This window comes from Cynocephalus volans, chromosome 15 (genome assembly GCF_027409185.1).
Source record: "Cynocephalus volans isolate mCynVol1 chromosome 15, mCynVol1.pri, whole genome shotgun sequence".
Taxonomy (NCBI): Eukaryota; Metazoa; Chordata; class Mammalia; order Dermoptera; family Cynocephalidae; genus Cynocephalus; species Cynocephalus volans.
In genome coordinates this window covers 94714436-94854896 of record NC_084474.1, presented here as the reverse complement: position 1 = coordinate 94854896, position 140461 = coordinate 94714436, and the positions used below count along the sequence as shown (strand labels likewise).

The 140461-nt window shown below is 58.4% G+C and overlaps 2 protein-coding genes across 4 annotated transcripts; one reads left to right on the top strand and one right to left on the bottom strand.

Annotated features, from left to right (window-relative positions):
* The first annotated feature begins 10499 nt into the window (after window positions 1–10499).
* On the top strand, window positions 10500–39932 carry LOC134363734 (maestro heat-like repeat family member 5). The gene is made up of 28 exons (XM_063079284.1): window positions 10500–10584; window positions 12459–12607; window positions 12675–12832; window positions 13540–13690; window positions 14254–14370; window positions 14577–14696; window positions 15350–15499; window positions 15630–15776; window positions 16319–16498; window positions 16620–16696; window positions 17389–17524; window positions 18191–18286; window positions 19283–19387; window positions 24564–24846; window positions 24964–25157; window positions 25915–26064; window positions 26770–26921; window positions 27902–28046; window positions 29045–29229; window positions 29499–29636; window positions 29826–29937; window positions 30191–30334; window positions 31056–31232; window positions 32361–32516; window positions 34752–34874; window positions 39116–39218; window positions 39421–39495; window positions 39835–39932. The coding sequence occupies exons 1-28, from the start codon at window positions 10500–10502 to the stop codon at window positions 39930–39932; spliced, it is 3906 nt and encodes a 1301-aa protein (XP_062935354.1).
* A 23942-nt stretch (window positions 39933–63874) lies between these two features.
* Window positions 63875–137666, bottom strand: ADGRB1 (adhesion G protein-coupled receptor B1). Of its 3 annotated transcripts, none has more exons than XM_063079382.1 (30): window positions 136883–137666; window positions 127592–127753; window positions 126691–126801; window positions 126094–126258; window positions 125815–125979; window positions 125389–125553; window positions 124878–125042; window positions 124592–124693; window positions 123102–123208; window positions 122692–122886; window positions 121597–121665; window positions 120844–120952; window positions 116343–116486; window positions 115739–115814; window positions 115439–115541; window positions 113859–113902; window positions 94360–94507; window positions 86973–87076; window positions 84478–84580; window positions 83279–83429; window positions 82689–82758; window positions 81225–81291; window positions 79331–79416; window positions 73999–74170; window positions 71306–71401; window positions 69213–69252; window positions 65996–66696; window positions 64828–64863; window positions 64487–64594; window positions 63875–64072 (listed from the first exon to the last, which is right to left on the bottom strand). In XM_063079382.1, the coding sequence occupies exons 1-30, from the start codon at window positions 137664–137666 to the stop codon at window positions 63875–63877; spliced, it is 4746 nt and encodes a 1581-aa protein (XP_062935452.1). The 3 variants fall into 3 exon arrangements, with proteins under 3 accessions (XP_062935452.1, XP_062935451.1, XP_062935453.1); XM_063079381.1 differs by having other exon boundaries at window positions 125389–125567; window positions 125820–125979; XM_063079383.1 differs by having other exon boundaries at window positions 82707–82758; window positions 125389–125567; window positions 125820–125979.
* Between the last annotated feature and the right edge of the window lie 2795 nt (window positions 137667–140461).

The window sequence follows — 140461 nt, the reverse complement described above, 5'->3', positions numbered from 1 at the left end:
TTACAGACATTTACTTTTTGACAAGGTACACAGCTTTTAACTATTTGCTCCGCTAATTGCTTTAGTCCTATGATATAATATTGTGTCTTCAGGGCAGTCTGGGCCAGTTTGTTCACTCCCAGATGTGTCCATTGATGCATTTGTTTGATTATGGTGTGGGCTTGATCTTGTGGCAAGATAGGCTTGCCTGACACTTTATGCCAACACCCTGTTTCCTGATCAAAGTGATTATTAGAGTCCTTTGAGATCGTTGCTATGTCCTCAGCCCAGTATTTAAATTTGGGCTTTTCTGGCTCGGGGACGTCAACTAACAAAATTAGTTGAGGACCCGTGGGCTGCCGCCCTTGCCTCTGAATTGGCCAAGTTGTTTGCCCTGGTGATGGGGAATCCCTTTTTGGTGGCCCAGGCAGTGTATAATACTCACCTTTAGCGGTCTGTGAAGGGCCTCCAGCAGGGCTACGATCTCTGCCTTGTTTTTGATTTCTTTTCCTTCAGAAGTTAGCAGACCCCGCTTTTGATATATAGCACCGTGCACATGGGCAGTGGCAAAAGCATACCTGCTGTCCGTATAGATGTTGATTCTTTTGCCCTCTCCTAGTTCAAGGGCTTTCGTGAGGGCGATGAGTTCTGCTTTCTGGGCGGACGTCCCGGCAGGTAGTCTGTGCCCATATCAGGTTCTGGCCATTTACTATAGCAGCTCCTGCCTTTCGTACTCCTTCCTCCAGGAAACTGCTGCCGTCAGTGAACCAGGTGGCTTCAGCATCCGTCAGAGGCTGATCTGACAAGTCTTTCCGCCATCCATGTGCCTCAGCAAGCACTTGTTGGCAATTATGGATGGTAGGGTCAAAGTCCGGGTCTGGTAACAACGTGGCTGGATTTAAGCTCGCTGGGGGAGCGAAAGAAACCCGATGTGAATTCAGTAACAGAGTCTGATAGTGAGTCATGCGAGCATTTGTGAGCCAGCGGTCGGGGGGGCTGGCAGACAACACTCTCTAAGGCATGAGGTGCTGAGATTACTAAATTCTGTCCCATAGTCAACTTGTCAGCATCTTTCACCAGGACTGCAACTGCTGCTACGATCCTTAGACAAGCTGGCCACCCCGAGGCTACTGGGTCTAATTTTTTGGACAGATATGTCACAGGCCTTTTCCAGGGCTCCAGTTTTTTTTTTTTTTTTTTTTTTTTGCAGTATGCACATTGATCCTTTGTCAGGGGTCCCTTCCTGTTGCCTGGTACTGTCTTACTGGGCTCCCTAGTTTCCTTGACTACAGTGGCCAGAATTTTGTGAAAATTTCTTTCTTGGCGTCTTTCTCTCTTTATTTCTTTAGCCTCCTGCTCTTTACTACCAGGATCATATGGGGTAAACCGACGGAATGCCTCCGTGAGTCCCTCTAGAAATGCTGATGGAGACTCATTGGGCCCCTGAGTTATCTCCCTTACCTTAGTCAAATTGGTGGGACGTTTTGCTGCCCCTCGGAGACCTGCCATTAGAGCCTGGCGATAGACCTTCAGGTGCTCCCAACCATCTGCCGAGTTGAAATCCCAGTTAGGTCTGATCAACGGGAATCCTGCATCTATAACATCAGGGAGGAGGGTAGGTTGCTCATCGTCTCCTGGAATGTTCTTTTGAGCCTCCAGGAGGATCCGTTGTTTCTCCTCGGTGGTGAACAGGACCTGGAGGAGCTGCCGACAGTCATAAAAGACAGACTCCAAGAGAGAAATTAGGCCCTGTGTCTTATTAAAGCACTTGTGGCAAAGGGAACATAGACTGTAAGGGGGGGGGCAGGAGACGTGAGCTACGAGGGGTCCGTGTTTGTGAGTCAGGTACAAGGTCTTGCCTAGGCCTCACCTGGTTTCCTCGCTGTCATCTCAGGACCTGCAAGATTTTGATTTGTGCCAGTGTCCTTGGCTAGTGCCCAAGGTCAGCCTCCAGTCGCTTGGCCTTGATCATTTTCCAAAATTCTACAAGACTTAAAGAAAGAACTGTTAGCTCTGCAAAGTACCAACCAGCTTCTCAGCCTCGCCTTTTTAATTAGTGAGATAAGAAAGTCAGGGGATGGGAAGCAAGAGGAGAGAGAGAAAAAAAACCTGTCCTTTTTTAAAAAAAACCTTTTCCCCCTGTAGCCCAGGCTGCTTTAGGTCCCAAAATGGCTTTAATCCTATTTATTTTAGCAATTCCCCATTGTCAATAGTTTTTTCCATTTTTATGGAGTGGGCCGCCGACTCATCTGACTGCTTCAAGCTGTTTTCAGGGCGCAGTAGGGGTTAATGTGGAGTGGAACTATTTGACATGATGTAGGACATGGCTCTTGTTACCCAGCTGGAGTGGCGCAGAGGATCAAGGGCACTTGTTTGTCTATTGTCTTAACAGTTGATTCACAGCAGGTGGCTTACTCAGAGTTAGCAAGCTATACATTAATTGGTACATCAAGAATTTTAAGAACTTACATGAATCCTTTGTTTAGGAACAGGATGTCTCATCCAAGTCATGAGTCTCTTTTTTCCACGTTTATGAAACTTTAGAGAACTGCTTGTGCAGACAAGACATCATTTCCCCTTTTTCGATCAAAACATTCCTCGTGGAAGCATTGAAGATCAATTTTCTGATTGAAAAGGTTTTAGTTTTCTTTTTATGGATGCCTCAGTGCTGGGAAGACTTATTCCCAGGTAGACGTGTTATTTTATACCATAAAAATCAGAAGGCTACTCACAAATAGTTTTCAAATTTTGGGGGAATCAAAGAGGAAAAAGGCAAATATTTTCATCTTTGTTTATAAAGTACGTTTTACCAAATTGCTGTGAGTTATAGATAGCTTAGAGAAAAAGTTTCCTTAAAACAAAACATTTAAGTAAGGAACAAACAATGCAAGTTACAAAACATTTTTATCAGTTATTTAACTTTGTATACTTAATTTTTGCTTTACTTGATCTTAATTAGTAGTTTTATAAACTCATCAGATTTTTTACTAGAGTTTTGAAAACCTTTTATTTTGTCCATTGTTCTCAAAGTTATTTGACCTTAATATTAAGTTTTAGTCTTTAGAAAAACTTAGCTAATTGCCTTTTAATTATAATTATTTTAATCATACACAAAATTTTTTATAAATTCGCTGTTTACAAACCATTATTACCACTTACTCGTACCTTTGATGACATGCTTTAGATTTTTCATTTGTCCTATACTTCCCACTTCCTAAATAACCAGTCATTTTGCTCTAGGACAAAAGTTCACTACACAAGATGCTTTTTTACAATGAAGTATCTTCTTTTCCTGCGCACTGATTTCCTTTTTTACTAACAATATTAATTCATTCATTTAAAAATCCCATGATCAAAGATCATTCTGTTTTAGGCTGGGTTTATAACTTTAACCTTAAAACCTCTACCAAAGACAAATGTAACCCTGTTTGACCAGTAAACCTAAGCAGATAATTCCGAAAACATTTCTCATAGCAGTGTGATTTTCAAAAAGCCTTTTTGCCTCTTTTTTTTTTTTTTTTTCCAGTTTTAGTTTAATGTTTACATTTAGCTAGAACTGGCTGCGCTGTATAAGAAAAACAGAATCTCCAAGTGGCCTTGATTCTTCTAACAGGTTTTTCTTTATCTTGGCTGAAATGCCATAGACAGTGAGTTTTTTTTTTGACACTTGCATAACTCTGTGCACAGATAGACAAATTTTGTCCAGAGACTTAGCTCATTACAGTGTTCGATTTCTCAAGCTTGCCAGGAGAAACTGAGAAAAAATAATTTCTTTCACTCATCAGGTCTTTAATGACCAAAAGGCACAAACTTGGTTACTTAAACACAAACAGACAGACAAATTATTAGTCCTGGCCTTCAGGTCAGTCCAATATTACAGAGTCAGATTTAAAGGGGTAGAGACAGTCTGCCCCATGTTGCCCCAGAAAGTCGTCAGTCCCCATGCACATGCAACCAGACAAACAAAGACCAAAACACTGACGCGCCCCTGCCATGGGCGCAACAACCAGATTATCAGAGAACTCGGGAGGGGTCTCCTTCCTAGAGATCTCCCGTGGAGCCGAACCTGTTCGTCTCCTGCAGAGGAATCTGGAGCGTCCTCTAGGACTCCTGTGGCTGCGGCGTGCTGGCACGTCTGCCCCGTCACTTGACTACTGCAGATGGCTCCCCTACGAAGCCCCAGAAAATCTAAAATCAGACCGGTGATTCCATCCTGGAGCCACCAAAAAGCTAAACAGACCAGTGACTCCCTCCCAGAGCCACCGAAAAACTGAAACCAGATTACAGCAGACAACAAAGACACAAAGACAGACACAGCAGACAGACAGATGACCGCGGTACCTGCTGCTCGAGCGATCCTCCGTTCTCTAGTCTTTGGTCCCAGGGAGAGCGAGCCAATCCCGGATGAGCCCCCAAAAATGTAAGACCCATGCACCAAGCACAAATCCCACACGCCGGAGTGGCTCACTTCACAAAGAGCACAAGACAAGAGACGCTGCAATCAGGCAAGAGGTATTTTATTTTCCAGCTAGCTGGGGCCCTTTACCTTTCGGAAAAGTGGCCCCCCCTTTACATTGGAGTTTTTATACACTTTCTTTGGACAAAGACTTTATTCATGGTCAGGCTTAATAGGCTAGCACCCCGATAAGGGACTGTTCGATTTTTTTTACTCACTTGGGCTCTGCCAGGTGTCCTGAAGATAAGAGGGCTGGTTAGTCCTTGAGACCGGCTGGCCCCTGGAATGTGTGTCTAGTTCTGCTTTGACCTCTAAAAGGCTGCTTCACTTAAAATACTTTTAGATATATTTTCCTCATTTTTAGTAAGTGCTTACAGGAACAATTTGTGCAGGTTAAAGTTACATTTTTCTTTATAACAGACCCCCAGGGTCCCTATTCCTCCCCTACTTCCATACTGTCCCACCCTTTCTCCCCAAGTACCCCCCAGAGGTCTGGAACAGAGGGCAGCTCTCAGGCCAGGGCTACTTTCTGATGGCCGGAGACCATCCGAGACTGAGGCCTCCACCCCGCCACCTCATCCCCAGATCCCAGTTCCTTTCAGAGCCCGGGCTGTCTCTCCAGGGACAGCTGTTAGTGTGGGGGTGGGTGGAACCCCCTCCAATGGCTTCTCGTGGGGGCTGCCTCCCAGGCCGTCCTCTGGGATTGTGCCCTTGACACACCCCGTCATGCGGGCCCAGGCCCCCAGGGGAGCCTCTGCAGCCGAGGGAGGGGAGACCCTCTTTATCGAAGGTTCCCAGCTCCCAGATTTTCTCCACCTGAAGAGAGCCACACTGTCAATCAAAACCCTCAAAAGCAGCCCAGAATCCCATTAGGAATCCGCCATCCGCTCTTGAGGAAGAGTCCTGCCCGGGCCCCAGGTGTGGGGTGGTGGGCAGTGTCTCTCAGAGGAGAAAGCTCTTAAAAAATAAAAGATAAAAACCTATTAACGAGCAGCGGCTCCTCAGGGAAGTTATCCCTTCAGACTGTTTCAAAGACTGTCAGGGCAAGAGCCCTGCGGTGGAGCTGGCTCTGTCCCAGGCTCGAGTTGTCCCAAGGCCCCGCGACAGTGGCTGCCAGGGGGGACCAAGAGGCCACGTCCTCCTTCGAGGGGCTTGTCTCTTGCTATCTTAGGCTTGCCCAGGTGGGAGGCCACCATCTGTCCCCAGACCATCCCCGGGGTGGAGAAGGTGCTGCTGCTGGTGTTTCAGACCTGTGGAGCAGGCCTCCCAACCGTCCCTGCTTGTCGCATTATAAACCTAAACCGAGGGCTTTATACTGTCAGGGCACCGTCAGTGGTGAGCCTCGAGGGAGGGAAGCCACCTCCCGGTGGTGGTGGCATCTGCACTGGTTTCATGTCCTTCAGAAGCCAGATGATCTTGGAAGAGGGTCTCGGGCAGCCCGTGGGGGCCTGGGAGCAGAGCTGCTCTGGGGGCAGGAACTCAGTGCAGAAATGCAGGATCCCCAAAGATCTAGTGAACCCAAAACCATGGAATGAACTCAGGCAGCAACCCCTGCACAGGTGCTGTTGGCCTGTGGCCTCTCGGGACACGCGCCCTCCAGCCTCTTCCTGCACTGGTCAGGAGTGGGCGAGGGTCTCTTAGAAGAGGAGCCCTCAACGCAGCCCCAGCTGGTGGCTATTCCCAGAGGCCCTTCCAGGGGTCCCTTCCTCGCACATCGGCAGGGTCTGTCTTTTATATGGGCCAGTGAGGCACCATTGCCTCGGGGTCCCCAACTGCCTGAGCATCTGTTGAGGATGGAATTCTCGGGGGTGAAGTTCCCACCGGACCTCCGGGGAGTGGCTGTTGGGAAGCAGCCTCTGAAGTCCCCGGTTTCTGGGCAGGCTCTCTCAGGACATGGTCCCCACTGACCCCTGGAGTGAGTGACTGGCTGACTCGCAGAGGGTCCTCTTTCTGGGGAGGTATCTACCCCACCCCCACCGGTGACAGCTGCTGGGCCGACTGAGGGAGGGCTGGGCAGCCACTCTCAGGGACCAGGCCAGTTTCCAGACCCCTCAACACACCTCGAAGTCTGTCTCTGCTGCTTCGAACCGAACCTCACGGCGGGTGCCCAGGAGTCCTTCGAAGAGCCTCCCTGCAGCAGTGGGGCAGTGGCACTCAGAGCCCCCCACAGGCACTGCCTGACCCACAGGGCAGACGTCCACGGTGGCCTCTGGCTGCCCACCTGCCCGTTTGCCTTCTCCTGAGTCGCCCCCAGCCCACGGGCCTCTCTCGACATCCAGATGACGTTCAGGGAACCCCAGCAAACTGCTCCTCGAGGGGGTGGACAGGGCGGCCCCGGGAGGTCACTCCTGGCCAGGGCTGGTCAGTCTCCACTGCAAAGCTTTACCGGCACTGAGTGTGACCACGCAGGGCGGATGCTGTCTCTCGGGACAGTCCCCGCGGGCAGCTGTTGGGGGTCCTGGAGGCAGCCCCTCCGTCTTGGCCAGGTTTACATTCTCAGATCTCAGCATAGCACCCTCCAGAAAAACCTCACAGAAAACCTCAGCCAGAGACCAGTGTCCTCAGCAAGTTTGCCCACAGCCGAGGGGAGAGAGCCTGAGGTCCCCACGCTGGCCCCTCCCCAGGCCAGGGCACAGCCCTGTCCCCACCTCACCGCCTCTCAGCTCAGCCCCCTCGGCCGACCCCTCCCCAGAGCCCAGCTCGCGTTGGCTGCCTTACCCGTTTCTTATCTCTTCAAAAAATCCTCATGTCAGTTTTGGTTTTAAATAAGCTTTTTTTTTTTTTTTTTCTGTCTGATAAGGGTAGTTCATACTCATTGTAGACACATTGAAAATTTCTGAAAAAGATTCAGAGAAAAAAAAAGCATCTGGAATCTCAGCCCCGGAGATGCTCTCATTTTAAACTAGAGTCACATGACCTCTCCATTCCACCTGGACCAGGGCAGTCCCATGTCCACGTCATTAAGCACCGTAACTGCTGCCCGTCTTCCTCTGTTTGAACGCATGTGGCTGTTGTAAACCTGCAGAGAATCCTTGAGTAAGTGCATTTTTAGGTATTTCTATTTTTTTCCATAGATGCAATTCAAGGAAGTGGGGTTCTTGGCTAGATAGTCTGTGCTCCTGGGTGAGGGGCCTTTAGTGGGTGTCTGGCTCCACCTTGGGACATTTCTGCTGCTGGCAGGTGGAGAACAGATCTTTTTTATGTGTGGTACCTTGATTAGTCTGGAGGTCATTTCTGAGTTGCCTTTTAGCATATGAGTCCATCTCCATCCACCTAAGCCATACACATGGCCTGCTGAGGACAGGCTGGAGCCTCCTCCTCACCCCTGGGACCTCACAGCCATAAGGGACCCACAGGGACAACCCCAGAAAAGGGGCTACTGGGTGCATAAGGGGGCAGGGGAGTCCTGGAAAAGTCAACGTGAAGCAGCCCATGCTGGGACTCAGTGTGGAGTGAAGGAAGGTCCTGCAGGACACAGTCTCTGGACGGTGGCCAGCAAGGGCTGCAGGCAGAACAGAGAGGCCAGCTCAGGCTGGGGGTGGGAGGGGGCAGGGGCTGGCGTATGGTCCCAGAGGGGACGGGGACCCTGAGGGTCTGGGGCAGATGAAAATGACTTGGCTCATCACACAGGGGCTTGAGGACCAGAGTGGGCCCCGGCCTCCCCACCCAGCCAACAGCAGATGCCACCAACACAGCCAAGCACCCACGTGGACCCAGGACTGGTGGTGGGTGGGGTGCAAAAAGACCAACAAGACAGACTCTGGTGGGACCTGAGGAGCTCGCAGTCCGTGTTTGTTCACTCCTTTACTCCTTCATTCATTCACTCATGCATTCATTCACTCATTTGTGCATTCATTCATTCACTCATTCACTCGTTCTCTCACTCGCTTGCTCACTTACTTGCTGGCCCTCACTGCATTCCTGCATCACTCACACCTTCATCTGCATTCGGTCATTCCCGGCTGCACACTGAGTGCCCACGTGGCCCGGCATTCTGCTGGGTGTGGGGTGGACAGGGCAAGGCCGAGGAGGAGCGGCTCCCACAGTCAGAGAATCAGCGGAGGGGGTGTGCGGAAGGCCTGGAGCGTGGTGGGAGGCGCCGCAGGCAGCAGCCTGTGCTGGGGGAAGAGGAGGGGAAGAGGAGGAGGCCAGGGTGACTGGAGCCAGGGGGATGGGAGGTGCCACTGCCTGGGTCAATCCCAAGAGCACTGAAAACCAAGGCCCTGCAGGGTCAGCACTCGTGCCGCGCTCAGTCCCATGACAGGGAGGAGAGTTAGTAGGGCGTGGACGTCAGGAGACGAGGGAGAGGGGAGGGCAGCAGTGGGGTGGGGAGTAATTAGGAAAGTTGGCCAGGCCCGGAGGGGTCGAGGCCGTCCCAGGGCCCTGGCGAGGCTGGCCAGGAGGGCCAGGTGCTTAGGAGCCTGAGGGAGGTGTGCCCAAGTGCCAGTGTGGGTCTGTGGCCGGCCTCCAGGTCCAGCTGTTCAGAGAGAACTGTGGGCCTCCAGGTGGCCGCCGAGCCCCCATTGGCAGCTTTGGGTGACCTAGAAGCTTGTTAGAAATGCAGATTCTGGCCCCCTAAGACCCAATAACCAGAAGATGCATTTTAAAAGGTCCCCAGGAGACCCCCTAATGCCTCTAAGCTTGGTCTGAGTGTTGGTGTGGCCACGGGGGGAGTGGACGGTCCAGAGGGGCTTGGCGCTGAGGAGAGGACGATGCAGAGCCAGGCCCCGAGGATGCCAGGGGGAAGGGCGGGTGGGGGAGGCAGGAGGCCCCAGAGTTGCCACCCACCATGCGACGTTGGTGAGGGGGGACGGCAGGCCAGGCTCCTCAGAGCATGCAGTCCATCACCTGGGGACAGGCACAGACCCCATGGGCTTTTGAGAATTGGACCCCCAGGGCCCTCAGATGCCAGCCTCAGCTGAGTAGGGTCCTCTTCCCTCCTTCCCTAGTCCATAGAGACCCCTCCTGTGCTGCGGTGAGTGACGGCGGTGACGGGCCTGGTAAGGTCTGGGGTGAGTGACAGCGGTGAGGGGCCTGGTAAGGTCTGGGGTGAGTGACAGCGGTGAGGGGCCTGGTAAGGTCTGGGGTTGAGTGACAGCGGTGAGGGGCCTGGTAAGGTCTAGGGTGAGTGACAGCGGTGAGGGGCCTGGTAAGGTCTGGGGTTGAGTGACAGTGGTGAGGGACCTGGTAAGGTTTGAGGTGACTGAGAGTGGTGAGGGGCCTGGTAAGGTCTGGGGTGACTGACAGCGGTGAGGAGCCTGGTAAGGTCTGGGGTGAGTGACAGCGGTGAGGGGCCTGGTAAGGTTTGGGGTGAGTGACAGCGGTGAGGGGCCTGGTAAGGTCTGGGGTGAGTGACAGTGGTGAGGGGCCTGGTAAGGTCTGGGGTGAGTGACAGCGGTGAGGGGCCTGGTAAGGGTTGGCGTTGAGTGATAGCGGTGAGGGGCCTGGTAAGGTCTGGGGTGAGTGACAGCGGTGAGGGGCCTGGTAAGGTTTGGGGTGAGTGACAGCGGTGAGGGGCCTGGTAAGGTCTGGGGTGAGTGACAGTGGTGAGGGGCCTGGTAAGGTCTGGGGTGAGTGACAGCGGTGAGGGGCCTGGTAAGGGTTGGCGTTGAGTGATAGCGGTGAGGGGCCTGGTAAGGTCTGGGGTGAGTGACAGCGGTGAGGGGCCTGGTAAGGTCTGGGGTGAGTGACAGTGGTGACGAGCCTGGTAAGGGTTGGCGTTGAGTGATAGCGGTGAGGGGCCTGGTAAGGTTTGGGGTGACTGACAGTGGTGAGGGACCTGGTAAGGTCTGAGGTGAGTGACAGTGGTGAGGGACCTGGTAAGGTCTGAGGTGAGTGACAGTGGTGAGGGGCCTGGTAAGGTTTGGGGTGACTGACAGTGGTGAGGGGCCTGGTAAGGTTTGGGGTGACTGAGGGATGAGGCCTGGTAGGGGTTGGGGTGCCTGGAGGCGGGGTCTGTGTGGTTTGTGGTGACTGGGGTGGGGCCTGCATGGTTTGGCTCTGGTTTGGCAGCTGTGGCTGAGCTGCCCTCCTGTCCCTGTCCCAGGACCCGTCTCCTTCCATGATGGCAGCACCCCACAGTGGCTTCCACCTCCCCCTCAGGAGGTCCAACAGCCTGTCGTGCAGGGAGGAGCGAGAGCTGGAGCTTGGTGAGTGAGGGGTGGGGGTGCCCGGGCCTCGGAGCGGCAGACGGAGCAGGCCTCTGCCCCGGGCCCTGGCTGTGAGTGCTGTGGGTGCAGAGGCTGTGGGTGCCCTGCTGCGTCAGGCAGAGGCCTCCGAAAGGGATGCCGCGCAGCGCAGGGGACGAAGTCCACTCAGACGGTGGCCTTCTGGGTTCTGTGGTCTCTCCTCTGACAGTGGTATGGGGAAGTGGGCAGAGAGAAACTCCCAGAAGCGCTTCAGTGACCCACCGTGGACCAGAGGCGAGGCTGGCTGTGGACGCCTCCTGTCTCTGCCCCCCTTGCCTACCCCATCCTCACCCCCTCAGCACTCTGGCCTAACAGAGGACAGCTGAAAGGGGGGACCAGCCACCCCTTTGCCCAGGAAGAAAGTGGTTCCAGAGCGGCCCAGGGAGCAGGCGAGGCAGTCTGGGCACTGCCTGCCACCAGGCTGCACAGGGAGCCTCGTGCCTGCCCTCTCTGTCATCTGTCCTCGGCGGCTCCATCCCCTGTGAGGGAGGCGGGCGGGGGTGGAGTCACTGGTAACTCAGAAGTGGAGCCAGCCTAGACCTAGGTGCACTTGGGGCTTAGGGGAAGGCCACACAGATCTGCCCCAGGACATTATAAACACAAACGTTTGCACTGACTTGTGGCCAAGGGCCGGTAGGAGGGAGGTGACCAGCAAGGACCCTGAGATCTGCCAGCAATGCTGGCACCTGCTCCTACAGACAGCAGCCGATGACGGGGACCGCACTGCACTCACCCGGAAACTTACTCTATTTCTATTTCCAGTAGGATACTGGTTTTGCAGGCTTAATTTTTTTTTCCTGATTATAGAAATGTTGATTTTCTTTGCAAAAGTGTCAGACAATGGAAATCCACACTCATGGTTGTCATAAAGCTTCCAGACCCTATCTGCTTCTGAGAAAGAAATCCTCCTCTCTGTGCGGTTCCAAACGTGCTGTTTTGCTTCTGTGCTGAGGCTTGCTGGGTGACCCCACCCCAGGGGCGTCATCACGTCCTCCTTCACCCTTTCACCTCCGTGTCACCGGTAGATGAGCAGTCACCGCGCAATCGTGCTCTAATCTGGGTTTCTCTTTATTGGCGATGTGGGCGGCTTTTCATTTAGTTATTGGCCCTGGGCTGTCTTGCTCCTGGGGCCGCCCCTGCCTCCCAGGCTGTGTCTGAGCCTGGGGGGGACCTTGCACTGACTGCGAACCCCTTATTGTAGAGGCGGCAACATTTTCTCAGCTTATTCCATGTGGTGGATTGTTTGAGCCCCAGAAATTGTCTGCGTCGCTAAGTCTAGAAGTATTTCCCTTTAGCTTCTCTCTCTGATGCTTAGAAAGCCCTTCTGCAGCCCAGGATCACAGATACCGAAACCCGCAAGCTCCCCTGCAAGGTTACGGCTTCGGTTCTGAAACGTGTGCACCGCAACTGTCTGCTCTTTGTTTGGTGCAGGGAGTTGGGTCGGGATCTGGGTTGATTTTTTGTTCCAAGTGATTGGCAGTCACTTTGGCCGCATCATCCAATTCACCTTTTCCTGGTTGGTCTGAGGTTTTGAGTCCTGGTTGCAGGACGTGTCCGTGCATCCCGGGCTGGCTCTGAGGCCGGTCCTGGCCCACCTGGCTACGAGCTGACCCTGCCCTGAGCTGGTCTGCGCCCCTCTCTCGGCCTCAGTGAGGCAAGTGTCCCCTGCATCTTGTGCATCCAGCCCCCCCACTACTTCACACCCCTTTTTTCCTGCTGGTGGAAGGTGGGGACAAGGAGAAGCAGGTGCCAGGGGTCCTGGGTGGCAGGGTCCAGGAGGCCAGGGGCTGGCGGGTGGGGTGGGCGCTGCCTCTCTGCTTCCTGGTCCTCCACAGACTACCCGGACGTGGGGCTCCTGGGCGTGTGCTGGGGCGGGCGTCCCCCCTGGGAGGAGAGGCTTGTCGGCAGGATCAGGGCCATGCTGACCATGCAGCAGAGCATGGTGCTGGAGGCCATCTGCCACTGCCTGGATGAGCATGACCAGGTAGGCCTGGGGACACTCCCAAGCCTGACTGCCATCACTACCACCAAACACCCCGTGGTCCCCACAGGCCTTTGTAGTCCCTGAAGCCCCCGGAACTCTGCTGGAGGGTGCCAGAAGGTGTGACGGGGTCAGGGCCTACCCTGCTGCTGCCCACAAGCACCGGAGCAGGCGGAAGCACAGACAGCCTGAGGCCTGGGTGCTGGCCCACCTCTGTGCCCACTCGGGGTAGGAGAGGGTGGCTGACGCACTCGTGAGGCCGCCCTAGCTCAGGCGTCTGGGCACAGGACCGAGCTCCTCCTGGGTGTGCCAAGTGCTCCAGCTCTGCCAGGGAAGCCCCTGTCCTCTGAGCTGTGCTCCCTGACCTGCGTGAAGCCCTGGGCCTGCTCCAGCTTTTGTCTCCAGCTTCCTTGCACCCCCTCCTCCACCTCTTGAAGCTGCAGCCCACCCCCTACCCCTGTCACCCTGAGTGACAGTCTTTGGGGGGCTGGGGGCTGACAGAGACACCTCAGTGGAGGACCTGTGTTTCGGGAAAGGCTGACCAAGCATGCACTTCTCTGGGCATCAGGGACCAAGAGCCTGGGCTGATGCCAGACGTACTGTCTGGAGGGTGCCATCCAGCCAGAAGGAACAGACTGTACAAAGGCCCTGGGCCAGCACAATGGCAGCACACTAGGGTGGGGCTCCCCAGGAGATGGGGTTGCGGCCATGATAAGGGGTCCAGCCTCTGTCCTAAGGGTCAGAGTCTATCTGGGGTCTGCAGCAGAGGAGGGCACGGGCAGAAACCCACTTAAGAATGAGCCTTGGCTGATGGTGGGCTTTACCCCACCTCCTTCCTTCTCCGTTTTGGGAGTGGGTGGTCTTGTTCTCTGCCCACCCATGGGTCCCAGCAGGGCCCACTTTGTCCTATCCACTCTGGGCTGTGTCCCCCCCAGGTGGGGTGGGCAAGGACTGGAGATCTGTGCCCTGAGCATTGCGCTCTGCCCACAGCCCACCAGGAGGGAGCAGGAACTGAACATCGAGGACACCAACATCCAGAAGATTCTGGCTTTCTTGAACCTGGACCCCCAGACGACTTTGGATAAGGTCAGCACTTGGGTGGGGGAGACCCCCTAGGAAGGTGGACTGAGGCAGATCAAGGAGCTTCTCAGGCCCCTCCCCTCTCCCAGTGACTGACATGACCCAAGCCCCACACACATGGAAAATGCTGGAAAGGTGTGAGGGCTTCCTCCTGTGCTAACGTGCAGTGCCATAAGGTGCACAGAGGAGCAGGGAGCTGTTTGTGCCACCGACAGATGAGGCCCCCACAGCAGGGGCTCTGCCTGGGGACTCTGAGCACACCGGGCCCCCGGAGCAGGCAGGGTGCACAGTGGTGCTCAGGGTAGGGCCCGTGTGCGTGGCGACCCACTGGAGCAAGGTGGGGCCCAGTCCTCGGGGCTGAGCCCTGCAGTGGCACCCCAGACCCTAGAATCGGGCAGTGGTCTGGACACAGGGTCTGGGCACCACCCTGCAAGAGCCTCTAGGTTTGGAGCCCACTCTCTGGGGGCAGCCTGCAGGGACCAGCAGGGACCAGGCAGCCATGGGGCGGGGCCTAGCACAGAGACAAGCCCGCGCAGCTTCTCTGTCCCCCACTCTGCATCTCGCCCTAGACCTTTCTCTTCCACTTGTATGGGCTGATCCTCCGGGAGTGCACCCACAAGGAGCTGGTGAGGAGGCACCTGGCTTGCCTGCTGGAGTTGTCCCACCAGACTGCGGGCCAGCGGCAGGTGGGTGGGACCTCTGCCGGTGTGGCTCCCGCGGCCCTGCAGCATTTCACTGGGTGCTGACTGGCAGTGACTGTCAAGACCTGCCACTGCATCCTGGCCCTACCTTGGCAGACAGGAGCCCCCCTGGGAGGAGCGGGCCCCTTGGAAGGGCTGGGACATCTGCACCGCCTCTTCAGGATGGGCTCACTGGGTCCTCCGGACTGCAGGGCATGGCACTTGCTGTGGGCGTGGCGGCCACCGCGCACCTGGAGGTGGTGTGGACAGTGCTGGAGCGCCTGGGCCATACCAGGTTCCTGAGGTTGGCCCTCCCTTCCCCAGATAACCAGGTAGAGAGGCCTGGCCACTGGCTGATGCAGAGGAGAATGGCATGGGGCAGGGAGGGTCCAGGTGCCCCAACCCCTTACAGCCTGGAGAATGTCACTTGTGTCTCTGAGCCTTGGTTTGCTCATTTGTGAGATGGGGGCCTCCTGCACCACCCACTGCTCTGCTGAGAGGCTGGCATGTGGGACTCAGCCTGGATGAAGGCGATCCTTCTCTGTGCTTGCCACATGTGTCCTGTCCCTGGGGCCCCATGAGCCACCATTAGGATCTGGGGCCGTGGGGCCTTCCCTGACCTCAGGTGGTATGTGTGGCCTGAGCCTGTTTGCTCACCTGCATACCTACCGGAGGGGGGTTTGCGTTGAGCGGCTGCACGTTCCAGGCCAGTCCCTTCCCTGGGAGCCTCCCTGAGAAGAACAGACCAGCAAGAGATACCCAAAGGAGGAGGCGCTACCTGGGAAGGCAAGGGGGCTTCCTAGAGGAGGGGGCTGGCACCAGTTCTGGGCACACGGCCCTGCGTGGAGTGTGGACACACTAGCCTCCATCCTGAACCTGTGCAGAGGGCTCGAAGCTTTCTCCTGGGGCAGGAGGCAGGGTGGGTGCCAGGGACAGGCCGGGAGCTCAGCGGCCCCCTGCAGGCCCAGCTCCCGCCCACCCACAGCTACTGGAGCCCAACCTGCACTGGAAATGGGTCAGCAGCACCTGCCTGCTGTGCTACGGGCAGATGGCCTTGCAGGCCAGGGAGCGGATCCTGCCCTGGGTGGACAGCATTGTCGCCAGGATGGTGTACTATTTCTCCTGCAGCAGCCAGGTGAGCCCCACCACAGCCACCGCCCCACCTCAGACAGGAGGAGGGCAGATGGTCTGCACCCTCAAGAGCAGCTCAGGCAATGGGCCCTTGGTGGGTGCCCCTCCAGCACTTTACTGGGGTCTGCTCCCAGACCCCGGGTCGCTCTTCATCACCCACCACTCACGGTCTGGCCACCCTGGCTGTGGGTGGCGGCAGGACGGGGCTTGACCAGCCCAGGGCTGTGAGGCCAGGGAAGGGAGGTGGTTGCCCTCCCCGCACAGCCCTGGGCCTCAGGCAGGTGGGTGCCCTTCACGCCCCTCCGAAGGCGGCAGCTCCAGTGCTGCAGACCCAAGTGTCACACAGGGAGCGAACAGAGAGCAGACATGCTGTGACTGCCTATTCCACCTGTGCTGCCTGGGCAGGGGGCGGGGTGTGTGTGTGTGTGTGTGTGTGTGTGTGTGTGTTGTATGCACGTTGTATGTGCTGTCTATGCTATATTTACGATGTTGTATATATGTATGTGGGTGTTGCGAGTGTTATGTGTGGTGTATGTTGTGTGTGCTGTGTGTATTTTGTGTGGATATAGATGTGCTGTGTGTGCGTGAGGGTGTGATCTGGGTGTGTGGTATTCTCTGTGTATGTTGTATATATGACAATGTGTGCATGACAATGTGTGCTCTGTGTGTGTGTGTGGATGCTGCGTGGGTGTGGTGCACGTGTGTGTGGATGTTGTGTGTATGGGTGTGCCGTGTGGATGCCACATGGGTGTGGTGCACATGTGTGTGTGCATGCCTGCATGCTGTTTACACCCTGGGTAGGCTGTGTGCTGGGGCTATGCAGCAGGACCTCAGGGAACGCTTCGCTGACCTTGCCCCGGCACCCACGTGTGCTCGGCAGGATGACATCCTAGACACGAGCTTCTTGTCGGCGGCCGTGATGCTCACGAAGGCCCTCGGGCGGGAGGACGGTGCCCAGAACTACAAGTTCACTCAGATTCCCGAGCTCATCGGGTGTCTCCTGGTGAGAGGCCCCCAGAGGCCCTGCCCAGCAGTGCTTGCAGGGACGGCTAGGGTGGGTGGGGGCTGAACAGGCCAGGCTGGATGCCAGACCCTGCCACACCAGCCCCTCATCTGCCCCCCAGTGCCTCCTGCAGAAGGAGCCCAACGTCCTGGCCACCCTCCGCCGGCAGAAGATCATACTGGTCATTGAGGGACTGAGGTAATGCCCCTCAGGTCCAGGGACAAGGATAGCCCAGGCCATCGGAGGATGGAGTGGGGGTCAGCGTGTGAGCGGAGGCAAGCGGGTGGGGCCATCAGACTTGCTTTGTTCTGCGTCCAGGATAGGTTGGCACAGACTGAGCCCTGACCCAGGTTACTCATTGAGCCCTGAACCTGGCCACATGCTGAACCTTGATCCTGGTCACATGCTGAGCCTTGATCCTGGTCACATGCTGAGCCCTGATCCTGGTCACATGCTGAGCTTTGATCCTGGTCACATGCTGAGCCCTGATCCTGGTCACATGCTGAGCCCTAATCATGCCTTGGCCTTGTCACCCCTTGAGTCCTGACCCTGGCTCACCAGCTGACCTCTGATCCCATTCACAGCCCTGAATATGACCCCAGAATAATCCTAAGTATTCTCACAAACGATGTCAATGAACCCAAGAGAACTAAGTGAACGTGTCGGGATGGCTCAGTGCAGCGTCTGTCTCCAACAGGCCCCTCCCAGTCCATATAGGTCCATTTTTCCCAATAGCACCCTCCAATCTGAGTCTGAAACCTGTCCCAGACTACTTCCACATTTTGAATTGTGCCAGCCTCTCCCCACTGGGAACCCATTCAGCCAGGCCTTTTTTACCCAGGACTGTGGGCTGTGCAAAAAGTCTAGAATCGTTTCTGTGTCCCTTCTAGCAATTTGCGGCCCCATTTCACACCCATGGTCAAGTCCAGGATCCTGCAGACCTGCCTGAGGAGCTTGTACACACTCCCACCCATGGAGACATTGAAGAGCAGCTTACCCCCCGTGGAGCCAGCCCTGGATGTCATGGTGATGTCTGTCCTGGGGCCATCTTCCCCGTCCTTCCAGGTGTTGGGTGCTAGCCCACTCGAGTCCTTGCCACGTATGGGGGCTGAGGGACAAGAGGAAAGAGCTCTGTTCCCAGCGTGGGTTCCACCCGGGCTTTGCCATGGCCTGTGGTCTTTGGGTTCTGCTCCCCTAAACTGGGGCTCTGGTCTGCATGCCACCCTCAGTGTTCTGTGAGGTTCAGGTGAGATGCAGGGTCAGGAGGCCCTGACAAGACGTGCCCTGCCCCCAGCTTTTGCTGTCAGGGTCTGCTGCGCTGACAGACAACCCCAAAGCCTCCGGGCTCGCAGCAGCTGCATGTTTCTTGCCCTCGGGTACAGGGGCCCAGGGCCAGCCGCCTGTGTTCTGAACTCTGAGGACATCAGCCAAAAAATGTTCCCAGGGAGGATAAAGAGGGTGAAAAAGAAAGAGAGCTCAGGACCAGCCCCTGGGGACGGCAGCGATTAAGGGAAATAAGGAAGATGAGCAGCCAGAGAGTGGGCGGAAACCAGGAGGGGACAGAGAGGCCGAGGGCAGGACCTGTGGGTCCCGCTGTGACACTTGAAGCTTGCAGAGCTCGCTCACACTGGGCCCCTCCGTGGTCTGCAGGTGGCCCAGCCCTGAGGCACGGTGGCCATCTTCCTCCTGCAGGAGCTGTACAGGAAGACCGCGCATGCCCTCGGCCTGCTGCTGCAGAGCTTCGTCTCTGAGAATGAGAGCTTGGACGAGGTCTGCTTCCTCCTGCAGGTGGGGCTCGGGGAGGGCTCCCGGTCCGGGTCTGCCCAGGGTGGGCGCCACACGTGAAGGAAGTGCCGAGAGGGCTAGGCTGGGAGGTGTAGTCTGTGCCACAGACCAAGTGCCCCGTAGGCTGCGCAGCCTAGGCCTTTCGACTCTCGTAAGGACTGAGGTGGGTACTACAGAAGAGCCACGCACCCTGCCAAGGACAAGCATGCCCCACTGACCTCACCATCTGGTGTCACTGCGGGCAGCTGGGCCCACTCTGTGGGGAAGCCTCACCCTGCTGTGGTGTGGGGAGGTGCTGGAGGGCCAGCGGGTCAGCCAGTCTGCTTAGGTCCTCCTGCTGAGGGCTTAGTGGCACCTGTGACCCTCCCTGGGCTCTGTGCTTTGCAAGGACAGATTCTTCCAGCCCACAGGTGGGCATCCATGTCCCCATTTCACAGATAGGGAAATGGGCCTAGAGGATGGGGCTTGGCCCTGACCTCCCAGATGGCTAGAGGCAGAGAAAGGAGCCCACTAGGTCCGTGAGCCCAGGGCCTTGCTCTTACCACAACACAGCAAATGGGGAGCATGAGTCTGTCCCCAGAGGGTATCTCGAGGCTTAGAGGGAACATGTGAGGCACACATAGCAGTGTGCTGGGCACAGCAGCTGTCCTTCTCTGTCCTGAAAGGAACCTGGCCAGAGCTTGGCTGGTCTGCTCGGGAGCAGCCTGGAGCTCAGGACGGGGATGGAGACTGAAGCCACAGTGCCACCCCAGGGCCTGCAGAGAGGCCAGCTGGGACTGAGGGTGGAGACAGGCCTCGGAGAGAGGGTGGCTGAGGGAGGCTGGGCTACTCGGGGACCAAACCTCTCAGGTGTTAAAGGGTTTCTTCTAGTTCGAGGTTGTGCCAAGCTGACTATTCCCACCACACGCACTACAGGCCAGAGGCTGACGTCGACTCTAGTGCTAGCCACAGGGTGGGCCCCGGGTGGCCGGTCCTCAGGCGCTCCCCTCTCTGTGGCAGCACACAGAACACTGGCTGAGGTCGGACAAGAGCCATGAGTGCCAGCGGGCCGTGCAGTCCATCTCCCAGCTCCTGCAGTACGTGGTGGACTTTCTGCACATCACTGTGAGTCCCCGGCACCCCACCACGCTCGGGGAGGGACGGGGCCAGGCAGCCGCTGCAGGAAGGACCAGGGAGCGCTGGTGACCATGACGCCCCCTCCTGGCAGCGCTCACTGGTTGTCGCAGTCGATATCCACTGAGCCTCTGTGAGGTGCTGGATTCTGTGCGGAACAAGAAGATGGTCTCTGCCCCCAGCCCTAGGAAACCTCCAGCCCCAGGGCTGTGGTTGCAATTCACATAGGGTGGTCGGTGGTCGGTGGTCGGAGCGAGTCTGGATAGGAAGGCTACATGGGAGCAAGCCCTTGAAGGAGGACGCAGAGGAAGCCGGGGGCTACTGGGAGAAAAGCAGTCTGAGGGAAGAGCCCGAGCCCAGGACAGGCAGCCGCATGGGGCAGGGACCCGGGACAGCCAGAACAGCCCTGAAAACGGAGAACTAAGGTGGAAGAGTGTAAACACATCAACAGAAAAGCACAGGGGTGAAAACAGGCCCCCACTGAAACAGTCATTGGATTTTCAACAGAGGCGCCAAAGCTCTAGATGGGGCGAGAAAGTCCTTTAAGCAAAAGTGCTGGAACAGGAGTGCTCCACACGGGGGAGAGAACCTCACTCTGTCTCCCACCAAAACCAAGAATAATTCGAGATGGACCACAGAGCTGAACATAAAAATTAACACCATAAAGTTTCTACGAGAAAACCCAGATTATCTTTACAAACTTGGGATAGGCAAAGATTTCCTAGATAGACTGCAGACGGCAATAACTGTAAACAAAATATGGATAAAGTGGACTTCACTGAAACTAGAAACTTCTGTGCATCCAAAGACACTGTTAAGGGAATCCAGAGTCAAGACACAGACTGGGAGAGAATATTTGCACTGCATATATCTGACGAAGGACTCGCATTCAGAAGATATAACGAACTCCTGCACCTCAATAAAAAGATAACCCAGTTTTTAAAACAGGCAAAAGGGCTGGCCCGCGGCTCGCTTGCAAGAGTGTGGTGCTGATAACAGCAAGGCCACGGGTTCGGATCCCTGTATAGGGATGGCCGGTTAGCTCACTTGGGAGAGCGTGGTGCTGACAACACCAAGTCAAGGGTTAAGATCCCCTTACCGGTCATCTTTTTAAATAATAAATAAATAAATAAATAAAAATAAATAAAACAGGCAAAAGACTTTTTTTTTTTTTTTTTCGTGACCAGTACTCAGCCAGTGAGCACACCGGCCATCCCTATATAGGATCCGAACCCGCGGCCAGAGTGTCACCACGCTCCCAGCACCGCACTCTCCCGAGTGTGCCACGGGCTCGGCCCGTAGGCAAAAGACTTAAACAGGGATTTTACAAAGCACATGAAAACGAATGTGCTCAACGTAGTGTCCTAAAGGAAACAAATTAAAACCACAATGAGATATCCCCACTGTACTCATCTGTTTCTGTTGCTTATAACATAAATACCTGGAATTGTGTGATTTATAAAGAAAATGAAATTTATTTCTTATAGTTTCTGAGGCTAGGAAGTCCAAAGTCCAGGGAACACATCTGGTGAAGGCCTTGGTGGTGGTGACAGTGACAGCAGGGTATGACATTGCAAAATGGTGGAGCAGAGAGAGACCAACCTCTTCCTTCACTCTCTTTTTAAAGCCCTCAGAACCACGCCCCTGACCACCATTATTAATCCATTCACTACTGCACGGTCCTACGATCCAATCACCTCTTCAAGGCCCTAGGATTTCTCACCCTTAACAGTCACAGTGGGGATTAACTTCTGGGAGGACATTCAACCCAAGGCAACCACACACCTGCTGGAAGGGTAAAATTAAAACGACTGAAAATACCGAGAGCTGGCAGGGTGTGGAGCAACAAGAAATGTCACACATTGCTGGTGGGAGCATAAGATGGCAAAACCACTTGGGAGAGCTTTCAGCAGCTTCTTTTAAAGTTGAACACGTGTATATCCTACAGCCACACAGTTCCACTCCTAGACATTTACCCCGGAGAAATGAAAACACACATCCATAGAAAGACTCATGCCAGAATTTGTGTGATGGATTTATTCATAATAGCCCCAAACTGCAGGCACCCCACACGTCCATCAGCAGAAGAGCACACAGGCTCATCGTGGGGTCTGCACAATGAAGTGCCCAGCAGCAATGAAGAGCAAGGGAGCGCATGGATGGACCCCACGATGTGTGCAGCCAAGAAGCCAGGCTCAGCGGACACACGCTGTGATTCCGTCACGTGACGCACAATCACAAGCAAAACTGATTGGAAAAGCAATGGCTTCTGGGCAGGCAGGACTCACCGTGAGGCAGCCCAAGCCGACTTTCCGAGGTAATGGGAATAGTCTCTATCTTGGTAAAGGCAGGAATTATACAGATCTGTCCAGTTGTCCAAACTCACTGAATTGTGCACTTATTGATTTGATTATTTCACTGTATGTAAGTTTTACCTTAAATAACAAGCACTGTAAACAAATACTTTAAACAAATTCAGTAGTTTGGTTTTGCAGTGATATTGATTTGCAGCTCTGAAACTTACATTTTAAACGTACAAATGAGGAAATATATTGAGGGCATGGAAGTCAGGTGCCTTCCTGTTGGAAAAGTTGCAAATACAGAAAAGGGTTAAGATTAAAATCTGCCCGTGGTTTTGTATTGGAGTTAGAGACATCAGTTTGAACTCACCATTTTTAATCTACACAGATGGAGTTATGTACATATAGACTTAAATATAGCTGTAGTTCTTCTGTATGTGTGTGTGTGGTGTTGGAGAGAGGGCAGAGATGGGTATAGGTTCTGGGAATAGTTTGCAGGCAGAGCCAAGAGGAAGTTCTGATAACTCCACAGATTTCAGCCTGTGCAGCTGAAAAGACTGAGTTGGCGCCACCCGGGAGGGGCGATGTCTGCCACTGCAGCATGTTTGTTGGAGTGGGGGATGGGGAGCAGATCAGGTCTTTTGCAGGCTTGTTGGGCATGAGATGTCCAAGAGACAAGCAAGCCTGGATCCTGAGCAGACAGGTGGACGGGCCAGTCTGCAGGTGAGTGGTCAGGCTCAGCCTGAGGAGGTAAACTTATCTGGGAGGCAAGTTGAACTTTTCGAAAAGGCATCCAATATAGATTTGTCGAAGGGATAAACTCATGAATAAAAAGAAAGGCTTGAGAACATCAGTAACTGAGAAAGGTGTCCCAGGGGCTTTCGCTTCATTCCCCAAAGCTGAGGAAGCAGATCCCACATCCTCACGTGAACAGCCATGCCACACACATGTCCTCGTGGGGAGGAAAATCCCAGGTGATCACAGCGCGCATTGGAGTGTGTCCTCCCACCCAGAACACAGACCTGCTCTGTGTCCACTGCTCTGTGCACTCGATTCAAACTCAGCCCAGCCCCACACCCTTAATTTTAGCCTACCTTGGCCCAGCCTCAGGGCAGCTTGCTGCCCAGGTCTAAACCTCACTTTGGCACACAAGCAGTTCTCGCCTATGTCAAGCTCCAACTGCATAAACTCCCCAGGTCTCCAAGGCTGGACATTAGAGGCAATGCTGCAGAAGTCACCCCTCACCCTCCACCCTTTGGTTGTGAAGAGTGCAAGAGGCATACAGTACAATTTTTTATATTACTTTAACTGAAGTAAAATTTGCATATGGTAAAATGAAAAAATTTAAGTGGACAGCTCAGTGACTTTTAAAAACTATAAATGTATCAAGAGTGACAACATTTCTAGCATCTCAGAAAGTTCCCTCGTACCTTTCTCCAGTCACTACCCACCACCTCCCCACCCCCGCTCCACTGCGGTAGCTGCTGTCAGTCTTGCCTCCCGGTGTAAGCAACTACAAAATGGGTCAGAACACAGGCAGCACAGGACTGTAAAGCTAGAGGAAGGAGAGAGGTGGGGAGGGCCATGCCAGCTTTCTGCCTGAAGGCATTGTCTGTTCTGAAGCTCTGGAAGCAGGATCCCTGATGCTGCTGAGCTGAAGAGACAGAGATGGAAGCTCAGGGATTCGGAGGGAGCTGGAATCTGAGGGTGAGTCCTGGAGAGAAAGCGGTTGTGCAGAAAAGGAGCTCCAGGTTGAACAGCTTCCTTGAACAGCCCATAAAGGCCAGGCCTTAGGAATAGGGGTATTCCAGTCCCAGAGTGAAGGCTGCTCTCAATCTGCCCTAACGAAAACTTAAGGCCAAGCCTCAAAAGGATCAATTGAGTGCCTATTGGAATAAAATTCAACAGAACACTCACAATGTCCAGCATACAATAAAAAATTACTTGACATGGTGAAGAGGCAGGAAAATTCACTCAGAATCAGGAGAGAAACTATTTAGCAGAAGTAGACCTATAAATGACAGAAATGATGGAACTCAAAACTTTAAGACAGCTATTATAAACATATTCAAAACTTTAAAGGAAAACATAAACATAATAAAATAGACATGAAATGTCAATAGATAAATGGTGACTGTTCGAAAGAAAGAAACCAAGTGAAAATTCTAGAACTGCAAACAAAATACAGTACCTGAAATGAAAAAGCCACTGGATGTTCTTACTAGAAGATCAGACACTGCAGAAGAAAATACTAGTGAACTTGAAGACAGGACAATAGAGCCCATTGAAACCAAAGCACACAGAGGAAAAAGAAAAGCAGAGAAAAAAATAGCCAAAGCCACAGTGACTTGTGGAACAATATCACGTACAGATGGAGTCCCAGAAGAAGAGAGGGGATTGGGACAGAAAGAAATAGCTGAAAATACAATGGATGAGAGTTTTCAAATTTGATGAAAAGTGTAAATCCACTGATCCAAGAATATCAAAGAACCCCACGCAGGATAAACACAAAGAAAACCACACACACCAAGGCATGTCAAAATCAAAATGGCTGAAAAACCATGATGAATTCAAAAGAACCATACAGCAGCCAGGAGAACTACAAGCACGCACGTGTGCGTCGAGGGAAATGACCACGGGCACACCGCCAGCTTCTCACCGTGCACAGTGGAAACGCCCCCTCTGACAGACGAGGGGACCAAGGCCAGAGAGGTGAAGGGCTTTCCCGGAGCTGGGCGGAGAGCCCTGTTCAGAGGCTCAGGAGTGGACTGGAAGAGCCCGAAAGCTGGAGGGCCTGGGACAGCAGAAGCCCCCGAGAAGCCGGGCGTGGCTCTGCTCACCCCCCTGCCCTGTCCCCCCATCCCCAGGAAGAGGCCACACCCTCCATGCTGGGCCACCAGATAGGCCTGCTGACTCTGCTGTGGCAGGACAAGGACGGGGTCACCCGGGATCTCTCCCGCCGCTGCGTCTTCCTCCTCCTCCAGCTTCTGGCTCAGCAGAAGGGTGAGCTGGGCACGGGGGAGCAGGGGGCAGAGCCTGGACCCGGCTCCTCGGCTCCTGGGTCCCCTGCCTCGCTCCTGGCCTGTGAGTTGGGGCAGTACTGCCGGAGGAGCGTGTCACCTCCCCAGGCCAAAGTAGCTCCTCCTGACCGTGAGTCTCACAACAGGGAGGACGGTGGGATTCATGCACCTGAACAAAACAAAGCATTTTGAAGGAAGGGCCTCCAGGGCACGGGAGGCGAACGTGAGGCTCCACGATGTGGTGAAGGTGAGGCCTCAGCGCGGGGCGGGCAGGGCTGGCGGCCGGGGGGGCGCCCAGCAGAGCCCCCAGCCCAGCGCACAGCGGCTGAGGGAGGCCCCGGGCGCCTGCGCAGGGAGCAGCTGGGCTCCCCTCAGAAACCCACCGCTGCAGCTTCCCCCAGCTTGCCCCGGACGTGGGCCCGGGCCCGTTCAGGACCGCTGGTCCCCAGGCTCCCACTGGCATCTCCAGAGCCTCCCTCGGGGTCTCTCCCTCCTCTGGCCTCTCCGCTGTCACGAGGCTGACAGCTTGTCTCGCTTTGCTGGGGACCATCCTTCCCCTAAGGTCTCAGCCCTTCCTCTCAGTCCCTGCCAGCCAGGATGGCTTCTCCCTTCTCCGCCCTCCCTGACCCACCTCCCCACACGCTTCCTTCCCAGGCTCGGCCCTCCCGTCGACTGGGATTGAGGGATTGGGCTTGAGTCCAAGCTCCGCCCCTAACTGGCTGTGCCTCAGTTTTCCCACATTCCAAGTGAGGGTCACTTAGGCCTGAGATCCTGCCTGCTGCTGGGACAGGCTGTGATAGAAGCAGTGACACCTTCGTGCAGACCGAGTCCCCTGAGGAGCCCTGGGTTTAGAAGCCTGTTGCCGGGAGGGTGTGTTCTCAGGGGAAGTGAGGAGGGAAGCCAGGTGGGGCAAGGAAGGAGCTTGGCCAGAGGTGTCTCAAGCCCGGCCCCCAGAGAGCCACGAACTGTGTGCAAAGCGGGGGCTAGTCACTGCTTGCGGAGTGGGCGTGGGGGGCATCCTGGCGCAAGCTGCTCACTCCCACTGTCCCTAGGGCAGCTCTCCTGAGAAGGGGTGCTGTGTGCCTGGCTTAGGGAGGGGGGTGGTTGGGGCAGGGGCAGTGTCGAGGCAGGGCAGGCCCTTCCCAGGTTCCCAAGGTCTGGGCACATGGTATTCATCTGTCTCTGCTCTCTGGCGCAGGCCTTCGACAAGAACCTGACCGTGGCCCAGCAGACACAGCTGGTCCTCACGCTCCAGCACAGCCTGTGCAGCCACAGCCAGCCACGCCGCGACCTGGCCTCGCAGCTCCTCCTGATGATCTTCGAGGGGCCCGGCCTCAAGACCGAGCAGGTGGGGCTGGGCACCGAGGCCCGCTCAGGGTGGGCACCTCCCTGTAGGCACCAGGAGGGGAGAGCAGGGCAGCTGCACACCAGGGGCTGCATGTACGGGTGTGTCCTGTGTGCCTGCAGGTGTGCATGCCCATGTGCACATGCCCACACACCACACCTCTTTACACTGATCACCCTGGGACCCCCAACCCTGGCAGCCCATGAGAGGGGGGGTCCTGAGGGTGCTTCAGGCCCACGGCCCTGCCTCCAGCTTCCTCTGCCTATTGTGGGGCAACCAGGCCAGGCAGCAGGTGTGGCAGGTTTAGGCCCTCACCTCCCCCTGTCCTGCTGGCAGAGCAACAAAGCCACTCCCTGGCTTGGGATCTAAGTACCCCTCAGTCTGGCTCTGCCAACTCAGTTCACGAGCCACCCTGGACACAGATGTTGCAGAGGCTGCCAGGCTGACCCACGTAGGTGCTCCATCAGGCTCAACCACATGGGCCCCTCCAGGCTTGTCATTCCCGTCTTCATGGGAACAAGCAGGAGGTGAGGGGTACAAACGACTGGGCGTGGCACAAGCATGAGGCCTGGAGCTGGGTCCCACCAGGGATCTGCACGGGGGTCCCTCTGTAGCTGAAGAGATCAGTTGAGCTCTTGGAGCAGGTGGCCCCCTGGCCTGAGCAGGGGCCTGCCTGAGGCACTGTCCAACTCTTCCCTCCCGGCTCAGGTGGCCGAGGTCCTGCATAGCCTGTTCCGGGAGCTGCCGGGCATCACCTTCAGTAACATGCAGGCCATGATGAAGGCCATGACGGCTCTGGGGACCCAGCACACCCAGGAGACAGTTGAGGTGGTCCTGTCCTTGTGTCCCCCCTCGGAGAGGTAGGGTCCTGCCCAGCCCACACACCCAAAGGTGGACATCTGTCCATCAGCGTCCATGCACCCTCCCAGTCCGTAGATGCTTTCTGTACACAGACTCAGTTCCAGGCTGTGAGAAGGCAGAAAGGCCTAAGAGCACCCACCAGACTCAGCCCTCATTCCTGGACTCCAGATCCAGGGCCAGCAATGTCCCCCAAAGATGTCCTAGGCTGAGGGGGTTAAGGCTGGGGCTCCAGCAGTCTCAGCTCGGGAGCATCCCTCAGACTCAGAGAGTCCCTGAGGCCAACTTGCTGTCCCAGAGCCCCAGGCATGTACAACTCCAGCCGCCCTTCTGGGTGACACTGGGTTTCCAAGCTGCATCCTGTGGATGGTAACACCTTGCTATTCACACCCCGGCCCAAGGAGCAGCAGCAACATCAGCATCATCCAGAGCTTGTTAGAAATGCAGTCATGGGCCCTGCCTGGGCCTGCTGGGTCGGAAGCTGCAGCCCCAAGTGCTGTGTGAACACTTTGCAGTCTGAGAGGTGCTGGGGACATCGAGCCCTCCTGGGGCTGCACAGCCATTGACAGGGAGCACGGTGTGACCAGAGATTAGTGAGCTATGCCCACGTGGTTCCTGGCTCTGCCAGGCTCTCTCTTGTTCTTGGACTTCCAAGTGGAGACAGGCTGAGGAGTGCAGTGGTTTGCTTGGGGTACATGGCGAGGGGGGTGTGAGGTTGGAGTGAGTGTGAGTGTCAGGGAAAACTAGCCTTGCTCAGAGCTTCTGGGGGGAACCCAAGCCCCGCTGGCCATCAGAGCACAGCCTCCGGGACCCCTCCCCAGATGGAGGGATCACCAGTCCTGCAGGTCCTGGCCACCTCCACTCTAATGTGCCCAGCAATCCACTCTGCTGATGGCCTGCCACGCAGCAGGTCCTGCTGGCCATCTGCCCACCCACCCAGCATGGCCAGCCAGCAGGTGGCATGGGACCCTTGTCTCCCCAGGCGGATCCTACCCCTGTGGAAGGCCCTGGCCTCCAACAACCGGCTGGCCCGCAAGGTCATCACTCTGCTCTACATGAAGCTGAAGCTGCGGCCCCCCGGGGACCTCATCAGGTCCATGCAGCATACTCAGCTCACCTCCCTGCTGGTGAGCAGCGCCCGTGCCCCGCACCTGTGCCCCTGGGAGACACCCCTGCCCCGTATCCCCACCTGGGTGACCCTCTGCATCAGCATCATCATTTGGGGACCACATGGGATCTCAGGGTGATCCCATGCCATTGCCATCATGTGCCTGACCCTCATGGCCGTTGTCACAGCTTGTGACTGCACATTCGCAGGTGGGCACTGCATTGCCCTGTTCACCAGGAGTCCCTGCCCCTGCACACATCAGGCCCACCAGTTACCTGGCGCATTAGCTGACTGGCAGCCTCCGCACAGGCCTCCGCTGTGGTCACTAGTGCCCATCCCTCCACGAGAATGCCCTGCTTGGCACGTCCTGCCAGACAGGAACGCTAAGCGTCACACACACTCACAGGAAGGGGTTAGTGGGGGTCTGTTAGCAAACAGTGGAGAGGCCGGGCTGCCCTCCTAGGACTCCCAGTCAGTGAATAACACAGTGTCTCGACCTGTCGGGATGACAAAAACGGGCAGAGCAAAGGGCGTGGAGAGGCTGTTGGGCTTGCTCGCAGCTGGCAGGAAGCAGCAAGGGCGGGTGTGGGGCGAAGATGGTCTGGGGTGGCGGGTGGTCTGGGAAGGGCCTCCTCACCGGCAGGACACCCACAGTGAGCAGGTGAGGCCCAGGCAGAAGGTCGCCTGAGGACGGAGTAGAGCCAGGGAAAAGGAGGCCAGCTGTGTGAGTGGCCAGCAGAGACGAAGCCAGGAGCTCAGGGGCCCGGCCCTGGGGCAGGACGGGGGCTGGGCGAGGCCAGCCTCTCAGGCCCTGCCTCAAGGCTGCTGCAGGAGTGGGGTGGGAGCCCATCCAGGTCCAGCCAGAAGTGGCCAAGAGCTCTAGAAGCTGAATCCCACGGTGGGGCCAGGCCTAGGCAGCGGGGCCCTGGGGACAGAGTGACCATGTGGAGTGTGGTTGCTACTCCCCCCTACCCCACTCACTGGGTGCCATCTGGGCCCTGCTCTGTCCCGCTGCAGGCCCTGGGCACCATTTATGAGCTGCTCTACACCCAGGAGTGCAAGCCCGCAGTCCACTGGGCCTTTGCAGGGATCCTCCTGGGTCTACTTACACAGCTCCACTACCTGTTTGAGCTGGGCATGGTTGAGGGCATCTCGGACTACCAGGAAGACGTCCTAGAAATGAAGCCCCTCAGCCCCTTCAGGTGAGCCATTCTCAGGACTCCTCCCCACCCCTCCTCCTGGCTCCTCCCACACCCCCACAGAGCCTCTGCTGGGCAACACGCCCTGGGCTAGGTAAATGCTAGGGACCCAGAAAGGAATGGGGACTCACAGCCCAGGCTGGAGGAGAGGGGACAGAGCATCCACCCGCTGTCAGGAGTGGGCTCCTGAGCGAGGGGACACCAGGTCTCAGGTGGGGAATGAGCCCCTTGCCTTGACTCCACCTCCCCCAAATGACCCTCCATTGCCCCAGGACGTGCCTGGAAGCCCTGAAGGGCCTCTTCTGGACCACCAACTACTGGGAGGTGTTCGCCTACCTCAAGCTGCTGCAGGGCTGGGAGCTCTTTGAGCACCTGGAAACCTACACAGAGGGAGTGACCCTCTTGGCCCGGTGAGCACTAGCCTGGGTGCCCTCTGCCTGCAAAGGGCTGCAGATAGTTAGCAGCCCAGGCCACACCCTGATGGGGCACCCGATGCCAGACTTAGTTGCCAGGATCAGCTCCCTAAGTTATTGAGGACTGCAGGGGAAGGGGATAAGGGGGACCTTTGGGACCCTGTGCCTGCCTCTTCCCTCTGACAGGGCCATGGCCTACTATGACTGTGAGGTCAAGGCTGTCTTGGGGCAGGCAGTCATCTCCATGAAGAGCAGCGAGGAGCGGGACAACGTCGTGGCCATTCTTGTCATCACGGAGGTCAGCCTCTCCCCAGTCCCGCCCATCCTTGCTCCTCACCAGTGCCCCTGCCCCTTGGGAAGAAGGTCTGAGAGCTGGACTGGCTTTCCATCCTCCAATATGAAAGCGTCCTAACTCCCGCCTTGCACGTCGGATCTGCCAGCTGTCTGGAAGTGCTTCCTTCCATCTAGCCCCCAATCTCATGCTGCAGCACGGCCGATTTTCCCTGGAAGCCTCAGGTGACTGGTGGGCTGACTCTGCCCACCCTGCCCAGTTTCTCAACAGCCCAGTGGTCTCCCAGCACGTGTCTCGGAGAAGAATGGACAAGTTCCTGAGCCTGGGTCTGCACAACCCCAACCAGCTCGTGCGGGCCATGAGCCTGACAGGCCTCAGCAGTGCCCTGATGCACCCTGAGAAGGTGAGAGGGGGAGGATGCGGGGACCTCTGGAGGAGATGCCCACTTCAAATCTTAGGAAGGCTACAGGGAGGAGAGGGCATTTGAAAAGAGCCTTCCTGGTAGGTGTGGCCTTGGAAGGGGTTGATGGGGAGGGCAAGTCAGGCCTGGGGACAGAAGGCAGCAGAGTTTGGGAGACCCTGCTGCTGTGCAAAGGGCTGGGGTTCTGGACTGTCTGAGCTGGAGGGAGCTCTGAGATTGGTGACTTTGGTCCCCTTTCCGGGTAGGAGTCCCTTACGTGGCAGCATCTCTCAGATTCTTTGTTCATGTTCCACACGGCCTGGAGGACTCACCCCTGCTGGAAAGCGGGTGTCCTTCCTCCACTGCGCTGTGGGCCTCCCAGAACACATTGTCCCCTCATGACGCCGACTGAGGGCTAGGACTGAGGTCCCCAGCTTTGCTCCTCAGATAAACTGCCGTGGTTTTATCCATTTCCCTGGCCAGTGAGAAAGGGAGACAGGGAGTGGGCTGGGAGTGGCCTCGGTCCGGGACTCAACCCGCCTCTGTCCATCCACTCAGCAGTCACTGGTGCAGCTCTGAGCTGGGCTTGGAGATGAGCAGATACAGCACCTGCTCAGGAAGCCCAAAGCCCGCCCTGTATGGGAAAGCTTGGTGGGGGGCGACCCCAAGCGAGTGTGGGCAGAAGTGGGCAGGGATGCACGTGCAGTGGCACGGTCTCCCACAGGGGGCCCTGCTCCGGGACCAGCTGACAGGGCTGCTGGAGAGCTTCCTGAAGCCCGAGCCCAAGGACCCCTCGGGCCTCATGGAGATCCTGGGTGACATCCTGCACCGCCTGGGAGTCCAGAGAGCTGGTGTCATCAGCCTCAAGATCGCACAGCACCTGCCCCCCTTGTTTGAAGATGTGAGCGGGGACCTCCCGAGGGCCACAGACGGGTGGCGGGTGGGCCCCCTACCAGCCAGGAGCCTGTGCAGTCTCGCCCAAGCCCATCTTCCTGGGCTGTGGGTTGCTGTGCTGGGGAGATGGGGGGATGCTGACGGGCAGGGATCCTGGCCCTGGAGCCGGGCCTGCCCACACAGGAGCTCGATCTTCCGTCCTCTGGCCAAGGGCCACGCTGCCCTCGGGCTTCCCATCTCCATTCCGTGGAGCCACTGGCACTCCCCAGGGCCAGTGGGGGCTGACGAGGTCCTCCAGCCAGCGAGATGGGGCTGGGGGCTGCGGTGGGGAGAGGGCAGGGGTAGCAGTTTGTTGTTTAGAAAGACCCATGGCAGGGCATGGAGGCAGAGAAGCCTGGGGCAGGGAAAATGATTTCAGGGCTTTTGAATAAACTAGGTGAGGTAAGGGGTGAGCGGGGCTTAAGGACCCGAGGGGCCCCTCAGAGACTGGTTGTCGCTGGGGCGTGGGAGAGGGAGAGCGGGGTGAGCCCTGCCAGGCGGGTGGGTGGCAGACGCTGCAGCTCCCGGAGGTGCAGGAGAGGGCGGGGAGGTGGCTCGGGCTGCGGCGTGAGCACTGTGAGCCAGTCGCTGTTGCGGGGACTGGCCTCGGTCTTCTCCATGACCCAGGGCAAAGGCGCCGTGATTAGCCACCATTCACCCACGGTGAAACTGAGTCACACAGTGAAGGTGCTTGCCCGGGGTCATGGAGCTGGAAAGGGGCAGACCTGGCATGAGGTGCAGCTGCCAGCAGCCCCAGGCCTCCCAGGGAAACCCAAAGGAGACGAGCTGTGGGGGAGAGGCCTGCAGGAGATGGGAGGGTGGTCAGGGGCAGGGAGGCCGGGGGCACTGCAGCCCCAGATGGCGGTGAAGGAGCCATTGGAGGCAGAGGGAGGGGCCGGCTGGGGCTGGGGGTGCCTGGTGGGCAGGGTTGTGGGCTCAGGGGCGCCGGCTGGCCCCAGCCAAAGGGGCCGGAATCAGGACAAGCACTTGGCTCCTGGAGCCTCTGGGCAGGAGGAGTGGGAGATGGGCTGTGGCCGGAGAGGCTGCGTGGGGGTGGATGGGCCACTGCCTGAGGGCCGGCCTGCCATCTCCCCAGGAGAGGGAAGAGGTGCGCGGAGGAGCCATCTTTCTGTTCGGACATGTCATCCACGGTGGAGGCAAGAGGTTCCAGCAGGCGCTCAAAACCATCGCCTCCCAGGTCCTGGTGCCTCTGCTCTTCCACCTGGTTGACCCTTGCCCTGGAGTGGTCAAGGTGAGTGGGCTCGGGCTGCACTAGGCTGGCCGGGGGGCGGGCGTGGGAGGAGCCCCCACTGGCAGGGCCGGTCAGGCAGCTCAGGAGCCTGCACCCCGGGGAGCAGAGGCCAGAGCGAGGCTGCTGTCCTGGAGGTACAGGTAGTGAGGGCTGGGCCTGACCAGGCAGGCAAATGGGCAGATGGAGAAAGGAGAGGACTTGTCCAGGTGGTGCTTCCTGCAGCCACCTGCCTCCAGGTCCTCCACCCCGACCCTGCTCCATAGACCAGGACGTGGGGACCTCCACTGGCTTCAGAGCCCCCCAAATGCACCCCCCAAGCCTGGGGAGCCTGGCATCCAGGGTCCTTCTCCTGCCTCCATTCTCCCCTCCTGGGACCCGTGTGCAGACCATGCCCTCTGCGACAGTGCCCACCACACCCTGTCTGTCCGATGCCCCAGCCTGGAGGGGACCCTGTTTAATTCCCACAGAGGATCTGCAGGGTGGCCCTGGAACTGCAGCACTGGACTGTGGCCATGTCACACGGGCCCCAGGTTCCACTGGTATGCCTTTGTGAGGTGCCCCTTCTCACCTCTGTATGGATACCTGCTTGTAACTGGAGACTTGGCCTGGTGCCACTTCTCAGGGAGACCTTGCAGCCTGCACCCCACACCCACAGGCCAAGCAATGTCCCTGATGGCCGTGGGTGCCCACTCTCTGTGTAGACCACTACTCCAGCATTAGCCTCAGAGCCTGTCCCCACCATCATCCCTGGCTTCTTCCTGCCCTCCCCCCACCCCCACTACCCCTTCTTGAGCTCTCAGGGAAACCCTAGAATTCTCGTTTCTTCCTCACATACTGGCTTACCTCAGTCTCAGGCTCCCTTCCTGCTGGTGCCCCAGATCCATCAAACCTAAGGGCCCTGTGGACACTCCACTGGGCTAAAAGAGGGTCTGCCTCACGGCTGTGTCTGTAACACCAGCCCCAGCCCAGAGCCAGCACCAAAAGTGGCTGAGTGAGTGTGGGGCGGAGTAAAGGGATGGATGGAAGGACACGTGGACGATGGAGGGGTGGATGGACACAAGGATGATTGAGGGGAGGGTGGATGGATGATGGATGGACACATGGACGATGGAGGGGTGGATGGATGGATGATGGATGGACATGTGGACGATGGAGGGGTGGATGGATGGATGATAGATGGACACGTGGACGATGGAGGGGTGGATGAATGGATGATGGATGGACACGTGGATGATGGAGGGGTTCATGGATGGAAGACCAGTATAGGACAGGATGTGACAATGTGAGAGACTGAGGGGTACAGGCTAGGTCTAGGAGGAAGGCAGGGCGGAGGTCACCAGGGCAGGCTGCTGGGGTATGGTGGCGTCTCTGTAGGCGTCAGAAACTGCAGAGTCTGAAGATGAGCTACTCAGAGGCCAAGGTCCACCCAGGGAGGGAGGGCCATGCATTCTATGAGCATTGGGCAAAGGCGGTAAGGTGAAGCTGGGCGTGGCCTCGCTGGGGACAAGAGAGTGCTACCGTGTCCCCCCCAGTCAGCAAAGGAGGGAGAGTCCAGGCCCACAGGCTGAGCGGTTAGAGACAGACATTTATGGTCTCACAGTTCTGGAGCTGGAAGTCCAAGATCCAGCTGTGACAAGGCGGTTCTTCCCAAGGCCTCTCTCCTTGGTGTGCAGACAGCGTTTTCTCCGTGTCCTCACTTGGTTGTCCCTGTGTGTGTCTGAGTCCTAATTCTTCTTATGAGGACACCTGTCAGACTGGATTAGGGCCAACCCATATGACCTAAATTTAACTAAATTATCTCTGTAAAGGCCCTACCTGCAAATACAGTCCTATGCTGAGGTCCTGGGGATTAGGGCTTCAACATATGGATTTGCAGGGGGATGTTCCAAGAGCATCCTAAGACCAGGGGCTCATGGCTGTTGGGTGCTGGTGAGCAGCTGGTCCCTTCCTCGGATGTCTGTATCTTGTCCATCTGGCCCTTGAGAGAGGCCTCAGGGTGGGAAAGGAGGCCTGGCAGCCAGGGTGAGTATGAATCAGGGCAGGACACCTGTGCACTTCAGGAGTCACCTCTGTCTCTGGCGGTCACAGCCGCCCCCGTCTAGGGCACAGACCATAGGGCCAGGGACCCTCAGTGCCCCCTGGACAGCATGGCTGCAGAGGCCTGCTCCGCTTTGGGTCTGCCGGGGAGGGGGAGGTAGGGGCATGCGGGGCGACCCCTCTCTGCTGTGCCCCCAGAAGACCAAGTTCACCTTCCTGCGCTGTGCCATCCTGCTGCGGTGGGAGTTCCGGAAGGAGCTGTTCAGCAAGTTGGCGTGGGGCCACGGGCTGGGCGCCGAGAATGACGTCTTCGTCTACATGGTGAGAAGTGGGGGTGGGGACAGAAGGCTGTGAGCAGACACCCCAGCTCTGACGGGTGTCCTGCGGGGGGATGGGGCAGGGCTAGGGTGCCCTTGGTGGCATTCGATCTCCATCCTGAGGGTGTTTATGAAGTGACTCGAACCCCAGGGAGGGAAGCATTTGCTCCCAGCAGTGGAGCTCTAGCCCTCACAGCAGGCCCTGGGGGAGACCCCCCATCGTGTGCCTGCAACTGTGTCTCTGGGCCACAGCACCCGCTGGGGCCCCAGTACAGACAGGAGGAGGCCCTGTACTTCCCGGGACCCTCGGGAAGAGCCAGGCCTGGACGGCGCAGACATTCCTGGCTCCTGCTGTCAGATGAGACAGAGATGAATGCGGAGGGGTGGACAGGACACGCCACACCTCTGCTTTCTAGCAGGCAGTTCAGTTTCTGCCTCCAGTCTCTCCTCCTGTCCTGTGACTAGGAGCCTCGCCCGGGCTGTCGAGACGGCAGTTCTGGGCTCTTAAGCAGGGCTGCATTGCAGGCGGGCAAAGCCAACCTGTCCTCAGCTGGGCCCCCGAGCCCGGCCACTGCCCATCACCTCTGCTGGCCCCCTCTGCCCGGCACTGCAGCCTCTGGGATATGTCCTCCCTGTTCATGTGCTTTAAGAGGCCACTGCGCTTCGTAAGGGCTGGGGCTCTGGGGAAGACGAAGGGCAGGGAGACTTGCCATAGCTTGTATCTTGTCCCTACCACCTCCCTCCTCCGAGTGGTCGAAGGGCAGAGCAGCCAGCTGCCTGAGTGGAGGGAGGCAAGTGTGGAAGGAGGAACCTGGTGGAAACCGCCTGCTACGGTCCAGCCACCGTGCGCCCAGCTCTCCCCAGGAGGCCGTGCACCGTGGACAGGAGCAGTCCAGGGGAGCTTCCTGGAGGAGGCAGGGCGGGGGAGGGCAGGGGTGGGGCAGAAGTTTCCTGAGAGGGTGGAGGGGGCTCCTCCGTGGTGGGGGAGGTGAGGATCTGTCTGGGCAAAGGCTGGCAGGGAGAGGGACGTTTAGGAAACATGGCAGCAAGGACAAGCCCACCTCAGGCTGGCCTGCCCTGGCACGTGGCACGTGGCATCAGGGGCCAGCTCCAGTCAGGGCTGCTCGGCTGTGGGTTGCCTGTTCAGACCCTTCCCCCATTTCCCTGTGGGCTGTTGGTCTTTTGCATGGGAATGTTCATGCACCCCGTGTGGGTCCTGGGGCAGTCGCTGTGTGGCAGATGTGTTTGCTGCGTTAGTGACTCATGCCCTCGCTTTGCTGTGGTGTCCCTGCACAGAAGCTTGCAGTTTCAACGTAGCCAATTATATTAGTTTTCTATGGTTTGTGCTGTGGGATCTTACTAAGAAGTCCCCGCTCTACGGAACAGTATTGGTATCGGGAGTGGCCTGAGAGACAGATGTGCAGAGATGGGATTTGGGGTGGGTTGGGCTGTGCCTCTGCATGTGAGTGTGGTGCTGAGCTCCATGCCCATGGGAAGTGGCACGCTGGCCACCTGCTGCATGCAGTGGCACTACGTGTTGTCAGGCTGTCCCCTGTGGTTGATGATGGTGACCACAGAGGTACGGACTTTTGGAGCCCAGGGGCTGCTGCCCTTGACTGTCACAACACGATCATGACCTTAAGTGTGCGGTGTCCATCAGGGTCTCTACAGGAGACAGGCACCATGCCGCACTTTGAGCAAGGAACATGCAATTTGAAGAGTTACTATCTGCAGCCGGGGTTTGGAACTGCAAGAGGTTGGCTAGTGAGAAGGACAGAGGACTCTAGAAGATAGAGGAATAGCAGGATTTACACATGCAACACAGCAGCACATGTAACATCATGTGATATGCGATAGCCGCTCCCCTGGGGCTGAGATAAGTGCCCAGAGAAGACACCCTCCCCCAGATAACTCGCTTGACAGCAGAATCTATGGGGTGCAGAAATCAGGACATAAGCCCTCTGAGATGCCAGGAAAGCTCACTCAGGTGTCACACGGGAGACACCCAGGTACACCATGCCCGAGGGGGCTTTGGGGCCAAGGCTGCTCCCACCTCGCAGTGCTGGCCACCATGCTCTGGGGAGCTGAGTGTGGGAGAGGTGGCCGCTGGGTGCGCAGGGCCAGAAAGCTGTGTCTGTCCCTCACTGTCTGCGGCCTGCACAAAGGAGATGCTCACAGGGCTGAGACCATCCTCACAGAGCAGGCAAAACAGGTGAATTTGGAGCTGAGAGGCAAAAAAAAAAAAAAAAAAAGAAGAAGAAGAAGAAAAGTAAAAGAAAAATTAGTAACAGGCACAACAGAAATCTCCCACATCTGTGCTGCTGGCCTCCCACATTGCTCCGGTCCCCGTGTCTTAACCTCAGTGTCACATCTCCCAGCTCTTCCCTCTCTCAGTGCTGCAATTTGGGTTTTTTCCCAGATTTGTCCCCCTCTTTTCTAACTCTATCTTTACCCATCTCCAGTTTGCTCTTAAACCAAACGCTGACTTTCCCATGCCAACAGCTCTACTTTTCTGTCTCTCTTTCTTCCTTTTGTCTGTCTGTTTCTTCCTCATAAGGTCCTGTCCTTTTCTTATGAGTTCCCATTTCCCACAAATGTAATCATTTAAGCACATACTTTGTCTCTGCTAGATAGTTCACGGATCTGAAATTCTCGGGGACCTAATCTTGCCATTGGTTGTGTTTTCTGGCCCTCACTTGTGGCGGATTTTCCCCTCATTTCTCTGTGAATCCCAAGACGACTCATTCCAGGGTGTCTTTGTATTTGCTGCTGATCTGGAACAAATTCGTGTGCTGATCTCTCAGCTCTGAGGTCCCCACAGGATGCAGCCAGTGTAAATCCAAACTAAGTCCCCAGGAGGTTGTAGGTTATCCTTCCTTAAGGTAACGCGTCTTCTCCCGGGCCGGGATAGAGACACAAGTGCTTTTGTTCTCTATGGCTGCCCTTGCAGTCTTGCTGGTCCAAGTCCAGTTCTCAGTGGGCCTGTTTTCTGCCGGGGTCCCTCTTCCTTATGAGGCTCCCCAGGGCCCAGGGCCGCCTTGGCTGTTGGGTTGGACGCCCAGCCTCAGCATGCTCAGGGTGGCCCAAGCATCAGCTCACACGCCAGGGGCTCTGGTGCTGTCCCCACACAGCTCTGCCCTCAGGGATTGCTCCTTGTTTTTAGCTGGTTCAGCTGAGGATTTTAAGAGAAATTTATTGCCAACAGATTCCTTTGTCTCGGAGGCATTCCCATGCAGGGAGAGGTACATGCACTACCATTTGTGTTTGGTTTAGTACCCAGTTTATTAATCTTATTAATTTATTAAACTGCACCTTTTAAAGCATTAAACAGCCGACATTACTCATGTTACATTTGTCCATTACTAAGGCAACTTATAAATTAAAACTTATGGATTTAACAAAGTAAGTTTCCCTGCATATTTGCATAATGATTACAAATTTATTGACACCCCTCTAAATGCTTAGCTAAAATCCTAGGTTTGAATATCAGATTCTCCCGAGTGTTTCAAGCACTGTAAATACGACGAGACATGATGTCACTGGAACTATAAGGTGACCATCTGAACTTCACTGCCTGACACTCCTGTTTCTGTCCTTCTTTTCCTCACCCCTCCTCCCGCCCTGCGCAGACCTTCCATTTGCGCACCTTCCCAAAATTGCTGTGGTTTTATCACATGCAAAGGACGCAGCTGCTGTCTCAGATGGGCACGGACTGCAGGAGCAGCTTCCCTGCCGATGCCCTGGGTAGAGTTTGCCACTGGCTGTCACTTACCCCAGGGCCCTGTCCACGGTGACTTTGCACTTACCTCACCATGCACACTTTTCTCTCAAGAGTTGATGCTGTTCCTAGGAACCTCATTTTCAAGTTTGCAGTGGCCAACTTCCCTTTCCTACTGCACAGCCGTCCTGATGCTGCAACCTGGTCTGTGACATTGTTAAACACGCCTTTGATCTGGTGATTTGTGGTATTTGAAACTCGTGGATTATGTGTTCGTTATTAGTGTTTTAAGATAGGTGGTTCTGAGCTGTCCGCTTCCCACGGCACCGCTGAGGCCGCTCAGGTCCCGGCTCCAGCCCCACCCCTCCCCACCACAGCCCTGAAGGCCGGCCCTGGCTCTAGACCCAGACGAGGTGGCTGCCCCTCATTTCCAGGCAGTGGGGGGACCTCAGGCAGAGCCAAGTCTCAGAGGCCAGGGAGCCGCATGGGCCCCGACCTGGCCACAGACACCTCCTCCCCATCCCCAGGTGGAGAGCAACTTTGGCAGCTACCACCAGTTTCTCATGCAGGCCTTAGTGTACCTGCAGAGCCCCCACCAGAGCCTGAAGCTGGCAGCCATGAAGTTCATTGGTAAGTGCTAACCCTGCGGCCCTCAGCCCCCACCTCTCTTAGGGTCTGCTCTAGAGGGGCGGTGGCTCCGGGCCCAGTGGGGTGGACAGAACCGGCCCATTGGCCAAGGCTGGCTCCCACCCCGACAAGCTCACCCGCCTCCATCAATGGGCTTGGGTCACCCCCCAGCCCCAGTGCCCACCACCTGCCCTAACTGAACCAGGGGAGATGCTGCAGGATTACTTCACTGACCTCTGCTTCTACTTGAAGAAGGGCGACGTGAGGATCCTGAGGAAACGTAAGCCGGGACCTTGGTCCTGAGCCCAGGGCTGGGCGGCTAAGAGGGAATCCTTCTGCTCCATGACACTTGAGGAGGCCCCTCTGGCCAGGTTGTGTCTCCCCGAGACTAGCCTCTTCCTTCACATTGGGGCTCAGAGGACAGGCTGTGCCCCCTCAGCTGGGGGTCCTGGGGCAGAGCTGTGACCCCTACCCCGACACACATGGAACAGGCTGCGCCTTTGTCCGACCCTCCTCGGGGCCACATCAGGCTGCCAACTCCTGGGCCTGGCGGGACGGGCCTGGGGGGCTGGGCGTCTGGGGACAGGCCATGCATGGGAACCTGTGGTCTCTGCTGCAGACTTCGAGATCCTCAAGCAGGACCAGGACCGCAGGTGCCGCAGGTTCTACCTGAGCTTCTCGGAGGACATCACGGAACTGTCTCACTTTGTGACCTGAGTTGCGGGCCCTGCGGCCGGCTCAAGTGTGTTGTCGTTCTCGTTGTTTCGTTGTGGTTGTTGCTGTTGTCGAGCTCTATCTTTATTAAATGCTGGCATGGCCTCTCAGGCTCTCCCTGCCTCTCCTCAGGCGATCAGGACGGGGCCAGGCTTCCCTTCCAAGCCAGACGACAGCTGGCTGTGGGGTCGGACAGGGCCCGGCGGCCACTCGGGGGGATGCCTCACTCGTCTGGCGAGAGCCAGGGATGTCCCGGCTGGCCCTGGACCACAGCAGAAAGCTGCCAGCGCCTCAGGTTCATCTGCGACAGCCCCGCCCCACCCCTCCCTGTCCTCAGGTGGTCCCAAGACCCTTCCCCCAGGGCCTGGAAGCCTCCCACGCATTCACCCTGGTCCAGGCTGCCCCGCCTCCCCATGTCCCTTCCATTCTCGTCCTCGACCCCAGTGAGGCCTTCTCCTCTACGTGGCCCTGCGGTTCCCTGAGGCTGGTCCTGCCTCCTGGTCTGCCCCGCCTGCCAACTGCCCTGCGGCCTTCCCCAGTCACTCACACTCAACCGGGCCCTTGCAGAGTCCCCCAGGACCCCATCTCGCCTCTCCCCAGTTTGGCTGCTTCTCCTTTGCTCTCTGAGTTCCCAGTGTCAATGTCCACCATCCACTCTGCAAAGTCCTCCCTCCTTCCCTGAGCCCAGCTTGGGGGCCCTGCAGCTGCGCCCACAGCCCCCGGTTCCCACCTGTGGCTGCTGTTGGGCAGCATGCCAGGCTCCTTGGAGAGTTCTTGACACATGGTCATCACCCATCACTCCATAACCACACAAATGAGGACAGTGCCTTGGACATGGTTCTTGTCCTTGAGAGGAGCCCAGGGAGCTGTTCAGGGGGCATGTGATGGGTTAGGTCAGACGCCTAGAAACCACCAGAGACCGCCACCTCCCTGCCACTTCCCCATGATGGGCACTTCCTGGAGGAGGTGGTGCCTGAGCAAAGGGGAGAGGCCAGCGGTGGGAGCTGGCTGGGGAAGAGAAGGATGCCTGCCCAGTGATCTGCGCCTGAGTCTGCTTGAGCTGTGGAGCCGTGGGCGTGTTGGGTAGGAGAGAAGGACAGAACCCCATCTGTCCCAGGCCTTCCCAGAAGGCTGAGGGCAGAGGTCCCCAGCAGTGGCCACCCTTCAGTGCCCAACCAGCCCCTCTCCCTCCTCCCTTCTAAGTACCATGTGACAGGGAGGCTGAGTGGCTGGAGCAGGACAGGTGAGGGGGTGGGGCAGGTGCATCTAGCCAGGTTGGAGAAGCCAAGGATGGCAGGTCAGACCTGCAGGGGCAGTCGAGCTGTGGTGTGGGTTTGCAGGGTGGGCGCTGAAGCCCTGGCACGGGGGAGGGCACGTCGTGGGGAAGTGGGCCAGGGGACTGCATTTCTTCTAAGTGCCCCAGCCAGAGAGAAAAGAGGAATGATGGGGCAGTGTGGAGTTATAGGAGCCAGGAACAGAGAGGGCCATGAGAAGGAAGGGGCGGTCGCCCACGTAGGATACTCTTGAGAGGCTGGTGACGAAGGCAGAAGGGACCCATGTCGTTCTCCAGAGCACTTGGGAGGTGGGCAGGTGGGGACAGGGCCAGGATGGAGGTTTCCAATCTGCAGTGTGCAGATTAGGCGCTCTCAAAATAAGTAAGGGAAATCTCTAAAAGCTTAAAAACAAAAAACAAAATTGAAGAATGTGAAACGATAAGCTGACAGCAGAATAGTGCATGGAAAACAACTGAAATATCCAGGGCTGCCCTCAGGACCAGTGCTGCAGCTGAGGCTGGGCTTGGAAGGTCGGCCTTGGCTCCCAGGAGGCGGGGAGGGAGAGCCAAACCCAATGCTCTCTTGGACTCTGGCAGGACTCTGGCAGCAGCACCCCCTGGTCCCAGCAGAATGAGCACGAAGCCTTCCCAGAGGGGGGCACTTTTGCCCTGGGCCCTCTGCACACAGACATGTTGAGGTGAACCATACGTGAGCTCCCAGAAAAGCTTACAGACGTGGGGAGGGAAGTCACAAGTGCGAGTCCTCAGAGAAGTCACAATAGTTTTCGTCTCCCAGGAACTTCAGATACTGGAATTAACAAAATAATCATGTATGAAATATTTAAAGAAGCAGCAGACAGAACCAAAAAATTAGCAAGGATAAAGAAATGTAAAAATGACCAAACAGTTCTGAAAAAGAATTGGACAGATAGGAAAAATACAACTGTTAAATCTCAGTGGCTAAATTAAATAGCATATTTGGCATAGCTGAAGAGAGGATCAATGAGCTGAAAACTAGATATGAAATTACTAGAAATTCTCCAAAATTGATGAAAGACACAAATCCACAGCTGCAGGAAGCACAACATATATCTAGGAAGGTAAATAAACAGACATCCACATGTACACATACTGTTAGAACACAAAAGAAAAATATCTTAAAATAGCCAGAGAGGAAAAGAGACCCCCCCACAGGAATGAGAGCAGCAGACTTTTGAACAGGAATGATGGAAGCCAGGAGGAAGTGGAGTGACGCTTCACAACTGCCCACCCAGAACGGCACACCCAGCAAAACTCACCTTCAGGCATGAAGGTGCGATGAGCACATTTCCAAGACGGCTACGAGCACAGGCCACTGTGTCCCTGCCCCCAGGTCAGCCTGGAGAAACTAGAAAAGTGAAAGGGACTCCAGGAACCAACGACACCAAAAGAGTTACACTCCTGGGGAGACCGAATGCTATTTTGAACTGGTGGATAGTGGGGTGCAGCGGGGGTGATGGAGCCTAGGAAAGGGCGGGCAGCTGGAGGTGGCAACATGAAGACAGACGGAGGAGGGCTTGTGAGTTTCTACCCTTGTCACCCTGTCCCCGGTACACACATGCTCCCTTGGGGTTGCAGGGTCTGCATTCTCATAGAAGAAATGAGGGTAGCAACCCAGGCACTTGTGCAGGGGTCCTCGGGTGACAGCAGGGGGCCAAAAGCTCTTCTCAGGTGACAAGTTGATGAAAATACATGTGAACCAAACAAAGACACCTGAGCATTTATATGCCCATCTCTCCCTGCACGCCACGGCTGGTGGGCTACAAACCAAGGAGACGGCCTCCTCACCATGCTGCCTGTCCTAGAGTGGAGAGACCCCTGACCGGCAAAGCAGAGGGATCAGCCCTAGTTCTGGGGTCCCCATCCCAAGGCTCACCCTTAACACACTTGGGCTGACACAGATTGAGATCCATTCTCAGCCCTCTGTACTTTACCAAGAAGAATACCTGCCACACCCAAACAATTAGGCACCTAGAAGACAACTGCCTGAAAGAAAATCAGTAAATGGCATATGTACTACCTGACACAGAGGTGTTGGGACAGATGGACTGAGAACTGAGCATGTTAAATATACTTAAAGAGAAATAGGGAGGCATTCAGATATAAAAATCTGTCCAAAAAGAAGCAAGAAGAAACATGTGGTGTTAAAACTGTTGTAATTAAAGCAAAGAATATTATGAATGGGGCAGTAGCAGGTGCAGGTGGCTGCAGCATCAATCAGTGAGCTGTATTCTGGGCTAAGGGAGTCTCCTGGAAGGCAGAAAAGCATATATATAAAGAGGACATGTAAAAGAAAAACTAAGGTATGGAAAACCTGAAAAATAGAAATAAACTTCCTAGAACTGAAAAGGAGATGAAAGACTTCAGACTGAGCAGGTTCATAGAGTGTTAAAGAAGGAATGTAAGGAAAAACACACTAATTTCATTATAATACCTTTTAAGAACATTAAAGACAAAGAGAAAATTACAAATGCATTCACAGAAGAAAAGCAAAGCCTTAACATTAACAGGAGCAAGAGTGGCTGGTTAGCTCAGTTGGTTAGAGCACGGTGCTGATAACACCAAGTCGTGGGTTCAATGCTGTATGGGACACGAATGCAGCTATGCAGATTTTTAAGGGGGAAAAAAAAAGGCAAGGATCGGTTTACTATCAGACACCTCAACAACAATTGTGGACATGAGAAAACAACAGAATAATATTTTTAAATACCAAAGGTAAATAGTTATGAATTCGGGATTTTTTTATCCAACCAAACCATCACTCAAATGTGACTGTGTAATAAAAGTACAACTAGGCATGTAAAACCTCAAAAGGTTTGCCACACAGAGACCACATCAAACACACTTCAGAAGGAAGTGCTCGAATAGTAAGAGAAACAGATCCAGTAGATTTTTGAAAAAGGTTTGGGAAGTCAGGGTGACCAAACAGCTTGGTGAACCTTACAACTGTCTGAAAATAGAGGATGGGAAAAGATACACTAGCATAAACGACCCCAGACATCTGTGCTAGCAATCTTATCATCTGACAAACTAGAACCCAAGACACAAAAAGCTATTGTAAGGGACAAATGGATGTGTGTATTAGTAAAAGGAGGAATAGAACAGGAAGCTATATTCATCACGAACATAGAAGCACCAAAAAATACAGCCTCGAGATGCATCAAGTAGCAACTGACAGAATCGTACCAAATTTTAGGGCGTATTGCAAAGTCATGGTAGTAAACTTAAAAGGCAGTAGCAGAAAAGAAAAATGATGTGTTTTGGCTTGAGAACACAGAACAGTAGAGAGCTCAGGAACAGATCTGTACTTACACTTCTAGGAACTGGGTACATGGGAAAGACGACAAAACAAATCAACAGAGAAAGGACGAACTATTTCATTGCTCATGTAGGCAACAGGCTCTCCATACGGAGAAAAACTAAACTGGTTCTCTATCCAATGCCACACAAAAGTTGGCTCCGGAACTACATACACAAGGAAGGGCTTTAACGTTAATAAAATGTGATAGAGAACGTTGTTGTGACCTGTGGGCAATGAGGTATTTGTGTAGACCTATCACGAATGAGGTTTGCAATAAACAAACTTTGAAAACACAAACCATAAGACAAAATGTGATATATTTGATTACATCAATATTAAAATGAAAAATTCAAGGCTATGGCTACCCAAAACTAAAATTCTAGACAATATCACCGTGATTAAATTTTTGTTTAATGAAGGACATTGCGGGTAAAGGAAAGACAAAGTGAAACGTGAAGGTACTTGTGAGAGCTGAAACAATCACCTAAAATCCACAAACGACACCTGCAAACAAGCCAGGAAGAGGCAGCAGCTGAGCAGGAGAGGACCCCCCAAAGTTAACTAGTGTATGGAAAGATGCCTAAACTCATTCATAATTAGAGAAATGCACTTAAACAGAATGACACATCACGTTATGCCTCTTTGATTGGCTAAAATTAGGGAGTTAGTTTCCTCCTGATGTTGGTGAGATGGTGGGCTGTAGGCACACACCGCTGTGAGCGCTGTGGGAGCAACTTGACATCACTGGGCCAGCTTGAGAACACACGTGACTTGATAACCCAGCCGTCCCACTCCTGAGTTTACAAAACAGAGACAAGTCCAAAGGGGGTCTGCACGAGGATGTACACTACAGTGATGTTGTGATGGCAGAGAGTGAGAAACAGACAGATGAAATATAGGGAACATGTGCCACGGAGAACTAAGACAGCGGCAGAATGGATTAGCCCTGGTTCTGGTTCTGATTAGAGTAAGAACATCCCACCTGTCTCTCCCACTGAATGTAACTGGAGTTCCTGGACCATATGCACAGGAAGCTATCTGAGGACTCTGAAAAGCCAACACTAGCAAGTGGATTGTGGAACTCAGAGTTCCACTGGACTGGCAGTAAGTTTCCTGTTTCTTCTCTGGCATTTCCTCGCCTGGACTCAAAGACAGCCTAAAACCTGGACGTGCTTATTGGGCACAGACAGAAAGAGTTTCAGGGGAAGCCTCTTTGTTTAATCCGGAAGCAGCTGGTGGCAGTGCAGGCACTAAAACTCCAAGACAAGAGTGTGGGGAAGGAACACCCACTGCTTTTTTGTTTTCCTCGCAACTGTCTTGGCACTTGACCTAGGAGACAGGCTCAGTCACAAAGATGCTCAGCAGAGCCAGGAAGCTTAAGTCCCAGCTTTCTAACTGGAAGGCCAGGATGGGGGGTCTGCTAAGAACCAGAAAGTTTTGGGAAGTTACACAGAGGAGAGAGTGTGGGAAGACAACCACATAAAGTTGCGTGTGAACTCCCGGGTCACCCCATCTTGGATCCATCCCTAAACAGTATGCCATAAGCATTCAGAATTGATCTGTAGGGCAGACTGCTGCCTAGGTCCCAGACTTGCCACTGGGTGGTGTACACACAAGAGAGACCCCAGTAGTGTTGGAAAAGCTTTTAAAACGGGACTGACATTACAGCCCAGCTCACGGAAGGTGGAACTGGCAGTGTGAACCTAACCTAGCTGATTGCCTCCAAAAACAAACACAAAAAGAACATTCTCCATAAGATTTCAACAGGATCCAGGGTCTCACAACAAAATATTTACAATGTCCAGGATGCAATTCAAAATTACTTGACATGTAACATAAAAAAAAAAAGTCAAAAAACAATTGCAAAGGAAAATACATTCAACAGACACCAAGAGGCGACACAGGTGCCGAAGTTATCAATGACTTTAGAGTGACTGTTGTCACCACGCACTACAAAGTAAAGCAATGAACAGAAGACTGCAACATCTCCACAGAAACGCAGAAGCTCGGAAACGAAAAAAAAAAAAAAAAAAAAGCAGCATCTTGGAAAACAATGACAGGTCGAGGCAGGGCAGTGCTGGGGAAAGAGCAAGAGACTGATCAAAAGGACAGAAGAGAGAGCCCAGAGCCAGACCCGTGTGAATACAGCCAACCAGAAGGAATAAAGGCAACAGAATGCAGAGAAATCACCTTGCCTTGCACCTCTTGCAAAAATTAACTCAGAAGGGATCTTAGACCTAAACCTAACATGTGAAACTGTAAAGCTCAGGTGGCCTTGGATTTGGTGATGAGTTTTTAGATACAACACCAGAATCACAACCATAAAAGAAAAAAATTGGTAAGCTAGAATCTTTGAGATTGAAAACTCCTGCTCTGCCAAAGGCTTTGCTTAAAGAGTGAAGAGACGGGCCACAGACTGGGAGAAAAAATCTGAAAAACATGCATCTGATCAAGGACTTGTATCCAAAATATACAAAGAGCTCTTAAAACTCAAAAAGAGCTCAACAAGAAAACAGACGATCTGATTAGAAAATGGGCAAAAGATCTGAAGAGACACCTCACCAAGAAGATGCGCAGATGGCAAATGAGTACATGAAATGCCCAGAGCCCTGTGCCACTGGGGAACTGCACATTACAGCAACAGTGAGATGCCAGCAGTGCACATGCATTAGAATGACTGAAATAACTATTTAAAAAATCTGACAACACTAAATGCTGGCAAGGATGCAGAGCAAGAGGAAGCCCTATTCCCTGCGGCTGGGAGTGCAGGGTGTGCAGACTGTGAGGGAGACAGTCCAGCAGCTTCTCGCAATACTGGATGCGGTCTCACCATCTGATCCAGCATCGACTGAGGGGTTTATTCCAAGGAGATGAAAACTTATGTCCACACACACACCTGCACATGGTTGTTTACAGCAGCTTTGTTCACAATTGCCAAAAACTGGAAGCAACTGAGATGTCCCTTAGCAGGTGAAAGGATGTCAACTGTGGTGCATCCCGACAATGAACACTATTCAGCGCTAGAAAGAAATGAACACCAAGCCGTAAAACAGCATGCAGGACCCTTGACTGCATATCACCAAGTGAAAGGAGCCGGTGTGAGTAGGTTGCATACGTATGATTCCAAGTCCATGACATTCTGGAGCTGTGGAGACAGTAAAAAGATCAGTGGGTGTCGGGGGCTGGGAAAGGAGGAGAGGGATACAATATGTGAAGCACAGAGGTATTTAGGGGGTGGACCAGCTCTCTGTGATGCAGAACAGTGGACGGATGCACTTCATGATGCCTGTGTCAAAACCCACAGAACGTACAACACAAAGAGTGGACCTTGATGTAAACTCTGGACATTAGTTAACAACAACGTGTCGATACTGATTTATTAATTGTAACAACTATACCACACTTCTGCAAGATGTTAAAAATAGTGGAAACTGTGGGGGTGGGGTAGAGGTGTATGTAGGAAACTCCATAAAAATAAAATTATTTAATAAAAAATATAATAAAAAACGTAAAAGAACCAAATGGGAATTTTAGAACTGGAAAACACAATAAGTGAAAAAAGAAAAATTGACTGGATGGTCTCAACAGCACAATGAAGATAAGAAAAGAAAGACTGGACTTGAGGCTAAATCAATAGACGTTATCAGGTCTGGACCCCAGAGAGAAAAAAAAACTGACAATAAATGGACACAGCCTCCGAGGCCCGGGGAACAACTGCCAATGTCTGCTGTTCACGTCACCAGAGATGACAGACAGGGGAAAGCACGATCTGGGGGAAGCATCTGGAGAAATAATGGCTGACATTTTTCCAGTTTTGGCAAAGACAAACTTACAAATTCAGATACGAACTCAAAACAGGACAAACTAAAAGAGGTTCACGCCAAGACACACCACAATCAAGCTGCTGAAAACTAAAGACAAAGATCTTGAAGCCAGCACTCCCCCCCCCACAAAAAAAAGGCACATCACATAGAGAAGAGCACTGATTTTAAAGACGTGAATTTCTCATCAGAAGCCGCAGAAGCCAGGACGCGATAAGCACACATCCATCAGGAGCTCTGGCAACGGAAGACACGAGGGAAAACTTTGATGTAATCCTTACGCCTTACACAAAAGGTAACTCGGGATGGATCTACGGGTGCCACCAGGACGAAGGTTCACATCCTCTTCCCAGCCAGCTGCAAAAAAAAGGACCTAAATGTCAAATGCAAAACTGTCACACTTTTAGAATAAAACACAGGAGAAAATCTTTGTGACCTGGGGTTAGGCAAAGAGGCCTCAGGTATGATACCAAAAGCTCAATGTATAAAAGAAAAAAACAAAAACTATGTTCTGCAAAAGGCAGCCTTGAGAGGATGGGAAGAAGCTGCCAGGCAGAGCTGGTGGGATGCCGAGCAGCTGCCGGCCCCACGTGTGCACCGTCCTTGGTGGGGACGCTGGGCATTTCCCACAGTGACACACGGGCTGCCGCGCAACCTACAGCTCCGACCCTGGGTATTTGCCCCAGAGAAATGACGGTATTCCTACACAGACTCAGACGTGAATGTTCATAGCAGCTTTTCTCAAAATTGTCTAAAACTGGAAACAACTCAAATGTCCTGCGGTGGGTGAATCAACACGGTACAGCACACCCCTGCAGTGGAGGCCACCACGCGGCGAGGAGGAGCGGGGCTGCCACCCACCAGCACGCGAGGGGGAGGAGCGGTCCTTCACGTGGCATTCTGGAAGGGGCGAGGGTACAGCCTCGAGCAGTGGCTGCCAGGGAGAAGGCTGGGGAAGGGCTAGCTGGAAAGGGGCATCAGGAGGGTGTATGGGGGCAGTGGACTGTCTGTGTCCTGCTCCTTGTGGCAGTTCCATGAGTCTAACTCGTGGAGAGCAACAACCGTTGACTGTTGTGGGCCACACAAGTGTGCAATGCATGCCTCAAAAAGTTTGTGGAAGAATAGAATTAAAAGGTAATATGAATCTTTCCATGGACTTTTTTTTTTTTTTTTTTTTTTTTAAGATGACCAGTAAGGGGATCTTAACCCTGGACTTGGTGTTGTCAGCACCACGCACTCCAAAGTGAGCCACGGGGCGGCCCTTTTCCATGGACTTTTAAAAGTACTCTCATATAAACATTGGGCCCAACTCATGGAACACTTAAAATGGGCAAATCTTACTGTACATAAATTGCAACTGAATAAAGTTGAATAAAAAATGTAAGATTGAAGGACGCACAGCACTGTTAGTCGCCATGCACAGAGAGTATCTGTATGTATGGTTAGGGTAATCTGTGGCATACATTTGGCTGTATGTTTTGTTAAAATAAACCATGTCAAGAGAAAAAAAGAAAAAGAAATAACAGATCAGATGCACACATAGCAACCCAGATGGATCTTTTTAAAAAAATGCTTAGTGGAAAAAAGTAAAAAACAGATTGAGATATATAGCAAGATAACTTAAATAAATGCACCCTTTGGTTGTCGTACTACAGTTATGTAAGATGGTAACTGTAGGGAAGCTGGTGAAGGGCTTCCTGAACCTTCTGTACTATCTTTGTTTGCAATTTTCCCTTTGCCCAAAATTATTAAGAAATAAGAACACTTGCAAACAAAAAAGGCACATTAACCAAGTTAGAGTAGTTGCTCATAGGTTGGTGGGAGGGTTATGGGGATACAAATGAATAAGTAAACAAACAAGCAAGGATGGGCTTCACACGGGCCAGTGGTGACACTGTGACATGAGCTGACTGTGATCAACTTGGTCTACACAGAGAAAAAGAAAGAGCTACAAGCAACAGGTGTTCCCTAGTCGGACTAGGGGAGAACAGGCTCCAGGTAGAAGGAAGGAAAGCGTGAAGCGTTCAGAGGAACAGTGCACAACGATCTGTTAGAACAGGACAATGATGTATAATTCATGGGATTAAAAATAATACAGAACTAAGATAACAGACAATGTTACCATGAAAGCTCAAAGAGAATGATTAAATTGTTCTGAGGTCCTTGTATTATTTGCAAGGGGAGTTATTAATACATTTTAGACCTCATTAAATTAAATAACTGATAAAATTTTGAAGATCAGCTGCAATGGAGTAGAAAGAATCTGTATGATTTCCAGATCAATAAAAGATAAAATTATATTAATAAAACATATTTTAAAAATGTAATCATGTCCAAAAATCAAGGAAGATCTTTTTAGAAGTATAATAAAAAGCAGGACAAATGTAGACACTAAGTAAGCTGGAGAAACGTATCCAAACATCAGTAATCACCAAAAAAATGTAATTAAAAGGTTAAAAAGTAGAGACTCTCTGATTGGATTTTTAAAAGTGCACTTGTTTTGCTGTTACATGAGACATACCTAACATTTGAGAGTAAACCCATGAAAATAGTGTTTAACAAAGGACAGTGAGGGTATTGATATTAATATCAAACAAGATAGGCTTTAAGTAAAAAAAAAAACTTATTACACAGAGAGATGGTTGAGATGGTTACTCCAAAATGATTTTAAAAGTTTTTCAATTCTCCAGGAAGACATAACAATTCTAAACTTGTATTTCTCAAAACTTATAAAGCAAAATTTGACAGGATTACAAAGACAGAAGAAACAACCCACTATTATAGTGGAAAATTTCAATACACCTATTCCAACTATTGATAGTCAAGCAGATACGAAATAATTGAAAGTTATAAGAAATAGGAAAAAACAAACTAAAGTATATCTTCTGCTCTCTACGCACACTCTCAACACAACAGGATGTTTCTGACTCCAGACGCATGTGTGTGTGGGGGGCTGTCCCCACGTGAAGCAGGTCGCATGGACACCAGCTGGGCGTCCTCTGATCCAATTCCGTTCCAACACCATCTACCTGGAGACAGCGTCACATCCCACAGGGTGAGGACTCAGTCCCATGAAAGTGCCCCCACTTTTGATTCCAACCTTAAGCAGTAGGTCGTCCCCATACTTCTGAATGACCTGCTATAATGGGATTCCTGCGACCCCCTCCTCAGGTTCGATTAATATGCTGGAGTGGCTCCAGAACTCAGGGAAACACTTTACTCACGTTTACCCACTTACTACAAAGGACAGGACAAAGGACACAGATGAACAGCCAGATGAAGAGACGCGGGGCACGGGCGAGGTGTGGGGGAGGGTTGAGAAGCTCCCATGCCCTCCCAGGCACCACCCACCAGGACCCTCCTCATGTCGAGCTATGCTGAAGCTCCCTAACCCTGTCCTTTTGCGTTTCTGTGACAGCTTCATTATGTAGGCGTGATTGACCCAATCATTGGCCATTGGTGATCAGCTCAACCTTCAGCCGCTCTCCCTTCCTCAGATGTTGGGGGATGGCCCTAAAAGTCCAACTCTCTGATCCCACCTTGGTCTGTCTGGTGACCAGCCCCCATCCTGGAGCTACCTAGAGCTGCCAGCTGCCAGTCATCTCATTAGCATACAAAAGACACTCTAGGGCTGGCCGGTTGCCTCAGTTGATTAAAGTGCAGTTTTATAACACCAAGGTCAAGGGTTGGGTCCCTATACCGGCCAGCCACGAAAAAAAAAGAAAAAAGACACTCTTGTCACTCTGGAGCTTCCAAGGGTTTTAGGGGCTCTATGTCAGGTTTTAGGGGACAGGACCAGATAAACATTTCACAATACCACAAAGGTACAGAGATTTGAGCAATGAAATTGACCAACTTACTTCAATGAACATGTAAATGACTATGCACTCAGCAATTAGAAAATACATATGGAATATTTATAAACTGGTCACATACTACGTAACAAAGCAATTCTCATATAGACTACATTTTATGACAGCATTATAATTAAACTAAAAACAACAACAAAAAAATAGATTCTAAAAATCCCACGATTTGGAACTTTTAAAACATATACAAAATAACATATATCCAAGAAAGTAATCATAATAGAAAACCATTACAACTGAATGATAATGAAAATAATACTTATGGAAACTTGCAGGATGGAGTTAAAGTAACACTTTGAGGGAACTTTATAGCCTAAAAAATGCTTATGTGAGATCATCACAAAGGCTACAACTGTGTTGAGCATTATGCTTAAGAAGTTAGTTATTTTCATTCATAATAAGCCTGTTGGGAAAATAGAATAATTTAATCAGGCTCCCCTCACCTCAGGGCCGGTTGGGGGTGGTTCAGTAAACAGATTGTGTGTGGGGGGGTGGAGTTGGTGTGCATGTGCTGCACTGAGGCTTTGCTGGCGACTGCCTCAGGTGGATGCCACTTTGTGCAGCCATGCTTTCCAACCTATGGCTTCCAAGGACCTGTTTGCTGGTGACCTAGCTCATAGACCTGCTTGTGAGGGGTCTGGTGACCCAGCCTAGCATGTGAAGGGTTTGTGACCCAGTCTGGACAAAGGGCTTGAGGGGTCTGTGAGCTCCAGACCCAGCCCTAGCTTTACAATCAGCCCAGTCGGCAGGTTTACCAGCAAGTAAAAGAGCCTGACAACTGGCGTGGTCGTGTAGCATTACAATTGGCATCATGAACAGGATTAAGAGCTCTACAACTGGCGATGCCGACAGGATTCCGACATTAGCCTAGCCTGAGTGTCACAACTGGCATAGTCGGCAAGATTCTGAGTTGTTACAGGAGCCAAAAGCCCTTGGAAGAAGGAGGAAATGTGGCTACTTTTGAATATGCTCTGCCCTATGGCCACTTTCCTGTTGACTGGGATCTGATTGCCGCTCACTGTTCTTCAAGACAGCATAGACCAGGCACTACAGCAGAGAGCCCCTTGGGAAGGGGAGGAAACTTGGCTGTCCTTGAGCATGTAGTGCCCTGTGGCCACTTCTCTGCTGACCGGAGCCTGGCTGCTGCTCACTATGCTGCAAACTGATCAAGATTAGCAGCAGAAAGCAGAGTTGTTGGAAGCACGGATAAATGTCCTGGAGGATGACATGCAGCGACTGGCCTCTCCTGCCTCTCACACCAGGGAAAACAACCAACCCAGTGGTGAGTTGGGGAAAGCCGTGTGTCTCCAGGCACAACCTGTTGTGCACAAGAAATTGAGACAGTAAAGCAGCAGAAACAGGGAGAGCCGCTGGCTGCAACTATGAGACCTAGGGGTGGATTGTTGGGAAAATAGAATAATTTAATCAGGCCCCCTTGCCTCAGGCTGGGGGTGGTGCAGCATTCTTTGTGGGCAGGTTCTGCGTGGGTGGAGTTAGTGCGTCTGCATGGTGCTGCCACCTTAGCTGGAGTTTAGTGCTTTGGGTGGCTGCTGCCATATACAGCCATGCTTTCCAACCTGTGGATTCCGAGGACCTTTTTGCCAGTTACCTAGCTCATAGACCCGCATGTGAGGGGTCTGGTGACCCAGCCTGGCATGTGAAGGGTTTGAGACCCTGTCTATGAATGGGCTTGAGGGGTCTGTGAGTTCCAGACCCAGCCCCAGCTTGACAATTGGCCCAGTCAGTGTGGGATTATGGGCATATAAAAGAGCTCCACAGTTGGTGCTGTGAGCAGGATTCTGACATTAGCCTGAGTCCGGTAAAATAGTGCCACAAAGCCCAAAGCAGGAAGAACGTAATAAAGGTAAGAGCAGAAATTGATGAAGGGGAGAGACATAACACAGTGGATCTAATACAGTGGATCTAAAGGCAAATGTTTGTTCTTGAAAACACCTGATGAAATGAGCAGGTTGAATAATGAAGAGAGAAGGCACTATGGAAACATCATTAGGGAAGATGAAAGGGACCTAGTACAGGCACATCGGAAATTTTAGAAGTTCTGTGACAATATTCTGAGCAATGTAATGTCAATACATTTGAAAACCTAGTTGAAACAGTAGGGTTTCCAGAGGAATATAAGGTACTAAAAGCGACTCAAGAAGAAATAGAGAGCCTGAGTAGTTCTACAGCTAATTGCTCATGAGAAGGGTTGAGGGCCGATGTTAAGAGTCTGGAGAGAGGGTGAAAGCCCTCGTGTAAAGGACCCTGTTAAGGCAGTGGGGATGGGCTGCAGGACGCAGGTGGTGGTGCTGGACCCAGCAGGAGCAGGGAGCATGGCTCCCCACTGCCATTCTCCGGGAGAACACGGAGGCGGGTAGCTGAGGCAGGCGTGGATTTGGGAGAGTAATGGAAGCCACCTCCCACCCGAGACCTGTGTTGGGCCTGGCCCGGCCCAGGAAAACTTTAAACCCGGTCTGCACCTAAGATAGTTTAGGCCCTGATGGAGTCTGGATGTGTTGTCCCCTCCAAAACGCATGTGGAAATCTGCTCTCCAATGTGGCAGTGTTGGAAACTGATTGAGTCATGGGGGCGGATCCCTCATGAATGGATTCATGCTTTCCCTGGGGGAGGGGGGATTGATGAGTGAGTTCTTGCTCTATTAGTTCCCATGAGAGCTCGTTGCTTAAAAAGACGCTGGTTGGACCTTGAGAGAATTATATTAAGTGAAACAAGTCAGGCACAGAAAGAGAAATACCACATGTTCTCACTTATTGGAGGGAGCTAAAAATTAATATATAAATTCACACACACACACACACACAAACTGGGGGGGGGGGAGAAGATATAACAACCACAATTACTTGAAGTTGATACGACAAGCAAACAGAAAGGACATTGTTGGGGGGGAGGGGGGGAGGGAGAAGGGAGGGAGGTTTTGGTGATGGGGAGCAATAATCAGCGACAATGTATATCGACAAATAAAATTTAAAAAAACAATAAATAAATAAATAAATAATAAAAAAATAAAATAAATTAAATTTAAAAAATAAAACTCTCAAAAAAAAAAAAGACGCTGGCACCTTCTCTCTCTCTCTCTTGCTTCCTCTCACCATGTGATCTGCTTGTACCCACCGGCTCCCTGCCACTTTCCACCATGAGTAGAAGCAGCCTGAGGCCCGTGCCAGATGCAGCTGTCCCAGAATCATGAGCCAAATAAACCTCTGTTCTTTATAAATGACCCAGTCTCAGGTATTTCTGTTATAGCAACACAAAACGGACTGAAACAGGCCCAAATAATTAACAAGTCAGCATGAGGCCTTACTTCTCGTTTTGTTTTTTAGTTTAGAAAGGAAAACTGCTTTCTTTTTTTTCCGACAATACTCCATTGATCAAATACTTCATGCACAGGTAGGTACCCAACACGATGATCAAGAGCACGGCTGCTCTGGCTGAATGCCTGAGTTCAAATCTCACCACTGGCTCACCTCTGTAACTTCAAGCAAGTCCCTTACCCTCTCTGTGCCTCAGTTTCCTCTTCTGTAAAGGGGATGATGATAATAGCACCTGCCCCATGGGTTGCTGGGAGGTGGTCACGAGTACCTGCCATCACCGCTCCTTAGTCCCCCATGGTTTTGGGGATGAGGACACGGGCTGTTCCAGGATTGCTCTGGTCTGCACTGAGGCCTCTTCTCAGGAGCCCTACCACCCCCATCACCATCCCTACAAGCCTGGAGCCTACGCGGGAGATCCTACATCAAGACAGTGGGCCACTGACCCATGGGGCCATGAGATCTGAGCGGCCCACTGCCCTGGCACATGCTGTGGCTTCTCAGCCTGGACCCACAGCCTGGCTCCACCTTCGCCTCTCCATGCCCTGCCCACCTGGCTCTTCCAACCGCTTGCTGCCTGTTCCTGGCATGTCCCAACACAACTGGTGGCAAAGAAGGTGGTCTGTGGGTCCTCCCAGTGTGCTCTGGCCTGCCTGTTTCCCCAGGGCCCCTCCCAGTCCACCCCACCCTCAGGTGGCAGCATGGGCCTCCCCTGAGCACACCCCACAGGCACGCCAGGCTGCAGGGGTGTGGCAAGGTGGACACAGAAGAGGAGGCACCGGCGAGGCTGCCTGGAGGCTGCACAGGTGTGTGAGGGGGTGGAGATTGAGGACACTTCTAGGGCTGGTCAAGCAGCAGTCAAGACCCCAGCCATCCCCGCCCCTAGTGACCTGTTAGTGACCCAGGGTGGGCCCTGGAGTCCCTTGCAGCACACCCAGGGCTGGGGCCTGAGAGCTGAGCCTCTCTCTCCAGCCCAGCAGGTGGTGGGCTCAGCTGAGAGCCTGAATCCCTAGGCCTCCAACCAGGACAAGCACTCCAACTATGTGTCATCCTCCTGCCACCAGCGGCTTCCCAGGTCCCCCCACCCCCACCTCCGGGCTCAGCCCAGTCCCCTCATCCAGGAAACCTTCAGGGGTAGGGGGTCGTGTACCTGCTCTGTATACCCTGCCCCTTGCTCTCAAGGCCCTGCCACCAGGCCATGCCCGCTCCTCCCCTCCTCCACAGCAGCCCGTCCAGGACCTGTCTGCCCCTCCCCTTTCCTGTCCTGGCCCCCAAGGCCCACCCTTGTTCATCCAGGGAGTCAAGCACTCTCCTTTGGAGAGATTGGGGTGAAGTCTTTCAGATGCTTCAGATGTCCCTCTAAGAGATGTGGGATGCTGAGCATTGACAGGACCTGGGAGGAGGGATTGGGAAGGACACAGAGGAGAGTGGGCACAGGAGGGCAGAGGAGGAGGCCCCACCCTAGTGCCCAGTGTGAGCCTAGTGAGGGGACGGCCACTGAGGGCACCAGTACCTGAGCCACCCAGGAACCCTGGCTTTCAGTCCACCCACCCACCCTCTGCCTCCCAGGAACTCCCCACGAGGGTGCAGAGGAGGTTGCCGAGCAGGGAGCTGCCTCTTGCCTCCCTCCCACCCCTCTCTCCGGCGGGGTCCATATGGTGTTCCCATGGTGTTCCCAGAGAGCCATACTGTGCCCAGTAACACCTCCTCCGCCTTCATGGGACAGCTGGCAGCCACCCCCTGCCCTGCGACTGGCCTGAGGGGGCACCCAGGGGCCTCAGTCAGTTGGGCTCTCCAGATCTTCTGGGAGGCCTGGCGGGGTGCTGGGGAGGGAAGCCCACTCTGCCCTCCTGGGAGGCCCTGCGGCTGTTCGTCCTCTGAGATTTGGGGAAGAGGTCCGAATTTGATTGTTGTAAGATTCCATACATTTAAATTCAATTTGCAGACTAGCAAGTCCTAAGATTCCTTTATTATAAATTCCAAGACCCCAAATGTAAAGAGCTGCTGTCCTCCGGTGGGCTCTGGGCTTCTAGAATGGCCAGACTTCCCAGGCCCCTGGCTGGGACCACCAGCCCTCTGGGGGAGATGCCGGGGTGCCGGGAGGGAAGATTCTGGAAGGAGCAGCTGACGTGATGGGTGGTGGCTCGGGCGCTGGCTTCCGGCTCTGCCAAGGCCTTATTTGGAGGAGTTTCCGCCGCACGTGGGGCGGGTGACTCGCACGTTTGCGAGCTATTCAGAGATGTTCCTCTCTCCTGGTTATTTTTAGGGCCTGACAAAATACTCGGGGAGCCCGCTGCTTCCTGACGCCTCAAGAAGTGCCAAGTCACAGACCGCTGGCCCCGGAAGGGCTCCCAGAAAGCATCTAGTCCTCCTCCCATGGCACTGCTGGGGAAATTGAGGCCCAGAGGAGGAGGGTCCGAGGCAGGGCCAAGCGCCGAGTGGCAGGCAGGGGAGCACAGAGGCCACGGTTGACTGGACCTCCCTGCTCTGGGCATCCTATGCCTGGTTCTCACCTCCCTTTGGGTCCCTCTATGGCAACTCTGAGCAGAACCAGCCAGAGGTACGGGACACCCCAGAGGACAGAGATGCACCATTCAGGGCCCTAGGAGGGGACCTGCACGATAGGGCCCTGCAGGCCACAGGGCATAGATGGCCGGGCAGAGATATAAGGGGGAGGTCCTCTGTCCCCACCTTGTTCAGTACATTTCAAGGCCTGGGGGCTGCTCCAAACAGGTCCTTGGCTCCCTCCCCAGGAGCCTGGGAGTGAAGAAGCTTGCAGGGGTCTCGCAGGGGGTGGGGGATGGTGGCCAGGGCTGTGAGACTTTACGTCTATAAAGAAGAAGGCTGCCTGGTCACTCTATACCCTGGTCACTTCCCAGGGCAGTGAACAGCCAGGCCAGAGGGGTGGGTGGCAGTTTCTGGGCTTCTTGGGTGAGATACCAACTGCCCCATCATCTCAGAAGCCCCTGCCAGGGACCCCTCAGCCCCACACTCCAAACGCATAGGCCCCATTTCAGGCTGAGATCACAGGGAGCTGGGGGTAGGGGAAGCAGGACTGGGAAGGGCACTCCTGGCTAGCAGAAGGTTCTGGAACAAATCCTGGAGCAGGAAGCACTCTGCATTCACTCCTCTCTGAAGATAAGCCCTGTGGAAAGCAGGGCCTGGAGGGTGGGTGAGACTGGCCTGGATGGTTTGGCTTTCATTTTGAGTAAGACCAGGAGGATCCAGGAGAGGCTGAGAAACAGCCCCGCTAAATGGTCAGGAGCAGCCCAGACAGTAGTGAGACGGTGGCCGGTTGGGTTGGTGGATGGGAAGAGTGAGGACTGAAGAGAAGGATCTGTGGAGGGACAGGCGCCTTCTCACACTGTCACACAAGGTGTGTGGTTAGACCTGAGGAAGGACTTCCTGATGGCAAGTTGATTGCTGCTGGACTGGGGCCAAGGAAAGCGAGCAAGAGAGGTGAGTATGAAGTCTTTGCTAGAAAGAGCCTCTAGCCTTCCTAGAGGCAAGGCCACTTGGGACAGGGGGTGGGGACACCTTCTTAGGCTTCTCTCACCTTCCGGCACTATTCATGTTGGTGACAGAAAGGGAATGAGCAGATGGAAGTCAGGTGAGAAGGAGCTTCCTCCAGATCTCAGGAGCGTGGGTGCTGACAAGATACATAACACCTGCGCAGCTGCTCCTGTCGGGTCCACCCCCAGGTGACTCAGAAACTCTAGTCATTGTCCTTAGGCATCCTTTCTTCCATCCATACATCCACCCATCCATCCTCCAAATACTCCCAGTTTGTAGGAATAGGGAACAGAGTAAGCTGATAAGACAATCACATCCAATCCCATAATCACTATCACCAGCAATGGAGATCATGGCTGCTGTCGTGGGTATCTACAGCACCAAAATCACTCTCCTCCACCACCACCACCACCACCACAATCACCACCACCACCATCATCACCACCACCACCACTGTCATCACCATCACCATCACCACCACCATCACCACAATCACCACCACCACCATCACCACCATCACCACAATCACCACCACCATCACCACAATCACCACCACCACCACCACCATCATCACCACCACCATCACCACTAACACCATCACCATCACCACCATCACCACCACCACCACCACCACCATCACCATCATCACCATCACCACCACCATCCTCACCACCACAATCACCACTAACACCATCACCACCATCACCATCATCACCATCACCACCACCATCACCACCACCATCACCATCACCATCATCACCATCACCATCACCATCACCACCACCACCACCACCACCACCATCATCCTCACCACCACAATCACCACTAAAACCATCACCATGACCACCATCACCATCACCATCACCACCACCATCACCATCATCATCACCACCAACACCATCATCACCATCACCACTAACACCATCACCATCATCACCATCACCATCACCACCACCACCACTACCACCATCAACACCACCAACACCACCATCAACACCACCATCACCACAACCAACACCACCACCATCACCACCACCACCATCACCACCACCACCAACACCACCACCATCACCACCACCACCACCACCATCACCACCGCCACCACCACCATCATCATCACCACCAACACCATCACCATCATCACCACCACCACCACCACCACCACCACTACCATCACCACCACCACCACCACCACCACCACCATCACCACCACCACCACCACCACCACCACCACCATCACCACCATTACCACCATCACCATCACCACCACCACCAGTACCATCATCATCAACACTAACACCATCACCATCATCACCATCACCATCACCACCACCACCACCATCACCATCACCACCACCACCATCACCACCACCACCACCACCATCACCACCACCACCATCACCATCACCACCACCACCACCATCACCATCACCACCACCATCACCACCACCACCATGACCACCACCATCACTATCATCACCATCATCACCGCCACCACCATCACCATCATCACCACAATTTCCCAGCTCCAGCTCTATCCACAAAACTGTCACCATCTTTGGTCCCCATGGTGTTTCTGCCCATCATGGTGACCCCTACCATCCTCAGCCCCACACATCTCCCTAGGGCAGGGTGGTACTGATTTTGGCAGGTGGAGAGTGGCAGAGGAGATGGGTGGTATCAACTTCACTGGTCACATGTTGCCAAGGAGAATGGCACTTGTACAAGGAGACCAAGACAACCTAGGGAACACAAGGCCCAGAAGATCTTTCCAGGAACCTGGCAAGCTCTGGACTCCACAGGAAAGGAGCAGTCTTTGGTGGAGGGAAGGGCAGAGGAGATGCTACTGCTGGCCTGGGTAAGCCACCCATTGGGGGAAGAGCCCATGAATTAGTGCCAGGAGGCTGGGGTCCAGGCATAGCCCCATCCTCACTACCTGTAGGACATTGGCAATCACTTGGCCACCCTGTCTGGGTGTCCTCACCTGTAGATAGGATCATGACCCCTGCATCGTGCAGTGTCAAGAGCACATGACTCTGAACAGCAGAGTGAAGTACAGAAGGAAACCAGCAGAGGTCAGGGAGAGGCCCCTGGCCCAAAGCACTGCCCAGCACAGGATCACAAGAGAGTGACTGGGACAGACCCGAGTAGAGCCCAAGGGTTTCGATGCTTGTGGGACAATCCCTGGCCAGCTTCCTTTACTGAGAAGTAGGGCAGACAGCAATTTCTGTGGTGAATCACCACCAGAGGAGGTCATGGAGTATTGAACAGCTGTAAACACCAGGGCCAACATGGGACGTGGGATGTGGCCTCTCCTGACACACACGTAGCCCTCTGGGAGTGAGGGACTGCGATGGAGGATAAATTGGACATGGGACACAGCCTGTGTCTTGATGATGGTGACACTGAGCTTTGATCCTAGTCATGTGTTGAGCCCTGATCTTGATCATAGACTGAGCCCTGACTCTGGTCACATGCTTATCCCTGACTCTGGTAACATGCTGAGCCTTGACTGTGGTCACACACTGAGTCCTGAACCTGGTAACACATTGATCCCTGACCCTGGTCACACACTGATCCCTGACCCTGGTCACATACTGACACCTGGCCCTGGTTACACACTGAGCCCTGACCCTGGTTACGTCTTGAGTCCTGGCCCCAGTGATTCATAGTATTCCAAGTCATTCCTCTTGCATGTAGGGAGTGTGTAGTTTGGGGTCTTCTCATTGAGTTCTACTTGTTTTGTTCCAAATTCTCCTGTCACAAGTGGTGCTGGGTGTGATCAGGGAAGGGGAGGTCAGGGAGCTAGTCAAGCACCTGCTCCAGTCACTGCAGGAGGACAGTGGTGTGCCAGAGTGGAAGCCCAGCTCTCCAGACCCCTGTTCAGTGCTCAGTGCAGCCTTCAATGGTGGGGAGCTGGGGGTTCAGGGCTTTCTCCTCTGGGGCCCCTGCTCCCAGGTCCCTACCAGCATCCTTTTGCAACAGCTGGAGGGTGAGGAATAGACCACGTCCACACCCCTTATCTGAAGCCCTGGGGCTCGTGGGCTGGAATTCAGGATCCCTCTGGGTTTAGAGAGACAGCACCCTGTGTGAGCGACAGCGCCCTGTGTGCACAACAGCTCACTCACCAGCCCAGGAGGGTGTAATAGGACACACGAACACCCCTGCAGCCAAACGGGGGCGCGTTTGAGGTCCACGCCCAAGACAGCACGCTGCAGTTTCGGTCAGGTTTTGCTGCCAAACCCCACATTCTGGTGTTTTGTAGTGCTCACATCTGTGGCTCAGGGACTGGGCTTTTCATAAAGCACCACTCCTGAGCCATCGTGCCCAGTGCCATGCTCCAGCTCCTCTGGCCGCCATGTATGCCCTGCCTCCTGCTGTGGTCCACCCACCCAGTCACACCATCATCCCATAACGTCTCCCCGCAGCCGGGCTCCTTGCGGAGGCTCAGGCTGCCCCCTGCTGGGGACATGGGGAGAGGCAGGATGTGCATCTCAAAATGCCCTAGGATGGGGCGGGCAGGGGAGGGAGGTACCTCCCGCTAGGTGTGGGGGGCAGCTCTGGGCTGCTCACATTTGCCCCATGCCTGCCCCATGGACACACAGGACTGAGGCCTGGGGGCAGGAGGCTCCCCAGAGATGGACAAGAGGACCCAGGACTGTGGCCTGGGAGTCCCAGCTGTCTCAGGACAAGAGGCCCACGAGGGGATGGGGCCACCGAGGTTGGCAGAAAGGAGGTGGAAGCCCTGAGACCCTGAAGCTCCCTGCCTCCTTGGATGTCTGCCTCTGTGTTTCCTTTCACTGTTTCAAGTTGTTTATTTTTTTAATCGCCTTTGTCTGTTGACTTTGTCTTTCCTGAAAATGTTCCTTTTCCAGGGAACAAGGATTGTCAAATGCATCTCCCCCCCGACCACCAAGGGCTTATTTAAGAGCTGGTGAATCTCACCTGCTGAGGTGGGGACAGGAGGGAGTGAGAGGCAACAACATTGGGGGGTTCCCAGAATGTTCCCACAACCCCTGGGGAGATGGGACATGAGGGTTGGCTGGGGAATCACATGACCCACGGCCTGGGAGTCCAAGGTCCAGATGTCCAGGCCCAGCGCAGGGGCTGCAAGGTCCACTTGGCCTCCCCCAGCCCTCCCTGTCCCTGGATGAAGCTCATTGGGGCATGCCTGCTGCACAGAGGAAGGCCACACACAGAGAGAACGTGGGTTTTTAATTCTTTTTATTGAAGAAAAGAAAAGGGGAGAAAAAATAGATTCCCCACCCTGCTTCTTCCCAGAGGGGGCTCAGTCCTGCCCCTGGGGGCTGCATGGGTCAGAGGGCTGTGCTCTCCGCCTGGGTCTGGGAGGGGCCCAGGGCCCTGGAAGGGTGTGGGGGGCTGGCTGCTTCCCAAGGGGTGGGGGTGTCTAAAAAACGGTGCCAGGCCGGCCAGGCCAGGCAGGCTGGTCCTCCACAGTGGCAGCTCGGGCGGGCATCCTGGGGACGCTGGTCGCGCCAGCCTGTCCACTGTTTGCAGCCTCCCGCCTGCCTGCCGGGGCTCGGCCCGAGGAGGGCAGAGTCTGAGGCACCTTCTGGCCTCTGGAACCCTGTGTTGGCCGGGCCACCGCAACTTCCTGTCCTCCGTCTGGCTCTGGTCCCAGCACTGCGGGCCCTCTGCCTGGCCGCTGTCCGAGCGCCCTGAGGCCGGGGCGTGGGCCTGGCCCGCCGCCCACGAGTGTGTCTGTGCCCGTCCTGCGGCAGGAGCGGGCAGAGCAGCATCCCTCCTCCGTGGCCCAGTGCGTGGCCGCCACCCGCCCGCTCAGACCTCGGTCTGGAGGTCGATGATGTCCTGTCCCACCAGCGGGATCGTAGCGCCCGACTTCTCCCACTCCACGCTCCGCAGCTCCAGTGGCGACGGCGGCAGTGGCTCCAGCTCCTTCTTCACCCATGCGGGCGTCCCGTGGGCCTTCCGGAGGCTCTCCCAGGGCCGCTTGTTGGGCGTCTGCTGCTTTTCTGGCTGTTCAGCCGGTGCGCGGGGAGGGGTGGGACCAGCAGACGCAGAGCCAGATGCAGGCAGCCGGCAGGAGAGAAGAGGACACAAACACAATCAGAAGCGAGCCAGGAGGGGCGGGTGGAGGACCACAGGATGAGACCCCAGGACAAGGAGCACCTCCCAGGCTTGAGGGTGGCAGCTGCAGTTGGGTCAGGGCTGGGGCTTGCAGGAAGGGCAGGCTGGAAGCCTCCCCCGGCCCAGACCCCTGACCCCAGCGTGGCTCCCACATGGTGGCGAGGGTCCAGCATGGTGGGGCAGGCAGCCTCAGGGAAGGAGGAATGAATGGGCACTGAAGGAAGGACAAGGCGGGTGGAGGAAGCAGGGAGCAGGCAGCCAGACCCGCGGGCTCTCCCTCTGTCCCCTCTCCTGCCTCCAGACCTTGCTGTCTGGGCCCAGCGCCTCCTTGTCCTTCTCCGCCGCGTGCTGCAGTTTGCGGTTCAGGTCCTGGAACATGTCCTGGTGCCGCTTCCGGGTGTGCATGATCTTCTGCAGGGATGGTGGCAGAGCAGCATGTCCTGAGCCAGAGGGGGAGCTCTGGCCCCGGCCAGCCCTGCCCCACCTGCCCCTGGCTCCTGGGGACACAATCTCGAGGGTCTAGGGCCTCCCTCCCCACTCCTCCAGCTCCCATCTCCATCTACTCCAGCCTGAGCTGTGTGACCGTGGGGGGCTCAGGGCACATTGGTCCCAAGTGCTGGGAGGAAGGGGACACCAGGACCCACCTCAAAGTCCAGTTCTGCATACCGCGATTTCCGCCGCTGTGGGGAAAAGGGTTTGGGAGCATTGCAAAAAGTTCCCTAAAATCTCACAGACCACAAGTCCAGGCCTCACCTTGCTAGAGAGGGAGAGAAACTGGGGACCCCCCTCACCCCATGCTTGCCTTCAGGGTCCAGGCCAGCTGGGGGACATGCTCCGGGGGTACACTTTGGGTGCCCCAGCTCCGGTGTAGGCTGCCCCTTCCTGAGATACTGGGGACCCAGCTGAGGGCCTTGGGGGAAGAGGATGGGCAGAGGGTAGGGCTGCTAGGGCCAAAGGGAAACAGCCAGGAGCCTGAGGCCCGGATGACAGCGGCAGCTGGCAGGAGTCTCCTCCCAGGGCAGTCAGAGGCCCTTTGGAGCCCCCACCCTTCATCTCTTCCAGCTCAGCGAGTCCCACTGACCCCAGAGCCAGCGCCCACCCAAGGCAGCCCCTCCACCTCCACACTGGGAGTCGGGCTGAGACTGCCCAGGACACGCTCCCCAGGGTCAAGGAGACCTGAACTTGGGGCCACGTGGCTGAACCCACTGGACAGAGGGCTCAGGGCTTTGGGGACGCATCAGCAGAGGCCAGGAGCCAGGAGGTGGGGGCGGAGCCTGCCTTGGGCAGGGGTGGGGGCTCCAGGAGGGTGCTGCCTCCATCTCCAAGCACCACATCCTGCAGGCTGAGTGGGCTCAGGGCCCACTTGGGCTTCAAGTTAACCAAAGCAGGAACAAGCTGCCATGGCCACCCAACCACGGAACGGGCTGGACTTGGCACACTAAGCTGGGTGCCAGTCTGGCTCGGCAGGTCTAGGCTGTGGGCCTACCACACGACAAGGGGCATTTTCAGTGCACGTCAAACGCATGCCCATCACGAGGACCCTGCAGGGCCTGGGTGCATGGCCGGAGGGCAGATGCCACTCTGGGCAGAGCCAGCATGCCTGGACTGGGGGCCAGGCCCTGCCCAGCCAGCAGTGCAGGCAAAGGCCAGTCCTCCCTGCTGGTTCCCAACCTCCCTTCCTGCTGACCACCTTTACCATCCTACACAGCAGGGGTGGCTGGCTGCTGGCCCCACCTGAATGCCCTAACCCTCAAACCCACTGTGCTGAGGGCCACCCCACCACCCCACAGCCTGTCCCTGGGCCACCCTCACCTCCAGGGAGCTCACAGACAAAGTAGACACATTCTCATTCTTGGTCCCGGTCCCTGCACTGGGTCCTGGGTGGGCCGCAGGCTCCCCCGGCTCCCCCAGGCTGGGGGGCACCGGCTCCAGGGTGGGCGGCGGGGGCAGGGGCTGCTGGGGAGGAGGGGGCGGCGGGGGTGGGGGGGGCTGGGCTGGGGGCGCCTCGGGGGGCCCGCTGCCAGGGGGCTCGCGGGAGGGCGGGCTGCGGGTGGGGAGGCCGGCGTCGGGCGCCATGTTGAGGTGGATAAGGCGGGTCTGGGGCATCTGGTCGATGTGGATGCTGTACTTGGGCTCCTCCTTGGGCTTGGGCCGCAGTGTGGCCGTGGCTGTGGGCAGGATCACGTAGCTCGTGTCCAGAGCCTTCTCCTGGGCCCGGCTCAGCTCTGAGTCCAGCTTCTTGAAGATGTCCCCGTCCCCGACAAACGAGGACTTGGGCGCCTTGTCCTTCTTGAGGGTCAGCGAGTGGTTGGGGAAGGCAGGCAGGGGCCCGCCGGGGCAGCGGGGCGAGCCGTGCAGGTGCAGCTTGGACACGTTGGCCGGCAGGCTGTTGAAGTTGGAGGGTGGGCCCTTGGCGTGGGCCAGCTTCAGCTTCTCCTCCTCAGGCAATGACGGCCGCTTGAGTGTGCCCGTGATGGTGGCTGTGCGGCAGGCCGCGATGTCCTTGTTTAGCACTGTGGGGGCCACGGGAGAGACAACAGGGACAGGTGGGGGGGTCAGGGGCGCAAGACAGGAGAGGAGCCCAGCCTGGCCGGTGCTGCCATCTGCTCCTGGGCCCCAACCTGCTGGCCGACCTCGGGCACATGTCCTCCACTGCGGCTGGCGCTGCGGCAACTGGGGTTGCTTTGTCTTTTCAAGGAGAGCTGCCACGCAAGCTGCCTCTCTTTGCCCAACCCCAAGGGGACAAATGACTGTCACCCACACACTTCCTTCCCAGCAGCCAAGGAGGACAAGTGAGGGGCAGCTCCTGTCAACCCTGGGGGCGGCCCTCGCTGCTCAGAAGCACAGGGGCAGGGCTCCTCATGGTGGGCAGACAGTCTGTTCTCAGGGAGGCCCCGGCTGGCCCTCGAGCGTCCCCTTGCCCACAGCCCAGTCCCTACAGGCGCTGAATCAATGCGGGGGAGGGTGTGCTGGGATTTGGTCCAAAGCTCCCCAGGTGACTGTGAGGCCCCACCAGGCAGGCACAAACCCCAGATCCCTGGGCACTCAGGCCCCACACATCCCTACACAGCCACTCCTGCATCGGCCTCACCGCACAGCCTGCAAGCCTTGACTGGCCTTGCCCCCCTGCCCTGATGGCCACCCGGGAGGAGAGTTTCCCCCCACTCTCACAGCCACCTCTTTCTTTGGTGATATGCATGGGGTCCAGGCCATCTCAACCTCGGACCCGGGCTTCAGCTTGCCCCCTCTCCCGCCCCACTGCTGCCCATCAATCCAGCCTTGTAGCTGCCCACAACCCAGCTGCCCACCCCAGCCCAAATGGTGTCCGGCTGGGCTCCTGCCGGGCACCCCTCCACACCACCTCCTCTCTAGAGGTTCCACTCTACAGAGATCCGAACTCAGGGGCCCTTCCTCAAAGAGCCTGCCCTTACCCCTGTGCCGCTGCCCACGCTGGCTAGTGGACAGGCTCCTATACCACGCCAGGGCCCAACTGCTTCCTCCATCCCACATGTCAGCACCTGGGCCCTCTGGGGTCACCCACAGCCTCTCAGCTGCCCAGGCCAATGGTTGGTCACTCTCCTGGCCACACCCTCCCCTGGTCCCCTTGGAGCTGCTCAGGCCACCATCCAGGCCCCCTTGTCTCCCCAACCCTCTGGACGGCAACAGGCTGTTGCATCTTCAGCTGGGCCCTCACCCCCTCGCACGCCCTTCCCAAAGGTTCAGGGCTATCTCAGGAAAACCCTGTCCCTGTGGTCTGACCAGTCCACCCCCTCCATACCCCATAAGTCCCACATGTCACTCCCTGCAAGGCAGAGCCAACACCCAGCGCTGTGGGCCGGGGTGTGTGCCCCTGCCCGCACTCGGCTGCAGGCAGAGCACATCCTAATCCTCCCAGGTGCCAGGGCCCTTGCTGGGGTGCCCACACCACTCTCCACCACCCGAGCAGACTCTCTGTGTGGCCTGGCCCCCTCCCCACACCGCAGCCACTTGCAACGACACACACACCAGCTTCATGACACCCACAGGGGGCCACAGCCATCCTACTAATGAAAAGGAATCGGAGGCTCAGAGAGCCCAGTGCACTCCCAAGCAGGCAGGGCCTGAGCCACCTAATGTCCCCAAGTCTTGGGGTCACCTCTTGGGGAGGCTGTGGGACTGGGTCACAGGAGACTAAGAGGGGGCCAAAGGGCCTTTCTGTCTAGCTCCTGTTCAGCCCAGAGCCCCCTCCAGGAAGCCGTCTTGGGACCCACCTGACGACGGCTGTCACTCCCCAGTCAGGGCTGTCCCGGCATTTCTACCACAACCATCTCTAGAGAAGGTGCCCCTCAAACATCCGGCCAACCAGAGGGAGCACAGCCAAGAAAGACACCACCTATCACTGCCCCAGGCACCTGGCTCTCAGTGCTGGGGACAGAAACAGACCCCTGCTGTCTGACACCTGGAGGTGGGGATGGACTTCCCATCAGGAGCTGGTTCCCTCTCTGCACTTGCTTCCGGCAGCTCAGCGCCAGCCTAGGGCTCGGCGGTGGGTCCCTCTCCTGCTCTCCTCCTGCTCCCACCGATGTCCCTCCCATCTGAAAGCTCGACTCACCTCTGCCCCATGCCCAGACTGATGATGGAGAAATGAAGACAACACAGCATGTGGGAGGGCAGGCAGGACACAGGTGGGTGATGGGGGTGCAGCGCTGGGCCCAGCCTCGCTGCCCACGAGAGGGTGGAGGGCGAGGCAGGAGGGGTCTGTGGGGTGCTGAGGAAGGTGGTCGTGCTCCTCGCTGGGGGGCACGACAGAGAAGGGCAGATGCTGGGGTCAGGCAGGGAGGCCCCGGCTGGTTCTTCCAGGTCAGAGCATAAGCTCCAGGATAGCTTTCCAGAAGCTTCTGCTCCGGGGAGTGGGTGGGGGTGGGAGGCATGGTGGCTGAGGTCGGGTGTGGGATGAAGACAGACAATGTGCAGACAGAGGCGGGAGGAAAGAGAAGGAAGCAAGTGGGCCAGGCTGGCCACCTGTCGTTCTCACCTGTCAGGCGCTCACCTGATCTACAGGCCAGATCCACATCCTTCTCGAAGTCGGTCTGCAAGACAGAGACGGCCGGGTGAGGGCCGTGGGTGAGCAGCGGGAGGGGCTGCTGCCCGCAGGGGTGCCAGAGCTGTGCCTCAAAGAAATGTGTGCAGGCACGTGTGCACGTGTGTACATGTGCATGCGTGTGTGCGTGCGCTTGCTGCTGAGGGCTAAGGCAGTCCACACGCTCAAGGGAGCTGTGTGCTGACCTGTCATCACAAAGAACCCATGTGGGTGGCCGTGCCCCTGCACGCTCTTGCCTATGTGCATGCGTTTGTGTGTGTGTGTGTGGTGTTTTTGTGTACAAATGTGTTGCACGTCTGTATTTGTATGTATGAATGTGTTTGTGTGTGTGTATAAACGTGTGTGCATGAGTGTTTGTGCCTGTTTGCATGTGTTGGTGTGTGTGGTGTTTGCGTGTCTGTGTGCATGTGGGTTCACGAGTATGTTTTTGTGTTTGCGTGTCTGTGCACGTTGATTCATGAGTGTATGTTTTTGTGTTTGTGTTTATGTGTGCATGCACATGTCTGTGTGCATGTGGATTCATGAGTGTTTTTTGTGTTTGTGTCTGTGTGTGTGTGCATGTGTCTGTATGCGTGTGGATTCATGAATATGTTTTTGTGTTTGTGTGTGTATGCATGTGTCTGTGTGGGTGTGGATTCATGAGTCTACGTGTTTGTGTTTGTGTGTGCATGTGTGTGTGTGGATTCATGAGTGTGTTTTTGTGTTTGTGTGTGTGTGAATTTATCAGTATTTTTGTGTTTGTGTGCATGTGGATTCATGAGTGTGTTTTTGTGTTTGTGTATGTATGCATGGGTCTGTGTGGGTGTGGATTCATGAGTCTGTTTGTGTTTGTTTGTGCGTGCATGTGTCTGTGTGGATTCATGAGTGTGTTTTTGTGTTTGTGGGGGCAAGGCATTTGTGGAGCAACCTATCCCCGCCCCCTCTGGCCCTGGTCTCCCCTTCACAAGCCTCGAGAGCATCCTTGGGCCTCCAGCCTCAGAACTCCTCTACTCCGTCCCCCACGCCCTCCAATGGGCCCACACCAGGGCCACCTGTTCTGCAGCCCTGGGCAGGAGGCAACAGCAGCTGGCCAGCCATGGATGGGCAGAGGAGAGCTCGGAACAGACGGCAGTGCCAGGGCCGGCGCCAGCACCCTTGAGCAGTGGCCATGGTCCCGGCTGCAGCACCTGCCCCACCCAGGCCAGCCGCTGGGGAGGCAGGAGCGGGTGACCCAGGCCCACCCTCAAGGACCTTGGAGCCTGTCCCAGGATAAGGGGTGTCCTTCTCCAGGGCATAAGGCTCCAGGGAACAGTCGGCCCTTAATATCAAACAGAGGTTCCTCCCCTGTAAGCACAGGAGCCGGGTTGGCAGGAAGATGACAAAGTCCCTTGAGGTCAGAGATCAGGCCAGGAGAAGCATCAGGGGGAGGGGAAGCTGTGTCCCCAAATGATAAAATATCTGTTGGGTTCCCAGACACCTGCTCCATTCTCGATGGAAACACTGAAGCTTGGAGTGTTACGGGCCTTGGTGGATACCAATGGCCACTGCAGGACCTCGCCCCTGAGGCTGGATACTGGCACCTGCTGAGGCCCTGCCCATGACTCTCACAACCACCGTGAGTTGGCCGGGCACCCCAAAGACCTAAGGAGCACCTCCTGCATGCCATGGTCAGTGCATGCTGGGGGCACCCCAGCGCACAGCAGACCCCAAATAACAGTGCTGAGAGTTCACTCAGGGCACAACCAGGGCCGAAACAGGTGGTCTGATGGGGCTGGGGGGTCAGGGAAGGCTTCACAGAGGAGGTGGCATCTCAGCTGACACTTGCAAGAGGACTGGCAGGAGCAGGCAGGGTGCACCAAGCCTGGACTGGAGCCACCATGGGAGGAACCAGGGATTTCACTTTGGCAAGCCTCAGTTTTCCCAGCTGCAAACTGGGCTCACGGTTCCTTCTATAGAAGTTGCTGGGGCCTAGCGAAGCTCCTGTCACAGTGAGGACCTGGAGGCATCTGGTGAGGGGGCACCATGTGGGTGGGGCAGCCTGCATTGCCTGCTCCGAGTCCTACCATGAGCTGGGCATGGCCATTCTGGAAAGAGCCCCCGGAGTCCCCATTGCCCTCCTCCTGGCGATCGACCACACGGCACTTCACAGCGTCCTGGACCTGGGGAGAGAGGGCAGAGACCATCACGGACCACTGTGCCCCCACGTGAGAAGGCATTGCACATGGTGGGTGCTGATGCAGGGAAGGTGACCCTGCCACGGGCAGCATCTGCTGAAGGGTGGCACCCTGGGGAAGGTGCCGGGCCCACCACAGTTGGGGCTCCCCCACAAGAGCCACAGGCTGTCTGCAGGGTCATGACTCAGGTGGAGAGGGACAGAGGTGCCCCCGGCAGGAGAAGGGCCAGCCCCTCTTCTCATCTCTGAGGTTCCTGCTGTGCCCTTGGTGGGCCCTCTTGGCTGGAGTCGACCAAGGATCAGCCATCAGCCTGAAGAGGGTCACTCGGTCTCCAGGCCCGTCCTGAGTCACCAACAGCCTGTCTGGGGCAGCCTGGCCCTGCTTCGTTGGGGCAGGGGCAGCAAGGTGCCCTACCCCTTCACCCAGTCGTTGGCGGGCCATGATCCAGGAGAGGGCAGGTGGTGAATTCTGCTGCTGTGACAAGGAGCTGGGAATCTCAAGTCCCTCCTGTCCCCTCTCTAGGAATGGCCTTACCCCAGGAGACCAAGGCCCTGTCAGCATAGGTGCGGACCTTACTTATCCACCTGCTGGGACACTCCATGCCCCACCACCTGTCTTCCTCAGCACAGCCCCTGCAGCCCCTCAGCACCTGGCCCAGGTGGCTGGGCCCCTCCCTCCTCTGCAGGGTTCTCTGGAGAAGCGCAGCACGAAGCACACATGCAGGGCCTGCGAGCTCACGGGGCTGCGAGGAAAGTCCGGTCCTGTCCTTGGTTCCCACCCACCGTGGGAGTGCATGGGCTCTCCTTCCTGCCGGCCCCATGTTTTGAAGTTTCCTGATGACGAGGCTTCGGCACATCTTCCTCCTACAGGGCCGGCCTCTGCCCCAGATGTCCCTACTCTGGCCCTGCACCCTGGCTCCCCTCTTTGACAAGTTCCGCTCTGCTGCCTCCCTCTGCACCTCCAGTTATCAGTCCATTGGCCCTTCGGGATTCGCCTTCTAATCGCTTTAGAAATCTTTTCTCTCCAATGTCCATCTTCTTCGTGTCATGGGCGACGCTCCATCCACCCTCCCGCTGGGCTGGGCTGGGCTGCCTCCGCGTCCTCGGCTTCCACAAGCTCTCTTCGCTCTCAGGATGTTCTTTTTTCGTAGGCTCCTGTTCTGGTTTCACACAAGCCAGGCTTCCAGAGGCCAAGACGGTGACCTCCGAGCAGGACCACGTGGCCTCCAGTCCCACCGGTGGTGACGAGCTCTGTGCTGGGCTGGTGTCGCCGGCAGAAGAGCAGAGACAGATGGCAGCTGCTTACAGGGCTGCTGCAGAGCCGCAAGCACCAGTGCTTTGTTGAGACTGGGGCCAGGCGCACGCGGGGACTCGGCTGGGGACAGCGTGTGTTTCCTCTCAGGGGCTGTAAAGAGGGATCTGCCAAACTCCTGCTTCCTGGGCCCTCTCTATTCAGCGTGTTCCGTTTTTCTGTCTGGTTTAGTCCATGGCTTCCCTGTCAGACGTTCTCACATCCTCGGTGGCGGCCCCTCTGTACACAGGACCCTCCTGAGCCAGCCGCACGTGTGCAGGTGGGGGGCCGTGGGAACACGGGCCTTCCTCCCCCACCTTTCCTGGTGGTCAGAGCCCCTGCAGAGGAGCATTCGCATCTCCACCCGGCGGTGTGGCCGGGGGACCTGAGCTGACGGGTGACCGAGGATCGGTGTGCACATATCCTCCCCCATCTTCAGCGGCGCCGGGTGCCCCCAGCCGAGGCCCTCTGTCCATCCTTCCTGGACAGTGAGGCACAGGTAGGGAGGCCAGGCCGGGCAGCCCTGCCAGTCCAGGACGGGAGGGACACTGCTGCTTCACAGGACTGAAAACCAGTCCTCCTGCTCCTGATCCCTTCGGTGTCATGAGGTCCCGGGGTCCCACTGCAGAGGCTCCCTGGGCTCTCTTGGGTCGACTGAGATGAAGATGCTCGTCCTGCTTTCCAAACTTCCAGCTCCGTTGCTGTCACCGCCGCTCCCATTCTCTCTGCCCTTTTGAGCCCGACAACTTTTAAAAAGTCTCTTCCATCTTTCTGGGAGGTTTCAGAGAGAAATGAAGGTCATTCACTCCTGCCCCTCAGCCATGTCCGGGCTCTGACCTTGAAGGGGGTGTCTTACGCCACCGAGGTAGGTCCGAGTGCATGTTTCTCCACATCTGGGAAATTGGGGCGCTCCATCCTCATCATTGCCAACAGGCAGGGAGTAGTTGAGACATGGTTGGATGCAAACCTTCTTTTGACGCCTCCTGGAAAGGCCCAGAAAATGCCAGAAGCAGGAGTCTCAGCTGTCCTGGAAGCCGCTTACCTCTGCCGCTGACTCTTGTCTGCCTGAGTCACCCTGTAGCAGTGGCATGCTGAACACAAGGCCAGCCCCACGAGAGTCTTCTCTCAGCGGGGTTGGTGGCGACTCACGTTCACAGACAGCATGTGAACTCCCACCCTGACAGCCCGGTGTGGCCCCAGACACATCAGGGCCACAGAAGCGGTGCCTCCTCACCGTCTTCCCAAGGGACACCACACGGAGAAGGCAAGGCAGCAGCCCCCGCCCGACCCACCTCTCTGCGGAGGACGCAGTGCACCATGACGATGACGAAGCCCTCCAGAGAGTCGAAGACGGCGAAGAGGATCTGGAAGAGCGCGGAGCGGCGGTCGGTGACGGCAAGCACGGCGGACATCCAGGTCAGTGCCAGCAGCGGCAGCACCACGCAGGAGCTCCACAGCGAAGCCCTGGGGACGGAGGGCGTCAGCGCCGCCTGCTCCGCACCCATGCCCGCCGGGCAAGGGAACCCAGCCCCCACCTCTGTCCCCAGGGTCCCCACCCCCTAGGTGGTGTGTCTCCCATCTGCTCTCCTCCCCAGGGCCCCCCACCCATGCATCCTCTCCACTCTGCCCTCCCGCCCCAGAGACCCTCTCCCAGGCTGGGGAGGGGCCCTCAGTCACAGCCCCTGGGGCTGGAACAGAGCTCTGCCTGGCACCCCTTCCCAAAGTGCGAGGGCTCCAGGGGAATCCAGGTGGTCCTGAGTGGGAAAGTGGCGGAGCTCTTTGGAAGAGACCCCAGTTCCTGATTGTCCAGGAGGTTGCAGAGGAGGAGAGGCAGACTGGAGGGGAACGGAGGTCCAGGGAGCCAGGTGGGGTGAGGAGGCCCCTACTGGTTCCAGCTTCCAGGGCCCTCAGACAGCCCCCAGTCCCCCAGGAGCAGTGCAAGATGGCCACTGCGAAGGGCCACTGGGAGACGGGGAGGAGGTGGAGACAGACAGAGGGGCAGAGCCCAAGAACTCAGAGAGAGAGAAACTGCCAGCAGGGAGACAGAGGACTGACAAACGACAAGACCAGGCAAGGAGGAGATCAGAGGAGAGACAGACGGATGGACAGGGACTGACAGGCATTTCCTCCTCCTTGTGGCCTGCTCTGCCCAACCCTCCCCACTCCCCGGCTGGCACCTGCCATGAGCAGTCCTGGGCTGCCTCTGACTCTAAGCCCCACCCCGCCCTCCAGGGGCCACCGCAGCAGGCATCACCCTCCAGCCTCACTGGGCAGTACCCAGGGCTGCCCGGGAGCCGTGCTCTCTGTACCACATTGCCCAGTGAGGCCTCTCTGGGCCTCTGTTTGCTCTTTATGCTGGCATGCTGTGTGGCTTCAAGGGGCTGCAGGACAGAGCACCAGCAGGGTGCCCAGCACAGCGGGTGCACCACAAACGTGCCCTAACCTGTCCTCAGTGCCATCACGATTGCCAGCGGCCACTGTAGCCTGGGGACCACACACCTGGCATCCAGTATGGGCCCTGCCTGCAGAGGGCTCCAAGGCCTGCTGGGGTCACTGTCATGAACACCAGGGATGGGGGCTGGTGTCAGGACCATTTGCTCCCCTCCTCCCTCAGGGACTGCCCTGCCATCCCCCAAAGGAGCAAGAGGTGGTGGGCAGGAGGACTGAACAGGGAGGGAGGAGGGTGTGCAGTCCTGGGTGCCAGAAAAGGGCTACAGCACCAGTGCTGGGAGCACTTGGGGTCTGGCCAGGATGAGGACCCCCAAGTCCAGGAGGGCAGTGGCAGGGGTCCCAGAGGGCAGCACCTGCCTCCAAACTGCACGTTCTGTTCGTCAGCCATCTCCTGCCTGGCCCAGCCACTGATGCACTCTCTGCACAGGCCCAACCCAAGGGGCCACCTCAGTCCTTTTCTCTCAACCTCTCAGTGGCTCCAGCATGGCCAGCAAGGCCGTTTCCTTCACCCTCCATCCCCTCCTCCTCCTCCTCAGCCATCTCTAGGTCCCAGGTCCCCATCCCAGGCCCTGGCCCTGTTTCATCTGCGACACTGTCCTAAGGGAACTGCCTACTGCAGCCTCAGCCATCCCCACCCACCCATGACTCAGAAACCTGCAGCCTCAGAGACCGAAACAGCAGCCACCGACTCGCAGGAGCACCCAGGACGGACACGCCTGGTTCTGCCCCAGCCAGGTCCTCCGGTCCTCTGGTCTCAGGATAGCTTCCTGCCACCTGCCCTCTCGTGCAGGCTGGAGCAGGAGCTGCCCTGAAGCCCTCAATCTTTCCCTTTGCTGGGCACAGCTTGGGCTCCAAGACAAGACCTCACAAGAACCCCCCACCACGGAAAGTCCTGCCCCAGCACAAATCCCACACTCCTCGAGGGCCCCACGGCCCTGCCCACCGCTCCTCTGCTGAGGAGGAGGGGGGTGGGCCGGGGAGGCCTGTGCAGGCAGCAGCGGGGGCAGGGCCCAGTCTGTTTGCTCACTGCGGCACCAGCACCTGGCAGGGAGCCCGCAGCAAGCAGGCCCCATAAATATTCACACATCGAATGAATGACTCACTGCCGCTTGAGCGGGACCCTTCCGGCACCAGGCCTCAGTTTCCCATTTCCCTACCATGATAAGGGGGCCAGTCTCTGCCCTCCCTTCCCAACTGACATTCTTCAAGCTGGGACCCTGCACTCCCGCCTCACCTACTCTCAGCGAGGAGAAGGGGAGCCTCCCCCACCCAGGGACGCGTCTCAGCCAGCCTGAGTCATCGGCAGGTCTGGGCCTCCTCTGGGCCTGACAGCCTGATCATTCTGCGGCTGGCAGATGGCCCGAGCTTGGGGACCCGTATATTACTCCTGCAGCGCAGCCACTGCAGCTTCCGAGACTTCTGAAGAGGGCAGGGCAGAGAAAACCATAGAGGGTCAGAAGCCGGAGGCAGAGGCTGGGAAGCTCCTTGCGAGCTCTCAGTCGGATCTGGGAGGTCAGACGCCTGAGGCATGGGGGGACGTGTTGCATGTGGCATGGCCGTGGACGACCGACAAGCAGCTCCCTTCCCAGCTTGCACACCTTGCTCACAGAACTAGTGGTGAGCAGAGCCCCGCGGCCCACGCTTTGGGGGAGCTACTCTCCACACACAGGGACTGGCATTGAAACAAAGAAGGGGCACGCCTAGGACTGGGCCTACACTCCTCAGGTCAGCTCTCAGCCCCCTCCACCACTCATCTGAGTAGCTCACGCAGTTCCACGGCTGGATTGCCCTGTCTCCTAAAATCCTGGGCCCCGGTGCCCAGCTCAGGGAGCAGACACAGGAGGGTCGCAGGCAGGATGTTTGTCTGCGGACTCAGCCATCACCTTGGGCCGAGGGAGGCAGGGGCATGGACAAGATGACCCCGTGGGGCTGGGACACCTGGACACTTTGGGCCAACGGGCCCTACCCACCAAGCCACGCAGCCCCCTCCCCAGAGCTTCAGGGCAGAGCCCCTCTGCAGACGACTGCGTCCTGGGCTCTGTGCCTGCAGCACAGGGTGGGTGGTGGGAACCACAGGACACTGAGGCAGCCAGCCCCAAAGCAGGGCCCTGAGGGCCAGGCCACCGTGCTCTCACCCCGACTGCAACCTGGTGGACCCCGCCCCATCCACGGCCTGGCCCAGAGGACGGAAGGGAGGGCCTGGGGAGCAGGGGCGGGGGCGGCCCAGGAGCCCAGAGCGGCCGCAGAAATGAAAGATGAAGAAAACATGACACAGATAGAGCGTGACTCAGGAGCAGGGCCCACAGCAGGCGAGGCCGGGAGGTGGCAGCGGAGGCACTAACATGGCGTTACTGGTGGCGTTGGAGGTGGCGTCGGCGGCAGAGAGGACTCCACACGCGGCACATTTGAGGGCACGCCCGAGGGGGTGCTGGGGCGGCTGACTGCAAGTGAAATTCAAAGGCTGAAGCAAAAGCAACCGCTCTTCCTGCGGCAACTCGTGGGGGTGAAGGAGCTAAACCAACCAGGGAGTCCGGCTGGGACCCCCTGGGGGCACCGGGCCTGGCCCTGGGAACGTGCGGCCATGAGCGGGAGGGCCGTGGGCTGGGTGTGAGGCGAGGGCAGGCAGGGCCAGCTGCCGTGAACTCTGCCTCGCGTTTGTGCAAGGCAGAGTCACCCGCAGGGAGGCCGCTGCCGCCTTCCTCTCTCCTTCCCCCAGTGTGTCTCGTCTGACCACACACTCTCCCGAGCCAGAAAGCAAGGGTCCCGCCTGCCAGCCCCAGCAGGCGTGGCAGGGCGAGCCCTCCTGTCTGGGAGCTGACCATGGCGGTGGCCTCCCGCAGGACCCTGTGGCTGTGTCGATGCGTGTGTGTTGCCGCCTCCACTTCCATGTGGGGAGCGGGCCCCAGCACTGGGTTGGCAGTGCCACGCCCACACAGCTAAAGGGCCACTTCAGGAGGCAGGCCGTGCACAGGGCACATGACTGGGCTAGTGTCCGCCAGAGCCAGCTCAAACCCCAGCTCCCCCAGCTACTCACCCTCCTTGAACCCGTCTACTCAGCTGTAAGGTGGGAATGTAACAACAGAACCTGCCTCCACGGTCAGCCTAAGAGCACGCAAAACAGATGGGCTTGGCATGAGCACCCGGCGGATTACCACTGCTGTTATGACCATGCAGCCGCGGGCAGTGGGTGCTGCTCAGACCCCAGACACAGGGGCAGCGTGTTCTGGCGCTGCCGTGGGGCGAGGCCTTAGGGAAGCCTGCTCCAAACCCCACGTCACAGACCAGGAGATGAGGCCCAGGGAGTCAGCCAGCAGGCCTAGGACCCTGCCCCAGGTTGACAGATCCCCGAAGCCAGGCTCTTAGGCCCCTGTGGGGCCACAGACCACCCGCAGGCCAGCTCATCTTGTTTCTACCCAGGCCCCAAGGGGAAGGCTTCCTAAAGCTTCTGCTGACTGGGGAGAGAAGGAGCCAGGAACAGACAGAGAGAGAGAGACAGAGCAGCCAAGCACAACCAGCACAGAGGGATGCGGGGGAGGGCTGGGACCGCACGCAGACACCAGCCAGGACAGACACAGAGCAACAGGCAGAGAGGTGAGGAGGGCTCAGAGGGCGGAGGCAGGACGGAGGGGGGTCTTGTCCAACTGCAGTCAGTACCCTGCCTCCTCCAGAGCCCCTCAGTGACCCGTCCCTGAAAGCTGAAGCAGCACCCCTGGGCCCTGTGCTGCAGCAGTGCTGTGCCCTCTCCGGGCATCCGCCTGCCTGTCCCCTGAACTGTTCTCCCCTGAGGAAGGCCCCACAAGGACAGTGAGTCAGTCGTGCACACAGGTGACGTCCCTCAGGGTCACACAGCAAACTCAGTGTTGGGGGAGGGAGAAGCCAGGGAACCCCAGGGCCCAGCCTTGGGGCTCAGGGTTGCCCTCCCACCACCAAGCAGGTCTCTGAGAGCAATCAGTTCCACTGCTCCCGAGGACTTTACAGCCCCTGTCTGCCACAGGTCATATGGAGAAACTGAGGCACCAAGTGTAGCAGGGACTGCTGTGAGCCTGAGCAGGCTGCTACATTCTGTGCCTCAGTTTCCCCACCTGCTCCTGGGCCCCAGCCCTGCAGTCTTGGATGGGGCAAAGGAGCATCCTCCATCGCTGGGAGCTCGAGGTGTGTGGGCCCGGGTCCTACCCTGCCCGCTCCTTCAGCTTCTTGTCCGTGATGCCGTCTTTGGACACAAGCTTGTTGAACACCAGGATCCCAATCACCATGTTCACCTGCCGGGCAGAGAGAGGCAGGTGTGGGGGACGCGGGGCTGCCCACCTGTGCCCCAGCTTACAGCAGCCCCTCATCTCACTAAGGGACACCTCCAGTGCCTTCATCACAAGAGTGCTGGGCCTCATCAAGGGAGGGACCTCAGATGATCTCGAGTCCAGCTGTGGTCCAGGCAGAGCCCTCTTCTCCACAGGACACCCCACACCGCCAGCATCTCTCTCCCCACGTCCCTCCAACAAGAGGGACTCACCACCCGTGGGGCCAAGCACGCCCTCGCCAGCCTGGAACTGGGGCTTCTCCTGGACTCTCTGCTCTGCGCAGGACTCCTCTGGCTCCCGTCACACTGGCCACCCACCTGGCCTAACAGCATCTGCTGGCACCTGCACCCTGGGAGTGTCTTCCTGGTGTCTAAATCTTCTGTGCTGCCACCCAAGCTACCACCCCAGACAGGAGCGGTTCCTGAAGCACCAATCGCCTCCTCTGGCCATCTCTGCTGGGGTGGGAGGAGTCCCAGCTCACCCCTTACTGCCTGTCCCTGCCCCTCTGCCAGAAGGTCACTGAAGGCCCTCCTCTCAGGCTCCCACCCTGCAGAAAGATGCTGCTGGGACCCTGAGGATCACATCCCCCTCAGGACCATGTTCCTTGCAGCTTGAGCTTGACTGAGAGACCCTGGGACTCTGTGGATCCCTGGCCCAAGGACACCGCAACCAGAGGTCCAGGGTGGCCAGTGCTGCGGCCTACAGCTCCAGGAGCTCATGATTCCACACAGGCGGCCCTGCCTACTAGGGTCCCGTGAACAGAAAGCTCCCAGACTCTGACGCCCAACCCTCAGCTGGCCTGATGGAGGTGGAAGCAGCTTTCCCGAGCAGCCTCCTTTTCTGATGTGGCCAGGGCAGAGAAAGGAGGATGGGTGCCAGCACTGGCCACCTGCCTGCAGCAGGCTCTGCTCGGCCTGTACCTGCATGGCCCCAATTACATGAGGGGCCACCCAGGCTTGGGGTCCCTCAGTAGGTCAGGACCAACCCCACCCTCTGGATGCATCGTGGGAAGGCGTGGCCAGGATAGGGGCTCCTGCCTCTAACCATCCCCCTCCCCCAGCCCTCTGGTGCCTGCTATTAAGGTGGCATCTGGCCCGGCTGGCTCTGAGGCCTGCCCTGAGAGGCACTGACAGGTGCCACATGCCTGGCCTCTCCCACCTCCTGTGTGGACGCTGCCCCCCGCCAGGGAGCCTTCGAGGAATAAAGAAGCTGGGATTCTGGCAGCCAGGGTTGTGGGGAGGGGTCTGCGGCCACCCACAACGCCGCCCCATCCACCCACCGCAGGATCCCCCAACTCGTCCCCTGCAGGGTCAGTGCCTCCCCACCTAGTGCCCAGGGTGCGCTCTTCTCTGCCATGTCCAGCCTGTGCCCGAGCCCCCCACTAGAAGGTGGTGTGGCCCTGCAGAGAGTGCCCTCACAGCAGCAGGGATCTGCGGACATCAGCGCCCCTCCTGGGGGCGGAAGGGGAAGTGGAGGCAAGGGCCAGACCCTGCTGCAGCCGGCGTCCATCCATCCGTCTCTGCCCACCCAGCCCGCCACTCGCTCACCAACCTGCACGGGTGCCCTGGCAGCTACACTGATAAAAGAATAATACCTGGCCCAGCCCCTGTACCCCAGACACCCTGAGGACAGGTCAGAGCCAGGATGTGGGTGCCACCCACCCCCAGCAGGTACACTCCAAGGCCTGGCCCAGGGATAGGTGAGTAAACCGAGGCTCAGAGAGGTGAGGGGCTCAGCCTGGGACAGTGAGGACAGGGGCTAGGGGTCAGTACCAGCACGACAGCAGCAGCCGGTCCCACGAAGGCATACAGCAGTCCCCCCTCCAGGGAGAGCCAGCAACTGGGGAAGGAGACAGGCTGTGAGCGCCCACCCCTCACCCGGAGTGCAGGCACTCGCTCAGGAGGGAGGGTAGTAAGCTGGGAAGTGGAAGAAGAAAACCAGCCCTTATTAAGCACCTCCTGTGTGCAGGGCACCTCACACACACTGACCATGTTATGGGTAGGAAACAGGCCCAGAATGGGAATGCACCTGCTCGGGACCACACGGCAGGAGAGCCAGGCTGGCAAGAGGAAAGCGACTGTCCGTCCTTCCCGACTCCCCTCCTGGCCTTGGGCCCTTCCTGGCTCTTCCCCTGGGGTCTCCAGCAGACCCTCCTTCCTGACACGATGCCAGGATATCGGCCTGGCCCTCCCCCTGCCCACTCCCCCCAGGCCCTGGGGGCTTGGCACAGGTCACATGGCTGGCCTGGCTCCTGCTACCACATACTGAGTCATCAGCCCCACAGTCCCCAAGTCTCTGGACACCACCTATGGTGCCCATAGGAACCTCAAACCCAGTGAGGGCCACTCAGCACTCCGCCTGCGCTGTCTCCCCTGCCCTGAATGGTCTACCCCATGTTGTCTGTCAAACTCCTCCTCCTTCTTCAGAACTCCTCTTCAGTGTCCCCATCCCCTCCCGATCCACCTCGACCCCAGCAGGCTGGGTGTCCCTCCTCTCATCTCTGGGGACAGTGCTGGCATTTCCTTCTCAGCTTTCATCCCCTGGGCTTCCAGTAACTGGGTCCACCCAGGTCTACTCCCACCACTGCCAGATAGGGAGGAGCTCCAGGGCCCCACACAGCCTGTCCCCCTAGTGCTCCCCGTGGCCATGGCCCCCTTCAGGCCTGTCCCCATCCCTTGCCCTTGGCTCTCCTGTGCCACCCTGAGCCCAAGACCCTCTCTGCCCATCTCAGGAACCCACACTACCTCTAGGATAACCTCCAAGCTTCCTGGCTTGGCATTCAAGGCCCCCAGGACCTAGCCCTGCTGGTCTTTCAGGGCCTCAGTGACTTCGTCTGTGAAATAGGCCCCCTGCTGCTTGTCCTCCCCCCCAAGGAACCGCTGTGGGGGTGCACCTGCTGCACCCAGAGCTTTCATAGTCCTTTTCACCAGCATTTGTGCAGGAGTGGAGAAACTGAGGCTCAGAAAGACTAATGGATCCACCGAAGGTCACCTGACAAGGAGGTAGGAACCTCTGACAGCCTAAAAGCCCTACTTCTCTCAAGCCTGCTACCTGGGAGGAAGGGAGCTGCCTGAGGAGCTCAGCCCCCAGTCCCTGGGGCGCCCCTCCTGAGCCTCTGTGAGGTGGTGCCTGGCCAGATGGGGTGGGCTGTGTGGCCAACCCCTCACCTTCCAGGGTGGTGGGAGGCCCCAGGGAGCCGGGGACCGTCCACCACATCCCCACCCGCCCTGACTCACTAGCTCACGGTGCTGTACCCTTTGGCCTTGGTGAATCCCACAGAGATGGCCACAACCAGCGCAGGGAGCCCTGGAAAGGAGCAGAAGAAAGGGCGTCGGCCCCCCACTCTCCACCTCCTCCCAGCCCTGCCTGGGAACGCGCCCCTGACGTCCCAGAGCAGAGGGCCACGCTGAGGGCATGAGCGGGGACAGGACGGGGACAGAGATGAGCTCCCAGACTGGAACTGGAGGCAGCGCTGCCAGTGTGGCCGATAAAACAGGACAGCCAGTTACGTGTGAATTTCAGATAGACAAGGACTCGTTTCCCAAATATTGCATGGGACACGTTCATACTAAAAAATCACTCACCATCTGAAAGTCAAACTGAACTGGGCGTCCCATGTCTTATCTGGCAGCGCCACAGAGAGAAGGTGGCCAGAAGGAGGAAACCCCACCGGGAGCAGCGGGGGGTGCTGGGGCCACAGGGGCAGCAGGAGAGGGGGAGGGAGGCTGCGGGGCAGGAACAAGCAGCAGGGGCCAGGACCAAGGACGGCCAGGAGGCCCGGGGAGAGGCACCCTCCCCCTGCCCGCCTGCCCGGCAGGCCGCTCACCCCAGCCCAGGCAGAGGAAGCGCTTGCGGATGAGGCGGTTCCGGAGGCGGCCCGTCACAGCCATGTAGGACTGCCAGGCCTCGGTGAGCACCCAGCAGAAGGAGGACAGAAAGAAGAAGTGCAGGAAGGCGGCCACCAGCGTGCACACCACCTGGGCGGGCGGGCGGGCGGGAGGGCTGAGCAGGCGCTCACCACCCCTGCCCACCCCGAGAGCAGGCCCGGCTGTGGCTGGGAGGCCCAGCAGCCAGGCAGCAAGCAACCTGGTTCTCGGCCCTGAGGTGGGCTGCTGGACGTCTAAGTCCCCCTGGGTGGGTGCCTCTTGTGACCCTGCCCACAAACTGCCACGGACAGACACGCCCTCCCACCCCATCTTCCTCAGCTGCCCGTTCACAGACATACCAAATGTCAGCCCAGGAATCCCCTCAGAAGCCCCGGTGCCAGCCCATTCGCTCAGGAGGTGGTGAACCCAAGGCCCAGAGAGGGCATGCCACACCTCAAGGACACGCAGCATCACCGACAAGTTCACTGCAGTCATGAGCTTCTGCCACAGCATGTGGCAGACTCCCAGGGGCCAGGCCCTCTCTCTGTCTCACTTCAATCCCTCTTGCTTTACTTTGTCCCTTACAGTGTCAGGGTGGTCCCCTGAGGAAGGAGGGACCCCCACTCAAGGGCTAGGCCTGCCATATGTAGCAGTACAGAGCTTGGAGACCATGGGGTAGGGATCCGGGATCAGGGTACCTGGGGAGGGCAGGCTGAGGGGCATGCCCTGGGCTGCCAGATTCAGGGATGGCCAGGACAGGTGGAAAGAAGGGACTGTGGGAGCCTCTGCCAGAGGCAGAGCTTAGGTCAGTCTCAGGGTGACGCTCTCTGGCCCTGAGGCAGCTTGAGCTGAGGCTGAAAAGGCACAGGCTGGATTCCAGCTCTTAGGGTGGGCCAGGCGGGGACTTGAGCTGGCTAATCTCAAAGGGCCAGTCCAGCTGAGACTCTGGGGCACAAACTGCCCCTCAGCCAGCTGACCAGCCCCCGTTGGCTCGCTATGGCACAGGACAGGGGCTCCACGTGGCTTGGGGCAGCCTCCACCTGCTCCACACGCTCCTGGCTCCGCTTCCCAGCCATCGCACCATCCAGGGCCCTGCTGGGGGCTCACCCACCCACTTAAGGATGCTGGGAGGTGCATGGCAGGGAGGGAGGCTGCCTACCTTGTTGCGGGTCTGAGTCTGTCCAATGAGAATGAGGGCGTTAGAGGAGATGATGGACAGGCAGAAGTTGATGAGGATGACGGACCGCTCCGAGCGGATGTACCTGTGGGAGAGGCCGGGGCCTGAGGTCAGCACCACTCAGGGCTTCATCCTTGCAAGGACTGAGGTCCTGTGGATCCCTCCAAGACCAGGGCCCCACTCCTCCCTGCAGTCACTGCCACCACGAGTTCCACCACCACGACCGCCACCATCATCATCACCACCACCACCACCACCATCACCACCACCACCACCATCACCAGCATCACCACCAGCATCACCATCACCACCACCACCATCAACACTATCACCATCACCAGCACCAGCACCAGCACCACCACCTCCACCACCAGCATCACCACCAGCATCACCAGCACCACCACCACCACCACCAGCACCACCACCAGCACCACCACCACCACCACCACCACCACCACCTCCACCACCAGCATCACCACCAGCATCACCAGCACCACCACCACCATCACCACCACCACCAGCACCAGCACCACCACCAGCACCACCACCACCACCACCATCACCACCACCAGCACCACCACTACCACCACCATCACCACCAGCATCACCAACACCAGCACCAGCACCAGCACCACCACCACCACCACCACCACCAGCATCACCAGCACCAGCACCACCACCAGCACCACCACCACCACCACCACCATCACCAGCACCACCACCACCACCACCACCACCACCAGCACCATCACCACCACCACCAGCACCACCAGCATCACCACCATCATCACCACCACCACCACCATCACCATCATCACTCCCATCAGCACCATCATCACCACCACCACCAGCATCACCATCACTACCACCATCACCACCACCACCACCAGCATCACCATCACCACCACCACCAGCATCACCATCACCACCACCACCAGCATCACCATCACCACCAGCATCACCACCACCACCACCATCATCACCACCACCACCACCACCACCATCACCACCGCCATCACTACCACTACCACCAGCACCAGCACCAGCACCACCACCACCTCCAGCCCTTGGGGACTGAGATCTACCCAGGGTGACTGCAGAGGGTTCAGAGCTGAGTCTTAGGGTCCATGACATAGCCCTACTATGCTGTATGACCTTGGGTAGTGTCATGTTCCCTCTCTGGATGTCCACTTCCTCATGGGGACCATCAGGGCAGTCCCTGCCTACAGCTCATAGGGACACAGTAATGGCCGGTAGAGCTTCTCAAGGTGGGGGTTTTGAAAATTGTAGGCACAAAACCTTCTCAGAACCTCAGTGTGTCAGAGCTGGAGTTCAGAGCTCCTGAGCCCCAATTCCCAGGAGTTTCAGGAAACTGAGACCCTAGGGGAGGGGCTGACCCAGGGGAGGAAACAGCCATGGCCCCCTGCAGAGGCCAGTGGGAGCAGCACTGGACACTCTGCCCCCCGGCAGGACAGTGGAGGGCTAACCACTCCCCGGTCACCAGGAAAGCTCCAGCCTTCCTCCCCACTGGCCACATCGACCCCTTCTTGCCTGACCTTGGGCAGCAGCCAGGCCGTCAGTTCTGATTATCGGCTGACATCACACTGCCCACAAAGCCGAGCAGCCAGGCACAGCGGCCATACGCCTCTGGACACAGTGGGAGTCCAGTTGGGCCCTGTGGGCAGCTGCCTGGGCAGTGACCTTGAGCTCACCGTCCCCATTGCAAATTTCTACACAATGGGGCTAGAAGCAGGCAGGCAGTGAGACAGGACCTGCCAGGTCAGCACACGCCTGCAGTCACACGCACGCTCATCGGCGGGACACACAGGCTGGTTACTGGCTCAAACACGAGCTCCACTGCACACATCTCCCCACACCTGCCCAGGCTCCAAAGGGGCCCTGCAGCCTCACGGGCCAACACCTGGGACAAACAGCACCTGCCCTGGGCATGGGATCCCCATGCTGGGCTCCTGTGGGCTTGAGGAAAGGGAGTTCAGGCAGGGGAGAAGTCAGAGGCTCGATGCTCTGAGGCCTGACCCTGGGCCCTGGGGAAGGCTGTGGCCTTACAAGTCTGGGCCAGAGGACACAGACAGGAGAAGGCAGGCAGCCTGGGGAGTATGCCCAGCACCCACCAGGGCATGTGTTTAGGGGACAGCAGGAACTGGGGCCTTCCCCTCTGTGCATAGTGTGGCAGAGCTAGAGAAAGATGTGGTCCGTGTGTCCACCCCTGTCCTGCTTCTGTGCCCCCGCCCTTGGATGTTTGGGTGTATGTGGGGGACATGGGGCAGCTGGGAGTGGAGTGGCATCCGTGATGGTGGTGGCAGGGTGAAGCTGGATGATGGTTGTCACAGGGAAGGTGAGAAGGCAGGAGGCAGAGCACTGCACCATCCCCCCCAGACCACGGCCTCGAAGTGGGGGCTGCCAGGATTCAGGCTCGAGGACCTTCCCCTTTCTGGGCACCCCGAGCAGGCACCCACCTCCACACGGACACGTAGATGATGACCAGCATGAGCAGGGTGAGGGAGGACACGCCGCAGCCCACGATGAGCGTCACAGACGGCAGCGTCACCTTCTCCATGGTCTGGGGGTTACGGGGAGAGCGCGGGGAATGAAGCCAGCAGCATCCCGAGAGATGCCACCCGCACACCCACTCCGCGGACACACACACTGAGGCCCCAGGGCGGGGTGCAGCCCAGGGTCACTCTGTACTGCCCCAAGGCTCCTCTCTGGCTAGAACCTCCCCCTCCTCCAGCCCAGCCCCTCCTTGGCAACCCCCTCCCCAGCCCCCTGCAGAGAAGGTTGACTTCTCTAATGCTCCAAATCCCTCCAGGACCTTCTTTCTGCGCTGTGCCCTGTGATGGGAGTTCTTGTCCCTTGCTGAGAGCGGGGCCTTTGCCCCCTACCCCCCACTGGTATAATTGTAGTCATGTGCCAAGCCCGGTGATCAACCTTTTGCCCCTATCACGTCACAGTCCCCCCACCTACTCCAGGGAAGCATCACCCCACATCACCATCCACCCCCCATCATGGCTCTCTCAGGCCCCATGGCCCAGAAATACCAGCAGAGCTCAACTCCACCCCTATCTGAGACCTCCCCTCTGCAGTCTCCAGCTGCATCCACCGGGCATCCAACCAGCACCTCAAACTCCACTCCCCCTATAAGCCCGGGACGCCCTCCCGACACCTGCTCTCCCACATCCCCCAACGCATCACCACCAAGTCCCCATGTCACAGCTCCACCTCTCTTTGCCCCGTCTCTGCTCCGGCAGGTGCCTTCACTTTCCCTCCAGACCTAGCATAGCCCTCTGCACCGCCCCAGGCCAGCCCTGGCCTCCCCACCTCTAAGACTGTGCCCCTCTCCAATGGCAGCCAGAGGGTTTTACAAAATGCCACTTGAGGTCACCTCCCTGCTCGGCTCAGAGTCCTCCCTGACTCCCCCTGCTCCTGGACTGGCCCTGCCCACCTGCCAGCCCCACCTCACTTGGCGAGACTGCCCCTCACCCACTGGCTGCCTCCTGGTTCCCACCCCACAGCTCCTGTGCCCTCGGTTCCCTCCGCCTGGAATACACTTCCCACCTTCTCATGGTCGGTGCCCCTGGCCGTTCCCATCTCGGCTCGTCCCTTTGCAGAGGCTCTGGGCCGGCCACAGACCTATTTCCTACCACGTGGCCCGGCACAGCCCCGAGCACGCCGGCTGGTCCTTGCTCATGCATGATGTGTTTACCCCATGCAACTGCACAACCCACGGTCCGCATCCTGGGCCGCGCTGTTCCCCGGCGCCTAGGGCATGCCAGCACACGGCAGGGACAGCCCGGAAATAGGAGGAAGGGAGTCAAGTGAGGGAGATGGTTGGGAAGGTCTGAGGACAAGGGGTTTCTTAAGGGCTCCCTGCCGAAGGCTGACACTTTCTGGTCCCCATCCCAATTCTGACTTCGCTGACAACCTGCAGAGCAGCTCTCAGACCCCTACTGTCCCCACGTGCTGCAGAGGGGAGAATCTCCCACCCCACTGGCTCCTGAAGCCCTAGGTGGTCCTTCTTGCCCTCAGATGGGGCTTTCACCCTCCTCAGGTGCCCTGAGCTCCAGGGCCTGCTCTACCTGGCACTGCTGCCCATCCGCCTCGCCTGGGCTCCTCTCCTTCCCCTCAGCCGAGCCCGGCGCAGCATGAGCCCAGACTGCAGTGTGCCACCCACCCACACACGTGCTGCTCCTGTGTCCGGGAGGCCCTTCCCCGCACAGGAAGAGCCGCCTCCTCCAGGAAGCCTTCCTTGTCTCCTGGGCCTCTCTGGTTGTCACTCTGATCACCCCAGGCCCCACACTGGGCGGACTGCCTGTCCCTGCAGCTGAGTGTCCTCCATGCCCATGAACCCAACCAGGGCCAAGCCCAGCATGGACACTTGGCCAATGTTACAGGCCAGATGAATGAGGATAGGGAACGCAGGATCCAGAAAATTGAGAAAGTTGTCCAAGGTCACCCAGGCAGTCAGTGGTCCATGGGGGCACAGCCAGGGCTGGCTCAAACACATACCTTCTGTGTTTGCACACACAGAGCCAGGGTAGGGATACGAGAAGGGGCGAGGAGTCAAGGCCACAACCAGAACTCCTGGCTCACTCCAAACTCGCTGGGCAACCTCGGTGTCCCGCCTGTCCCAGCTCCTGTCCCTGTGAGCTGCGCTAGCTGCCTCTTCCCTGAGCAGTGCTTCCGGAATGTGGTGGGTAGCACTAGGCCCCCACACACTCAGGGTCAGCTGTCTTACAGCCTCTGTGGCACACCTTGCCCACCACATGGCCTCTCCCCAAGCTCACAGCACTCCTGGGGTCTGGGACCCAGGAGGCCCAGGCACCTGCTGACCATGAATCTGCAAGGCCTCAGACCTTGGCTGCCCCAACCCAGACTAGAGTGTGACCGGTGAGCTCTGGCCAGGGGCAGGATCCAAAGCCCCAGCCCGTGAGGGCCTCGCCCACGGCCAACTCCCCAGAGCCTCAGTTCCTCCCAGTCCCATCCCCCCTGCATCTCCCACAGCCCCCTCTCCCCTCCAGACTAAGATGAGGTCTGAGATCACCCACCTGGGGCTCTGACCTCGGAGTGACACAGACCGCATGCCTGATATGTGCAAAGACACACACACACACCTGAGACCTGGGCACGCACAACTGGCACCAGCACACCTGGCCCTCACCTGCGCCCTGGTGCCAAGCTAGGCACCTCATGCGTGCTGGATGCCTTAGCTCCTGCTGAGCCTCCTTAGGATTGAGGCTTGACTCCTCTTCGTGTGTGGAAGCACTGCCAACCCTCGGAGCTCGGCTCAAAAGCCACCGCCTCCAGGCAGGCCCTCTGATTACCCCAGGCTTCTGGGCTCTGCAGGAGACCTTGCTCACCTCAGCCATCCCAAAGCATGCTCTGTGAGGGCAAAGCAGGGGCAAGGCTACCGACCCTCACAGGAAACTGATCAGGAGCCATTTCCACACGTCACCACCTGGAGCTCAGGCCTCAAAGCAGTGGCCCTCTAGGATTGGAGTCCATCACCCTGTAACTTTACCAACGGAGAACCTGAGACCTGGGGCTTGGAGGAGGCCAGTTGGATAGGGACAGGTAAGGGGCAGGGTGACCCCAGCCAATGTTTCCAAAGCATAGGGCTGGCCCACAGCCGGCTGGTCCAAGGAGGTCATGGGCGACCGAGTAAGTGGCTCACACCTGCTCTGTGGCTGGCTCCAGCCCAGACCTCGGTGGCCATCTGCTTCGCTGCCCTCATTCAGCCTGGCAGCCTGAAGCCCGCCAGCTCGCCCACCGGCCCACTCCCTCCTTCTCCCCGCCTGGCTCATCAGTCACTCCTGATGGCCTCAGCCCAGCAGGTTCTGGGTGACATGTGAAGGGAACAGGAGGGGACAGGAGACAGTCTGCATAGGCAGGGATGTTAGAACTCCAGGTCTCATCAGAAAGGCTGGACAGAAGACCTCAAGGGCAAGAGACAGACCTCAACTCACACAAAGAGGAGGCAGAGCGGGCTGGCCTCGTGTGGAAAACAGCTCCCGTGCCAATCTCAGAGCTGCCCCAGGGCCTTTGCACATGCTTGTCCCTCTGCCCTATGCTCTTCCCCGAACTTCACATGCTGGCTCTTCTCTCAGCATACAAGTCACCACCTCAGAGAGGCCCTCTCTGAACATTCAGCCTGACCCAGCCCCTCGGCTCTCTGCCACATCACTTTCTCTCAAACCTCTCCAGGGTAACGGTGGCCTTCACCCGTCGTTTACACAGCTGCTGCCAGTTTCCACCATGTGAACTCCCTGCTCCCAATCTTCTCCTGCGCTTCGCACGCCTTATGCCCCATAAGGACTGATTTCTATCCAGCAATGCCATCTCTGTCCTGTCCCTGTTCCAACACCACCTATGGCTCCTGAATGTCCACAAAACTAATCCCTGACTTCAGTCATAGACTAAGCTCTCAGCCCTGTGATACACTGGACCCTGATCCAGGTCACACCCTGATCCCCAATTCCCATCACACCCCGACTCCTGAATCCAGTCACATGCTAAACCCTGATCCAGGTCACAGGCTGAGCCCTGATCCCGGTCATGCCCTGAGCCCTTGATTCTGGTCACACTTTGAGCCTTGATCTTGGGTACACAGAATGCTGATCCTGGTCACATGCTGAGCCCTAACCCTGGCCACACACTAAGCCCTGACCCCAGAGACAGGCTGAGCCCTGATCCTGGTCACAAACTGAACTCTGAACTCTGACCCTGGTCACGGCCTACTAACAGTTTGAAACCCATCAGAGAAGCGATACCAACAACCACTGCCTTCCATAGACTGTTTACGACATGCCAGGCTGCATCAAGTGCCATAAATACAGCGCCTAGTTCAATCTCCGCCACAGCTGAGACAGGTGGCCTGGTCCCCTTACAGGTGCGAATCAGAGTGGTTATTCAGCCTCCCAGCAGCTGCAGGCCTGTAGCGCCACAGCCTGCAGGTACACTGACACTCTGGTTCCAGGCCCGGCTCCGGGTGGGACTCTTGGGCCTGCCTCCCCTCACTTCACCCCCCTGACCAGTCTCATCCCACCCTGGCTTCTGGTGTGCACCTGTGGCACTCTGTCTCTACTACCATCTCGGGCCCTAGCTCAGGACAGCAGTCCCTTGAGGCTGCTGGGTACCCGGGGACGTCCACAGTCTCTGCCCACTTGGACCTGACTCCCCACACACCCTCCAGCCCCAGCCCCCAGCAGAGGCAAGCTGCCCCCGCTCTCCCCATGCCAGCACAGCTCACCCATGGCCACCTCCCCACCTGCCGGCTGGGCTGCTCTGTCCTCATTCTGGCTGGGATCTCTCAGGGACCCAGACCCCCCTCTCTCACCTCTGAGCCTCCTCTAATCCACTCCACCCTGGGGAGGATGCCCGAGCTCTCTCCCTGGCTCCAGGCCTCGCTGCAGCTCTGTCTTGCCTGGCCTCTGAGCCCCACGCCTGTTTCCCACCTCCCCGGCAGCTTCGTGCCTCCCCCCTGCCACGGCTGTGACTCCTCCCCACAAAGCACAGCTGGCACACTCCTGTGCACCACTCAGGACCCTACTCCAAACCTCTGCTTGAACATGTCTTCCTCACCCTTAGCACACACGCCTGTGTCTGCATCAGACCCATGTCCCTCAAGGCCAGGACCAGAGTCTGACTTGGGCCCAGCCCCAGGCACTCAAGGGGTCAGCACAGGGGCCAAACAAAACAAGCCAGCGCTGACAGTAGGTCTCCCCTTCACTCTCGCCCTCCCCCCCCGGTTCCTTCCCTTGCTGGCACGGGGAACCCAAACCAAACCAGACACCGCCTGCCCTTGAGGGTGTCACAGATCAGGCATAGCCAACTGTGACCCCATCTCACAGATGAGGAAACTGAGGTGCAGAGAGGCCAAGCAGTCTGCCCTCACTCTCCTGGCCAGTGCACGGTTCCTGGACCCTTGGCCTCAGCTGCCCAGTATTGGATAGGGGAATAGGACACCCCGATACGCCCGCCGGTATCCCACCTTTGTGGACACCGAGATGGGCAGGCTGGGCTGATGCTGGAAGGCCCCCGAGGGCAGTGCCAATACCCCTGCAAACAAGGATGAGGACACCACGTTCTGTCTGCCCCTCCCCCATGGAGGGGCCTCCTTTTCTCCTGCTCTCAGGCACCTGGCACAGGTCAGCTCTTGCCCCTCAGCATCCAGCACCTCTACTCTGGGTGATTCCCAAACATCAGCCCCATGCACTCACCAGACCGTCACTGACACTCTCCAAGCCAGACCCTGGGGCTGCCCTGTTCCAGCAGCTCTGCCGGTACCCACTCACACAGCCCAGCCCCAGTGCCACAGGGTCCCTTTCATTCTACAGAGGAGTCTCCTCAGACACTCCGAGGGACTCAAGGCCAGTCCAGGGTCACAGTGTGTCAGGGACAATGCTGTGTTTCTAGTTTCTGACACTGACCTCCTATGGGCCTGACCCTGGCTGGGAGAAGAAGAGTGGGGGCCCACACCCCACCCCGATCCTCTCCTGCCCTAGGTCCTCCTCGCACACACCCCAAAGTACAGCAGCCACCCGGAGATCCTGTCCTCTTCCAGGGAGAAAGTCAGAAAAGCCACCTCTTCCAGGGAGCCTCCAGGGTGGCCCTGGTGGCTGCCCCCAGGCCCTACCTACAGAATCAACACCACCAACAGTCTCGCCTGAGGACACAGCCTGACAGGGAGGGCATACTGGGATCAGGGCTGAGAACACAGACCACTGTCCAGCCCAGATCACCCCAAGACCTTGAGCACAGTCCCCTCCCCAGGCCTCAGTTTCTTTGCCTGTCAAGGGAAGAGTTTAGTGGCAATGACCTGTGAGGTCCCGGCTGGCTCTGACTCTGTGGAAGACTACAGCTGAGAATGTCGTACCACTTTCCAGAGAACAAAGGGGGTGGCTGGAACGTTCTTAGAGAGGCCTACAGCTGTCTTCCACATCCAACCTGGGGTTCCAGTAGGTGCAAGCCATGCCACTGCAAGCCCCCCAGGAAGCCATGTCTCCCTCCCCTGTCTGTCCTCTACATCTGCTGCCCTGACTTCCACACGAGATCTGGACTGAGGGACTCGGTGAGCAAAGACCTCGGGGTCCCCCCCACCGTCCTTGGTGGGCTGACATGGGCCTGCCTGGCCCAGTGGGTGCTTCTCGGCTGGCCTGGGGCGAGAGCCCACCAGCCCCAGTGGGCTGCCCCCAGCACCCAGGGCTCCCACCAGCAGGCTGGCCCCAGATGCCATCGCCATGGATACCGGCAGCCCCCACAAGAATCGCAGGAACAAAAAAGAGGCCTCTGGGAGGGGAGGCCTGGCTGGGGAGGGCTGGGGACTGGGTCAGGCCCAGCAGCCTAGACAATTCCCGGGACCCCGCCTGGGGACACTGCCACCTCCACAAACCAGGCTGCCCTCGCGGTGGGTGCAAAGAGGTCCGAGAAAGCAGAACGTAGCAGCTCCTCCTCCTCCCTCTCCCTGCAGGCCGGGCGACCCAGTGAGCAGGGTGCCCCCTCTGCCAGGCACATGCCCTCCCCATCACCCAGGCATGGGGGTGGGGGGAGCCTCAGGACCCAGCTCCTTCCAAGGTCCCGGGCCTCCAAGGAGAGTGGAGGTGAGACCCACCCATCAGCCACTTCCGGGGGTCCCGGCCTCGAGGCCCGTCCCCAACTCCACACTGCCCCCTACTCGGCTCCCACCCACCGGCTCCAGAGGGGCGAATCCGGCCAGGCCACCGGGGCTGCTGGGCGCAGGGACCCACCCGCTGGCCCGGAGGCCACGTCCGCGCGCTGCCCGCGGGAAGCCCCCACCCCGCCCGGCCCCCCGCGCCCGCCCCGTGTCCCTCCCGGCCGGGGTCTCACCGCGTCGGCGCTGAGCTGGGCTAAGATGGCGAAGGTGGAGAGCCGGTCACACAGGCAGCGCGTCCGGAGGGCGTCGAGGGGCACCGTGCGGCAGCCGCGCCACGACCAGGGCCCGAGCTGCGGGGGGGCGGAGGAGGAGGAGGAGGGTCTGGGGGCGGGCGGGACACGGGGGGAGACAGGCGGCAGCGTCAGCGGCGGCGGGGACGGCCCGGCCCCCGCCCGCCGCCCCGCACCTGCGCCCGCCCGCCCGCCGCCGCCGCCGGCCCCGGCGCCCGGGTGCCCATGGCCGCTCCGCGCCCGCCGCCGCCGCCGCCGCCAGCCGGGAGCGCAGCCCGCGGGAGGGAGCGCGGGGCGGAGGGCGGGCGGGGCCGGCGGGGGGCGGGCGCGCGGGGGGCGCGAGCTGGCCCCGCGCCCGGCAGCGCCGCCCCCGCGCCCTCGCGGCCCCCGCCCGCCCCCCGCGGGAGCGGCGTCCCCAGCGAGGCGGGGGAGGCGCGTGGGCGCACGTGCAGCAGGGAGGGTGCGCACCCGGCGGCGCAGGGGAGGCGGCCTGGGGGCGCGGGGAGGCTCGGAACTGGCTGCCGCTGGTGACCTTGGGACGGCTCCATCCCCACATCCACCCCCCAAGGCCTCGTGGCCCCTGGTGTCTGCTGTCAGTCTCCTGGGACAGGCGCGGCCTCCCCTCCCGCAGGGCGGCAGCCTGCAGCTGCAAACTTCCCTCTGGTGGGACCCAGGCCCCTCCTGCTGTCCACAGGCCCATCACTGCCCAGCTTTCTTTTAAGCACAAGGACTTGTTAGGTAGGGTCTTGGTGCACCAGGGGCAGAGCCACTCTGCAAACCCCTCCTCACGTCCAGCTCGGAGCCAGATCTCCCCACCCTTCAAGGCCCCCTCTTGTCCAGAAACTCTGGAGTGTCCGTCCCTCACGAACCTGGCCCTGGGGCTGGGCCTGCTGTCTCTGCCTGCTGGGGCCTGGCTTGCAGAAAGTGCCAGGGAGGGCCTCTCTGGGCTGTCCCCAGTCCTACCAGAGGGCCTTGGGTCTGCCTGGCCATGAAGGGGCTCCAGACTGCTGGAAGAGATGAGCCCCGAGAGACTGAGGGAGAAACTCTGCCCTCACAGGAGCCACCGCTGGGAATGGTCTCCTTGGGAACCCAGGGCTGAGAAAGGCCTCACCCCTCTCCAGGTCACAGACCCATGCCTGTCACACAACTGCAGAGGAAAAGTCAAGGTCTGCTGTTGACTTCTGCATGAAATGTCCTCTTATGGTCTACCCCAGAGCTTTCATGCTGCAGTTTCAAGCCATCCCTATCCAGGAATGCTGGAGCTGCAGGGCACCTTCCAGAGCTTTTGGGCCTCCTGCCTCATCTGCCCCCACTGTCCCGATGGGGACTAGAGGCCCAGAGCCAAAAAGGGGCTTTTCGGTTGCACTGTGGGCTGGTGAACTCTCCAGCCTGACCTCCCCAGAGGAGCCGGGCGGCTGCCCACCCTTACAGCCTGACCTGAGCGTCCAGCCTCTCATCGAACAACTGGGTTTGACTGCGTCTTGGCTATGCCCTGGCTGTACCTTGGGAAATTACCTACATCCTGCCTTGCTTCAGCCTCCTCATCTCTAAAATGGGGATGGGGGCAGTCCAGGGGAGGAATCGCATGGGCACCCACTCAGCATGGGGCTGGCGGCACAGGGCCCGGCTCAGTGACCAGCTCCCGGTGTCTGATGGCCCAGAGGAGGCGCTACTGCGTCTGAGGTGTTGCGCATTCTCCTTGCTTGTTTCCCTCCATTCTCAGCAACCCCGGGAAGCGGCAGGAGAATTTTCTGAGCTTCAGGACCAGGGGAGAAAGGACATGCTCTGGGTATGCTGGGGAGACCTCTGGGAAGGCCCTTATATCTGCTTTTTTGTCTTGAGTCTCCCCGCTCCTGATTTACAGAGAAGGAAAGCTGGAAGCCACAGGCCAGGGAGGGTTGGGGGAGGGCCGGGAGCTGGCCTCAGGCTTTGCAGGGTTGGCCTGGGCTGTGTGGCCCCACCCTGGATGCCCCCTCCGCTCCCTTCCCTGGCCTATCTGCCACCTGAAGTGCTGCATGAGGAGACCAGGGCCAGGGTTTGAGGCCCGAAGCTTATCTGTCTTAGGGCCCTCCATAAAAAGGAGAGAAAAGTAGCAGGGTCACAGAGGGGCTGGCCCCAGGCTCTTTAGCCCCAGGCATGCATCTGTCTGAGCCTCAGGCCTCAGCCCATCTGAACGTCACAGGCCCCAAAGGGCAGCCACAGCACTGACCCAGCCACTGGGATGGAAGCCAGGCACTTGGGCTGTTTTGAGTGGTCCCACCCTGGCTTGCTGCCCTGCAGGTCCTATCTCCAGCACAGGATGGCCCAGAGATCAAAGCCCTAGGGCAGAGACCCCTTCACCCTCTCCTTGAGAAAAGTACACATCCTGCTGACCACAGAATGGGACCCAGGACCAAGTCAGGGTCTGGGTACAGAGGGAACAGGAAAGTCCTGGAGCTCCAAGTGACACCCTGGATACTGTACCCCTGCCAGAGGACTACCCCAGGTCTCACTCAGGTGCGCCAGGCCTGCCCCAGTCTCCATCTCCCTCCACCCCCCTTCCCTGCACCCTCCAGGGCAGGAGCCACTGTCCCCGTACAACAGAGGAACAGATGGGGCAGAGGCCACCAGAGCCCAAAGGTTGCACAGAGCCACCACGCCCGGCTGACTTCAGCCGGCACCCACCACCGTCCTGTCCTTCCCACCCGGAGGGCTGTCCTCATGCCTGGGGGTGGGTGTGTGGCTGCAATCCCAAGCCTGCAAGCCTCTGATCAGACAGCAAAGGGAGAGCACAGCACAGGAAAGAGCTCGCAGACGAGTCCTCTCTGAGCGGCTGACCGGCCTGGCCATGTGGCTGCTCTGAAGAGTACCCTGTCGCCAGTTAGTACTGGATTCCAGTCCAGCTGTGCTTCTCATGGGTGAGGCACGGGCACTACCTCAGCCCTCCTGCTCTGGGCAGAAGGGTCCAGCACCCAAATGCCCCACCTGCCTAGGGCCTGCTGGGAAGACCAGGAGGGCAGCACCCTGAGGCCTGGGGTGAGGGGAACTGGACTGGCTTGGTCTGCAGCTTGGCAGGTGCCCAGCCACACTGGCGAGTCCACAGGGCGCCAGGCTGACACAGCCTGGGAGGATGCCAGCCTGAGAGCCACTACCGGCCTGTGGGCTCCTGCCGTGGGCACTAATTAGCTTATCAGCCTCCCAGAGGCAGGGGAGGGCGGGGGGCTGCTGTCCACTCTGTGGAGGATCAGCTGGGGCTTGTGGGGGGCATGAAGAGGCTGGCAGCCCAGGAGGTGGTTGGCTGCTGTAAGCTGCCTGGACCTGGGGCAGGGGTGCTGGGCTCATGCAGGCCCTGCAAGACTGCAATGCAGGTGCCCCCTCCTCAGCCTCTCCATCCCCAACATCCTCCTGGCCCCAGCAGGCCTGGGCATTGTGGACCAGGGGAGCATCTCTGGCCCCCAGCGTGCAGCCCAGGGACAGGACCCTCTCCTTGCCCTTCTCTGCATGTCAGTAACCATGGCTTGCACTCTGTGCTAAAAGCTTTCTAGGCATTTTATCATTCAATCGTTGTAATAACCCTCAGGTCAGCTCAGTAGATAAAGAAACCAAGGCTCAGAGATGTGGGGATTGTCCAAGGCCATGCAGCAAGACAGCAGTACAGCCTCAACGCCAGTTTTTATCTGTCTGGCTTCCCCCACCCCAGGGCCTATGCCATGCAAACCATGACTGAACAACAGATCTGAAAGGGACCCTCAGGGTAACCTGAGACCAGACAGAGGAGTGACCTGCCTAAGGCCCATCCCAAACAAAGAAAAGAGCTCGGTCAGTGAAGGTTGCCCAGGAGCTACCCGAGCCCGCCCTGCTGCACTGGACCTCAGCGGAGGACTGGCCTTCAGCAAGACAGGAAGAGGGGTGGTCCCTGAGCCCAGGACCCTTGCTTGCATCTTAGATGCGTGTTGGCCTGGGAAGACTTGGGAAAGCCTCAGCTCCGCTTTCAACAAAGCCTTTGGGAAGCATCCTCTCATGCCAGATGCTGCTGCACGACGCCGGAAGTTCTTCCCCACATCTGACTGAAATCCTTCCCGCTGCAGGGCACCTATTCCCACATTTGCAACACCGGCAGGCCATTCGCTTCTGCACACAGCAACTGCTCCACACGTGGGAGACCATTTGCCACCTCTTCTCTGAGCTACAGATGTTTGGAATATCTGGGTCACAGAGCCAGGCCCTCCTCCTGGGCCCAGGCCAGAGAAATCTGGGTCAGTTATACCTGCTCCCACCCATAGGTCCAGTGTGAGAGAAGGAGATGGGCAGCAACGCCTCCCAGGACCAGAAGAGCAGGGGGCCTGGGGTTATAGCAGAAGCCCCTCCCCACCTGAGTGCAGTAGGGACCTCGGGGGACTTGGGCCCCTCAGACAGGGCCCCACGATGGGTTCAGCCACTGCTTACCCCTATGCAGGCAAGTAATAACCCCCACCACAGGCAACCCTCTTACTTGGCTCCTGAGAAGGTTGCCAGTGACTGCCACATCAACAAATCCAGGGAACAACTTCCTGTCCCGTTTACTCAACCTCTGAGCCGTCTGCTGCCCTGAGTCATCTCCCCCACAAACCGGCGGCCCCCAGCGCACATCCTGACACGGCGACAGTCCTGAAGCCACCTGCTGCCGGCACACCAGTGGCAGAGGGGTGCTCAGCCAAGATCCCCGAGTGTGAACAAGTGAGGAGGTTTCACCCACACCCGAAACCTCCAGTCCTCCCCACCCCTCCCCCATACCTACAGCTGACCATCCGCAGATCCCACCAGCCTTTCTTCCAAATTGTACTGAGACCCTACCCTGCTCGCCCCTCCGTGGCCACCACCCTGCTGAGACCCAAGGCTGCCACTGCCTGGCCCTCCCCGCCCGGCCTCCCCACAGCACCTGCCCAGTCATTTGAAATATGTCAGGCCACACGGTCCTCTGCTCAAAGCCCTCAGGGCTCCCTCCTCACTTGGAGCAAAGGCCACACTCCTCCTGGGGCCGACAGGCCTATGGGGACTGGCCTCAGCCTCCCAGATCTGACCTCCCTACTGTCCACCTCGGACAGTCCCCTCTGCCACACTCAGGCAATGAGCCCAGCTCCCTGCAGCCCACCACCCGCAGTCCCTCTCCAAATTCAGTAGTGGCCACAGCTCCCAGGACAGCCTCAACCCAGTGCAGACCCCCCCATTTCACCCTCAGCACCTAGTGCAAGGCCACAGCCTTGTCCCCACGTCCCAGGCAAGGGTAGCCCAGAGAGGGTATAGGGAGAGGCCCTGGTCCCACTCCCACTTAGGCAGCCCCCACAAGGCACCTCCTGCAGGTCCCAGAGTAGGCGGATGCCAAGGAGTGTGGGAAGCGTTGGGGGAAGACCATGCTGCGGCTGGGCCTTGTGGTGCCTCTGCTTCCTGCCACCTGGCCAGTGCCCAGGTAGTATTTGTCTGGTCCAGCCCAGGGGGCAGAACTGGGCAGCCGAGGCTGGCTTACATCCTTGTGCAAACTCCCTCCCCAAATTCTCACCCTGCACCTGTCCAGGGGGACAGCAGAGGCCAGTGCCAGCACAGGGCCTGCATGCTCATAGGACATCAGGGACAGCCACACAGAAGGTGCACAAAGAGCCCACCCACCCACCTGCCCACCAAGCCAGGGCCTTCACTGAATTTGTGATGCCTCCTGCCAGCCCACAAAGCAGGGGCTATTATGGGACTGTGCACTGTCGGGGTCCCCTTGGATTTGATGGGCTAATTCACACTCTAGTGTGAATGACTCATAGGGTGTCCTCCCACACAGCTGAAAGAAGCCAGGAGTGGGCGCAGCACACCACAGTGGGAGAATTCAGGTGCTGGGCAGGAGCTTCTAGGAGCCTCCAAAACTTCCCAGCCAGGCCTTCGAGATCCTTAATGGGCTGGCCTCCGCCCGTGCCCCCTCAACCACCTCCTGCTCCACTGCCACCCCTGGTACAAGCCCAGCTTCATCCCACTCCATCCGTCAGGAGTGCCACCTCCCAGCTAACCCTACTGACTTCTCAGCCATAGATCAAGACAGGTGTTGTCTCCTCCAGGAAGCCTGCCTAGTAATCAAGCTGTGCACCTGCCCTTCCTGTGAGCTCCTGAGCACTGTGCCTGAGACCTTCATCTGACCTGGTCCTGCTGCAGTGCTGGGGTCCCCTCCCTGTGTTCTGTGTCACCCAACAGCAGGAGCACAATATGACTGTCTCTGCTTGGCTGCCCTAATGCCTAGCAGCCCAGCATGCACATGCCATCTCCTGCCTCCGGGCCTTGGTCTTGGCTGGTCCCTCTGATGCATGCCTTCCTGTCCTCTGGCGGAGTCAGCCTCATCCCTCAGCACTCTCTTGAGCCACTGCCTCCTCCAGGAAGCCTACCTGACCTCCCACTCCACACCAAGCCACATCTTGCTGCCAGTTCATGAGAATCCTCAGGCCTTGACCAAAATTAGCTCTAGGACCTTCCGGTTCAGGGCTTGGGGACAATGCCTGGGGTCCTGAGGGGACACTAACCTCTGACCCACCGACTCAGGGACTTGGACACCTACTTGACCTGGGTCTTGGTGAGTTCCCGCTGCAGTGTGAGGCTTCCTGAGGCCTGGAGTCCCTGGCTGTGGGCTGACTTGGAGCCTCCCAGTGCTGTGTCTGAGCCTGAGTCAGCAGCGACATGCCCGTGGCCAGGGCCTTCTGCGTTCCTCCTCCACCCCACGCCACACTGAGTCAGGGTTTCCAGCCACAGGCCTGCCCCTGGCTGGAAACCTAGCCCTCCCCAGGGCCCAGTTGCTCTTCTGCTGACAACCCCCCTACCTGGGCAGGGGCGCCAAGGCCCCGGGCTGTCTGCCAGGCAGGCTGGAGCTCCTGGACAGGGTGGGACTCTGGGCTCCTTGGCCGGCAAGGAAGCCACCTGGCCTAGGAGGGTTGGGCCTACCAGCCCTCTCCACCTGCTGACTCCTCCCCAGCTCAATGGCCGGCCCCAGAAAGCCTGCCCTGGGCCCTGGGGCCTCCCTCAGACCCTCACCTGCTGCACCTGCAGCCCTGCTCTCCCTGGTCTGTCACCTACTCTTGCCAGCTGAGGGACCCAGACACCCACACCTTGCTGTCCCCATGCTCCAGCCACTAGGACCTGCTGCAAGGTCATGGGGCAGATGAGTTCACTCACTCACTCACTCAGCAAGTGTCTCCCTGGCCTGCTGGTGCCAGGCCCTGTGCTGGGCACTGAGCACCCCCACAGGCACTACCCTGGCTCTAGCACATCCCAAACCTCCCTGCCCATCATGGCCAGCCCAGCCTGTCTCCTCCAAGACACCCTCCTAGACTGCCGTGGCCTCGTGAGCGCTAACCTCTGCTCTGCCACCCAATCTCCCATCCACCCTGGCTGGGGTCCACCTGTCTGCTGCAGTGCGGCTCGTTAACTGTGCCACGGGTGGCTCTTGCCTCCAATGGACAGTGGGAGCTGAAGTTCCCCTGAGAGCCGAGCCTACCACCAACAAAAGGCTGACTGTCACCACAATCTCTACCCTAAAGCCACCACTGAAACCACTACCAGTAACACTAATAACGGCACCATCAACATCAGCAGCAGCACCATCATTACCACCACGGTCACCATTGCCACCACTGCCAGCAACATCAGCAGCAACATTATCAACAGCATGATCACCACCATTGTCACAACCAACACGACCAATACCACCACCACCACCACCACAGCTGCCAAGAACACCATCAACACCAACACCACTATGTTGTCAACAGCACTGTCATTACTACCACTGTCACCACCACCACTGCCAACAACGCCATGGCCATAACAACATCACCAACAATCGCACAACCATTCCTACCACCATCGCCATCACTACCACCAATAACACCATCCACAGCGACACCATCGCCATCATCACTAACACCAGCAACACTATCAACAACACAGTAGTCTCCAGCGCTATCGCTGTCACCACCACCACCATAAACAGCATCCCCAGCTCAATCATCGCCACAGCCCTCACCACCATGACCATCCCTTCCTGGTCATCATGACTGCCACCTGAGCCCCCACGGTTACCAGCATCACCTCCACCTGCTGCCATCACCTCACCAGAACCAGCACTGTGACTGTCACCAGGACCAAGACTAGCTGGTCACTGCCGTCACCAGCCTTCAGCAGGAGGCATTTATTCGGTGCCCATCATGCCCAGCACAGGGCAGGCAGAACCGGTCCTTCAGGAGGTCTTGCCATGACCACCCCATCAACACATGGCAGGTGGGACCAGGCAGCCACACCACCACCACTCCCTGTCACCCCTGACCACCCCACTCCAGGCATTTCCCAGTTCACCTGACTCCCTGGGGCCCAGTCACCACAGGTGGCCTTAACGTCATTCTACCATCCCCAGCTTCCAGGCACCTCTGCACTGAGGCCAAGAGAGGAGAACGGACACCCACAGCCACTCTGCCCTCCTCCTGCTAATTCAGAAGTCCCTCCTTGTGTCTGCCCCAAATCCTGCCTTCCTGCATCTCACAGAGGTCCCCTGCAGAGATGGGACCAGTTAGTCACCACCTCCCCTACCACCAGCAGGGGCGCACACCATTGGGCTGCCTGGGAAACTGGGATTTTGATTAAGACTTTTCTGCCGCAGTAAATGAGCAATTGGATCTCCCAGGCAAAGGGGAGCAGGGTGTGGAGCAGGGAGTGGGGAGGCTCACATCCTCCCAGGCACATCCCTGAGCACAGACCCTTCAGCTACCCATCCCTGCCCTCGCCAGGCCTCTCCAGGGTCACTGGGTGCCACCTGGATGTGGAGGAGGCACATGCAGTTGGGCATTGCGGGGTCAAGACTCAGGAGGCTGCTGTGTGAGCCCAGGAAAGTGTCCACTCTTCTGAGCTCGGCTTCTGGTCTGAGGTCTGGGCCTCTCTGGCCATGTCAGGGCTGGCGGATGGCATCAGCTTCCGGCAGACAGGCCTGGCACATAGCAGGTTCCCAGGAGGTATCAGCGCTCTCCTTCCACACCCCACCCCGACTCCCTCTGCTCAGTTATCTCCAGGGCCAGCGAGCTCACGCTCTCTGCTTCTAAAAACAGCTGCGGGGATTTGGGCGAGGGGCTGACGGAGGCGACCAGCCTGCCTCCCCCGCTCACTGGCCAGATCTTCCGCAGCCTCAGGGCCTTCGCACAGACTGTGCTGTGGCCTGGGGGCTCTACCGCCCTCCTGCCAGCTGGACATCAGCTCACTCATCCATGACCGGGCCAAGCTCCCCCTCCTCCAGAAGCCCACTTCCAGGGTTGGCCCCTCATCTCTAGCATGGGGGGTGGCGCTGTGTCCAAGGGGCTCACTGCTCTCCTCTGGGAGGCCTTCCTGGACCAGGAGGGGCAAAGGTGCCACCATTTGCTGAGCATTTCCTGGCTCCAGTTACTTAATACACATTGTGTCAGTCAACAACCATAGCAGCCCCATTTTACAGATGTAGAAACCAAGGCTTAAGGAGGTGAAAGGCTCACCCATGGTCACCCCGTTAGTAAGGAACAGGGCCGGATTTGAGCCCTGCCCCTTCCACCTGCCGAACCCTGCTCGTGCATGGGCCAGTGAGGTACCCACCTGCAGAGAGCACTCGGAGTCAATGGGCTGCCCCACTGGGCACAGCCTTGGGGGGTGGATGGAGGGACAGATGAAACGACACTGTGGGAACAGAGTGAGCATAGGCCCAGCAGCCCACAGTGTGGGCAGGCCTGGGGAGCAGCGATCCAGGCTTCCAAGAGATGGACAGGGAGCCGGGGCCTAAGGGGCAGCAGGACAGGCATCTGGGCAGGCCGAATGGACAGGGAGGTGGGGGCCCGTCCTGTCCCATCGTGCAATTGAGGAAGCTGAAGTCTGGGCTCACACTGCCAGCTTGGGCAGAGCCGAGGGTTTCTGAGCTGGAGGGACAGGCCGTCCAGACCCACCAGCCCCAGCTCTGGGACCCCACAGACCCCCAGCTCTCAGGACACAGGGACCCAAGGAGGCACAGGCTCCGTGCCTCCCCATCTCCCTCCTCAGAGGGCCCCCGCACCCCAAATCATGGAGTGGGGAGGGGTGGGCTCCCCAGGGCCTGACATCCCTGATGGGTGTCCTGTTGGGTGAGCACTGCATGGGGCACCTGGAGGGCCAGTCCTTGCCACCATGGTCAGGTGTGCTCAGGGAATGAGTGAGTGAGGCAATGAATGAGGGAGGGAGTGAACCTCCACTCCCCAGAGAGTGTGACCCCACTGAGATGGGGCATGCTCGCTCACTGCGTGAACAAACACCTGAGCACTTAGGAGACCCAGGCCCTGTCCTTGGGGACTTATGCTCTACTGGGGGCAACAGGAAATGGGGACTTCCACACAGATGCAGGACTTGCTGTGGGCTGGGGTCACTGTTGGAAGGAAGAGACAGGGTGGGGATGTCAGAAAATGAGCAGAGAGGTCTCCTGGCACAGGTGAGGCATGGGGCCAGGGACAGGGGGTGCCCAAGAGCTCTGGAGAAGGCCCTGCAGGGGTGCAGCGAGAAGGGCTGGCAGGCATCGGTGGGGAGGGTAGAGGCCTGCGGGCCAGGCCAAAGAGCAGGTCCCTTCCCTGCTGCTGAGGACCTTGGGAGGGCCCTGCTGAGCTGCCCTGCTGCTGGCCAGTGCTGGGGAGGGGGGTGGGATGCTCGCCCCACCCCCAGCTCAGATTGCAGTGGGAGTTCTTCCGTGGGCAGAACCTCTTGACCCTGTCCCAAACCTGCAACTCCCAAACCCGCAAGGAGCCCCTTTGCAGGTGAGGAGACCACCGCCTGGGAGAGTAGGCCCCCAGCAGGCCTCTGGCAGCCCCCGCCACCCCCACCCAAGGCCCAAGCAGAGGGACAGACCCGGAGAAAGGACAGTACGGGGAAGGGGCTGAGTTCAGGGCTGCCCCAGGATGGGTGGTCTTGCCTCTGGGAGCAGCACTCCACCCTTCCCCCATGCCTAGCCTCCTTCCCATGCGGGAAGAAGCAAAGCACATCCCACCTCCTTGTCCCTGCCTCCCTGCCTCCCTCACAGCTCTGGTCCTGAGGCCCTTCCCAGGCTACCAAAGAGGCCTCTGTGTTGGGCCCGCCCCCCACTCCGTGCCCCCTCCGCCAGCCTCCTCTGCCCCCATCAGGAACCAGCCGGCGTGGGAGAAATCGGGCTGGGAACAGGCTGCTGACAGCGACCCGGGGGCCCTGCCAAGTCTCCCTTCCGCTCACCCCCTCTGCCTGCCCCCTCACTGCCCTCTCCAAGGAAACCAGGAAAGGAGTGGGAGGGGGCGAAGCTCTTAAAGGGACCAGAGGCTTGCTTGGGCAGGGACCCCAGGATACTGCCCCTGGCCTCCACTGGACACTGTCCCTCCATGCCAGGCAGGGCTGGGGTCTGCCAGGAGAGGGGAGAGCACAGACTGGACTGGAACTACCCACAGGTGACCCTGGGCTCATAGTGACTTCTCCGGGCCTCAGTGTCTTCAGATGCAAACCTGGTTACTAGAGGACGAGCAGGCTGATCTAGTGGTGCCCGGCCTGGGTCTGGCGTCAGGACAGGCGCTGAGAGAATGTCTCCCTCCACGTTCCCCCTTCATATACCACACTCTGCCAGACTGTCCCAGACGCTGCTCTGGCTCAGGCCTGAGAGGGGACTGCATCTGGTAGAATAAGGGTGCTGAGAGGCAACAAGTTGGGGGAACTCCCCTCCAGTGGAACAGGAGCCTGCTACAGGACTTCTCAGAGCCTTTCTAGTTGATGCATGTGTGGACCCAAGAGCACCTCGAGTCCTGACCTTCCTAGAGCCCTTGTGGGCCTGGCATCTGGCATAGACCCCCCATACAGCCTAGTGCAGCAGGACAAGGGCACTGGGCCTGTGCCCTAGCCTGTACCAACACCCCACTCTGGGCCTCAGTAGAACAACCATTCAAGTGTGGAAAGAGCAGGTGATCTCTGAAGATCTTGCCAGTTCTGATTTTCATATTCCATGCATGGTTATTTACGTTTTTAAAAAAGGAGTTTTAAAAGACTGCAAAATATTTGCAACTTCCCATGTGTGGAAACACCCAGGGAGCTGTCCTTTCAGGACCGTGGACCTAAACTCCCAATATGTACTACTGATCTATAGCAAAACCAGCCATTCATAGGTCCATCTGCATCTCCACCCATCATCTACTCATCCATCCATCAACCCATCCACCCACCTACCCATCTACCCATTCACCCACCCATCCATTATCCCATCCATCTATCCATCCATCCACCCACCTATCCATTCTCCCAACCATCCATCCATCCATCCACCAACCCACCCATTCTCCCATCCATCCATCCATCCATCCACCCAACCATCCGTTCTCCCATCCATCCATCCATCCATCCACCCACCCACCCACCCATCCATTCTCCCATCCATCCACCCATCCACCCACCCACCCATTCTCCCATCCATCCATCCATCCATCCATTCACCCATCAATCCACCCACCCATTCTCCCATCCATCTATCCCTCCATCCACCCACCTATCCATTCTCCCAACCATCCATCCATCCATCCACCAACCCACCCATTCTCCCATCCATCCATCCATCCATCCACCCAACCATCCGTTCTCCCATCCATCCATCCATCCATCCACCCACCCACCCACCCATCCATTCTCCCATCCATCCACCCATCCACCCACCCACCCATTCTCCCATCCATCCATCCATCCATCCATCCACCCATCCACCCACCCACCCACCCAACCAACCATTCTCCCACCCATCCACCCACCCACCCATTCTCCCATCCTTCCATCCATCCATCCACCCATCCATCCATTCTCCCAACCATCCACCAATCCATCCACTGAACCACCCAATCTCCCATCCATCCATCCATCCATCCATTCCCCCATCCATCCATCCATCCATCCATCCACCCACCCACCCATTATCCTATCCAACCATCCATCCATCCCTCCATCCCTCCATCCATCCACCCACCCACCCTTTCTCCCATCCATCCATCCATCCATCCACCGATCCACCCTTTCTCCCATCCATCCATGCATCCATCCATCCATCCATCCACCCACCCACCCATTCTCCCATCCATCCATCCATCGACCCACCCATTCTCCCATACATCCATCCACCCACCCACCCACCCATTCTCCCATGCATCCATCCATCCATCCACCCATTCTCCCATCCATCCATCCATCCATCCACCCACGCACCCATTCTCCCATCCTTCCACCCACCCAACCACCCACCCATTCTCCTATCCATCCATCTATCCATAAACCCACCCATCCATTCTCACATCCATTCATCCATCCACCCATTCATCCACCCATCCATCCACCCACCCATCCATTCTCCCATCCATCCACCCAGCTACCCATTCTCCCATCCTCTCACCCACCCAACCACCCACCCATTCTCTTATCCATCCATCTATCCATCAACCCACCCACCCATTCTCCCATCCATCCATCCATCGATCCATCCACCCACCCACCCATTCTCCTATCCATCCATCCATTCATTCACCCACCCATCCATTTTCCCAACCATCCATCCCTCCTTCCACCAACCCACCCATTCTCCCATCCATCCATCCACCCACCCACCCATTCTCCCATCCATACATCCATCCATCCACCCATCCATCCATCCATCGACCCACCCATTCTCCATACATCCATCCACCCACCCATCCATTCTCCCACCCATCCATCCACCCACCCACCCACCCACCCATTCTCCCATCCTTCCTTCCATACATCCACCCACCCATTCTCCCATGCATCCATCCATCCACCCACCCATTCTCCCATCCATCCATCCATCCATCCATTCTCCCATCCATCCACCCACCTACCCATTCTCCCATCCTCTCACCCACCCAACCACCCACCCATTCTCTTATCCATCCACCTATCCATCAACCCACCCACCCATTCTCCCATCCATCCATCCATCAATCCATCCACCCACCCACCCATTCTCTTATCCATCCATCCATCCATTCACCCACCCATCCATTTTCCCAACCATCCATCCCTCCTTCCACCAACCCACCCATTCTCCCATCCATCCATCTATCCACCCACCCACCCACCCATTCTCCCATCCATACATCCATCCATCCACCCATCCATCCATCCATCGACCCACCCATTCTCCCATACATCCATCCACCCACCCATCCATTCTCCCACCCATCCATCCACCCACCCACACACCCATTCTCCCATCCTTCCTTCCATCCATCCACCCACCCATTCTCCCATCCATCCATCCATCCATCCATCCATCCATCCATCCATCCACCCATTCTCCCATCCATCCATCCATCCATCCATCCATCCACCAACCCATCCATTCTCCCATCCACCCACCCATCCATTCTCCCATCCATCCACCCACCCACCCATTCTCCCATCCACCCATCCACCCACTCACCCATCCTCCCAGCCACCCATCCATTCTCCCATCCTTCCATCCACCCATCGATTCTACCATCCATCCATCATCCACCCACTCGTCCATTCTCCCATCCATCCATCCACCCACCCGTCCATTCTCCCATCCATCCATCCACCCACCCGTCCATTCTCCCATCCATCCATCCACCCACCCATCCATTCTCCCATCCTTCCATCCACCCATCCATTCTCCCATCCATCCATCCATCCACCCATCCATTCTCCCATCCATCCATCCATCCATCCATCCATCCATCCATCCATCCACCCACCCACCCATCCATTCTCCCATCCTTCCATCCACCCATCCTCCCATCCATCATCCATCCACCCACCCGTTCTCCCATCCATCCATCCATCCATCCATCCACCCACCCATCCATTCTCCCATCCTTCCATCCACCCTTCCATTCTCCCATCCACCCATCCACCCACTCACCCATTCTCCCATCCATTCATCCACCCACCCACCCACTTTCCCATCCACTCATTCATCCGTGCTTTTAACCATCCACCCATCCATCCACCCTCCCATTCACCCACAAATCCATCACCCACCTCTCTGTCTATAGTGGGCTGAACAGTGTCACTCCGAAATATCTGTCCAAGTCCTAACTCTCAGAACTAGTGAACATGATCTCATTTGGAAATACGGTCCTTGCAGATGTTGTTGAGGTAAGGATCTTGAGGTGATATCATACTAGATTTAGGGTGGGCCATGGATCCATTGACTGGTGTTATAAGAAGAGAGGACGCAGAGACAGGCAGGGAGAAGGCAGTGTGAAGACAGAGGCAGAGTCCGAGCAATGGCGCCACAAACCAAGAAACGCCAAGAATTGCTCAGAGCCAAGGATGTTGGGGCAGCAAGAAAGGACCCTCCCCAGAGCCGTCAGAGGGAGGTGGCCCTGCCCTCCCCTTGATTTCAAAATTCTGGCCCCTGGAACTATGAGAGAATGGATTTCTGTTGTCTCAAGTCACCTAGTTTGTGGTAATTTCCATAATTTGCTATGGCAGTCCTGGAAACTAATGTACTCTCCATCCTTCCAACCCGTCTTCCACCTTCTTTCCTTCTCTTACCCACTCACTCATCCACCCACTGACCCATCTCTACCCGTCTGTCCTCTCATCCACAGCCCACCCACTCACCCTTCCTTCCATCACCTGTCAACGGATCATGCCTCCAGCCATCGCCTACTCTCCTCTTACCTACTGGTCACGCAGCAGTCCACAACTGTGCTCCTGAATCCATCCACCCCACACGTCTCCAGCTACCAAGGTCTATGCACACCCCCACTTGTCCAGCGCCGCCCACACGCATCCATTCACCCACCCATTCCTGCACCCAGCCACCCCGTCACCACCTCTCGCATAGACCATGGCTGATCCTCAACAGGGCAGCACTTGACTCTCAGGATACAGACCTGACTTTGACATGGCTGCCACCACCCTCCTTGGCTGAGACACACACGTGGCTGAGGAACTTTAGAGGAGCACGCTAAGGTATGGGTGGTCTCCACTGGTCTGAATATTTGGAAACTCTGCAAGGCCCCCCTTTACTCCCCATTTTCCTCTCCAACACCCCACTCCCAGGCCCTCACTGCCACTGGCCAGGCTGGTGGAGGGAGCAGGGGTAGCAGGAGCCTTGAACCATGCTGCCAGGCAGGCTCAGACCTGGGTGATCCAGGGTATTTGGGCCTGAGAGGGTGGGATTGGGTCACATAACTCTGGGTACTGGGATGAGGGACCTCAAGGCTACCAGAGTGTGAGCAAAAACCTGGGTGTGGCTGTCAAGCCCCTGTGTGCAAATGTGTGTGTGGATAAGGGGGTGAGGTAGGCAGAGAGACCGAACTGGGGGTGGAAGCCTCTGACTCATTCTTTCCAAGATGAGTGTGTCACAGGGTCAACTGTTACATGTGGCTGGAAGAGGAGGTAGCTCTGCAGGCATATGACACATACGTAACTCATGTAATCAAGCACAAGTTATTCTAGCGGAGACACGAAAGGCTCAGTGTGGGACCAGGATCAGGGTTCAGCAAGTGAACAGAATCAAGGCTCAGCACATGACCAGAGTACAGGCTCAATCTGAGATTGGGATCTGGGCTCTATATGTGACTAGGATCAGGGTTCAATATGAGTCACAATTATGGACCTAAGAGGTCACTTTAGCTCGGCTGATGGTCACTGATGGCTGTCTCCTACAAACCACCCCACTCTCCTCCCAACAGAATCCCTCCCCAACACATGGGCTCTTTCTCACCCAAGCGTACATATACAGGCCCACGCCAGCACAGACCCAATCCCCTGGCACACTGGTGGAAGCAGACCAGGGGCCCTGACCATGGTCTCCCTTTCAGGTCAACAGGGAAGCACTTGGCTCCTGTGAGCTGGTTCATAGGGTGAGGCATGGCCCCAGCAGCTGCGGAGGCAGGAGCCCCCTGTGCAGAGCAGAGAGGAGGTGGGAGGCAGGGAGAAGAAGTCAGCGCCCCCACGCCCCCTCAGCCACTGCCCACCCTCTGGGACTCCAGGCTGCCCAGCTCTGGAGCAGACAGCCTCCACCAGCACTGAGCTTTCAGCTGGACCATGGGCCCTTCAGCACCTCACAGGTAACAGGTGTGAGGTGGGCCCAGCTCCCAGGGCTGCGTCAGGGTCAAACCAGGAACCTGTGTGTGCAATGCCACTCAGAACTGTCCTCGAGGCCCTGGGCACCCCCCCATGCCTGTGGGAGGAAGGGCAGGTGAGGCCATGCCGATGCCCAGCACCCGAGGTCCTGACCACAGTCCTCTCACTGCCCCTGCTCCTCCCCCAAAGCAGGCAGACTCTGGCCACAATGACAAGGAAGCCGAGGCGCCCAGGGTCCAGGATAGCCCAAGCCCATAGCCTGGTCCCTGTGACAGTGTCCTTGACTCAGCTGGGCTGGCCAGACCCCTCACGGCCTGCTGCTTGGAGCAATTCTCTACCAAGAGCTGAAGATTGTCTGAGGACTCAACCCCGGGAATAATCAGGAATACGGACGGAACCATTCCTGCGTGGATGTGGACGCTGGCTGCACTGGGCTTATGTCAGTAGAAAGTGGGGGGCCGGGGGGGCCGCCCCTGGGAGCTGCAGCAGCCAGTGAACAGCCCCAAGGGAGGTTTCTAGGCTGTGGCAGGGGCTTGTGGTAACGTCAGGGGTGAGGCAGGACCAACCTGCAGCCACAGCACCCCCTCCACCCCTGAAAATGCAGAACTCCAAGACACCCCAGAATGGCCACAGGGGCCAGACTGGGTAGTGGGGGTGCCGGGCTCTTTTTTCTTGCTTTTCCCATCCTTTTCTGATTACCTATTTTGTACAAAGAACTTGTGCCACCTGCAAAACCTGGAGAAAAGCATCAAGTAGCAACCAAAGCCAGAAAGCCAGCTTCCCAGGGCTGCAGGGCCATCCCAGCTCTGCCCCGCCCAGCCCCCGGCCCCCAGACCCAGAGCAGGAAAGGCCAGCAGTAGGGGGAGGTGAGGGCGTGGCCCTGCACACTCCTGCAGTCTGTTCCTTCTGCCAAGACGCTTGTCCCCAGACACCCATGTGCACGTTACTACAGGTGCCAGGCCTCTGCCCAAACGTCACCTCCTGGTGGTGGCTGCCACAGCCCTGCTCCAAAACACCACACCTGCCACCAGACACTGCTTGGCACATGGCATGACCTAACATGGGTGGACGGTTGAACGGTGGGTGGGTGGCTGGCTGGCTGGCTGAGTGGGCGGGTGGGTGGGTGAATGGATGATGGATGGACAGATGAGTGGATGGTAGGTGGACAGACGGATGACTACCCCACTGCCTCAACAACTTCCCGAGTCAAGAAACATGCTGTCACCGTCTGGCCTCCCCATGCCTCTCTGCACATACAACCTCCGTGCTTTTGCTCAAGCTGTGCCTGTTCCTGAAACCTTCCTCCCTTCACTGCTGGCCAAAGCTGTCCTCCTCCATCTCCAGCCACTCAGGAAGCCTTCCCTGGCATCCCAGGATACACAGTCACCCTTGCACTTCCTGCAACTTGAGAGACTGCTGCACGTACCACCAGTGCCTGGGCAGCCAGCCAGCCTGGCGGAGGGGTTCAAGGAGGCCTGGGGTTGACCGTGCCAGGGCAGCAAGGGGGGCCAGAGTTGAGGGAGGTGTTCAGAGGGGCAGGTGGGCGATGGCCGGGACACCCAGCTCCTTGACCACAGCCTCCAACTCACAGGCCAGAGCCCCTGCCCACCTGACCTGTCACAATCCTGCCACCAAGTTCTCTCCACCCATCTCCCCAAATCCTGACCCTGCTTCACCTCTGGGGTGACTCTTCCTTCTGACTAAATGAGGCATCCTTCTCACTCCTCCATTAGCCTTGTGGTCTGGGAGGTCACCGCTCTGGCGTGCCCAGGCAGTGCCCTGAGATCGCACACCACTGCCTGGCCACTCTGGGCAGAACCTCCACCAGGCATTGAACAAGCGTCAAGTTTGTCCTTGTGTGCCACAGCACCTGAGACAGGCACCTAACGGGCTTGATGAGGAACCGAATGCGTGACCACAAGGCCACCCTGACTGGCCCAGGGCCCCCACGCCCCATCTGAGTACTCCCAGTCTGCAATCCCCCCCGCAAGCTGCCCTGTCCGGCGCAGTGACGCTGCCCAGCTCCGCGGCACCTGGTGCCCACCTGCAGACCTAGGATGCAACCCGCTCTGGGCATGGGGGGGCCAGGATGCCCCGCCCCATCACCTGGCCCAGGGCTGGACATGCACATCCCTCCCCTCCCCTGAACTGGGGGGGGGTTGGCAGCGGGACCTGGTGGGCTCCAGAGGCAGACCAAGGCAGGGAGTGGGCAGGAGGACCATGTGAGTACACAGATGGATGGGGGTTGGGGGACAGTGGCCTCGAACCGAAAACCTATGCCCCTTCCCCACTGGCTCAGCCTTCCCCAGACCCCACCCCAGAGCTTCAAGACCACAAAACCCAGGTGAACTTACACATCTGTCTCATCCCACAGGATACAGGTCTGGTTGGTGGTGCCCTGGGAGAGAAGAGGAAGGAGTCAGGGCCTCCACCCACCCCAACCAGCCCCCACCCGCGGGTCACCGCAGGATCCACCCACGGGCGTGCTAGGAGCCCTGACAAGGTGGGTCCCCCAAGAGACTGCATTTTATAAGGAGGACACTGAGGCCCAAGTGGAGATGGAACTGGCCCAAGGTCACTTGGGCCTGCCTCAACTGCCCACTTCCCACTGTGTGGCCTTGGGCAGCATCTGTCCCCTCCCAGAGCCCAGGTATGATGGCAGGGCTAGGCACCAGTGCCCGACATCCTTCCCTGATACAAAGTATGTGATCGGGGTCAGGCACACACCCCCGTCCTGCCCTGATGTCCATGGTCTCATGAACTACGTCCAAGGGCGCTCCTGGGCGCTGTCCCTGCCAGGCTGGCTGCTCACCAGCACTGCAGGAGGGGCACACACAGCAGGCGCACTGGCGCTCTTGAGGGGAGGTGCTCTGAGCACTTATGGAACCGCGTAGTCCTTACCCAACTCTGTTTGTTCCCATTTGATAAGGAAGGGAGCTACAGCACAGAGAGGTTGAGCGACTCCCCCAAGATCACACAGCTGGGAAAGGCAGAGCTGGGTTCTTCCCACAGCTCCCCACAGCCCAGGCCCGGGGTTCAAGGCCTGGTGCTGCCCTGGCCTGGCTGGGTAACCTGGGTGCCTCACCCCCTTGGGGTCCTGCTCTGAGCCCACCCAAAGTGCATCTCAGCCCCTACTGCTTGGAGGTGCAAGGGATAGCGCCAAGGAGCAGGAGCAGGGGTGCTGCAGGAGCTCCAACTGCCACCCCTCTGAGGCCCTGGGTGGGCAACGACGGTACCCACGGGCCCCACCGAGTCCCGCCAGGCTTGTGTGCAGACCCTATGCTGGGCGGTTGGGGACTGCATTGGGTCACACAGCGGAAACACCCTGGAACCTGGAGGAAGCCCAGGAGTGCTGAGGCAATGCTCTTGGCACTAAAATCCAAAACTCTGCATGGTGAGGCCTGGAAGTCTGCTCCAGGGGCTCTGGCAGAGGGTGACCCTGCACTTCCCAGCCTCAAGGGCTCCCTGGGGGCCGCAGGGGTAGTGGGTCTGGGGGCTGGGGGCAGCCAAGAAGATGGTGTGAAAGGAGACAGCGCCCAGTCACACACGCCAGGGATGAAGGGGGTTGTAAGCATGGATAGGTGGGCTCCGTTTCCCAGAAGGAAATGGCCTTCTCTTCCCCAAAAGAACCCAGCCAAGAAGGCCAGGGTGGGCAGTGGTTAGATCTCAGGTGGTGGGGTCAGACATGGGCGGAATTTCAGCACCACATCAACAGGCTGTGTGATCCTGGGCAAGTCACCACACCTCTCTGAGCCTCAGTTTCCCCACCTACAATTCAGGGATAAAAGCAGCTCTCCTGCAGGGCTGTTGTGAGACCCCAAAGGGCTAATGCCTGGGAAGTATGAGCACAAACGCTCTACTCTTGGGATCAGAGAAAAATCACATGCACACGCATGCACACACGTGCCAGCGTGCACACACAGAGGGCACTCACATTGTACATGTGGGCAAACTCGATCTCCAAGGGTGTGAGTAGGGAGCGAGGGGGAGGCTTCACAGTCACCGAGATGACTTTGGAGTTCAGGACAGTCGTGTTCCTGGTGCAGCCACAGGAGCAGCAGCGGTCAGGGAGCTAGCCCAGGAGAGCTTCTCAGCTCCTCCCCCAGGCCAGGCTGAACCCCCGGCCCCTTCTCCAAATGCCCCCCAAGGCCCCCCTCCATGCCCAACCCATTGTCCACCTCCTCCAGGCCAGCCCCTGGGCCCCCTCCCACCCTGCCTGCCCCACGTTGCCCACCTCTGCAGGGCCAGGAAGCTGCCGAGGTTTCTGTAGAGCACGGTGCCCACCACGAACACAGAGGAGTCATCAGCCTCTGGAAGAGAGTGTGCTGTTGCCCCCAACCTTGTCTCTGCAGCTTGGGGCCAGCCTGGACCCTGCCTTGTTGGCCTCTACTGTCCCCTCTGCAAAGTCACGTCACCATCCGATCCATCCCCACCCACAGATGCTGCAGTGGAGGAGCTGGGGCCACTGCCTGGGTCCCAGGTAGGAAGAGGGGGAAGCTGGGGCCCTTCTCGAGTGACCCCCAAGAATTGTGGGGCAGGCAGGACGCGGCTTTTCTTCCTGGGAACCAGAGTCCTTGCTGTGTGACTCGAGCAAGTCCCTTTCCCTCTCTGCAACGAGGTGGTACATGCGCTGTACACAGGCACTGCCCCCAGGGAGGGTAGGGAGGGCTTCCTGGAAGAGGGGACAACCTCGGGACAATAAGAAGTAGCAGGGATGTCACCCTATCTCTTGAGGTGGCAGGCTAGACTCCAGCAGGGACTTCTCAGGATGGCCGGCCCCCAGACTCTGGGGACTGAGTCTCCTATGAGGGCCCCTCCCACTCCTTGGGGCCCCTCACCTGCCAGCCCCGTGGAGAAGACGCTCTTAGACACGGTGACCCTGTCCTCCGGCACCTTGGCCCAGTCGCCCGTGGCCCGCCAGCCCTTCATGGGGAAGCTGATGTCAGTGGCTCCGCTGGCTGGGAGCTTGTGGATGCTGAGGACTGGGGCAGGGCGGGGGGCAAAAGATAGAGAGACAGAGGGTCACGGGCAGGAGCCTGGGCTTTGGGGAGCAGGCCTGGGGTGCAGGACGACGGCACAGTGTTGCCCATGGTTCATAGGGTGGGGCGCAGCGGGCAGCCGCTGCCTGGTGCTCCCTCTCAGCTGCGGCCCACAGGCCCAGCCTCGGCACAGGCTGCAGACCCCACCCTCCATGCACGCGGGTCCTACGCAGGCCTCCAGCTCCCTGACTGGGCCGTGTCCCCAGAGCCCAGCGGGGTCGCAGATGGACACAGTGGGGGCAGCAGGTGCGGCTGGGCTGGGTCTGGTTGGAGCCCCCAAGAGCGGGCCCTGATCCTGATGAATGGGAACTGCGAGGGGACCCTGCCGCAGCCCGTGTGAGGACCTAGGCCCAGGCTCAGCTTGCCGGGCTCCCGGAAGGTAGTCAAAAGCAGGTTCTGGGTCAATCCGTGGTTCCAAGGGATCCACAGGGAGTGCTGTGCCCACCTCGGCATCCCCCCCTCCTGCCTCCCAGATGCAGGCGCCAGCTGTCCCCTCCCGTTAACCCTTCCAGCTGGGGGATGGGGACAGAGTCCGGCTCACGGGGCTCAGAGACACTGCACGAACAGCAGGTGCACAGAGGTGGAGTGAAGCTGACGCGAGCTTCCTTTCCCATTCCAGGAAGGGTCCCTCTGTGCCGGGTGCAGGTGCTGGGTGGTGGAGAGGCGACGGGTTTGGGGAGAAACTGGAGGGCGGAGAGCTCGGTGGGAAGCAGGTGCGGCCAAGAGATGGCCCAGCTCGCACCTCAGGGACGCAGCCCGAGTCGGGCACTGTCCAGCCTCAGAGCGGATGCCCTGGGAGGGGGTGCACTACCCATGTCCCCCTTCACTCCCAGCCTGCCCACCCTGACAAGCACTGTGCCCCCTTCACCCATTGACCCATGGCTTGCACGGAGCCTGCACGGAGCCACCCACATTAGATGTGGGGGGAAGAGGAGAAGGGCTTGGGAGCCACTGCGCTCTGCCCCTGTGCCCCTGTGCCCGTGCCCCTGTGCTCCAGGCTCCCCTGCCCCAGCCCATTCCCTCCTCCGCACCTCTGTGGGCACGGTGCCCCTTTCCACACGCCCATGCCTGCCATGCCTGGCTTGGCTCGGCGAACTCCCCCTGCCCTCCCTCCTCATCTGGCCTTGCCCTCCCTGCATTTGTGTGGCCACCTCTGGGACACAGGGCATCTTCCCTACAAGATGCCCTGGGGACAGAGACAGGGACAGGCCCTCCTCTCTGAATGCCCAGTGCCCAGCACGTGGCCAGCCCTTGTTGCTGTGTGCTTCGCCAATGAATGAATGAATGGACAAATGCATTCACTCAGCACATTTACTGAGCGCCGACTGTGTGCAGGGACTGCTGTGGACACTGAGGGTGCAGAAGAGAACGAGACAGATGGAAGCCTCTGCTGGAGGTGACGTGAAGCGGGGACACAGAGGAAGCCAGGCAGGGAAGAAGACAGAGGGTCTCAGGTCTATGGGGCAGCAGAGACCATGGAGGCAGGGTCAGGAAGTGCTCCCTGCAGAGGGGAGGTGACACGTGGATAAAGACCTGGAGGAGATGGACCGCTCATGCTCGCTCGTTCCTGGATGGAGCGAGCGGCACATCCCAGGAGCAGGGAGAGTGGGGGGAGGGGGAAGGAGAGGACGAGGTTGGGTGGGTGGAGCCAGAGTAAGGGCGGAGTGAAGGGAGGGGCTGGTCCCAAGCCCTGGGGCCTCCATGAGAGGGGGTGGGAGGGGGTTAGGAGCTGGCACAATGGTCCCCTGGAATGAGACTTGTGTCCTGGCTGGGTGTGGGGGGAGCACAGGCAGGTGAGGGGCGGGGCTCAGTGTTCTGGCAGGTGGGGCAAGATCAGGAGCCTCGATTTGGGTGACTTGGGCTTGTTGCCTCTGAAATGCCCTTAGACACCCGGGGCAGCAGGAGACGCCTGGTCTGGAGCTCGCGGGAGGTAAGGCTGCAGATGGACCCTGCAGCGGGCAGGGCACTAGGGTGTTTAAGGTCGTGACACCAGGCGAGGCCACAGGGGCAGGTGGGTCCAGGGCAAGGGCTCAGGGGAGCTGGGGCCTCCACCTGGAAGTCCAGGTGAGGAAGAAGATGAGCCAGAGTGGTGGAAGGGGCTGGTCCGAAGCCAAGTGGCGGTGGGGGGGGGTGAGGAAGAGGAGGAGGGGGGAAGAGGAGGGGGAAGGGAAGCAGTGGAGGGAGGAGGTGGCAGGAGCGATGTCCTAATTCTCAAGTGGATGCGGGGGCGGGAACCCAGGACGGCGGGGTCATCGTGGGAGCAGTGGAGGGCTGAGCAGGGGCAGGTGTGCTGGCACGTCCTCTCCCCTCAGGGAGGGGGTGGAGGGCTGAGGGCTGGGGGCTGGGCAGAGAAGCAGGGTCCTGGACAAGTGGGAATGTGCCAGAGAATGCAGTCCGGACAAGGTCGTGGGCACCTCCACCCCCCATGAGAGGGCAGGGACCTGAGGGTGCTGCAGGGCACTAGACTGACCTGGAGGGAGGAAGTCAGGAGCCCGGGGAGGCCACGTGGTCCCAGGACTGAATGCTGGGGATGGCCAGGGGAGGCTGCTACTAACCAAACCAGCAGGTGTCCGGGTGTCCGGGGGTCTGGAGGGAAGGTTCCCAGAGGAGTCCAGGGAACTGAGGGGCCAGCCAGTGGGAGGGATGTGTGTTGAACATTGAGACCCCCAAGACTGACACCGAGAGGTGGACAGAGTGCCCTGACTGAGGAGCTCAGGCTGCCCAGGACCAAGGGGTAGTCTACTAATGATAAGTGTGGGGTCCCCAATGGCACAGGGGATGGGCAGAGGGGCAGAACAGATGCATAGGGTGCATGGGGTGTGTGGGGGCTCTGGGGTGCGTGGGCATATGAGGAGAGTGGGATATAGACATTGTAGGGATTGCAGAGGGTGTATGAGATTATGGGGTGTGTGCGTGAACAGGATGTATGGGAAATGAGGGGTGACCAGGAGGAGCCCAGAGCCTCTGGTGGGGACAAACGGCTGTCCCTGATGTCCACAGGCTCAGAACAGGCTTCCTGAGGCAGGAGGTCTGTGCCTGTCCAGGGGCCATGGGCCATGCTGAGTGCCCTGGAAGCAGCCACAGTGAGGTCCTGGGCCAGGAGAGGTGAGAGCCCTGTCCCTCACCCACTCCCCAAGAGGGCACAGAAGCCCTCTCCTCTCTGGGCCACTTGCATCTCACCTACAAATCCCGGCCTGGGAAGGAAGGGAGCAGTCTCAGAAGGTGACACTGGGCTGGGAAGTCTGAGGCCAGCAGGCCTGGAGCCATGGCTGACCCCATATGCCAGCCGGCCTCTGACAGCAGCCGGGCCTGAATCTCCCTCTCTGTGACATGGGCTCTGCCCGAGTTCTGGGGCCCCAAGCTCCTAAGGCAGAAAGCAGTGCCAGCGCTTGGGACCTCCAGCTTAGGAAACACGGGCCCAGGCCGGGGCAGCTGTGTGTGCCTGCTGCCACCAGGGCATCAGTGTGGCAGCTGGGTGAGGTCCCAGGGTGTGGGTGCTCATGAAGCTCAGCTGATCGTGGCCACATCCTAAAGGTCAAGCATCCCCACAAGGAGGTGACAATCTCCCTTGGTGCTGTTTGGATCACAGCTGGGGCCAGTGCCACTCCTGGGTCTCCCTTTATGAGGGGGGTCCCTGGCCAAAGCAGGGAGAGTTTGGGAAATGTGGCCCATGAGAGGGATGGGAGGGGAATGTGGTGATAGTCATTAAACAGAACTGTTGTGCATGTCTCTAGTGACAGCCACCATTCGCTCTGGGCCCTGGGCACATGTTCATCTCATTTTCTGCTCTCCATGTCCCCTGGGTGGGTACTGTTATTAGCCCATTGTAGAAATCAAAAAACTGAGATTCAGCAACACCAGGGGACTGGGTAGAGTCCAGGCCCCTCTGATGGGCACCCCTGGAATCAGAGGGCAGAACAGGGTTGGCAGCACAGATCCCACCAGCACATCTCTGCACAGACAGCACCTTGGGGGGATGGGTAGAGGTGAGTTCCCAGCCCGGGGGTGCAAACAAGGGCCAGCGGCTGTGGGGTGGGGCTCCTGGATGTGTCCAGAACTGGAGGCCTCCAGGCCTTTGTCTGGGTCTGAGAGCGCCCCACACCCCTGGGTCATATCATCCGTCCCCCAGAGACTTGGTCTGTGCACGCGGAACTGATCTTAGAACCAGCCCAGAAAGGGCCCGTGGAAGGTGTCTGGTTGCTGCCTCTTTATATAGATGAGGAAACTGAGGCAGAGGGCCCTGCCCAAGGCTGCAGAGCAAGGGCATGGGGGTGGTCAGCAGAGTGAGGGATAGGCTTACCCAGGTTGTCTGTCACCTGGTATGCATCCCTCAAGTCCTTCATGCGGAAGCCGATGACGTCCACAAAGTCCTCCACCAACCGGAACAGCTCCTTGGCATTGGGACCCATCTGGGGGAGCAGGAACACCACTGCCAGGGATCGATGAGGCCACCCGCACCCCAGCTGGAGACACACTGTGCCCTCCCTCAGCCGTCCCCCTCCTCCCTTTCTCTGCTCCCTCTTCCTCTGGGTCCTGCAGGTCACTTCCTCGAACTGCAAGGAAGCAGGGGCGGTGCCCTCTGCGGTGCCACACCCACACGAAGGGAGAGAAGGCTGAGGCCCAGAGGGGCTGCTGGGCTCTGGCCCAGGCCGTCTCTGGGTACCCACAGCCCCTGCTGGGCCCTGACCTGGGGTCGGGGTGGTGGCAGGTTCGAGGTCAGCCTGGAGGTAGGGAGGCTGACCTCCCTTTCCAACTGAGAAAACCCACCATGCCCCAGTTGCCTCGACAGGCACTGTGTGGTGAGCACATTTTCCCACCCTCTCCCTGACCCCACTGGATAAGCTCCTGTCTTCTGACGGATGAGGAAAGGGAGGCTCAGAAGGTTAGGCAGCGTCCTCCAATCTCACTCTTGGCAAGAGGCCGTGCTGGGATTCCAGCCCGGAGCCATCCACAGCACCCTGTGGGCCCCACCCCAGGCTAGCCCGGAACTTAGGGCAGCACCAGAGATGCCGGCACCCATCCTGACCATCAGGGCCCAGCCCCAGGTCCGTACCAGCTGGGCCTCCTCCCACTTGTCCCGGTTCTCCTCTGCCAGCAGGTTGCTGATAATCTGGACAAAGTTCTGTAAAGAAGAGGAAGAAGGGCTGGTGAGAGAGAACAAGGCACCAGAATCATGCGTCAGAGTGGGACCAGGGTCAGGGCTCAGTGTGAGACCAGGGTCAGGGCTGTGTGTGTGACCAGGGTCAGGGCTCAGTGTGTGACCAGGGTCAGGGCTGTGTGTGTGACCAGGGTCAGGGCTCAGTGTGTGACCAGGGTCAGGGCTGTGTGTGTGACCAGGGTCAGGGCTCAGTGTGTGACCAGGGTCAGGGCTGTGTGTGTGACCAGGGTCAGGGCTCAGTGTGCGACCAGGGTCAGGGCTGTGTGTGTGACCAGGGTCAGGGCTCAGTGTGTGACCAGGGTCAGGGCTGTGTGTGTGACCAGGGTCAGGGCTCAGTGTGTGACCAGGGTCAGGGCTGTGTGTGTGACCAGGGTCAGGGCTCAGTGTGCGACCAGGGTCAGGGCTGTGTGTGTGACCAGTGTCAGGGCTCAGTGTGCGACCAGGGTCAGGGCTCAGTGTGCGACCAGGGTCAGAGCTCAGCCTATAACCAGGATGAGGGCTCAGTGTGCGACCAGGGTCAGAGCTGTGTGTGTGACCAGGGTCAGAGCTCAGCCTATAACCAGGATGAGGGCTCAGTGTGTGACCAGGGTCAAAACTGTGTGTGTGACCAGGGTCAGGGATCAGCCTATAACCAGGATGAGGGCTCAGTGTGTGACCAGGGTCAGAGCTCAGCCTATAACCAGGATGAGGGCTCAGTGTGTAACCAGGATAAGGGCTCAGTGTGTGACCAGTATCAGGGCTTAGCCTGTGACCAGGGTCAGGGATCAGTGTGTGGCCAGGATTAGGGTTCAGTCTGTGACGAGGATCAGGGCCCATTGTGTGACCTGGACCTTTGCTTAATGTGTGGCCAGGATAAGGGCTCACCCTGTGGCCAGGATCAGGGCTCAGTCTATGGTCAGCATTGGGGCTCAGTCTCTGGCTGGGGTCCAGGATCACTCTTAGACACCCTCCCTCGTGCCCCTCCCCTGGACCACTCTCCTGGGAGCTCACCTGCACGTCCCCGGGGGTGGGACTGTAGTACGCTCTCCGAAAGATCTCCGTCATGTTCCTCAGGACATCGATGGTGGAGAGCAGGTCCCCACTGTAGCTGGTCCCATCCTGGGAGATCTCCACCAGCGTCTGGATGACCTCTGAGACCCCTTCCCCGGGCAGCCCTCGCTGAGCCTTGGCCAGATGCTCCCTGGTCTGGGGAGAATGGAAGGGGCTGGATGCCATCACCTCTGCAGGACACGTCCATGCACGTATCAAGGACCTCCCATACCTAGAGGACCCTCTGCAGCCCCAGCCTCACATCCAAAGGGTAGGTGTGCTACACGACAGGACTTCTGGGGGACAGAGAAGAGGAGGGACCTGGAGTGAGGGGGCGGGTGGGGCTGGAGACCCCCAGGGCAGGCCCTCACCATCATTTGGATGTTGCGGTAGTCGATGGAGACACAGCGGATGTAGGTGGGGGTCTCCCAGTACGCAATGCCTTCCTCGTCCAGCTCACAGCGGCGCAGGATGAGGCCTGGGGGGACCTCCTGCTTCTCAGGTGGACGCTCACTGCCTGGCACAGGGATGCTGTCCCCGCTCCCAGGCAGGAGCCCCTCTGGCTGGGCCCCTGCAGCTCCCAGAAGCAGAGACTCCCCCATGGGCACATGCTGAGAGCAGACTTGGCGCAGGGCCCAGGCCCACTGCATTCCCTTCCCTCAATGCATTTCCAAGCCGCTACTGAGCACCTGTGCCAGGGCTGGGCTCCTGGCAAGCACCAAACCTTCAGGGACCCCACTGTGTGGAGCTTTGGCTGAGTTCATCCAGGGCCTCTCTCAGAGCCCCTTCCAATCCAGAGCCCTGGGGAGAACAGCTCCCTAAGTCTGCTGCCTGGCTGTATCCACAGGGCTGCAGGGGCCTCGGCCTGGGGTCACTGTCACATCCCTGTCACCCAATAGGAACCATAGGCCACTGACTTAGATGGGGCCAGTAGTGAGGGTCCCTGGGAGACACGGCACACATGCAGACAAGAGCCAGGGAAGGCACGCCACTGTGGACGTTTATTTCTTCACTGTGCGCGTCTGGATTTGCAATATGCTACTGAGAGCCTGTACTGTTCTGTAAACAAAATGGGGGGCGGCAGCCACCAGGCCTGGCCGTACATGCACCCCCTGCCGTCCCTGCCCCACGAGGACCACCCTCCCACCCCCTCCAAGCAGCCCTGTGCCAAGGGACCATAAGGTCCTTGTACAGATGGGAACACTGAGGCTCAGAGAGGTGAATTCACTTCCTGAGTGTCACACAGCAAACAAGGGCAGAGGCAGGATTTGAACCTGGGCTCCCAACCTCCCTGCCTGCTGCCTCTCAGGTCTGTAAGCCACCCACACTTTTCCAAACAGGAGCGGCAAAGACCACCCCCTGGTGTGGCCAAGCCCCTCCCCATGGAGCCCACCTGTGGTCTCCACACCCTCTCACCACCTTCAACCGCTCCTCAGGGCTGGCATGGGGGTTAAGACCACTGGCATTCAAAGAGGATGCCCCACTTACGGGCCCTGAAGGCCCAGGGCAAGTGTGTTAACTTCCCTGTGCCTCAGTTTCCCTGTACATGGGCTATGGACTGTGGTGACTTCATGGGGTCACCAGTGGGAAAAGGCCTGTAGAAGCAGCATTGGATTGTTGCGTGAAGGCCTTAGTGAGTGCTCAGGACACTGGGTGCTGCCATGTGTCCCCATGCGGTGTGCCAGGCTCCCAGCCATGCTGTCCCTGCATCAGCGCACAGACGAGCTGTCTGGGTTCCACATCTGGGTTGCGTCCCCCATGCTGACAGCCCCTCAGGAGGGACCTGAGGGGGCATCTCAGTGTCCCACATACATCGCCATGAGGACAGAACCCCCCACACCACATGTTCTTCGGCCCTCACCTGTGGCATTGCGGGGACACCGGACTGCAGCCACCTCTCCTGCCGGGGTCTCTTTCCAGATCACCGCACCAAAGTTGTCCTCGTCACAGATCTCATGGGGCTCTGCCCAGGACCGGAGACAGTGAGGGGGGAGCAGGGGGATGGGAACACGGGGCCGAGGGCTTGCAGCGGGCTCAGGAAGGCCAGGACCCCACCAGCACGTCTACTGTCACAAGTAAGCCCCGAGCCTACCCACTTGCTCCCGGCCTTTCCCCAGAGTGCAGCTGAGGTGTGGGAGGGGTCTCACCGGGACACCGCTGGGTGCCACACTGCCGGTACTCATCCTGGGGCCCCTGACAGGTGGCTCCCCCGAAGAAGGGCCCAGAGCAGACACGCTCCCGCCGCTGGCTGCCACCCCCACATGTGACGCTGCAGCCGCCCCATGACGCCCAGGCCTGCCACTTGCCGTCCACTGTGGGGTGGCCAGACATGGAGGCACAGGCAATGCAGACAGGGAGACACAGCATTCCATGACACACGTACAGGGACAAGGGGATAGGGAGACACAGGGCAGGGTGCCACAAGCAGAAAGGAAATTGAGACCAGGAGAGAAAGAACCAGAGATCAGCCCAAATAGAATAAAACAAACACCTTATGTAGGGCAGTTCCACTATGACCACCCCAGACCCCCCCCCCCACACTGCATAGCCCGCTGCCCTGTGGCCACATGTCAGGGCCCACAGTAACCCCCAATGGGGCCTGACCCCTCCATGGGGCTCTGTCTGCAAGGCCCCCGCCCCTGCCCGGGCGGCCCTGACCTGGGCACTGCTGCAGGAAGCAATCTCGCGTCTCCACCCAGTGGCCCTGGCACTCGGCACCCCCGTAGGAAGGCCCGTTGCACTCGCGTGTGCGCTGCTGCCGGCCCTGGGAGCAGCTGGCGGAGCAGGCGCTCCAGCTCGACCACTCGTTCCAGTTTCCATCCACTGCCCGGCCCGGGGGAGGAAGGGGACAGGAAGCCAGCGTGAACACCAGCACCTCAATGCTGGCCTCAGACATGGGATGAACACCCCGGGAGCCACCAGCCAGCACCCGGCCTGGGACACAGGTGAGAATGTGCCAGGCTCACCCCTCAACCTCTGCCTGGGCATAATCTGAAGTTGGGCTCCTGGAGCTGGCCAGTGACCCACTGGGCCTCCCCCTTTCCTCTCCCCCCCGCTTCCCCCAGCACCCTCCCTCTCACCTACCAGGGCACAGGGCGATGTTGCAGAACTTGGTTTGCTTCTCTGGGCCCTCACAGGGGTTGCCTCCAAACTGGGGGGGTCTGCAGGTGCGTGTGCGGTCCCGAAAGCCACGGCCACAGGTGCTGGAGCAGAGACTCCAGGGTGACCACTCGTCCCAGGCGCCATGCACTGTGGAGAAACAGGTGCTGCAGCCGCTGCCCCGCCCCCAGTCCTGCTGCCCTGGCTCCTAGTGGACCCCAGCCCCAGGCCCCGGCCCTGCTGCATCCGCCCCCTGGCCCCCACCTGGACACACGGCCGAGGTGTTGCAGAGCCGCTGCTCCCGCAGGGGCCCGCTGCACTGCGTGCTGTATGAGGAGGACACGCAGAAGCGCGTGCGCGTCTGCCAGCCCTCGCCGCAGGTGCTGGAGCACACGCTCCACGGGGACCACTCCTCAGCCGCCGGGTCACCTGTGGGCCCAGACCAACAGTGTCACAGGCCTGCCCTGGCCTCTGCCCAAGAAGGCTGTGGTCAACCCCTGAAGGACTTCCCAGGACGAGGGCCGCCCTGCCCAGCAGCAGGCAGTGGGGGCTGGAGTGGGAGCCTCTGGGCCTCAAACCTGGGCCGGTCTCAAGGACTGGCTCTTTTCCCACAAGGCCTGGACAGGCCCTTCTGCTCACACCACTCCCCACAAGCCAGTCTGCCTAGAGACAAGCTCCCGACACCTAATAGGTTAGTCTAATGGCAAGTTATTAATGTTATTACTTACAACTTGCAGCAATTACTAACTTATGGTATGTACCCAAAGACCTAGTCCCTGGAAATGGACCCTCCCCGATTCACAGTGTCAGTCTGTGCCTCGTCAGTCCCGCCCTCCCCACCCCCAGCCCCCACCAGCTCACCCGTCTGGGGGGATGGGAACCCAAACTGCTGCAGCTCGTCACCCAGGTCCTCGCGCCGCCGGGCATCTGTGGACCGCAGGGACTGGCTCCGGGAGCTGGTGCGCCCAGCAGCTGCAGAACGGGCTCAGGTCAGCATCTCCGCCGAGGCTGGCGCTCTCTGACCTGGGTGCCCCCTCTGTCTAGGTCACAGCAGGCGAGGCTTGCCAGCACCACAGTCGCCTGGCCCCACTGGACAGATGGGAAACCAGGGACCAGAGCATCCGGTCTGGTGCCAACCCTTGTCTGGTTGCCTTGACCCCTTCCCTTGGCTCCTGTCTCCTCTGCCTGGCAGTGCCCCCCACCTCCAGGGCACACAGGCTGGTGGTCACTTGCAGAACAGCACCTCTGAGTGGCTGCTGCTCTCCCCTGCTCAACAGCCCACCCGCTGTCCCCGCCTTCCTCCCGCAGTCTGGCCAGACGCCCCGGAACCCCCCACCCCAGGCTCCTGAGATGAGCCTTCTCCCCAGATAAGTGCATCCAGGAAAAACAATGGAAGAATGACAGTCTCATTATAACTAGATTTAGCTTTATGGAAGCAACTAAAGAATGCATGAGGTCATTAACGAGCCTTATTAGAGAAATACATTCTGGAGGTAGGATCTGCTGGGGCTGGCTAGCCTGGTCAGGGCTCCCCACGTCGGGGGAGAGGGGTCCCGCCCCACAGCCAGCCTTCCCCATGCACCCCAGAAATCCCAATCCGCAGACGAGAGGAAAGCCCCCTCTCGTCCCACCTTGATGCACGTACCCGCCTGACTAGGCTGGCCCTCGCCCCTGCGGCCTCGACCCCAATTCAGACCCCACTCCTCTTAGCCCAGGCCTGCCCTTTTCCTGCCTGCCCCTCGCCCGCCCACCGCACACTCACGGCCGCAGGCCTTGCGGTTGCACAGGCGACCTTCCTCCAGCACCCCCTCGCAGCCGCCGCCCTCGACGCCCTGCGCGGGCAGGCAGGTGCGCGTCCGCGTCTGCAGGCCTCCCCCGCAGTCCCGCGTGCACTCGCCCCACAGCGACCACAGCTTCCAGCCGCCTAGGGGGAGACCAGAGGGCGGGCTCAGGGCAGGGCAGGAGGCCTGCAGGGAAGCACCTTGGGGGACCCGGGGCATGCTCCGGAGAGCTCAAGTCCCAGCACGGCCAGCCCCCAGTGCAGCCCGGGCAGGTTTGCTGAGAGATGAACTGCTGAGCTCCCGCCCAGCGCGAGGGCAGCCTCACACCCCGGGTCCCGGTATAGAGCTGAGGGCAGAGGGGCAGCCTCACATCCCGGGTCCCGGTATAGAGCTGAGGGCAGAGGGGCCTGCTGCTGAGGCTCTCACTCCCGCACACCTGCGCCCCTCTCCACCGGCCCTCAACCCCATTTCTGGCCCAGTCCCTGCTCCTTTGAGCCTTGTTTCATCAGTCACATAGCAGAGGGCTGACCCTGGTCATCCTGAGGCCTCCACATCCCCCACCTCAGCTGTGACCTGTGAGCCGCAGAGTTGGCCACCCACTGAAGAGCCAGGAGACAAAGGTCTCTAGGACCTCCTGGCCACGTCCCTGCCCTGACCCCAGACACCCTTCAGCTGTGTCATGGAGCTCCTCCACCCTGTGTTCCCCCACCAATCCCAACCTCATGCCCCAAGGGTCTCGGCTGCCCCAGCCATTAAGAACACAGGATGCTGGAGCACTGGGGCGCCTGAGAGGGCAAGGAGTGGGAGGTAGCTCCCATCTGTGGGCTGCACTGGAAGCTGCCGTGCCCAGGCCTCCTGCCCGGTCCCTCTCGCTGCACAGCACCCTGGACTCCGCTATCTGTCCACTCTCAGAGCAGCCGGGTCAGATGGACTTGGAAAAGGGGAGCAACCCTCCCCAAGTGCTGACTCTTGGCCAGGCTCAGGGCTAGGCACGCAGCGCCTCTGGGGAGGGCACCTGGACACGCACCCACTTAGGAGGAGGCGAGGGGACAGCTGACGGCCTTGCCAAGCCCGCCACTCAGACCTACTGTCCAGCTGGGGCCACTGGCCCTCGAAGCCTGCCGGGGAGCACCTAGAGCGAGCCTAGAGCAAGGGAGACCCCCCAGAGGCCACAGACCAGGCTGGCCAAGGGCCTCCGGCACTTCTTAGAACCTCCTGGCATGAGAACAAGGACTGCAGGACCCCGGAGGCTGGAAGGGAAACTAGCACCCAGAGCAGGGAGCTAGGGCTGCCCAGTTCACCCATAGCCCACCACCCACGATGGTGCTGTCTGTCACCTCCCAGCCTCACACCCTCATCTGCAAAACGAGGACAATGGCACTTTCCAGGACTGGTCGATGGGAGGAAAAATTTCAAAAAGGGCTTGGGAAAGATGGGGTAGGAATTGCCATCTGGGTTGGAGCTGACCCTGGGATTTGCAGCAAACTCAGTGTCCAGACCACTTGCATGGATCAGACCAGCAGGGGGCGCCAGGGGCAAGTGGATGGAATGTGGGGGAGGGACCCCAATGTCAGCAGCTGTGGGTGGAGACTCACTCCCTGCTGGGGTAGCTAGGGTGGGAGGGGGAGTGTCCCATGCCCCCAGCCTGTCCCTTCCCTCACAGAGCCCACCCTCCTGTGGGTCTCAGAGAGCCAGAGCACCCTGCTGCCCCCACAGCATGTCAGGCCCGTGTCCAGGGGAGAAGGTGGGCGGGAGGCCCCAGCACATTCTCCACATGGGCAATAGGTGGGACAGGGCAGCACCTGCCCACAGAACAGGCGCAGGTGACCGGCTCTGAGGCTGTCTTGCTCCTTGCCCTTCATCAGAGCCGTGTCACATGCCTTAACTCAGGACATGGAGAGGAACCAAGAGTTGAACTGGTGGTCAGATTCCAAAAGCTCCCCCTCACCCCACACTAGGACCACCTGCCAGGACTGACCATGGCGCAGGTGCTCACCTGCCCAAGCCATCCCACCTGGTGAGTCTGACACAAAGGAGCAGAGAAGGCTGGAGTCCAGGGAGGCAGGCCTGCCGACAGGGTCAGGGTGGCACGTCCAGACTGTGTCCCCCTTGTCGCCCCGGCCCAGCCCCCACATGGAAGCCTGGGTGACGTGGAAACTGGCAGTGGGTGGGTGTGAGAGAGAGGGTGTCCAAGCCAGGCTAACGGAGGATGCCACTTGGTTGCCATGGCAACTGCTGCAGAGCGCAGCCTTTCAGGATAGACCCAGGTTAGGCCTCAGCTGCCAAGACACCCACTATTTCAGGGCTGGTTACCTTGGTGACCCAGGTGGTGAAGATGTGGTAGGGGGAGGGGGAAGAGGCAGGGACACATCAGGAGAGGCTGGTGTGCCCTGACTGATCACAGGCCCAGCCCTGGCCCTGGCTGCACACTGAACCCTGATCCTAGTCACAAACTGATTCCTGGCCCTCGTCACGTTGAGGCTTGATCCTCATTATAGAGTAAGCTGTGGTTCTGGACATAGGATTCCTGACCCCGCATCCCATACTGAGTCCTGATTCCAGTCACAGACTGATCCCCAACCTCGGCCACACTCCTGCCACTAACGAACACTCGGAAAATGGTGGCTGCTATTTTTATTATCGTTTTGTTTCTAGCGTCTATGTCCCCACACATAGCTGACACTCAGTAAATGTTTGTCAAGTGAATGCATCCATGCCAGAGGGGGAGTTACCCAGGAGGACTCCTGGGGCCCGCAGTGCAGGGCATGAGGTGCTCGGGCACCCTGTCACTGGGTGGCCGCAGTGCGTCTGTGCTGGGTGGGCTGCAAGGGACAGCAGAGGAGCATGCAGGGCTGGGGTGGGCCGCCCCTCCAGGCCCGGAAAGAAGCCGCCATTCTTCCCCTGCTCAATGCCCCTCTGTCTGGAAGCCTCATTTCCATCTCATTAAGGGGATGAATAGAGCCAATGAAGGCCGCCAGGCAGCCCGGCCACCCAGGAGAGAGGGTGCATGGTGAGGGGGCTCCGTCCTTCCCACCCCAGCGCCCCAGCCTGGAGGCTGCGTGCTCCCCAGGTCCTGCACCCCAAGTCGGCTGGGATGGGGGCACTGGGAGAGTCCCTCCCTCCAGCTGGGCCCCGCCAGCGTCCAGGACCTCCTGGAGGAGGGGAGCAGTGCACTTCCGTCCTCTTCCAGCAGAGGTCTCCCGAGACCAGCAGGTTGGGCGGCACCTGGGCAGCAGGTCAGCTCCTGCCCGCTCCCGCCCTGCTCCGCCAGACACCCGCCGCATGGCACAGGCTCCCGGGAGGACCTCTGCCGCCCCTGCCACCAAGGTAGGGCCTGTCCTGGGGTACCCAGACTTCTCTCCAGAGGCCCCCTGCGCGGATGTGCAGACCAGGACCACAGAGGACAGGGTGGTCTCCCTGAAGCCCCTACCCAGCCCAGCCCCTGCTCCATAGCCCCTCGGCCACTCGGTCCTGACTTAGCCCACCCTCTGCTTGGGCCACTAGCTCCACTGTCAGTGCCCAAGTGCCCAGCAGCCCGTCCAGCCACAGAGGTGGGCACTGTTGAATCCTGGGTTGGAGCTGAGAAGCCGAGCCCACTGCCCACTGGGTCGCTTCCCAGACGAGGCCGACAAAAGCACGGGGCCTCCTGAAGCCCTGGGCCTCCCCTGATCCCGGCGGAGTCACCGTCTCCTTCAAGCCTCGTGTGGGCCTGGCCAGCAGGTGCCATTCCGTCCCCAGTTCACAGACGGGAAGCAGGCTCACAGAGCTGGCCGAGTTGGCTAAGCCTGCGGGGGCTCGGGTTTTCTTGTCACCTCTTTTTCAGCCGGGCAAGTGCCCTGTCCTGAGCATGGCGCCTTGTTCACAAGCCCGAGAACTTGGGGCCCATCCTGTATCCTGGGCAAGTCACCACCCTCCTTGGGTCTTGGCTGCCACTCAGGGTGGCAGAGGCTGCCAGCTGCTGACCCAATGCCCTTTTCCCCATCTTTCTAGGGAGTGGAACCCAAATCCAGGCCATGACCCCTGCCTCTCCCGTGGCCGGGCGCACGCGGGTGTTCCTGTGCTTAGTTCCCTGGGGCCCCATCCTGCCATTTCCATCTGCAGCGGGCATTTTCTATCATGGGCACTGAGCCTCCTTGTTTTCTAGATTTTTCTAAATTGGCCCTTGTACTAAAAGAGCTGCTCCCCTGGCTGAGATGACAAAGCCCCGAGTCCCTGACAGTGGAGCCTTGGTGCCTTCCCCAGTCTTCCCTCCTCCCTGTCACCTGCCCAAACCCACCTGGAGTCCAAACGCCACAGACTCCTCCTTCCGCATTCTAAGTGATGCCTTTGCAGCCTCTGTCTTAACTGCCCCTCCCTGGCCTGGGGACCCCAAAGATGGCCTCCAGGCACTTCTTCCCAGGGACTTCGTGGGACTCCTATGGTCAGGACTAAGCCCGACTCCACTGTCTCCAAAAGCCTCGTGGGGGATGGGGGTGGGGATCACTGTCCAGGTGGGCTCAGGGCTGAGTGGTAACCGTCCTTGGAGATAGTGCAGGAGGCAGAGGTCAGCTCAGCTCTGCAGGCCAGGCACGGCCCCTTGGCCCAGCATCACAGCCTCCTGCACCCCTGCACGACCCATGTGCCCGGCGGAGTGTGTGCGGGTTCACACCCAACACTCATGCTCCAGCCCAGCCCCCCATCCCCACCTGTGCAGGCACACATGCAGACACACACGGGGACACACACACAGGGATACACACACACACACTCGCTCCTAGCCCCTAGGACACTGCTTTTTCATTATCTTACATGTCGCTTCTGCAATAAAATTCTTTAATTAAAACATGAATATTTAAAACAAACCTTGAGAGAAAGGGCCCCGTCTGGCCAAAGGCAGAAAAACAGAGAGACAATGGGAGAGGCTGAGGGACAAGAGTCAGCACCAGGGGCCCAGGGTGGCAGTGGGAGCTAGCCGCCGCAGAGAAGGGCTGCCAGGCGGCGGTGGGGCAGAGAGAACAGTTGTTGTGGCCCGAGGAATGTTTGCTGAGCCTGACACATGATGTGGCCATGTGGCATTTGGACAGGCCAGGTGGGGGGCAGGGCTGAAATGGGCCATGGGCTCGCCTCGGCGCCTGCTCACTCCCCAGCTCAGCTATGCGCTGCCTGCTGAGGACAGGGGTGGGTGGATAAGCCTGTCCCAGCCTCTCCCTGGCCGGCAGTGAGGGGTGCAGCTCCTGGGCACAGGGCTCAGCAGGAAAGATGTGGGTGTCAGCCACCTGCCCAGGTCAGCTGTGTGTCCTCTGGAGAGCTGCCTGACCTCTCCAGTCCTTCTGCCACCCCATCCCCATACAGACGTGTACACACACACATGCACACACACACATGACTAGCCGAACGCATTACAGGAGAAACCCCAGGCGGTTCCACCAGGTGGCCAAGAGATGGCCCAGTTGGAGCCCCCTGGTGACACTGCCCATCGCTGTGCCATCAGCCTACCACTTATGAGCTGGGTGACCCTGGCCACCGCCTATCTCTGTGCCAGAGTTCACTCAGCAAGCCTTCCCTGAGTGCCTGCCACTGCGTGCTAGGTTCTGTCCTGCACACAGGGATGCCTGCTCTGTGGTGCCTGCGTCTGAGTGCACAGCACGCGACGGAAAGTGGACACAGCACGCAAGGGAAGGACACAGCGTGGCAGAGGCGATGCACACTGTGGAAAGTGAAGGGGCAGGGCAAGGGGCTGAGACAGGCCTCACCGAGAAGGTCACAGCTGAGCAAGGACTTGATGGAGGGGCCCTGCAGGTCTCTGGGAAGAGCATTCTAGGTAACAAGAACAGCCTGTGCAAAGGCTCTGCAGGAGGGTGCCTCGATGGGGAGCCAGTGTCAGGCCTTCTATGAGGCGTAAACTAGCTAATGCCTGCAAAGGTAGCACCAGTGAGCAGCTGCTGTTACTGAGATCATCTCTGCCCCCATAGCTCCAGAAGCATCAGCGCCCTCTGGGTCGAGGGCATGGGCCTGGGTCTGAGTTGTCTCTGGGCCTGGGTAAGTGTTCCACCCCCCTCCCCATAAAGACCAGCTCCCTGCTCCACACTGCCAGTGGCCCCAGCCCACATGCTCTCCAAGCATCTTCCTACAAGACAGCCAGCCCCTACCACACAGCCTCTACACTGCACTTTGCCAAATCGCCACACAAAGCCCAGCCTCAGCACACACATGCACGTCATGCACGCACATACTCCCACACAGGCACACGTGAATGCACACACACATGTTCACACCACACATGCATATACACATAGGTGCACATGTACAGGAGCACGTGCACACAATGAACCACATACACGCACTCACATACATACCATGCATGCACACATATACATGTGCACATGCCATATTCGCACACATGTGCGTGCACACACACACACACACACTTGCCCGCCTCTCCTGATACCACCACCATACACTCCTTCTCAGAATCTATGCACGCCCCACATTGCCCAGACCTGGTCTCCTGACAGCCCACTTCCGATTCCTCTCTGCCCCGAGCCCTCCAGAGTCTCCCGCTAATCATAAACAATGACATTGATATTCCGTCGTCAATGCTGCTTCTGCTCAGGGACACTTCACCCAGCTCTCATTCCTCACACAGTCTAGGAAGAAGTGATTCCTGCTCTTCCTGTGTAAGGACAAGGCCCTGAGGACAGAAAACTGCTGGGACTGGCCCTTGCAGGCCCTGGGGCTCCCAATATGCGGCTCGAATGCCAGTGCCAAGCATCCCTCGCCCCAGCCTGGCCCTGCCCAGGGACAGAGCTCCCTGCTCACACAGCGCCCCCACCTGGCCGACTTATGGGCAGCTCACATTCAGGGCCCACTCTGGCCTCCGGATCTTCCTCCCTGCTGCGGCCCCACCTCCACCTTCCCCCTCAGTCATCCTGATTCCCAGCCAGAAGCCTGGGAGTGGTCTAGCCTTCTCCTGCCTCCACGCCCACTTCCTGCCACCAGCAGGCTGCTCAGCTCCAGCCCCGCCCCTGACGCTGGGCCCCGACCAGGCCAGTGTCAGCACCCTCCCGGATGCTTCTGCATCTGGATGATCCAGCAGTGGCCACCTCCCTGTGCCACGCTTGCCCTCTGAGCCCCGACACCCCTCTGCTCTTACAGCCCGAGCTGGTGGCTCTTCCGCTTAAAGCCCTCCCGGCCCTCCTCTTCTCAACATAACATGCAAACTCCACCATGACACCCACAGCCCCTGCCGCGGGGCCTGCACACAGTAGGCGCTCAGTAAGGAGGGACTCTCCGTGCTTCTTCCAGTCCCCCAGCCCCACGAGCACCCTCCACTCGTCATCTAGGCATCCGTCGCCAGCCCCCGGGAGGGCTCAGCTCCTCAGCCCTCCAGCAAGCTCCACCCTGCTCTGAGCAGCAGTCGGCATTTCCCTGGCACAGTTGCTGCCCGGGATGCTGATAAAGACCCGCTCCTGCATGCTGGGTATGCCACGGGATGCCTCGTATCTAATTTGATGGAGTAATGCTGCAAAGGAGGCAGTACTTTGAGGACGAAGGAATCAAGGCTCAGAGGGGTTAAGTGACCAGGAGTGGCAGAGCAGGACGCAGGGCCAAGTCTGCCTGTGCCCACCTGGCCTGGGCCACCTGGATCCTCCACACTCCCGAATCAGCCACCGCCCCATCTGCTGCTCCTTGGAAGAGCCCTCCATCCTCTGCTCCATTCTCCCTCAGGACCCCCTTGGACCCACTCCCATCCCCGCCACACTGTGGAAGCTGCCCATGCCAAGGTCACGGTGACCTCTGTCTTGCCCAGCCAGAAGGCCTGTCCTCAGCCCCTCCTACCTAGCCATTTGGTGGCACCTGATGCGGCTGGTGTGCCAGCTTGTCTTGATGCTGGATTTCCACCTGGTTTCCTGGGCCCCCACCTCCCTCCCCTTACCCATGGAGGGCCCGGCTCGGCTTCCGCCCCTTCCTCCATCCCCTGCTCCTCTCCAGCCTCTCGGAGGTTTCTCATCTGGGATCCATGGCCCGGGCCATGAACAGAGCCACATCCCAGGATAACCGATTCCTTGTAACCCCACCTTGCACATTTTATGCCTTTAGAGACATTATTCTGAGAAGTTGTCCACAGGCCTCACTGGTCGCAAAGAGGCTAAGGCCCCTGCATGCCCACAAGTGCCCCCGTCACCCCACAGTGACCCTCCTAGCATCGAGCACCCAGCCTGGCCTCACTCCTGAACATCAGATGCCCATGGTCACGCCCCACGAACCACTCCCACCCCCGCCACATGTCAGCAGCAGCCTCAGCCTTCCAGAGCCCCAACCAACACCCTGGGCAGCCTCCTGTTCCTTCTTCCCACAAGGGAGCCTGTCGAGCCCCCACCCACGGCTCCCACCCCGCCAGCACTGCCTCCTCCATGCAGGCTCCTGTCCCATCCAGAGAAAAAGCCCAAGAACTCCAAAGGCTGCAGCCCCTTAGGCCTGGCCCTCGCCCCTCTGCTCCAGGACATGCCAGCACATGCCTGCCTCAGGCTCTGCCCTTCCCGTTCCTGCCTGCAGGGCCCACATCTCCCAGAACCTTGACCCTGGTCCCCAGTCCAAGTGACCTCCCTGACCTCTGATAAGATGGCAGCCTGCCATGGGCCAGCCAGCCTGCTTTGTCTTCTGCGAGGCCCCTCATGCCTGGCACGCCTGCCCATGGGACTTATTCTTTGGTGCACTCCGCCTCCCCTAAGAAGGCGCCTGGAGAGAGCACCTAGAAACGAGGCAGGCGCGGGCGGCGGTGGCCAGTTCCTGAATGCTGAGTACATGATTCGTACCGCCGTACCACATTCAACCCCGAAATTCCCCCTCCTAGCAACATCTCCAAAGAGCCCCCTCTGCTTACTGTCTCGACGAAGCCCCTGTCCCCTGCCCCAGGACCATCCTCCACTCCAAGGCTCCTGCAGGCCCTGGACCCCCACCATAGTAGCCTCTGGCCCATTAGAACTGTCTTGCCTGAGAGAAAGGCAGAACCTCTCGCAGCCAGGAACCTAAACCCCCCCCCATCCTGGAGGAGATTGGGCCCCGTTGCTCACACCCATTCATTCATTCAACACTCAACAAGCACCCACCACATGGCAGGCCCCATGCCGGGCCCAGGCTTCCTACCCCCACACACCTGCAGCGAACTTAAACTCTGTGTACACAGCTTCCCTGATGGGGAGGCTGGGGGCAGCCCTGGGGGTGAAGACCCTCACACACCTCCCTGTAGTCCACAAGGCCACCTCTAGGTCCTCTCCCGGCCGGTCACTCACCTGCAGTGCCATGCCCACCCCTGTCCTGGGTCAGGCTGGTGAGGCAGTTCTCCGGACCACCAGCCACGCCATCCCTCAAGCAGACATCCCCACGGGGGACCAAGGGACTGGAGGCAGGGTCACCTGCGTCGCCGCCCAGGCACGCACAGGGGGTCTGCATGATGCCACAGGGATGTGAGCTGTGGCTGCCGGCCAGACAGGCATCCAGCCAGCGGCACAGCATCTGGCAGGCAGCCCGGCTAGGGTTGCGGTTGCCCACCACCAGGTATTCGGCAGAGAAGTCGTCGCCCAGGCCTGGGGGCCCGCCCAGGAGGCTGAGGTCGTCGTCCTGGGGCGGCTGCTGGCGCCGCATCTGCAGGAATTGCTTGCTGGCCTGCAGGAAGGCAAGGGGCGCTGAGGGGTCACAGAGCCGCAGCACCTCGTCGAAGCTCTCCACGCCCAGGTAGGTGCGGGTGGACTCCAGGAAGGAGTCGAACTGGTAGGTGCGGACGTGGCTGGGGCCACTGCAGGGTGCCGGTGCCTTGGCCACCTTCATGTAGAGCGTGTAGCGCCGCGGGTCAGGGTTGCGCAGGGTCCAGGAGCAGCGTGAAGCGTTGGCCGGGAACACGGCGGCCGCTGAGAAGTAGCCAAAGAACTTGCCCTGCACCACCGTGGCGCACGGCTCGGCCCCGGGCCCCGCGTCAGCCCCGGCGGCCGCCCACGCCCGACGACCCAACAGCAGCAGCAGCAGCAGCAGCGGGCCGAGGATCCAGACGGGGCCCGGGGCGGCGGCCTGGCCCTTCATCCTAGCTCGCGGGGCCGCCGGGGTTCCGCGGGCTGGGCAGGCAGGCGTGGGCCAGGCCTGGACATGCCAGGGTCCGGCAGCGGGCGAGGCTGGGCCGGGCTGGGGGCCAGGGGCAAGGGTGTGGGCGAGGACGGGATGGGGAGAGGGCACGGCTTCAGGCGACAGAAAGCAGGGACGGCTCCTAAAGTCCAGGGTCCGGGCACCTGCCTGAGGCCTCCAGCAGCAGCTGGAAGAGAAAGAGCAGAAAGGGACAGCATGAACCCCACTCTGGGAGACTTGGGGCTCCAGGCATCTGGGGGGCTTGCAGGCAAGGGCAGCTCAGCCTGGCTCCCAGTGAGCACAGGAAGGCTCCGGGCAGCGGCACAGGCACCGGCTTGGTCCACCTGTCTGTCCACCACCCACCAGTGTCCACCTGCAGGAGCAGGGGCCCAGCAAGGGGAGCCAAGGACCTCTACCTCCTCCAGGCCTGAGCAGGGAGGGGTGGGCAGCACCCTGGGGCCTCTCGGCTGAGCCCATCTGGTGAGGGGCCTCACATGACTCCCATGGGCCCTGGGCCCACTCCGCCCACCCCCTGGGTCTCTGAACCCCTCTGAGAGTGAGGGCCTGGCTCTCCCTCCTGGCTGTCCTCCGCCCCCTTCCTCTCCAACCTTCCTCCTTCCCAGGAAGGACCTGTAGACCTGACAGGAGGGGAGGTGGGCCAGAGAGAGCAGAGGAGACCGGTCTTTCCTGACATCCTTGGGGCTGAGTAGTTCCTACTTGGTGCCTGGCTGCGGCTGCCATGGGCCTGCCCCTCCCTGCTCTGTTGGCCCCAGCCCTGCCACCCACTCATGGCAGCCTCCCCCTGCCAGGGAGCCTCCCTCCTGGCCCTCTCACTTGTCTCCTGTGCCAGAGACCTGCTTGCCCTCCAGCCCTCCAGCTCCACGTGGCAGGAAGCCACCTGGAGCCACCTTGAACCTAGGACTGACCTCAAACTCCTGCCACTGGGGACACTTCCCCACTCCAGGAGGGCCCTCGCTGTGTGGCTGCCCACTTGCACTGGGCACGTGTGAACTGGGCTGCAGAGGAGCTGCCTGGGCTCAGGCGGCTAGGACATGCATTGTCATGGAGCTCAGCAAGTTCCTTCTGCCTCCAGACCACAATTTCCCCACTGTCCTCCAGGTCTCTGACCAGGCCATCTGTCCCACCTGCAGCTGAGCCAGTGGGGGAGGGGGAAAGGGCAGCCAGGCCCATCCCCCGAGTCCCGGGCTGCCTCGTGTGGCCGCCTCCGCTCTGCTGACCATGCACACGCCGGCCGCCCGCGCGTGGGTTTCTGCTTCCTGCTGCTCAGGCCCAGCTGGCCAGTGACACAAGGTCGCTGGCTGCTCCACAATCCCCTCCTGGCGTCCTTTCTGCCTGGCCCTTGCAGGCAAGCAGGGAGCTGGACGCGAGGGGACTCCAGCCTGGGCTGAGATTCTGAGTTGATGGGACTAATGCCTGAGGCTGGGCTCAGCAGCGCCCCTGACGGCAAGACCCTCACCCCAGAGCTCAGTTTCCTCATCCATAAAGTGGGGGTGGGAGCCTCACTGCTCTCAGCTGAGGGTAAGAGCTGGGTGGTGGTAGTTCTAGCCAGAGAGGCGCAGGAAGAGACCCCAGCAGGGAGACAGGAGGCTGGGGCTTCTGGGTCCCCAGGACTGATGTGGCCAAGCCCTCTGCGGGCTCCTTATGGTCTATGACTGGGTCTCCCAATAAGGGAACTTTAAAGAAAAGAACAGACCTACAAATGGACCTTCTCCTCCTGGCGCCTCTGGGGCAGACCCAGAAAGACACTGCCCACGCCCCCTCCCAAAGCCCCTAGTCCAGCCCTGCCCCAGACACACTCGGCAGATAGCCTTGGAGGTGGGCATCACGGAGCCCACCTGCCCTAGCCACCCACCCCCACTTTACAGTGAGGGAAAGGCCGAGGAAAGGTCCTACAGCCAGACCTCAACCCAGGAGGCCTCCAGCCCAGCCTCACCTTACCACGGGGGTGGCAGCGTGTTTTGTGGGTCATGATAACTCAAACTTGAACCCTCACCTGAGCCTCAGCCCTGACCCCAGTTTCATGTCCCCACCTCTAGTCCCAGGCTGGGACCCAATGCAGCTGCTAGTTCCCCGGCTGGAGCCCCACCCTCAGGAAGACTCTCCTCCAATGCCTCACAGAGCCCCAGGGATCAGCCCCAGGCCCAGGAGGCCCTGAGTTGGGGTCACCCCCAAATCCACCACCTTCCCCCCCAAGGGGACTGCACACGCAGCCCAAGATGCCAGAGCCCACCTCTGGGCCCTCTCCCACCAGAATGTCCCCTTTTCGTCCCAGCCCCCCACAGCCCCACCCCACAGCCTTCTCATGGAGGGGCTGGTTCTGGGGGCCTGGGAAGCAGGTGCAACCTGGAGTAGATGCTCAGACTCATAAGCCACACAGCACTGGGGGCGAGGGGCTGTCCACAATACCGTGTGGGCTGTGCCGGTCTAGGAGAGGTCCTGGCGTGGGCCCCAGCTTGGTGAGAAAATACAGAAGCGTCCATCTCAGGCTCACGAGGGACAGGACATGGGTGGGGTGCTGCCTTGTGCCAGGCACTGCCTCGAGGCAGCAGTCCCTGTCACGGTTCCATTCTGCAGATGCCCAGGGTACTCTGAGGTCCACAGAGGAGCCGTGCCTTGGCAGGGCCTCACAGGGGGTGCCAAGTTCCTGAGCCTCCAGTCCAGGCCTGCGGCCAAGCCTGTGCTCTCTGCACTGCCCCAGATCCCCTGTTCTAGGGCCCCCTGCTGGCCAAGCCAAG

Coding starts and splice junctions, on each gene's coding strand:
- LOC134363734 (XM_063079284.1), top strand. CDS start 10,500: ATGGCAGCACCCCACAGTGGCTTCCACCTCCCCCTCAGGAGGTCCAAC. Junction 14,697..15,349: donor TCCCTTCCCCAGATAACCAG/GTAGAGAGGCCT, acceptor GCCCACCCACAG/CTACTGGAGCCCAACCTGCA. Junction 39,219..39,420: donor GGCAGCCATGAAGTTCATTG/GTAAGTGCTAAC, acceptor TAACTGAACCAG/GGGAGATGCTGCAGGATTAC.
- ADGRB1 (XM_063079381.1), bottom strand. CDS start 137,666: ATGAAGGGCCAGGCCGCCGCCCCGGGCCCCGTCTGGATCCTCGGCCCG. Junction 122,887..123,101: donor ACCGCAACATCCAAATGATG/GTGAGGGCCTGC, acceptor CATTCTCCCCAG/ACCAGGGAGCATCTGGCCAA. Junction 115,815..116,342: donor CTTCTCCACGGGGCTGGCAG/GTGAGGGGCCCC, acceptor ACTCTCTTCCAG/AGGCTGATGACTCCTCTGTG.